General features: G+C 43.3%; 4 protein-coding genes and 1 long non-coding RNA gene across 7 annotated transcripts; 1 reads left to right on the forward strand and 4 right to left on the reverse strand.

Moving 5' to 3' along the window:
- Nucleotides 1-427: 427 nt before the first annotated feature.
- Nucleotides 428-14,189, reverse strand: LOC123376545 (cytochrome P450 2J2-like). Its single transcript, XM_045028610.1, has 9 exons — nt 13,980-14,189; nt 12,269-12,431; nt 11,363-11,512; nt 10,485-10,645; nt 8,739-8,915; nt 8,043-8,178; nt 6,827-7,014; nt 4,960-5,098; nt 428-2,323 (listed from the first exon to the last, which is right to left on the reverse strand). The coding sequence occupies exons 1-9, from the start codon at nt 14,187-14,189 to the stop codon at nt 2,148-2,150; spliced, it is 1,500 nt and encodes a 499-aa protein (XP_044884545.1). The 3' UTR covers nt 428-2,147.
- A 6,687-nt stretch (nt 14,190-20,876) lies between these two features.
- On the reverse strand, nt 20,877-34,626 carry LOC123375727 (cytochrome P450 2J4-like). The gene is made up of 9 exons (XM_045026936.1): nt 34,372-34,626; nt 32,562-32,724; nt 31,661-31,810; nt 30,783-30,943; nt 29,037-29,213; nt 28,341-28,476; nt 27,125-27,312; nt 25,257-25,395; nt 20,877-22,615 (listed from the first exon to the last, which is right to left on the reverse strand). Exons 1-9 carry the CDS (start codon nt 34,579-34,581, stop codon nt 22,440-22,442), a joined length of 1,500 nt encoding a protein of 499 aa, XP_044882871.1. The 5' UTR covers nt 34,582-34,626; the 3' UTR covers nt 20,877-22,439.
- An 8,692-nt stretch (nt 34,627-43,318) lies between these two features.
- On the reverse strand, nt 43,319-57,674 carry LOC123375728 (cytochrome P450 2J2-like). Its single transcript, XM_045026937.1, has 9 exons — nt 57,468-57,674; nt 55,715-55,877; nt 52,946-53,086; nt 51,528-51,688; nt 48,648-48,824; nt 47,357-47,498; nt 46,160-46,347; nt 44,499-44,637; nt 43,319-43,610 (listed from the first exon to the last, which is right to left on the reverse strand). Exons 1-9 carry the CDS (start codon nt 57,672-57,674, stop codon nt 43,432-43,434), a joined length of 1,497 nt encoding a protein of 498 aa, XP_044882872.1. The 3' UTR covers nt 43,319-43,431.
- A 5,713-nt stretch (nt 57,675-63,387) lies between these two features.
- Nucleotides 63,388-91,087, forward strand: LOC123375729. The gene is made up of 3 exons (XR_006581572.1): nt 63,388-63,432; nt 89,271-89,329; nt 90,683-91,087. It is a non-coding gene; the product is annotated as an uncharacterized LOC123375729 (long non-coding RNA).
- C8H1orf87 (chromosome 8 C1orf87 homolog) lies at nt 76,144-103,217 on the reverse strand. Of its 3 annotated transcripts, none has more exons than XM_045026935.1 (12): nt 103,081-103,217; nt 101,460-101,617; nt 98,987-99,206; nt 96,249-96,377; nt 95,378-95,638; nt 93,744-93,865; nt 91,671-91,809; nt 89,887-89,984; nt 88,177-88,247; nt 81,948-81,991; nt 79,271-79,469; nt 76,144-77,806 (listed from the first exon to the last, which is right to left on the reverse strand). In XM_045026935.1, the coding sequence occupies exons 2-12, from the start codon at nt 101,573-101,575 to the stop codon at nt 77,646-77,648; spliced, it is 1,560 nt and encodes a 519-aa protein (XP_044882870.1). In that variant the 5' UTR covers nt 101,576-101,617; nt 103,081-103,217; the 3' UTR covers nt 76,144-77,645. The 3 variants fall into 3 exon arrangements, with proteins under 3 accessions (XP_044882870.1, XP_044882868.1, XP_044882869.1); XM_045026933.1 differs by having other exon boundaries at nt 95,378-95,641; XM_045026934.1 differs by lacking the exon at nt 103,081-103,217 and adding an exon at nt 102,664-102,854 and having other exon boundaries at nt 95,378-95,641.
- Between the last annotated feature and the right edge of the window lie 264 nt (nt 103,218-103,481).

Here is a 103,481-nt window from a genome sequence, read left to right on the forward strand (position 1 = left end):
AACTGGTGAAAATGGCTGGCTTCACGAACCCCCATTCACAGAAATCTGACCCTATTTCAGGAAGCCGAGCAACCTTATGAGAGAAAATAGGCACAGGCACATGCAAGCATTCATGCACACAAATGATAGGGAAAAAGAAGAAGGAGCCAAAGGGAAATTGCTTTTCAAATAATGGTGATTATATTTACTTGAACTAAGCATCTACTATTGCAAGTGCAGGATAAATGGTCTTTTCATGTAGGCACAGTAGTGGGAGCCAGGAGATATGGAATCTACAGCTGTATACATAGCTTCTTAGATAGGAGATCTAGAGAAGGGAAAAGTGCTTTTTGTGTTCAGTGGGTGTTGTGTACAGTTACAGCACTCAGCTTTCAGGGTAGCATCCGTATTAGTCTGTATCCGCAAAAAGAACAGGAGTACTTGTGGCACCTTAGAGACTAACAAATTTATTTGAGCATAAGCTTTCATGGGCTAGAGCCCACTTCACTGGATGCATAGAATGGAACATATAAGAAGAGTATATATCGGATGCATAGAATGGAACATATAAGCAATGGGACTCTAGTAGGGGATTTTTCTGGATAGTAGGGTTATACTCATGTTGCTGTTAGCGTAAGGCTTTCAGTGAAACAGGTACAAGGATCTGTTAGGTGTGCATTGCATTTTGTCATTGTGTGCTCAGAACCTGGGCTTGTCATTCTTTTATCTTGTTAGTACAACTTTGAGTAAACAAATTAGCTATATAAATAACAATACAAACAAGTGCTCTTTATTAACTTAAAAATGTCAGTTATTGGAACTTTTTTGCAGAAAGTTATTTTTAAATTTGCAAAAAAATGTAATTAACTCCTTTTACTCTTAGAATTTCTTGAGGAATCACTTTTCAAGAATGATAGGGCCAAAATCCAACATTGCTCAACAAATACTTTTAAACTGCCCTTGAAAATACTATCCACGTTGCAAACTAAGGGATGTAACTGCTCTTTAGCTACACTGAGCCTCAGCCAGCCAACAAAATAGCTGACCCTCTGAAGTATTTCTAAAGCACCTAAACACCATAAAATAAACACCAAAAGTAAAATTAAGAACCACTCTAAATTTGCCTCTGAAACGTCCAGCTCGCCTTCGTTCAACTACATGTGCACTAAACCAACCCCATCAGCAACCCGGACGTTCCAAGTGGAATAGTCTGTATGTTAATACTCTGCCCTAGTTCCCTGCCTGGCCCACCATCTAAAGGCCATGTGGTTTCTCAGCAACTCTCAGGGAAGCAGGTACTATATAACTAGTACTGTTATATAGGTTAGGAATTCAAATCCCAAGGTGGGCAGGTTTTAAAAATGTATTAGTATTAACTTTTTTTAAAGATTCAGGAGTTCTCTCTCACCACAAAAACTTCAGGCAGGAGAGGGGGATTGACTTCTCATCAAAGATCACAGTGGGTGAGAGAACAATGGTGGTTGGCAAGAGTCAGAGGCAGCAGGATGCGTCTAAAACTGGTTGATGTTTTTTCAGTAAAAAAAGTATTTTTGAAAAAAAAAGTCCTGCAGAAATGTGTCAATCTCGGTTGAAACTTTTCTTTTCAAAGAAATTTCATTTTTTAAATTTTGTGTTGGTAGGGAAAATCCCACTTTCTCGCCTGTGTTTTAGTTCTCCCTACCCCTCATCAAAAAGTGAGAGAAAAGTTAGTGTTTTTTTCACACCAGTGAAATTTAAAAAAAAAAGTGCTTTGAAAAGTTTACATTGAAAAACTAAATATTTCATGAAAAACTGCAAATGAAACAAAATGTTCCTTTTGAAAAAATTCATGAAATATCCTTACCTTTTTTCAACCAAATAGATATAGGAGTGAGAATTCTTAGGCCATGCACACAGACTGGTGTGGCAGGGACATCAGGAAGAGCTGCTGTCATGGTAGGATGTATCATCACAGCCCCAGCCCCTTCCAATATCAGGTTCCCAAATCGTCCAATTGCTGATATTGGTCCCCTGTTGGCTTATAAGAATGGAAGCAGGCAGGGAAATTTGGAGACATAGTGAACTGTCGATGCAGCCCTATATGGTAAGGAGGTGAGCCCTATATAGAAGCACAGCAAACCCTAATTATTTTGAGAAATGGGGCAATGACAAAAATGTCCTGGCTTTCCCTACCGAGACAGTGCACAGATCTGGTATGGCTGTGGACCGAGAGTAAGTCCCATTCTGAACTGAAGGCTTAGCTTCACGTCCTTTGGAGCTTGGAATGTGAATTTCTGAAGGAGGGCAGTGAAGAACAGGAACAGCTCTATTCTAGCCAGCGGCTCACCAAGGCAACCACGCTTTCCTGAAAAGAAGACAGTTGTGCACATCAGCCAGCGGATTCTTGTCAGAGCAGTTAGGGTCTCAGGACAAATGGGGCGTTAATTTTCCACAGCAGCAATTTTGGAACAGCGAGGAAGAAGAGATGGATTTGTCATCAGTTTCTCCCTTCTGAGTCACTTTTTTCTGTTTTTAGTACTACATTTTCCTTCACTTATAACTGTGGATGCTAAGGTTTACATTAATAATAACAGTACCACCGTAATTCCTTCTACTAATAGAAACAATCATGTTTGATAGCTCTTGGATGATCAACCACTTCTCTGCAAAGCTATCGAAGGCCTAATCTACACACATTTTTATACCAGCATAACAATGTCTTTATACTAGTGCCTAATCTCAGTATAGCTTATTCCCCTTCCCATAACTGCATCCACATTAGAAAGGCTGTGATGTTGTAACTTATATTGATTAAAAAAGAAAATCACACCCCTAACTGACAGAAATCTAGGAGGCGTGTATACTAATACAGTTAAAGCGCTACAATTTCTGTGTCTAGCTGATGTCTTACTTCCCTAACATTCTCCTGTTTTATTCCTTAATTAAAAAGTTTAAATTAAATAACATAGGTGAGGTGTAATCTTTTCCTGGCCTCGCTTCTCAGTGACATAACACACGGCCTGCTGAACACACGCAGGTCTAGTCAGCATTATTGCTAAAGAAGGGGGCTGTGTGTCCCTGAATCTACACTGGGTGGGTGGGGGGAATTTATCTAAGTTACGCAGTTTCAGCTACGTGAATAATGTAGCTGAAGTCGACGTACTTAGATCTACTCACCGTGGTGTCTTCACTGCGGTGAGTTGACTGCTGCCGCTCCCGTGTTGACTCTGCCTGTGCCTCTCAAGGCGGTAGAGTACAGGAGTCAACGAGAGAGCGCTCGGGGGTCGATTTATCGCCTCTAGACTAGAGGCAATGAATCGAACCCCGCTGGATCGATCGCTGTCCGACGATCCAGTGGGTAGGATAGACATACCCTTAGTTTCTATATAAACCGCTTCAAAAGAAAAAGGTTTACATACTTTCCTTAGCCACACACAGTGAATACTAATATTGCTTGTTCTTTTAATTGGCAAGAAAGCTCCGATAGACCTGTATATAAACAAGGTTTGTGCAAACCTGTCAATCCCCAATTCACATGCATTTTTGTTTCAGGAACTTAATGCTAAAGTTCTTATTGATTTAAATTGTGTGGGACCTGCCCTTAAGTGAGTCCAAGTGATGGAGAATACACCACATTCTATGTGTGGCAAATTGCCGGCACTATTATGATGGGTCTCATGCATTCTCTTCTTTGGGGGGGGGGTTCATGGCACCATTTCTTGCCCCTGAATTGGAATATTAATTGCCCCGCTAGTGTCTTTGAGGAGGGGAGTGGAGAGGGAGGGACCTCGGCCCGCCCTCTACTCCAGGTCCTAGCCCAGGGGCCCTGAGGATAGTAGTGAACCACTTGAACTGGCGGTTCCTTTCCCTGGGCTACTTCCCTCTCCAGCCCTTCAGCTTGTGGGGGGGCTTCCTGCCCTCCCTCTGCACAAGCCAGGTGCCACTTACCTAGGGTCTTGGACTTCTTAGCCCATCACAGCACTCCTCCAAACTTTCCTCTGCTTTCTCTTCAAACTGTTCTCTGCTCCAACTCCTTCAAACTGTTCTCTGCTCCAATGCCAATCCTTTCTGCTCCAACTCCCACACTGCCTGATTGAAGCAGGGGTTTTTATCATGTGACTGACTGCTGGTGCTCTAATTGGCTTCAGGTGCTCTAATTGGCTTCAGGTGCTCTAGTTAATCTATAGGAGACTTTCTTCCCCTTACAGGGAATAAGGCTCCCTTGTAACACTCTCCTGCTGCCTTCTGGCCATGCTGTATCACATATGGAAAAATGTTCTAATTGGTTTTTATGAGGGTGCTTCAGGGATCTCTCCCACTTTTATCATCTTTTCCATGTTTATTCCCCCTGCTGACTCTCCCTACAAGTGAAAAGAAGTGGTAAAAGGTGAAGACAGCTATTCCTTCTGTCCTCACTCCTACATTCCTAACAAGTGAGGCAGGCTACTTTCTCTTTGTGCCTACCTTAGGGTATGTCTACACCGGAGCTGGCGCACTAATACTAGAAGCGTATCCGTGGTGGCATGAGCGGCTAGCCACCCAAGTATATTCTGAGGGTCTCGGAAGGGGGTGTATTTGGGATGGCAAGTCCATCCAGCTGCACGCACCACCATGCCTACACCTCTATTTTTACCGCACTAGAGCACTCTGAGCTAGCATGGGCTTATCCCCCCCACAAAGAAAATACACCTCCAGCTCCAGTGTACACATACCCCTAAGGGTAGGAGAGCTGAGGCCGCTCTTTGCTGTTGTTGTGTCGAGCCTTGTTCTAGGAGAGAGCACTTACTCAAGAATGATGTGCCCTCTACCTATGAAAAAACTGCAAAATCCAGAACCCCATCCCTGGAACACAATCTCTGGCCATGGTTTTCATTTCTGAGCTTTCCATCTTCCATTGTGCCTCTGTCACTAATAAATGCTGTGGGGTTTTTCTAAACTGAAAATGAGAGAGGCCAAGACTTGGTGCGATAGTGCGAATGGACAGAGTCAGACACATCTCACCTGCAGAGAATGGCAGGAAACTTTCTCTTTTCTTGAACTGACCATCCTCCAGGAAGTGCTTAGGATTAAAAGTATGAGGGGTTTCCCACTCATTCTTGTCAAACAGCACTGATGTCAAATTGGGAATCAAAACAGTGCCCTAAAGAAAGAGAAATAAAGGAATTTAAACCTTCCCTGATTCCATTTTTAATTGTGACCCTCAAAGAGGCAAAAAAGAGGGGGTCATGCATTTCATTTTAACCTTTTATGCTGTACAAAGAAGGCACAAAAGGATTTTGTTTTTTTTTTTAAAAGGATAATTTTCCAGCCAGTTCTTTATCTTACATTTATCTAGAATTTCAAATCTGGCTTTCCCTGGTTTTGCGAGTAGTCTCTCTGGAGGTCCCAGAGAGAGAAGAATGGAAGCCATCACAGACTTTAGATGAAGGAGTGGGCTGTTAATCTTTGAAGAACGAGAGCTTTTCTACCAACCGGTTTTTAAGAATTTGAGGTGTTAATATCACAACAGACAAGCAAACCAAAAATGAACACCAGTCTGATTAAAAATCAATTCCCATGTCAATTATACAGGTTAATTTCCTTCACAGGTGTGGTGTTATAGACAACTAGTTCTCCTGCATCTCATAGGAAAAACAGGGTAGGCAAGGTTGAATTTCTAATAGAAAAAACAAGCAGAAAAAATATAAACTCTCAGGCATTCTTTATACAGCATAAGGCATCAAAAGGGAGCACAACCCATCCACCCACCTTTCTTTTTTAAGGGCCAGATTTTCAGAAATGTGGTGGCTGCTGGCCTCGAATGATGTATATGTGTGTAGTATATACCTATAGGCAAATCCAGCAAGTGCTCCTGCAAACTAACACTCGTGTGCGCTAAAGTTCTTTTTTGCACTCCTAATTGCTATCTGCAGATATAATACACTCTCCCCCTGCTCCTGTATAAAAACATTTGCCATAAGTTATATTAATGAAGGGTTACTGTCTGCAGAATGGAAGGTTGCCACAGGCAATGGTCTCCTGCGGCACACTTGCTGTAGAACGGTCCTCTGCCTGGCTGAGCTCCAGAATGAGCTCACTGCCCTTGAGTATGAGTTTGTCCCCATTTCACTGAGGATTAGTCCACACGCTGGAGAAGAAGAATGCGCCCATGTGTTAGGACCTGAGGAGAGCTTCCACTGAACATACTCCGGGAACGCTGGGGTAGGAATTCCAGCCTGCTCCCTTCCATAGGGAGAAATTGCGGCTCAGCAGCATGGCTAGGTGAAGTCAGAAATGCTGCAGCTTGAGATGAAAGCAGTTCAGAATTCTGGAGCGGCTGAAGATGAGATACGCCCCACCCGTAAAAAGAAGCAGCCGCTCCCATCTGTAGACACCAAGGCCCAGACCCTCAAAGGTATTTAGGCACATAACACCCATTGATTTCCAGAAGAGTTAGGTGCCTAAATACCTTTAAGTCTCTGCGTCCAAGTGCCTGGCTGACCTTTCATGAGTCAATAGCCATAGTGGTGAACTTGTGCTGCACTTATTTCTTAGTCCTTTTACTATGGTTTCATGCAATTAAAAATAAATAACGTACATCATGTTTTATGAAGACAGCCTGCAAAAGTCTGACCTAGATTTCAACTTCCTCAAAGCTTGAGAATGTGAGCATCCAAGGCTTTGGTCGAGGAATTTTAGCTCACTATAGAAATAGGGACCACCTGTAAAATGCAGCTCTGGATCTCGGTTTAGTCCCAAAATGGGTTCAGATTCACAACTGGGTCCTCCAGGTTGCGAAGGTATTTCTATATGAGGCTTTGGTTTGGGCTCATCTCTTAATTTCTTAAGCCAAGATAAGAAGTGAAAACTAAATTTCCTTCCAGCTTACTTTTGGCACATAGAATCCGGCCAGTGTTGTGTCACTAGTTGCCATTCTGGGTGCACTTAAAGGCAAGATGTTGCTTATCCTTTGCACTTCATGAATAACTGCATTGGTGTATGGCATGTTGTCTCTGTCGTCCATGGCTGGCTGGCGAGACTGGCCAATCACTGCTTCAATCTCCGCTTGCACCCTCTCTATGAAAAGAGCAGAGTTCACCATTGTTCCAAGAATAATATGTTCTTGGAACAAGCTTAAGTTGTTCAGGGTTTAGACTTCATTGTTTTTAAGGCTACACCTAATAAAGCTCGATTCAGGCATTGAAAACAGCATCAGTGAGCAATGTAGCGATCTGTCAGACAAATACATAAGAAAACTACAGCTGATTAGCCTGAGACAAATGCAATGGTCAGGAGGTGAGAGGAATTTTAAAATGTAATTTAGGCATAATAGGAAGACCTCCTTTAATACATATATGGAAGGCAAGAGGCATTTACTCCACTTCTCAAAATCAAATGTAAAGGCATTATCAATACGTATTTTGTCCCTATTCAAAATAGCAAAGTCAATTACCGGGCTGACCCAAGAGATATTGGAGCATGAAAATATTTATCTGCTGGTTTTCTGTGTCAGGCAAGACTCAATTTTTTGGGGGCACAGAGTTATTCCAGCATCTTGCAAAGAGTCCAAGGAATGCACCTATTTTGCATTAAATGAAGCAGATTATATCTGCCATTATTTTCAACGAAGGTCCCCCTTGGAGCCTCCATGGGTCAAATCTCAAGGCTGAAAAGGACACTGACTGTGTACCACCTTTTAGAAATCCACAAGCTACATTTACAGAATTAAATGATTTTCCCAATGTCTCACAGGAAATCTGAGGCAGAGCCTGGACCAGGACTTGGATATCCTGAGTCCCAGTCCTGTTAATTAGCCACAAGGCCATCTTCCTCTTTAATCAAGGGTATTGCAACTATGGATTGCACTCCTTGCCCTTGCAGTAGTTGGTGGAGGTGTAACTGAGGGCAGAAAAAAGAAACTATTCCAATAAAAGAAAGGGTTTCTGTATGGGGAAAAACGATTATTGTGGGAAGAAAGCAGCTTTGCACAGAGATTTCATAAACCAACATTCTGAGTGCTGTGAAAAGCCCCCGATGTGGCAAGCGTTAAGGGTAGAAATTCAAGAGCTCTTAAGAGATTAGAAATATAAACCGTTACCATTTACCTTGAACATCTGGATATAGGGCCATGTACAGCAGAGCCCAGTAAATGGTTGTAGACGTTGTCTCAGTTCCAGCAGTAAAAAGATCCAGTGTGGAAAATATGAGATTTTCTTCATGGAAACTCGGGTCGGCATCGGCCTTAGAACAAAGATATATGTGGGTGGGACTACAATAATATTTATTAGTATTATACAAAGCCAGGGAAACATCATTCTAGGCTCAATTCTGCAAGGTGCCGGGTGCCCTGAATTTCCATTGCCTTCAGTGAGAGCACCAGGACAGCACCATTAGCGAGAAAGACTGTACTTTTAGCATCATTCTTGAGAGTGAAAAGTTTGAGCTGATTTTAGGTCTGAGCAGAGGTCCTGCTGAAGTGAATGAAAGACTCCCATGAACTTCAACTGACTTTGGGTCTGGCCCCGAAGGCACAGATAATCTTACATTTTAGGGTTCAAATCAGCAAAGTGCACAACCATTCGAGTAGTCCCACTGACTGCTCTCCCTGGCTCAAAGGAAAACATGTGCTTAAAGGCTTTGCTGAATCAGTTCTTTCCTACCTAGGGTTTCTAACTGTTAACTAATGGAGGGTCGGATGCTCAGACAACTCAATTGGTGAGCCCTGTTACTGTCATTCTACTTCTAATTTTTAAAACACAGAAGTGGTTTGTTCCTGTTCACTTTGTTCTTTGCTCTCTTACCTTTGATATTTCCTTCAGATAACAGTCAATGAAGTCTCTGGTTTCAGATGGATTCCAGTCCTCTCTGTGCTTTGCTATTATTTCCCTCACAAAACACTTCAAATTTTCCCAGTTTTTAAAAATGGTGTGATGGCGTCCAGGTATCCACTTCATTATGGTGGGGAAGGAGTTATACAGCTTTTGACATACAAAGAGACCACAATACATTTTAGCCGAGTTTTAAAAACATGCATCTCGCGGTTTAATACACCTACATGCATTCTGCTGAAGACACTGCGTTTATTAAACCACATTGATATATAATTGTATTATGGATGTGCTCAGAGCCCTCAACTGAGATCAGGCCCCCATTATGGTAGGCACTTGACAGATACACAACACTGAGTCCCTGACCGGAGGAGTCTAGAATCTAAAGCGACAGGAGAGACAGAGGGTAAGAGAAAGGAAATATTATCGCCATTTTACAGAGTGAGAACTGAGGCAGAGAGATAGTAAATGACTTGGCCAAGACCGCACAGGCATCTGTTACAGAGCCAGAAAGTGAAGCTAGGGGTCCTGAGTCCCAGTGCAGCGTTTTAACCACAAGCCCGTTTTTTCTTGTTAAGATATGCACTGTCTTCTCTCAGCCCTCTGCTGTGACTGCTGGGCCAGTCACCAGCTACTGCTCCTATTGCTTTGGCGCCCTCTACAGGACAATGTGCTGAATGGCCACCCTGCTAACAATTGGTTGATTTAAAAGCAAGGAAGGATATAAAGGTCACGATGTCAGAATCTGGCCTCACATTCTGACACATGATGTTGATAATATTGATGTTACCACAGTTTTTATCGGAGATTGGACTTTGTTATTGGAGTGTTTGTAAAACACACGGAAGACTGCCTGAGCCCAGCACCGTAAGCAGATAGACGCAGGCACTGTGTTTTGCCTCTCAACATGACCGCTGCTGCAGTAGCAGGATTATGTCTCATCTCAGCCACTATGCTGTGCTGAACCGGGAAGTAACAAGAGGAGAAAGGTCCAACAGGGGTTGGATAACAACGTGTCCCTGGAAACCATGATTGCCCCTGTTTTCAGGGCCAGTGTCAGTGAGCCAGCACCATTATGAAACACAGTAGTTTGTTCCTGCAAATGGGGCCACCTGGAGAAGCTGCCAGCTGGACGAGCCCTTGACCCTGACAGTAGGTTGGCTGTACCTCCGGATGTCATATCCCACCAGGCCTGTTGTGTAATGACACCCTGCCATCCTCACTGCCGCAAGAGTATCCAGCGGATCTATCCCTGCCACACAGGCCCTTGAGCCAACCCTCTCCTGAGCACAGAGTCCAATGCACAGTGTGACAGCAAGGAAGGGAGTTGCTTGGGAGCAGTGAGGATTTGGCACCTTTTCTTCTTCCTCTCTTCTACACTCACCTCCCTGATGCCCACTGAAACAGCCCACTGGGTTGTCAGCCCAGTTAGAGATCATGTTAAGTGCCTGTGGGGTGGCGGCACTGGTATAGAAAATCAGGTTTGAGGATCTTCTAGCACGATACCTTCAGGGGGGCCAGATGAAAGAGACTAGCCAAAGGGGGAACTGAGGTGGAGAGAAATTTGTTGGGGAAAATGAGAGCATGGATGCCGCAATCAGGCTATGGTAGAAGTGAATCTGGGACAACGCTGTCACACTCAGCCCTGCTTCCAGTGAAACTGCTCGGGGTTTTGCCATTGTTTTCATATGTTTAAAGTCAAAATCAAACAAGCTCTACCTGGATCCAAATACTTCCCTGGAGATACACAATCTCATCAATCAACCACAGTAACTTCTGGAAGTGACTATCATGATATTCAAACCGGTCCCCAAAAGTGACGGAACAGATTATGTTGGAAACAGCATTGTTAATTTTAAAGTGAGGGTCAAAAGGTTGCCCTAGAAGAGAAAATGGGAGAAATTGGTGGTGTTCTGGCTTCTTAGAAAAGGGGAAGAAAGTTGTTGACAGACATAAACTATTTGGTGTGTATGAAATCCATGAATAAAACCTGAACATATGCATATATCACACACTCATACATATCCCTTGAGCACCATTTGCTGCATTGTCGCCTATCTGAATATTGAAAAACTGTTAAACACATAGATGCGATGAGCTGCATTTTGATGCATGCAGCATATCAAATCTACCAGTTCAAGTCAGTTTTTGCTATGTATAGAGACATTTATATTTTTTCACACAGGTCTCTGCCTTTGTTATAATGTAGGGAGGTTTTACATATATGTGATTAGGAACCACTTTCTCTCCATGGTCATTAATCTTGGCAATGAACATTTTTGTGGGACTGTTTTGTAAATTTGTGTGGCTACATTGATGCTGACAACTCAGCATTTAGTGCTATTACTGACCGATATAAAAACATGAATCCCAAACACCACCAAACTTTTGGATCCGTATCCAGATCTGGACCATGGCACCAAGGTTCATATATGGCTAATGGTCTAAGCCAAATCCCTCATCTGAACTGAATGTTAGGAAAGATCTGGATTCAAACATCATGTTTCAGGCACATCTCTGTTACTTCACGTTCATTGCCAAAGAAGAGCTACAATTTTTGATAGAATAATTAAAGTGTCATTCTCTCTAGTTCTCACCTTTTTCTTCCTCAATTGCATCTGTAAGGTATCTGCTCTCCTCCTGTATTCGTTCTTCTAAGCTCCTCTTCCCCAGGCCAAAGTTTCTTAGAGTTGATAAAGCAAATCTTCTCTGTTGTTTCCAGCTATGTCCATTAGAGAAAACTAATCCTGGGGTGAAAAATGACACCTGGTATATTGTAATGGTCATTAGAAGACTAGAAAACTTTAACCCTCCTTTCCTTTTTCAAGTTTAAGTGAGGCCCGACTATCTTTCCACAGGATATTTTCTTCTGTTCTGTTAGCCATGCTCATCACTATTATATCAGAGTGCATGGCCTCTAGCAATGGTGGAGTCATGTCCAACATGCAGAAGTTGCACTTTAACAGAAGGTGTATAGAGCTGAGGTTCAAGGAAGTAGGCTGCAATGCCGACCACAAATGAGGTTGGAAGATGCAATTTTGAGGGATTTCAGAAGCCTAAATCCTCCCATTCTGACTCTTGCTGAAGGAAAACTTGCAAGAGACCATCCAGGATGGAAGTCCATTCTACATGCCATCACAGCTACATGGTAGTCATGAGAATCTGCTGCTGCTGTCGCCAGGGATATGGCAGTTGGAATGTGAACATGAGAAGTCAATGAGACATGAGCACATGTGTAAGTTTTTGCAGAACTGAGGAATTCACTAAGGCCCAGATCCTCAAAGGTATTTAGGTGCCTAACTCTCATTGATTTTACTAGAAGTTAGGCACCTAAACACCTTTAAGGATCTGGGCCTAAGTTACTACACCAGAGCACACATCAGTGAGACTGTTCATGTGCATAAGGTGAAGCCCATTTGTAAGTGTTTGCAGGATTGGTGCCTTGATTATTAAAAACGTTACATCTAAAATACTTGAAGAAAAATATAAGAAAAGAAACTCACCAAATGTACCAAAGACTTTGTAGATCTGAGGAATTTGTGGGCGATCAAGAAAGTATTCACCTTGATGGACAAGCACTTCTTTCACCAGCTGGAATCCATTTACAAACACAAATGTCAGGTTACCAAGCTGCAAGCTGAAAATGTTGCCATATTTTCCAACAAGCTGGAAAAATAAAAAGAGCACGTGGTTTAGTTCATATGTAATTTCTTTGATAACCAGAACTAGAGCCCATGTAATGACTACTTAATTAATAATAATAATAACTGTAAAAAAAAGTATTTGTATAACAAGATCACTCAAGGGCTCGGCTGTTCAAGCACTGATGAAAAAGAATGAGCTCACAAGTGGATATAACCGGTGGATGAAGCATGTAAATGGGGAGGAAAATGAGGTAACAATAAAACAAGCATATCTAAGGACAATGAATGCCCTGTGCCTTTCCCTAAGGGATGTCAAAGTAAAACAGACTGTACTGGGTGGTGCAGGCGTCTTGTGTGAGCCAGAAGCACCAGTTCTACTTGTGCCTCTCTCCACTGTGGAATGTCAGAGTTAATTTTTGATTCCCTTAAGTATCTAGATACAGGTTACTGAGCTGAACTCACTGGCACTAGGGCTCCCCTACTATGAGCTGGAATCACTAAGAGCTGAAATCACTGAAGAGCTGGACTTGCTGAGCTGAGAGCACTGAGTACTGTGCTAATGAGTGGGGGAGCCTGAAGCAATACCGTGGAGCAGAGCAGCTCACAAGTAAACTTCCAAACTCCCTTGGGCTTCATAAGTCATTTTCTTACCCTTGTGAGCTCCCACTTAATCACATCCTCCCACCTAGGGCAGGGTGCTTCCAACTCTTGCCCAACTCCCCATAACTTCCGACTCTTGCCCAACTCCCTGCATTCCTTACAAGTTTTTACCAAGCCTCCATTCTTCACAAATCTGTTTAAAAGCCTGTAATTAAATTCCCTCAAGCCCTTTTGAAATGTCACTGAAAATTCCCACACAACCTAGTTCCTTGTGAGGTGTGTGGTGCAACCCCGATGAGCACCAACCTCAAACCCTGCACAGCCCCTTCCAAGTCTCAATCCTTCTATACTTGGTAACTTTTTAGGAGCCTCTTCTTACCTGTAAGTCCTTGTGGGCCTGCTCCTGCACTGCCCAAGCTCCTGCACACATTGCAAGCGCCCTGTGACACTCACAACTCCCCACAAGCGACCTTCAAGCCATGGTACATTGTGCACTGCATCAGACACTGCCATCCACACGTAATCAGGCCTCGATTCACTGATACATCAAATCTAATTTAAACTGTACCCCAGCACAAGGCAGACAAACCTGGAGGACCCTCCCTCCTGAGGATTTCCATGGGGAAAGGAATCCACAGGTGGATCCTAGACACTGGCTGAGGGAAAAGGGGTTTGACCAGGGGTTTCCCGGTGCTCTGGTGATCCCGGGCAGCAGATCCCACTGGGACTGTTAGTAGCTGGTAGAACTCAGAGCAGTCTAGAGATGGCTCTAAGTTATGCCAGAGGCCAGAGCAGCTCCACGACAACCCCAAGGTCCTGGCAGTGCAGAGGTGGTGCCCTCATGAGCTGCGCCAGACATTCTTCAGGCACAGCTGAGGGTCTGACCCAGCATCTCTCTCACCCACCACTCCCTGGTAAAAATAAGCTCTGGCAAACAGAACTCCTACACTTGCTTCCCTTCCCCACTTACCTTCTCTATGGTCCTGTGGGGCTGTTTGAAATCTATATGGAGCACGTGGCCCAGGAAAGGCAGGGGCAAAGGTCCTGGAGGGAAATTCTTTGGCCATCTCCTTTTTGTGTAATCAGCAATCAGCAGAAACAGGCCTAAGAACATGGCCAGTGTCTGAAAGGGCATGTTCTGCCACAGCCACATTAACCCAGGGACAGCCTGCAGTGGCATCTTCCCCAGCCAGGTGCACCCCTGCAGCTGTAAGAGGGAGGAGTGTCTGGAGTAGAGCCCTGCCCATCCACTTGCTGCTGACACTGGCGGAGGACAAAGTTTCCAAGCACAATCAACACACCCTCAAACAGCTACACAAGAGCTTTCTTGTCCTAACCCGGAAACCCTACTAGGACCCCGTCTACTGGTTCCTTCAACTCATCAGCAAAGATTTGTCAGATTTTTCCTCCTGAGTTAACATTTCTCATTTTCTCCTGGTTCTTCTTAAAAAATCAATTACAGATTCCCTCCTCCCGCATCCTCTGTCATGAAAAATATCCAGTAAAACCAGATTTTCTACAAATCTGGTAGTCAGGAATGCAAAAGATCTTTTTACAATAGATGTTAAATGTTTTGAATGCATCATTTTTATTGCAATTAATGTTTTGAGGGCTTACATTCGAGCCTGATGCCGCATTCTCTGAGCAATCAACTTCCATTGTCCTCCATGACAAGATTTTTTTTTCTTTTTTAGCTCCCAGTGGGTGAGAGGGCTAGGCTAGAGGGCAAAACCCTAATGCAACTGAATAGCCTCATGGTCGCTAACAGCCCAGTGTGTGTTGTAAGCAACGTAGAAATCAGGGCTTGGAGTGTCAGCAGTGAGAAAGGGCCCTAACGTCTTAAATGAAGGCTCTGTGGGGTAGATTCTATGTAACCAGTGAGGGCTTGACTGCAGTGGAAACTGACCTCAGCAGAGCTCTGTCCCTCAGGGCATGAAACATCCACCCCCAAGAGACATAGATATGCTGCCCTAACCCCACTGTAGACAGTGCTAGGTCAGTGGAAGAGTTCATTGATTGACCTCACTGCTGCCTCTTGGGGAGGTGGATTAACTGCACTGCTGGCTGAACCCCTCACGTCGACATAGTGAGTGTCTACACTGAAGCGCTGCACCAGTGTTTGAAGTGTAGACAGACCCTAAGGCAATAGCTGCACATCAGGCTAGAGGTGTAAATCCGCCTGGTGGCAGCATAGCCATGCTAGTTCTGCTCATGCAAGTACACTGAAAATAGAGGGTAGCCACATCACAAGGGACTAGCTGCCCAACAGGTGTCTGGCGGGTACATTCCTGAGCCACTAGGACCTTCTGCCGGGAATTCCCAAAGAGATTGTATTAGCCCAAACTCTTTCAAATAAAAAGGCTGTGCTAAGCCTTACGGCATACATTTGGGGGAGGGAGAGGAAGGGGATGTAAGCAGAGGGCATGGAGCAAATGGTAAAAGATGTGAGCGCCACTCAGTGTAATACAGGCCCATAAGCATGGCGCCTCCTTCTGGTACCTTCTGGGAATTAGCTCTCCAGCCGTCAGAGCGCCCTCTGCAGGCCGGTGTCCTGCTTTCACCAGGGCACTTGTGTCCCTCGTGGATCCAGTGCCCCTTGCACTCCAGGGTGCTGCCCCCTGGCAGTACATCCCTCAGTATCTGGGTCTTCCCTCCCTGGGGAACCCCCACTGCCACTCCCTATCCCCACCTCAGTCGTAGGTGTAAGCAGAGTCAGGATGAGCTCTACCCTGACATCTGGTGGTAGATTATGGGGAGTGCGGAAAGAAGTTTCAAGTATTCGCATTAGCATTTCAGTTATTTGCATTGGCACTCCCACCCCACTTAGCATACTGTAAAGCAGCCTGGGATGGTTATTTTCACAGCTATGGGAGCCCCAATTTTGTTGTTATTGGGGCAGGAGCAATAAAATGTTGTCATCCCGATTAAGTAAACGAGGAACTACAAAACTGTCTTATGATAGAGGGTTTCATTGTCAACTAAATAGCACTTGCTAGACAAGGGACATGGGTTCCAAAACCCAGTCAAGAGAGAGAGGCTGGGGACAGATATCTGTACTGGGTGGTGCAGGCTTCTTGTGTGAGCCAGAAGCACCAGTTCTACTTGTGCCTCTCTCCACTGTGGAATGTCAGAGTTAATTTTTGATTCCCTTAAGAATCTAGATACAGGTTACTGAGCTGAACTCACTGGCACTGGGGCTCCCCTACTATGAGCTGGAATCACTAAGAGCTGAAATCACTAAAGAGCTGGACTTGCTGAGCTGAGAGCACTGAGTACTGTGCTAATGAGTGGGGGAGCCTGAAGCAATACCGTGGAGCAGAGCAGCTGGCAGAGCAGAGTGGAGCAGTTTGTGCAGCCACTGGGTGAGTGGAGCCAAGCAGCTCGTGAGGACGGCTGGAGTGGCTCACAGGACAGCTGGTGGACCAGAGCAGCTGGCAGAGCGGAGCAGCCCACAGAGGAAGCGGAGCTGAGCTGTTTGCGGGGACGACTAGTGGAAGCAGAACCCCACGAAGAGGCAGGGCAGTTGGCCCCGAAACCACGTAAGGTGCCCCTTTCTACCCAGGCTGGGGAGGGGAACCTCTGCAGAGAGACTCTTGAACTCTGGGGCTGCACTGACCAAGGACAGAGACTTTTGGATTGTGGGACTTTTGGGACTGTGGGTGATTTGGGGGGTTGCTGGACTCAAGGGCCCCGAGAGAAGGACACGGCCCAATTTGCTGGGGTGGGTCTTTGCTCACGGTTTGACCTATGAACTCTAGCTGAGGTATTTTCCCTATTTAATGCTTGTTGTTTATCATGTATTAAACCTTTTCTGCTACACCAAGACTCTGTGCTTGCGAGAGGGGAAGTATTGCCTCCTCGAGGCGCCCAGGGGTGTGTGTAAGATTTTCCCAGGTCACTGGGTGGGGGCTCGAGCTGGTTTTGCATTATGTTGTGGGGAAGGGACCCCTATGTATTGAACCCGGCCCTTGCTGCTATTGTTTCAGCCCAGCAGAAGGGTTACATAGGCTTCTGCCAGTCACCAACCAGCCCCCGCTCCCTGGGGCAGACTTCAGTATAAGCCACTCACCACAGGCAAGGTTGGGTTTGGACCTGCTGCCTCTATCTATAATGGAGCTGCCCCTCGGCAGCCCTAGTACCTTTGAGTGGGCCCTTCCTTCGGCCCCCAGCCTGGGGCTCTGCTAGGCTGGAGCTCCCCAGCTCCCTGGCCCTTCCCCAACACTGCTCAACCCTTGGTACCTTCCTCAGCTCCCCAGGCGGCCTGGTCCCTCCCTCTCCAAAGGCTAGAGAGAGAGGCTGTCTGCACCTGACCCACTGCCCTCTTATAAAGGCCAGCTGAGCCCTGATTGGGGCATGGCCACACCTGAGGCTACTTCTCCCAATCAGCCTGGGAGCCACTTACTCCAGCAACAGCCCTCTCCTGGGCTGTTTTAAGCCCTCCCAGGCAGGAGCAGGTGATCACACCGCTACAAGGCCTCACTCAGTTGGCCTTGACCAGCAGGACGGATCCATGAGTAGAAGCTTGCTTCACAATATAAAGAAGAGAGTTAATGTATTAGCTCAGACCCTCTGGTGCCATAAAGCAACCTTAGAGCCAGCTAGCTTGACTAGAGAGGGAGTCCTCTGCCTGGAAGAATCCCTGGGCGCTAGAGAGGCAGAAGTTAGTTCTTCATTGTGAACATTCTGGTTTTAGCCAGACACTGAACTTTATTTGAAATTGTTCAGTAGATACTTAGCCACGGCTGCGGTAAGAGTGGAAGAGCAATCTGAACAGGAGCATAAGTGATATGCATGAAAAAAAATCTGAAATGCTAAAAAAGCCATCACAGAACAGCCTTCTATGCAAGATACTAACTATATGTGTGTGGGGAGTCGAGGGGAGGGAAACGCCTTGCTAAGCAATTATCGAATAAGAGCCCCAGAATGGAGGGGTGTTATTACCCCAGACTCTGATCAAGCTAATTGCCAGCATATTGTGCGCATTCAGCCACCATGAATTAATAAAATAGAACACCATCTAGTTGAGGCTTCATATGAAGAAGCAGGACTTCTGGAGGCAAGGTCAAATGCTAGCTGCAGGCTTGCAGTTCCTGCTAATCAGAGTGGGAGGAGGGGAGAAAAGAGTTAACAAATTGAGACTGAAAGAAAATAAGTGGATGGAGACCTTGAGTTTGAGTGTGTTTTATACAGAAGCTTTTTATGACTAAGGCCTGCTCTACACTAGGGGGGCGGTTCGAACTAAGGTACGCAAGTTCAGCTACTCGCTCGAGCTACCTTAGTTCAAAGTACTCACCCATCCAGACGCCGCGGGATCGAAGTCTGCGGCTCCCCCGTCGACTCTGCCACCGCCGTTCGCGGTGGTGGAGTTCCGGAGTCGACAGGAGCGCGTTCAGAGTTCTATATATCGCGTCTAGATTAGACGCGATATATCGAACTCCGAGTAGTCGAACGCTAACCGCCGACCCGGACGGTAAGTATAGACGTACCCTAAGATTGTTAGGAATGGTTTGTGTTATAAGTAGTTTACTGAAGTTAGAAGAGGTGATGACCCAGTAGGGGTCACTATAAGCTGTGTGTTGTATGAAAGGTAGCTATAAAAAGACTAGGTAATAGAGTGTACTTCAAAGCAGTTCTCTGAAGCTATTCTGAGAGAATTTCCTCACATCATACTCCCCGGCGGGGAAGAGACCGGCCATCACAGACATGCTGCTAGTTTCTCAATACAAGCTCAGATTTTAGGTAATTATGCGGGATGTTCTAAACCTATTGCTTATGTGTGAGTGTGCTTACAGCTAATAAATTGTCATTTTAGGTAAGTGAACTCTTACTCATATCAATTTTTCATCAGCCTGAAGTGCTGTGTTCCCACTGATTTATTCCTGACACTGCCTGGAGTGAAACAGTTACATTATCACTTCTTTGGGTTCTGAAGGTCCCGAGTAACACAGGATACGCTCTTTGTGCTCAAGGTGAAATTAAACAAATGCACAGTGAAGTACATCAGCCATACGTGAAAAAAGCATCAGGAGAAAAGGCCTGCAGCCATAGCCAAGACTTGCAAAATAAACTGGAAGAAACCTGCAAATAGACAACCTGCCGGAGATTATTTTGTACATAACCCAACCTCATCACCAATAACACTCTCCTTCTCCCCCACTGCACCAGCAAACATTTGTAACTGTGTGTTTGTTAATCTATGGTGTGGCCCAACTCCGCCCCCCGGGCAAATGTAAGTTAGAGAACATGAAGGTACGAGCAGAACACGTGGTTCTATGACTGGCTCCAGCACATGTTCCCCCGTTATGCTGAGGGGAGGTATAATAGATGAAGCTGCAGTGAGAGCTACCTTGGTGCGTATTCACCGAACTCCAGAGGTTTCAGCTTTCTTAGGGGGGGATGTATGCTGGGACCTGTGTTTGCACCCTCAGGCGGGGTATACATGGGTAGAAATCCTTGGAAAGCCCCCCCTGCTTGGCAAAATGATTACATGGAAAAATGATGTACATTTAATTCCTTCGGAGCCGGGGGTGGGTTCACTTTGAGAAGGGACTCAGAAAAATCTTGTTTTCTAATGTAGGCAGAGTAAATGGATCTTAACTGTAGCCACACCTTTGCTTTTGCTGTTCCACTCTCACCATACGAAAGAAGCAGCAGAGGAAATGTAATAGGAGAATAACCGACAAAGCGTAAAAAGCCCATTTCCCCTCACATACACCTGGTTTCTAGACTCCAGCCTATCGTCTGCTTCGTCCCCAAAGTTGGCAGGGTGCTATGCAATGGCTGCTAACTGGCTGTCACCAGCGCTGGCTGTGCTTCATGGGGGGACTGTGTGTGTAAGTCTCTTTGGGATCCTTGGGGCTGAAAGGTGCTAGATCAGTGTATGGTGGTGGGGTTGTCGTAAACTAGCACTAGGCCCCTCTTTAACCTACTCTTGCCCCCTTAGCGGTCCTTGTGAAGTTGCCAAATGAACTCAGAAATACACACCCTCTATTTGAGTTTGAGACCAAATCCTCCAATGAAAGCAAAAGTCTCTTCTTGTGTCATTAAGGCCATCATTAAGGAGCCCATCCAAATCGCCATCAGCACTACATTGCATCCATCAGAACTGTATTAACTATTTTTCCTCACCAGCCTCCCATCTGGTTCAAGAGTAGGCTGATGAGGTTTTAGAGCAGAATAAATAGGAAAAGAACAATGCAGCTTGAATGGGGAAGAAAAATGTCCTGAACTCTAATGCCATTCCACTGACTCCTCGGGTTTTCAGCAGGTGGTTGGGCAGGGGTTGGGGGGAACTGGTGAAAATGGCTGGCTTCACGAACCCCCATTCACAGAAATCTGACCCTATTTCAGGAAGCCGAGCAACCTTATGAGAGAAAATAGGCACAGGCACATGCAAGCATTCATGCACACAAATGATAGGGAAAAAGAAGAAGGAACCAAAGGGAAATTGCTTTTCAAATAATGGTGATTATATTTACTTGAACTAAGCATCTACTATTGCAAGTGCAGGATAAATGGTCTTTTCATGTAGGTACAGTAGTGGGAACCAGGAGATATGGAATCTACAGCTGTATACATAGCTTCTTAGATAGGAGATCTAGAGAAGGGAAAAGTGCTTTTTGTGTTCAGTGGGTGTTGTGTACAGTTACAGCACTCAGGTTTCAGGGTAGCATCCGTATTAGTCTGTATCCGCAAAAAAGACAGGAGTACTTGTGGCACCTTAGAGACTAACAAATTTATTTGAGCATAAGCTTTCATGGGCTAGAGCCCACTTCACTGGATGCATATAATGGAACATATAAGAAGAGTATATATCGGATGCAAAGAATGGAACATATAAGCAATGGGACTCTAGAGGGGTGTTTTCTGGATGGTAGGGTTATACTCATGTTGCTGTTAGCGTAAGGCTTTCAGTGAAACAGTTACAAGGATCTGTTAGGTGTGCATTGCATTTTGTCATTGTGTGCTCAGAACCTGGGCTTGGCGTTCTTTTATCTTGTTAGTACAACTCTGAGTAAACAAATTAGCTATATAAATAACAATACAAACAAGTGCTCTTTATTAACTTAAAAATGTCAGTTATTGGAACTTTTTTGCAGAAAGTTATTTTTAAATTTGCAAAAAAATGTAATTAACTCCTTTTACTCTTAGAATTTCTTGAGGAATCACTTTTCAAGAATGATAGGGCCAAAATCCAACATTGCTCAACAAATACTTTTAAACTACCCTTGAAAATACTATCCACGTTGCAAACTAAGGGATGTAACTGCTCTTTAGCTACACTGAGCCTCAGCCAGCCAACAAAATAGCTGACCCTCTGAAGTATTTCTAAAGCACCTAAACACCATAGAATAAACACCAAAAGTAAAATTAAGAACCACTCTAAATTTGCCTCTGAAACGTCCAGCTCACCTTCGTTCAACTACATGTGCACTAAACCAACCCCATCAGCAACCCGGCCGTTCCAACTGGAATAGTCTGTATGTTAATACTCTGCCCTAGTTCCCTGCCTGGCCCACCATCTAAAGGCCATGTGGTTTCTCAGCCACTCTCAGGGAAGCAGGTATTATATAACTAGTACTGTTATATAGGTTAGGAATTCAAATCCCAAGGTGGGCAGGTTTTAAAAATGTATTAGTATTAACTTTATTTAAAGATTCAGGAGTTCTCTCTCACCACAAAAACTTCAGGCAGGAGAGGGGGATTGACTTCTCATCAAAGATCACATTGGGGAGAGAACAATGGTGGTTGGCAAGAGTCAGAGGCAGCAGGATGCGTCTAAAACTGGTTGATGTTTTTTCAGTAAAAAAAGTATTTTTGAAAAAAAAAAGTCCTGCAGAAATGTGTCAATCTCGGTTGAAACTTTTCATTTTTCAAAGAAATTTCATTTTTTAAATTTTGTGTTGGTAGGGAAAATCCCACTTTCTCACCTGTCTTTTAGTTCTTCCTACCCCTCATCAAAAAGTGAGAGAAAAGTTAGTGTTTTTTTCACACCAGTGAAATTTAAAAAAAAAAATTGCTTTGAAAAGTTTCCTTTGAAAAACTAAATATTTCATGAAAAACTGCAAATGAAACAAAATGTTCCTTTTGAAAGAATTCATGAAATATCCTTACCTTTTTTCAACCAAATAGATATAGGAGTGAGAATTCTTAGGCCATCCTGAGTGTGCATGCACACAGACTGGTGTGACAGGGACATCAGGAAGAGCTGCTGTCATGGTAGGATGTATCATAACAGCCCCAGCCCCTTCCAATATCAGGTTCCCAAATCGTCCAATTGCTGATATTGGTCCCCTGTTGGGTTATAAGAATGGAAGCAGGCAGGGAAATTTGGAGACATAGTGAACTGCCGATGCAGCCCTGTATAGAAGCACAGCAAACCCTAATTATTTTGAGAAATGGGGCAATGACAAAAATGTCCTGGCTTTCCCTACCGAGACAGTGAACAGATCTGGTATGGCTGTGGACCGAGAGTAAGTCCCATTCTGAACTGAAGGCTTAGCTTCACGTCCTTTGGAGCTTGGAATGTGAATTTCTGAAGGAGGGCAGTGAAGAACAGGAACAGCTCTATTCTAGCCAGCGGCTCACCAAGGCAACCACGCTTTCCTGAAAAGAAGACAGTTGTGCACATCAGCCAGCGGATTCTTGTCAGAGCAGTTTGGGTCTCAGGACAAATGGGGAGTTAATTTTCCACAGCAGCAATTTTGGAACAGCGAGGAAGAAAAGATGGATTTGTCATCAGTTTCTCCCTTCTGAGTCACTTTTTTCTGTTTTTAGTACTACATTTTCCTTCACTTATAACTGTGGATGCTAAGGTTTACATTAATAATAACAGTACCACCGTAATTCCTTCTACTAATAGAAACAATCATGTTTAATAGCTCTTGGATGATCAACCACTTCTCTGCAAAGCTATCGAAGGCCTAATCTACACACATTTTTATACCAGTATAACAATGTTTTTTTACTAGTGCCTAATCTCAGTATAGCTTATTCCCCTTCCCATAACTGCATCCACATTAGAAAGGCTGTGATGTTGTAACTTATATTGATTAAAACAGAAAATCACACCCCTAACTGACAGAAATCTAGGAGGCGTGTATACTAATACAGTTAAAGAGCTACAATTTCTGTGTCTAGCTGATGTCTTACTTCCCTAACATTCTCAGCTACACACAGCTGTATTATTCCTTAATTAAAAAGTTTAAATTAAATAATATAGGCGAGGTGTAATCTTTTCCTGGCCTCGCTTCTCAGTGACATAACACACGGCCTGCTGAACACACGCAGGTCTAGTCAGCATTATTGCTAAAGAAGGGGGCTGTGTGTCCCTGAATCTACACTGGGTGGGTGGGGGGAATTTATCTAAGTTACGCAGTTTCAGCTACATGAATAACGTAGCTGAAGTTGACGTACTTAGATCTACTCACCGTGGTGTCTTCACTGCGGTGAGTCGACTGCTGCCGCTCCCGTGTTGACTCTGCCTGTGCCTCTCAAGGCGGTAGAGTACAGGAGTCAACGAGAGAGCGCTCGGGGGTCGATTTATCGCCTCTAGACTAGAGGCAATGAATCGAACCCCACTGGATCGATCGCTGTCCGCCGATCCAGTGGGTAGTATAGACATACCCTTAGTTTCTATATAAACCGCTTCAAAAGAAAAAGGTTTACATACTTTCCTTAGCCACACACAGTGAATACTAATATTGCTTGTTCTTTTAATTGGCAAGAAAGCACCGATAGACCTGTATATAAACAAGGTTTGTGGAAACCTGTCAATCCCCAAATCACATGCATTTTTGTTTCAGGAACTTAATGCTAAAGCTCTTATTGATTTAAATTGTGTGGGACCTGCCCTTAAGTGAGTCCAAGTGATGGAGAATACACCACATTCTATGTGTGGCAAATTGCCGGCACTATTACGATGGGTCTCGTGCTTTCTCTTCTTTGGGGGGGGGGTTCACGGCACCATTTCTTGCCCCTGAATTGGAATATTAATTGCCCCGCTAGTGTCTTTGAGGAGGGGAGTGGAGAGGGAGGGACCTGGGCCCGCCTTCTACTCCAGGTCCCAGCCCAGTGGCCCTGAGGATAGTAGTGAACCACTTGAACTGGCGGTTCCTTTCCCTGGGCTACTTCCCTCTCCAGCCCTTCAGCTTGTGGGAGGGCTTCCTGCCCTCCCTCTGCACAAGCCAGGTGCCCCTTACCTAGGATCTTGGACTTCTTAGCCCATCGCAGCACTCCTCCAAACTTTCCTCAGCTTTCTCTTCAAACTGTTCTCTGCTCCAACTCCTTCAAACTGTTCTCTGCTCCAATACCAATCCTTTCTGCTCCAACTCCCACACTGCCTCATTGAAGCAGGGTTTTTTTATCATGTGACTGACTGCTGGTGCTCTAATTGGCTTCAGGTGCTCTAATTGGCTTCAGGTGCTCTAGTTAATCTATAGCAGACTTTCTTCCCCTTACAGGGAATAAGGCTCCCTTGTAACACTCTCCTGCTGCCTTCTGGCCATGCTGTATCACATATGGTAAAATGTTCTAATTGTTTTTTATGAGGGTGCTTCAGGGATCTCTCCCACTTTTATCATCTTTACCATGTTTATTCCCCTTGCTGACTCTCCCTACAAGTGAAATAAAGTGGTAAAAGGTGAAGACAGCTATTCCTTCTGTCCTCACTCCTACATTCCTAACAAGTGAGGCAGGCTACTTTCTCTTTGTGCCTACCTTAGGGTATGTCTACACCGGAGCTGGCGCACTAATACTAGAAGCGTATCCGTGGTGGCATGAGCGGCTAGCCACCCAAGTATATTCTGAGGGTCTCAGAAGGGGGTGTATTCGGGATGGCAAGTCCATCCAGCTGCATGCACCACCATGCCTACACCTCTATTTTTACCGCACTAGCTCACTCTGAGCTAGCATGGGCTTATCCCCCCCACAAAGAAATTACACCTCCAGCTCCAGTGTACACATACCCCTAAGGGTAGGAGAGCTGAGGCCGCTCTTTGCTGTTGTTGTGTCGAGCCTTGTTCTAGGAGAGAGCACTTACTCAAGAATGATGTGCCCTCTACCTATGAAAAAACTGCACAACCCAGAACCCCATCCCTGGAACACAATCTCTGGCCATGGTTTTCATTTCTGAGCTTTCCATCTTCCATTGTGCCTCTGTCACTAATAAATGCTGTGGGGTTTTTCTAAACTGAAAATGAGAGAGGCCAAGACTTGGTGCGAATGGACAGAGTCAGACACATCTCACCTGCAGAGAATGGCAGGAAACTTTCTCTTTTCTTGAACTGACCATCCTCCAGGAAATGCTTAGGATTAAAAGTATGAGGGGTTTCCCACTCATTCTTGTCAAACAGCACTGATGTCAAATTGGGAATCAAAACGGTGCCCTAAAGAAAGAGAAATAAAGGAATTTAAACCTTCCCTGATTCCATTTTTAATTGTGACCCTCAAAGAGGCAAAAAAGAGGGGGTCATGCATTTCATCTTAATCTTTTATGATGTACAAAGAAGGCACAAAAGGATTTTGTTTTTTTTAAAAAAAGGATAATTTTCCAGCCAGTTCTTTATCTTACATTTATCTAGAATTTCAAATCTGGCTTTCCCTGGTTTTGCGGGTAGTCTCTCTGGAGGTCCCAGAGAGAGAAGAATGGAAGCCATTACAGACTTTAGATGAAGGAGTGGGCGGTTAATCTTTGAAGAACGAGAGCTTTTCTCCCAACCGGTTTTTAAGAATTTGAGGTGTTAATATCACAACAGACAAGCAAACCAAAAATGAACACCAGTCTGATTAAAAATCAATTCCCATGTCAATTATACAGGTTAATTTCCTTCACAGGTGTGGTGTTATAGACCAACTAGTTCTCCTGCATCTCCTAGGAAAAACAGGGTAGGCAAGGTTGAATTTCTAATAGAAAAAACAAGCAGAAAAAATATAAACTCTCAGGCATTCTTTATACAGCATAAGGCATCAAAAGGGAGCACAACCCATCCACCCACCTTTCTTTTTTAAGGGCCAGATTTTCAGAAATGTGGTGGCTGCTGGCCTCGAATGATGTATATGTGTGTAGTATATACCTATAGACAAATCCAGCAAGTGCTCCTGCAAACTAACACTCGTGTGCGCTAAAGTTCTTTTTTGCACTCCTAATTGCTATCTGCAGATATAATACACTCTCCCCCTGCTCCTGTGTAAAAACATTTGCCATAAGTTATATTAATGAAGGGTTACTGTCTGCAGAATGGAAGGTTGCCACAGGCAATGGTCTCCTGCGGCACACTTGCTGTGGAACGGTCCTCTGCCTGGCTGAGCTCCAGAATGAGCTCACTGCCCTTGAGTATGAGTTTGTCCCCATTTCACTGAGGATCAGTCCACACGCTGGAGAAGAAGAATGCGCCCATGTGTTAGGACCTGAGGAGAGCTTCCACTGAACATACTCCAGGAACGCTGGGGCAGGAATTCCAGCCTGCTCCCTTCCATAGGGAGGAATTGCGGCTCAGCAGCATGGCTAGGTGAAGTCAGAAATGCTGCAGCTTGAGATGAAAGCAGTTCAGAATTCTGGAGCGGCAGAAGATGAGATACGCCCCACCCGTAAAAAGAAGCAGCCGCTCCCATCTGTAGACACCAAGGCCCAGACCCTCAAAGGTATTTAGGCACATAACACCCATTGATTTCCAGAAGAGTTAGGTGCCTAAATACCTTTAAGTCTCTGCGTCCAAGTGCCTGGCTGACCTTTCATGAGTCAATAGCCATAGTGGTGAACTTGTGCTGCACCTATTTCTTAGTCCTTTTACTATGGTTTCATGCAATTAAAAATAAATAACTTACATCATGTTTTATGAAGACAGCCTGCAAAAGTCTGACCTAGATTTCAACTTCCTCAAAGCTTGAGAATGTGAGCATCCAAGGTTTTGGTCAAGGAATTTCAGCTCACTATAGAAATAGGGACCACCTGTAAAATGCAGCTCTGGATCTCGGTTTAGTCCCAAAATGGGTTCAGATTCACAACTGGGTCCTCCAGGTTACGAAGGTGTTTCTATCTGAGACTTTGGTTTGGGCTCATCTCTTAATTTCTTAAACCAAGATAAGAAGTGAAAACTAAATTTCCTTCCAGCTTACTTTTGGCACATAGAATCCGGCCACTGTTGTGTCACTAGTTGCCATTCTGGGCACATTTAAAGGCAAGATGTTGCTTATCCTTTGCACTTCATGAATAACTGCATTGGTGTATGGCATGTTGTCCCTGTCGTCCATGGCTGGCTGGCGAGACTGGCCAATCACTGCGTCAATCTCCGCTTGCACCCTCTCTATGAAAAGAGCAGAGTTCACCATTGTTCCAAGAATAATATGTTCTTGGAACAAGCTTAAGTTGTTCAGGGTTTAGACTTCATTGTTTTTAAGGCTACACCTAATAAAGCTCGATTCAAGCATTGAAAACAGCATCAGTGAGCAATGTAGAGATCTGTCAGACAGATACATAAGAAAACTACAGCTGGTTAGCCTGAGACAAATGCAATGGTCAGGAGGTGAGAGGAATTTTAAAATGTAATTTAGGCATAATAGGAAGACCTCCTTTAATACATATATGGAAGGCAAGAGGCATTTACTCCACTTCTCAAAATCAAATGTAAAGGCATTATCAATACGTATTATGTCCCTATTCAAAATAGCAAAGTCAATTACCGGGCTGACCCAAGAGATATTGGAGCATGAAAATATTTATCTGCTGGTTTTCTGTGTCAGGCAAGACTCAATTTTTTGGGGGCACAGAGTTATTCCAGCATCTTGCAAAGAGTCCAAGGAATGCACCTATTTTGCATTAAATGAAGCAGATTATATCTGCCATTATTTTCAACAAAGGTCCCCCTTGGAGCCTCCATGGGTCAAATCTCAAGGCTGAAAAGGACACTGACTGTGTACCACCTTTTAGAAATCCATAAGCCACATTTACAGAATTAAATGATTTTCCCAATGTCTCACAGGAAATCTGAGGCAGAGCCTGGACCAGGACTTGGATATCCTGAGACCTAGTCCTGTTAATTAGCCACAAGGCCATCTTCCTCTTTAATCAAGGGTATTGCAACTATGGATTGCACTCCTTGCCCTTGCACTATTTGGTGGAGGTGTAACTGAGGACAGAAAAAAGAAACTATTCCAATAAAAGAAAGGGTTTCTGTATGGGGAAAAATGATTATTGTGGGAAGAAAGCAGCTTTGCACAGAGATTTCATAAACCAATATTCTGAGTGCTGTGAAAAGCCCCCAATGTGGCAAGCGTTAAGGGTAGAAATTCAAGAGCTCTTAAGAGATAAGAAATATAAACCGTTACCATTTACCTTGAACATCTGGATATAGGGCCATGTACAGCAGAGCCCAGTAAATGGTTGTAGACGTTGTCTCAGTTCCAGCAGTAAAAAGATCCAGTGTGGAAAATATGAGATTTTCTTCATGGAAACTCGGGTCGGCATCGGCCTTAGAACAAAGATATATGTGGGTGGGACTACAATAATATTTATTAGTATTATACAAAGCCAGGGAAACATCATTCTAGGCTCAATTCTGCAAGGTGCCGGGTGCCCTGAATTTCCATTGCCTTCAGTGAGAGCACCAGGACAGCACCATTAGCGAGAAAGACTGTACTTTTAGCATCATTCTTGAGAGTGAAAAGTTTGAGCTGATTTTAGGTCTGAGCAGAGGTCCTGCTGAAGTGAATGAAAGACTCCCATGCACTTCAACTGACTTTGGGTCTGGCCCCGAAGGCACAGGTAACCTTACATTTTAGGGTTCAAATCAGCAAAGTGCTCAACCATCCGAGTAGTCCCACTGACTGCTCTCCCCGGCTCAAAGGAAAACATGTGCTTAAAGGCTTTGCTGAATCAGTTCTTTCCTACCTAGGGTTTCTAACTGTTAACTAATGGAGAGTCGGATGCTCAGACAACTCAATTGGTGAGCCCTGTTACTGTCATTCTACTTCTAATTTTTAAAACACAGAAGTGGTTTGTTCCTGTTCACTTTGTTCTTTGCTCTCTTACCTTTGCTATTTCCTTCAGATAACAGTCAATGAAGTCTCTGGTTTCAGATGGATTCCAGTCCTCTCTGTGCTTTGCTATTATTTCCCTCACAAAACACTTCAAATTTTCCCAGTTTTTAAAAATGGTGTGATGGCGTCCAGGTATCCACTTCATTATGGTGGGGAAGGAGTTATACAGCTTTTGACATACAAAGAGACCACAATACATTTTAGCCGAGTTTTAAAAACATGCATCTCGCGGTTTAATACACCTACATGCATTCTGCTGAAGACACTGCGTTTATTAAACCACATTGATATATAACTGTATTATGGATGTGCTCAGAGCCCTCAACTGAGATCAGGCCCCCATTATGGTAGGCACTTGACAGATACACAACACTGAGTCCCTGACCGGAAGAGCCTAGAATCTAAAGCGACAGGAGAGACAGAGGGTGAGAGAAAGGAAATATTGTCGCCATTTTACAGAGTGAGAACTGAGGCAGAGAGATAGTAAATGACTTGGCCAAGGCCGCACAGGCATCTGTTACAGAGCCAGAAAGTGAAGCTAGGGGTCCTGAGTCCCAGTGCAGCGTTTTAACCACAAGCCCGTTTTTTCTTGTTAAGATATGCACTGTCTTCTCTCAGCCCTCTGCTGTGACTGCTGGGCCAGTCACCAGCTACTGTGCCTATTGCTTTGGCGCCCTCTACAGGACAATGTGCTGAATGGCCACCCTGCTAATAATTGGTTGATTTAAAAGCGAGTTAGGATATAAAGGTCACGATGTCAGAATCTGGCCTCACGTTCTGACACATGATGTTGATAATATTGATGTTACCACAGTTTTTATCGGAGATTGGACTTTGTTATTGGAGTGTTTGTAAAACACATGGAAGACTGCCTGAGCCCAGCACCGTAAGCAGATAGAAGCAGGCACTGTGTTTTGCCTCTCAACATGACCGCTGCTGCAGTATCAGGATTATGTCTCATCTCAGTCACTATGCTGTGCTGAACCGGGAAGTAACAAGAGGCGAAAGGTCCAACAGGGGTTGGATAACAATGTGTCCCTGGAAACCATGATTGCCCCTGTTTTCAGGGCCAGTGTCAGCGAGCCAGCACCATTATGAAACACAGTAGTTTGTTCCTGCAAATGGGGCCACCTAGAGAAGCTGCCAGCTGGACGAGCCCTTGACCCTGACAGTAGATTGGCTGTGCCTCCGGATGTCACATCCCACCAGGCCTGTTGTGTAATGACACCCTGCCATCCTCACTGCCGCAAGAGTATCCAGCGGATCTATCCCTGCCACACAGGCCCTTGAGCCAACCCTCCCCTGAGCACAGAGTCCAATGCACAGTGTGACAGCAAGGAAGGGTGTTGCTTGGGAGCAGTGAGGATTTGGCACCTTTTCTTCTTCCTCTCTTCTACACACACCTCCCTGATGCCCACTGAAACAGCCCACTGGGTTGTCAGCCCAGTTAGAGATCATGTTAAGTGCCTGTGGGGTGGCGGCACTGGTATAGAAAATCAGGTTTGAGGATCTTCTAGCACGATACCTTCAGGGGGGCCAGATGAAAGAGACTAGCCAAAGGGGGAACTGAGGTGGAGAGAAATTTGTTGGGGAAAATGAGAGCATGGATGCCGCAATCAGGCTATGGTAGAAGTGTATCTGGGACAACGCTGTCACACTCAGCCCTGCTTCCAGTGAAACTGCTCGGGGTTTTGCCATTGTTTTCATATGTTTAAAGTCAAAATCAAACAAGCTCTACCTGGTTCCAAATACTTCCCTGGAGATACACAGTCTCATCAATCAACCGCAGTAACTTCTGGAAGTGACTATCATGATATTCAAACCGGTCCCCAAAAGTGACGGAACAGATTATGTTGGAAACAGCATTGTTAATTTTAAAGTGAGGGTCAAAAGGTTGCCCTAGAAGAGAAAATGGGAGAAATTGGTGGTGTTCTGGCTTCTTAGAAAAGGGGAAGAAAGTTGTTGACAGACATAAACTATTTGGTGTGTATGAAATCCATGAATAAAACCTGAACATATGCATATATCACACACTCATACATATCCCTTGAGCACCATTTGCTGCATTGTCGCCTATCTGAATATTGAAAAACTGTTAAACACATAGATGTGATGAGCTGCATTTTGATGCATGCAGCATATCAAATCTACCAGTTCAAGTCAGTTTTTGCTATGTATAGAGACATTTATATTTTTTCACACAGGTCTCTGCCTTTGTTATAATGTAGGGAGGTTTTACATATATGTGATTAGGAACCACTTTCTCTCCATGGTCATTAATCTTGGCAATGAACATTTTTGTGGGACTGTTTTGTAAATTTGTGTGGCTACATTGATGCTGACAACTCAGCATTTAGTGCTATTACTGACCGATATAAAAACATGAATCCCAAACACCACCAAACTTTTGGATCCGTATCCAGATCTGGACCATGGCACCAAGGTTCATATATGGCTAATGGTCTAAGCCAAATCGCTCATCTGAACTGAGTGTTAGGAAAGATCTGGATTCAAACATCATGTTTCAGGCACATCTCTGTTACTTCACGTTCATTGCCAAAGAAGAGCTACAATTTTTGATAGAATAATTAAAGTGTCATTCTCTCTAGTTCTCACCTTTTTCTTCCTCAATTGCATCTGTAAGGTATCTGCTCTCCTCCTGTATTCGTTCTTCTAAGCTCCTCTTCCCCAGGCCAAAGTTTCTTAGAGTTGATAAAGCAAATCTTCTCTGTTGTTTCCAGCTATGTCCATTAGAGAAAACTAATCCTGGGGTGAAAAATGACACCTGGTATATTGTAATGGTCATTAGAAGACTAGAAAACTTTAACCCTCCTTTCCTTTTTCAAGTTTAAGTGTGGCCTGGCTATCTTTCCACAGGATATTTTCTTCTGTTCTGTTTGCCATGCTCATCACTATTATATCAGAGTGCCTGGCCTCTAGCAATGGTGAAGTCATGTCCAACATGCAGAAGTTACACTTTAACAGAAGGTGTATAGAGCTGAGGTTCAAGGAAGTAGGCCGCAATGCCGACCACAAAAGAGGTTGGAAGATGCAATTTTGAGGGATTTCAGAAGCCTAAATCCTCCCATTCTGACTCTTGCTGAAGGAAAACTTGCAAGACACCATCCAGGATGGAAGTCCTTTCTACATGCCATCACAGCTACATGGTAGTCATGAGAATCTGCTGCTGCTGTCGCCAGGGATATGGCAGTTGTGAACATGAGAAGTCAATGAGACATGAGCACATGTGTAAGTTTTTGCAGAACTGAGGAAGTCACTAAGGCCCAGATCCTCAAAGGTATTTAGGTGCCTAACTCTCATTGATTTTACTAGAAGTTAGGCACCTAAACACCTTTGAGGATCTGGGCCTAAGTTACTACCCCAGAGCACACGTCAGTGAGACTGTTCATGTGCATAAGGTGAAGCCCATTTGTAAGTATTTGCAGGATTGGTGCCTTGATTATTAAAAACGTTACATCTAAAATACCTGAAGAAAAATATAAGAAAAGAAACTCACCAAATGTACCAAAGATTTTGTAGATCTGAGGAATTTGTGGGCGATCAAGAAAGTATTCACCTTGATGGACAAGCACATTTTTCACCAGCTGGAATCCATTTACAAACACAAATGTCAGGTTACCAAGCTGCAAGCTGAAAATGTTGCCATATTTTCCAACAAGCTGGAAAAAAAAATAAAAAGAGCACATGGTTTAGTTCATATTTAATTTCTTTGATAACCAGAACTAGAGCCCATGTAATGACTACTTAATTAATAATAATAATAACAACTGTAAAAAAAAGTATTTGTATAACAAGATCACTCCAGGGCTCGGCTGTTCAAGCACTGATTAAAAAGAATGAGCTCACAAGTGGATATAACAGGTGGATGAAGCATGTAAATGGGGAGGAAAATGAGGTAACGGTAAAACAAGCATATCTAAGGACAATGAATGCCCTGTGCTTTTCCCTAAGGGATGTCAAAGTAAAACAGACCTACTGGTAAACAATAATTACTGAAAATCAGCCCACTCTAAGCTGAGAGGAGCAGACACCTTCCTGGCTGGTAGCAATACTGAGTGTAGATATGTTGCCCTTCAACGATCGTTATAGGAATGATTGTTGAAGGGCAATGTATCTGCAGTCAGTATTGCTACCAGTGAAGAAACCAACATTCTGGTTTAAACAAAACACACTCCAGTGCTGTCAGAAGCACCCCTTCCTTCTGGCCTACACCCACCTCAGGATAAACTCCCTGGGGCACTCAGGAGGTGTGACTGAAAGCTGCAGAGAACAAATTACTGGCTTCCACGGAGGCCTGTGTGAAAGGAACTCATTCTAGTCCTTGCAAAGGGACAGCCCTCACAAGTAACCTTCCAAACTCCCTTGGGCTTCATAAGTCATTTTCTTACCCTTGTGAGCTCCCACTTAATCACATCCTCCCACCTAGGGCAGGGTGCTTCCAACTCTTGCCCAACTCCCCATAACTTCCGACTCTTGCCCAACTCCCTGCATTCCTTACAAGTTTTTACCAAGCCTGCATTCTTCACAAATCTGTTTAAAAGCCTGTAATTAAATTCCCTCAAGCCCTTTTGAAATGTCACTGAAAATTCCCACACAACCTAGTTCCTTGTGAGGTGTGTGGTGCAACCCCGATGAGCACCAACCTCAAACCCTGCACAGCCCCTTCCAAGTCTCAATCCTTCTATACTTGGTAACTTTTTATGAGCCTCTTCTTACCTGTAAGTCCTTGTGGGCCTGCTCCTGCACTGCCCAAGCCCCTGCACACATTGCAAGCCCCCTGTGACACTCACAACTCCCCACAAGCGACCTTCAAGCCATGGTACATTGTGCACTGCATCAGACACTGCCATCCACACGTAATCAGGCCTCGATTCACTGATACATCAAATCTAATTTAAACTGTACCCCAGCACAAGGCAGACAAACCTGGAGGACCCTACCTCCTGAGGATTTCCATGGGGAAAGGAATCCACAGGTGGATCCTAGACACTGGCTGAGGGAAAAGGGGTTTGACCAGGGGTTTCCCGGTGCTCTGGTGATCCCAGGCAGCAGATCCCACTGGGACTGTTCGTAGGTGGTAGAACTCAGAGCAGTCTAGAGATGGCTCTAATTTATGCCAGAGGCCAGAGCAGCTCCAGGACAATCCCAAGGTCCTGGCAGTGCAGAGGTGGTGCCCTCATGAGCTGCGCCAGACATTCTTCAGGCACAGCTGAGGGTCTGACCCAGCATCTCTCTCACCCACCACTCCCTGGTAAAAAAAGCTCTGGCAAACAGAACTCCTACACTTGCTTCCCTTCCCCACTTACCTTCTCTATGGTCCTGTGGGGCTGTTTGAAATCCAAATGGAGCACGTGGCCCAGGAAAGGCAGGGGCAAAGGTCCTGGAGGGAAATTCTTTGGCCGTCTCCTTTTTGTGTAATCAGCAATCAGCAGAAACAGGCCTAAGAACACGGCCAGTGTCTGAAAGGGCATGTTCTGCCACAGCCACATTAACCCAGGGACAGCCTGCAGCGGCATCTTCCCCAGCCAGGTGCACCCCTGCAGCTGTAAGAGGGAGGAGTGACTGGAGTAGAGGGAAACCTGATAGCAGCAGGCACAGCCCTGCCCATCCACTTGCTGCTGACACTGGCGGAGGACAAAGTTTCCAAGCAAAATCAACACACCCTCAAACAGTTACACAAGAGCTTTCTTGTCCTAACCCGGAAACCCTACTAGGGCCCCGTCTACTGGTTCCTTCAGCTCATCAGCAAAGATTTGTCAGATTTTTCCTCCTGAGTTATCATTTCTCATTTTCTGCTGGTTCGTCTTAAAAATCAATTACAGATTCTCTCCTCCCGCATCCTCTGTCATGAAAAATATCCAGTAAAACCAGATTTTCTACAAATCTGGTAGTCAGGAATGCAAAAGATCTTTTTACAATAGGTGTTAAATGTTTTGAATGCATCATTTTTATTGCAATTAATGTTTAGAGGGCTTACATTCGAGCCTGATGCTGCATTCTCTGAGCAATCAACTTCCATTGTCCTCCATGACAAGATTTTTTTTTCTTTTTTAGCTCCCATCATCAAGAGCACTTTGCAATTATACATTTACTGGCCATTTCATTTAAGAATTTAGTCCCCAGGCCTGCAATCAGATCAAACAGGGGGCCACAGAGATTATGTTACATAATTATAATTGAACATACCTATTATAGTAGCACCAAGAGGCCAATCAGATGGGGCCCCGTTGCACTAGCTGCTCTACAGACATGCAGTAAATGACAGTTCCTGCCCCAAAAAGCTTGCAGTAAAAGGCCACAGTTCAGGAAATGAGCCCTCTTCAGAAATGGTCCTTAAGCACGTGCTTAACTTCTGGCATACACAGCAATTTGCTGTTTTTAAACATAAACACGCACACACAGAATCTAAGTTTTTAAATGGTTTCATAAGAATAGTTACATTTTTTAAAAGTGGACACAGGGCCAGATGTGCAAAGTGAGCACAAGCTGGCTTCCATTTGAGTGCAATGCTATGTTGTACATTCACTTTTGGAAAACTAGTACCTGTGTGTGCAATAGAGAGCCTTTACACACACAGGCTGGACAAATGGTTGGGTTTGTGTCAATTGCACCACTTCTGGCCACGCAGCTGTTTCTGTGCGTGCATATACCATCTTTGGAGAAATTTGGCACATGGTGGGTGCCACCGTTAATTAAGAGCCAACCACAGGAGAGTGGATCCTTTGATTTCAAAGGGATTACTCATGTGATTTACTATTCAAAGTCAGGTAAAGGTTTAAAAATCTAATCCTAAATGTTTGGATTTTTTTTTAATGTTTTTTTCCTGTTATCAACAGGTGTTTTTTTTAAAGAAAAAGTTACATCTATTCTTCTGTGCTATGAAATTTAAACTCATATGTTTAAGCCTTTATAGGATCAGACCGTTACATTTCAAAACTTTTTCTTCTTGTAATTGGTTCTCTGTCCCATTTTGCCTATGAGTGATGTCAGGAAGGAAAAGTTATAGTAACGGGCTGGTTCTGTGTTTGAAATAGAAAATGAAACAGACCAGATTTTGCATTGTAAGATACATTGTGCCTCACACAAATTGTGTGCATGTATCTGGTTGCTATCTGGAAGGTTTTTAATCAACCAGGCCGGTAATTGTAGTGCCTTTTTGATAAAAAGATTTAATCTACTGTTTGTGTTTCCATGTCATAGTGCTCTACAATTCACACCCCTGTGGTCTGCGCTGTGGTGCTGTGTTAGGATAAGGTAAGAAAGACACATGATCAAAATAATCAAAAATACACATATATGCGTGTGTGTGTGTGAGTGTGTGTGTGTGTGTGTAAACTGTGTTTCTCTAAAATGTTTTAGTAACAATTAGCCATAGTCAGCACTAGGACCCTTTTTATTGTGGGGAGAAGAGGGAGTTGGCCAGTGACTGGTTTTACCTTGGAGGTGGTAACCCTAATCATAGGTCTCAAATGGAGTCACACGAAATTGAATGTGAACACAAAGAGTATCTCTTAAAACTTCTGGAACATCCAGATCCCTTACGTTTTCTCTTTAGAAAAATTATGAGAGTCTAACCACAAAGCCTTAAGTAAAAATGAACTAGGGTTAAAATGATCGAAGTACAGCTCATTCACAAAATCCCCCTCTGAATAATAGATGCTGTGATGAGATGTGCCGAGGACTCTCCCATGTGGCATAAACGTGAAATTACATAATAATTGCTCAGCAACAACAGCCAGATTATTGTATTCCTTGAGATTTCTATTGCAAGTCAGTGGAAATGTGCTTTATTTACTCTGTTATTTTTCCTATTAATTAGTGGGTGTCTCATATAAAAAGAAAATGCCACTTATGAAATGTAGAAAATCCTCATGAAAAATCTTTGCCGTATCTATATTCTAAACCTATTAGCAAACAAAAGGCAGTCCATTTAGCAACATAAAAAGCTTTTTATTTTTTTAAACTTATCAATATTTTGGCCACATGAATAGGCAAAATCTCTACAAATTGCAATTCCAGATTAAATATGGGTGGGTTTCTAAATAATTAATAGTCTTTAATAATAGGACTAAGAATTGAGAACTCTTAAAGAGATAAACCTATATAGACACATGGCCTTTCACACAAGAGAAATCTTTAAATATGTTACTTATTCACCTCCTTATAAGTTCTTTACAGCAGAGAAAATATCTTCTCTATGGGCCACAATTACTTCTGGCATAAGGAGTCAGTGGAAGGAGGCCAGGGGATCATATGTAGGCACCAGTAAAGGAGACAGTGTGATCTACTGGATAGAGCACTGGACTAGGACTAAGGAAACATGGGTTCTAGTTTTGGCTCTATCACGGGCCTGCTGGATACAAGTCACTGCCCCACTATGTGCCTCAGTTTCCCCACCTTTAAAATGGGGGATAATGACATTAACCTCCTGTGTAAAGGGCTTTGGGATCTACTGATTAAAAAGCCACTCTATAAATGCTTGGTATTATTATTATAAGACTTCTGCACTACTGCTTCAGGCTTATGCAGATGCCTTATGATGATCTTAGGATATTCACAGCAGGTGAGGAGGGCTACTCTACCACTGTTGGGTGAAAACCTTGCTCCTGCAAGATGTGCAGGAAATTAAATGAGTTGAAACAAAGAATTCCCTGTGTGCGCTGCCTTTGCCTGCAGACACCGTCCCCACAGCTCCCATTAGCTGCAAGTCCCGTCCAATGGGAGCTGTGGAGCTTGCGCTCAGGGTGGAGGCAGCGTGCAGAGCTGCCTGGCCACGCCTCCACGTAGGAGCTGAGGTGGGGGGGATGTTGCTGCTTCCAGGGAGGCGTGGAGTCAGGTAGGGAGTCTGCCAGCTCCACCAACTGTCCCCCCTGCACCTCACCGCCTGTCCACCCTCGCAGCACACATGGCACCCTCCCCCAGCATCCGTGGCACCCCCGGGATGTCCGCCCCCAAGATTTAGTTGGGGGTATATAGTACAAGTCATGGACAGGTCATGGGCCGTGAATTTTTGTTTATTGCCTATGAGCTGCCCATGACTTTTACTAAAAATGCCCATGACTAAAACATAGCCTTATAGTGATACAATGACCAATGATGAAGAACTAGAATGCAAAAGAGGAAATTGCACCTGCTTCTGATTTTCTACTGCAAAGTCTGCAGACAGAGCTATGGCTCTCCACTGCTGCTTCCTTCCCCTACAACCATCATTTGCTCTTGATGACAGACACCACATTCTTTTATAGGCTCAGCTACTGAATTCTGATTAGCCCCCTGAGAAGTGTCTTGTCAGCATGATTATATTTGACACCCAAATCTCAAACATACCATATCAATGCCAAGTCACTGATTTCTTGAAGCTGTTATTTTTTCAGTGTGCATTATATTATTTGAATAAACGCTCGCTCGTTAGACAATTGCAGCATTACATTTTTACAACAAAGTTCAATCAGACGGGAAGAGTGCAGCTGTCATATAATCCTCATGACTATGGCCAAAGCATAGTTTATGTGTATACCATACTGCAATTCATATTTATTCTGCGTACAGCAATGAGATAGTAAATGAAATGTTGCATTTCCAGTGTTTAAAGAGGGACAATAACCATCCTTGCTTAGGAATAATCATTAATCAGTACAAAACGCTAATGCAATGTCATGAGGAATTCATATTGTAAGACAATGGTGCCCAATCGTATTACACAGGAGGGCCACATAACCCTAACCACAAACTCGTGTGGCCCAAACAGACTCTACATATTTTAATAAGATTTAAAGTCACCTGTATTAATTTATAATTTGTTCATCTTGTTTCATATGTATTTAGATAGGCTGTTTCTATGTACAGTATTATCTATTTACATACTTGTGTAAACGAAGATGACGTAAACATAATGACAAAACACTAATGAATTGGCCATTAGTATACTGTGTTGAAGCAGGCCGTGAGCCTTCTGAAATGCTCTGGGGCTGTGTATGGCCTGTGGGCCATAAGTTATGCACCCCTGCTGTAAGAAATCCATTACCAATTAGGGCTTCACAGTTGTCACTATGCTGCTTGACAAAGCTAATTCGAACTTCAGGTCAACATAGGTAGTACCCAGAACCTCCTGTTCCAAAACTCAGAGGCCTGGTCTACACTATGCGTTTAAACTGAATTTAGCAGCATTAAACCGAATTAACCCTGCACCCGTTCACACAATGAAGCCCTTTATATTGATAAACCGATTTCTGTACTCCTCCCCGAGGAGGGGAGTAGTGCTGAAATCAGTATTGCCATGTCGGATTAGGGTTAGTGTGGCCGCAATTCGACGGTATTGGCCTCCGGGCGGTATCCCACAGTGCACCATTGTGACCACTCTGGAAAGCAAGCTGAACTCAGATGCACTGGCCAGGTAGACAGGAAAAGCCCCGCAAACTTTTGAATTTCATTTCCTGTTTGCCCAGCGTAGAGCTCTGATCAGCACGGGTGGCCATGCAGTCCCAAATCCAAAAAGAGCTCCAGCATGGACCGAACGGGAGATACTGGATCTGATCTCTGTATGGGGAGACAAATCTGTTTTATCAGAGCTCCATTACAAAAGACGAAATGACAAAGCATTTGAAAAATATCTCCAGGCTATGATAGACAGAGTCCACAGCAGGGACTCAGCACAGTGCTGCGTGACAAGCGTAACGGAAAGCCAAAGAATCAAATGGATGCTCATGGAGGGAGGGAGGGGGTACTGAGGACTCCAGCTATCCCACAGTCCCCGCAGTCTCTGAAAAGCATTTGCATTCTTGGCTGAGCTCCCAGTGCCTGAAGGGTCAAAAACATTTTCCCGGGTGTTTCAGGGTATGTCGTCAATTTATACCCGTCCCCCCACCCCAAAAGAAAAGGGGAAAAAATCGCTTCTCGCCTTTTTTCAATGTCACCCTATGTCTACTGCATGCTGCTGGTAGACGGGGTTCTGCAGTGCTGAACACCAGCATCCCCTTCCCGGTGGCTGATGGTGCAAAATGATTGGTATCCATCATCATCAGCAGCCCGTGAGTGCTCCTGGCTGGCCTCGGTGAGGTTGGCCGGGGGCGCCTGGGTAAAAATAGGAATGACTCCCGGTCCAGATGGTACAGAAGGCTTGGTAACCGTCCTCATCATAGCAGCTGGAGGCTGAGCTCCATCAGCCCCCGCCCTTTCATGTCTAAAGAAAAGATTCTGTACTACCTGGACTATCATAGCAGTGGGAGGCTGTGCTCCTCTCCCCCACCCCACCCTTTAATGTCCTGCTTGGATTATCATAGCAGCTGGAGGCTGCCTCACCCTCATTTTATCTCACTAAAAAGTCAGTGTTTCTTATTCCTGCATTCTTTATTACTTCATCACACAAATGGGGGGCCACTGCCACGGTAGCCCAGGAGGGTTGGGGGAGGAGGGAAGCAACGGGTGGGGTTGTTGCAGGGGCACCCCCTAGAATGGCATGCAGCTCATCATTTCTGCAGGATCTCTGGGGCTCTGACCCGGAGCAGCTGTGCTCTCTGGTTATCTAGTACACTTGCCCATATTCTAGGCAGGACTGACTCTATTTTTAGACAAAACATAAAGAAGGGAATGACCCAGGGAGTCATTCCTATTTTTGTCCATGCGCCCCCGGCTGAGCTCAGCGAGGCCAGCCAGGAGCACCCATGACAGCAGCAGATGGTACAAAAGGATTGATAACCGTCATCGCCAATTTCCAATTGCAAATGGTGCAGAATGACTGATAACCATTATCTCATCGCCAATTTACAATGGCAGACGGTGCAATAGGGATAGTAACCGTCTCTGCTACCTTGCAAAGGCAAATGAATGCTGCCGTGTAGCACTGCAGTACTGCGTCTGTCAGCAGCATCCAGTACACATACGGTGACTGTGACAAAAGGCAAAACGGGCTCCATGGTTGCCATGCTATGGCATCTGCCAGGGCAATCCAGGGAAAAAGGATGTGAAATGATTGTCTGCTGTTGCTTTCACGGAGGAAGGATTGAGTGACAACATTTACCCAGAATCACCCACGACACTGTTTTTGCCCCATCATGCATTGGGATCTCAACCCAGAATTCCAATGGGCGGGGGAGACTGCGGGAACTATGGAAATAGCTACGGGATAGCTACCCACAGTGCAATGCTCCAGAAATCGACGCTAGCCTTGGTACATGTACACACACCGCCGAATTAATGTACTTAGTGTGGCTGCGTGCACTCGACTTTATACAATCTGTTTTAAAAAAACGGTTTCTGTAAAATCGGAATAATCCCGTAGTGTAGACATACCCAGAGGCTCCTCACACTGCCCAAGCTCTAAGAAAATGTGGTGCATGGCCTCTCAGTCCCTATAATTTTCAAATATGTGATCATTTAAATGATCTCAGATGCTATTATAAGTTCCCACACTGAAACAGACACAGTAGGCCAAATTCTGCCCTTGCTTGCAACTGTGCAATCTTGTTATCTTCACGAGTGTGGCTGTGGGTAGAATTTGTCCCATGGTGTGCTTTTATTTCAATGCAGAAGTAATTGGGCATTCAGCTGATGCATTCTGTCCGATAATTGGAAGTTGTTTAGCTAACGTAACAGGAGTTAAATTTATCTAAATGTGTCCTTATCACATATATTGTAAGTATGCTTGTGAGTGCATTTATTTGAATTGCTGCACACTTGGGATATGTAAGCTGATAAGGAAATGCATAATAAGCTATTTTTAGTAAAGATAAACCCTGATTTTACAAGGATTGCGGGGAATATCCAAAACCATTAGAATATCAGGTAGCCAGTCAACTTTTTCTTAACTAAGCATGATTTCCTCATGGAGGAGTAACTTACATGCCAACATTGAACTTAAATGAAGCAGATTTTTGAGCTGGGCTCACAAAAATAATACTTTGAAAAATAATTTAAGTGTAAAACACTCACAACCTTGGATAACTCCAAATGACCAGATATAATTGTATTTAACTTTTTAAGTGGATATAATGGCTTGTGCATCTATGGCCCTCTCAACACACTTTGGAAGCATTTGTTAATTAAGCTTCACAACTGGGTTGATTGAAAATTTTGCACTTAATTTTTTTATGGAAAATTTGGGGGGTTGACTAAGCTGAACTTTTTGCAGAAAGTGTCTGCTTTCCAAACTCCTGAAAACCAAAATATTTAGGGGTGGATATGCTCCTGCAGTGCATTGTGGGAGTTGTAGTTTGGCTGGCTCATGTTTCCATTTTCTTTTATGGGCCAGGCTACATTTCCCATGAGCCACCATGACTAGGGACTCCCATGATGCATCACCTCTTCCTCCAAGAGGGGAAACCATGGTACATCGTAGGAAATGTATTTCAGTCAGGGAGTCCAGCCAAGAAAGGAGAATAGGAGCATGAGGTATGTGAACTACAACTCCCATGAGACACGACAGCAGCATTACCAAATTTTCCAGGAACATTTTGGGGGTTTTGGCCAAAATATTTTGATATTTGACTTTTTGCTAAAAAATATGGAATGTCAACAGGAAAAAAAAAGCCCTACTATCTGACCAGCTTTACTGACATCATCTGTGTGAGTCTAGTAATATAACCATTTCTGAAGGTGATTAACAGAGGCCCAGAGTGGATAAGGCCAAAATGTTCAAACGTGGCCTCTGATTCTGGCCTCAGTTTTTGGGTGTCCATTTTCAGTTACCTTTCTGACTTGCCCTCCATGTCACCCAATGAAGTGCTTTACCAAGACGAGACATGTCAATGCAGGTACACCAAATCAGAGGCTGCTTTTGAAAAATTTGACGTAAGCAACTTACCCAAGGCTACAGTGCGTGTCAGTGGCAGGGTTGGGAATGTAATACAGGAATCCTGACTAGAGTCTGCCAAAGGTTTGACTAGTTCCCTGACCCACCCTGAAATCTAGGAGATTTGGGTTCTAGTGCTACTTGTGAACTTCCATTCACCTCCACAATTGTTTAAAAATCACTGGCAAGTCCAACTGCTGCTTTCATGTCCCAGGCTCCCAACTGTGTCTGAGTGCTTTCACTGCCATAATGGGATCAAGTGGTGGTTCCCACTTTGATACAAGAGGCATCAAGTAAGAGCCATTCCTTGGCAGACCTCAGGGAGAATTAGGCTACTCCCACCAAAGGGCAGTGTATGCTAGGTAACATACCCGTTACTGCTGCCCAGAGCAACCTCAGGGGCACAGATGTACCACAACCCATAATCTGGTTGCTAGGAATCTCCTGGCACAAAATAATTGGGCGAAAAATGAAAGTAGAGAAAGCTAAAGTAATGGGGTGGATGAGGAGGGAGGGGAGCTTTTCTGCATGAAAAGCAGATGTTTAATAAGAAGCAAAACCAACAAAATCTTCCTGATCTTCAGCAGCGAGAAACAGCACAAATCTGGAATGGCTTTGGACAGCGTGTGAGGCTTATTGTGAATTCAAAATTTAACTCCACGTTCTCTGGCGCTCGGAATGTGAATTTCTGAATAAGGGTGGTGAAGAAGAGGAACAGCTCTGTTCTAGCCAGCTGCTCTCCAGGGCATACCCGCTTTCCTGGAAAGGGATGAAAGAGCAGCTGATGAATTACTGCTGCAATTATGTGGTTAAGTGATAGGAAACACAGAGTTCTGTTCCATTAAAAATTCACTCATACAGTACGTTCCCTGAAAAACTTGCCCATTGCCTTAATTTAATCAGTACTATTACCATGGTGTTTGCCATGTTCTTTCTAAGATGAAAAAACACTATGTAAGATTTGGGGGGCAATTATTATTATAAAATGTACCGATAGTCTCACAGGAGCTCTAGACACCTCTAATTATACCCACAATAACACTGTGGGTCTTTGAAACCCTCTAGAGGCTGGACTATGAGTCTGCTACTACCTCTGAGCTAATACTGTACAGACAAATCCCCACTGTGAGACGCTGAATAGGACTTTATGACCATCCTTTGTACTTAGCTAGAATTATGATGGCTCCTAGATATCCTCTTCCCTATATTTCCTCCTCTCATATGTCCATTGAACGTTCTCCTGCATGAGACATCTCTTCGTAGACAGTGGGGAGGGAATGTTCTCCTACAAGATTGTGGGAACTGTCCTCAGAGCTTTACCACTTAATAAAAATGCTGGAGATTGTTCTTAGAGGCAAATTCTGAAAACCAGTTAACAGCCAACTTACACTATTAATGAATATAGTAAAAAAGCCTGCATTGGTGGATGGAGTGAGGAGGGAATTTTCCTTTGTGGTACGGTATTGCCCAGTTATCAGGATTTTAAGTTTTCCTCTGAAGCGTCAGGTAATGGCTAGTGTCAGAGACAGAATGCTGGACAAGATGGACTATTGGTCTGTCCTGGGATGGCACTTCCTATCTTCATCTTTTTTTTAAATATGACATTGGCCTTTTTATGCAAAAACATTCCCTCACACATGGTCTCACCTGCAGAAAAGGGCAGAAAGGCGTCCCGCTTCTTAAACTGGCCATTTTCCAGGAAATGCTCAGGATTAAATGTATCAGGAGTTTCCCACACATTCTTGTCGAACATTATTGATGTCAAACTGGGGATCAAAGTGGTACCCTGCAAAAGGAGAGGAGGAGAATGGGAACTAAAAACAAGTCAGTGAGTGTGCTCAAAGGTTACATATTGAGCCATTTTGTTTTTAAAACTATTTTATTACTTCTCTTAGACCTGATCTACACACACAGAGGAATTGGTTTAATTAAAGGTGTGTTTCTTTAACAATTTAAGGCTTGTCTATACAAGGACATCCAAGAAAATTAATCTGCATTAACTAAAGGTGTGAATTTGAAGTGGACTAGTTAAATTAATTAAACCCCTGAGTGAATGCACTAGTTCAGAATTAAAGTGGATTTAATTCAGTTTAATAACTGTGTCCATACAGGGATTTAGTGCTGTTTAACTAATCCACTTCAAATTCACACATTTAGTTAATGCAGATTAATTTTCCTGTACAGCCTTATATGGACAAGGCCTTCATTAAACCAATGCAACACCCTGCACAGACACTTTTAGTTTGTTTGCAGTCTGGTTTTTATTGGTTTGGCTTGTGTCAGTAAATTACAATTATGTTAGTACAGCTAAACCAATGGAAACCAGTTTAAAACCAATAAAAGCGTGTCCACACACGAGTTTGCATCAGTTTAACTTTTCAAACTGATTTTAGTTAAACTAGTGCAATTTCTGTGTGTTCACAAGGTTTTAAACTAAAACTTGCTTCAGCTATGCTTTTTCTTTCTTTCTTTTTTTCCCAGCTAGCTAAAATTGCTACCATATAACAAGAAACTTCCCACCCTCCACCAGAGAGGGGCAAACACTGCAGTCAAGTTATAGGATCGAGTACAAACATTAAGGAGTCAGCTCTTTCCATGAGGCAACTGATCATGTTACTGGGAGATGTAAGAAATAACAGGCTGTTTGACATTTACTGTTATAAGGAGAGCTTGGTGCTCGTGTGTGTGCTGCTAAAAACTAGCTTTTAATTAGTGCCATTTATTTATCATAGCAGAGTTTCCTAAGACACTTAAGCCTAACATATCAAAACTCTAGGTCCTCTTCCTACTGGCTCCCATGGTCTCCGGGTCTCAGTTTCATATAATTCATGAAATTACCCTATATTGTATTTTTCTTAACACCAAAACTGAAGTCTGTGCAGTGCACAGAAAAATCAAGGAATTAAATGAATATTTTAAATTTTTGTAAAATGAGTACGAAGCCTTTTTTACATAGTTCCTTTCTCCAGAAAATTTACCTTTATAGAGAACTTCTGCAGATCTTAATAGAAAATTATAATTTTTCTGTGGAATTTTAGATCCATCATATATAATGTAATGAAGAATTATATATCCGCTTTAGAATTCTATAGGATGGATTTTAAAAGTCATGAAAATGATACCAATCTCTATTAAATTATTTTACTGTTTAGAGAAATTTCTAAAGTACTCTGTAAAATTGCTATTGGATCCTAATGATTTCACCCGCTTTTAAATTATATGAGATTTTGCCATAAAAGAATTAAAAGTTAGGTCTAACATCAAACCAACAGAAGAGGAAAGGAAGGCTTAGTTTCCTTTCAGGTTACTTTTGGCAAATGGAATCCTGCCAGCGTAGTGTCACTGGTTGCCATTCTGGGCACATTTATAGGTACTACGTTGCCCATCCTTTGTACTTCATTGAGGACTGCGTTGGTATACGGCATATTCTCTTTGTCATCCATCATTGGTTGCCGGGACTGGCCAATTACTGTGTCAATTTCTCTTTGCACTTTCTCTGAAAAGAAGCCAATAGCCATGTTAAGAGTTATGATGAGGAAGAGCAGTTTTCTATTTAGAGAGCCTTCAATTGTTCAGATTTTCAGCTGCATTTTTATTTTTAAAGTGCTTTGAGTGACAGGTGCCTCCTTCCAAATCCTGGCTGTAAATGCTGAGCGTAGTTACAAAAAGGTACAGCATCAGCAATAGCAGTGCAAGGCTCCCTCGCATTGCCTTGCCAAACCAGCCTTGACCAGGCCTGCAAGGAATTAGACCTCAAGTGGTGGAAGGTAAGTCAGGACCTGGCTCAAAGCCCACTGAAGTCAATGGGAGTCTTTCCACTGACTTCAGTGGATTTTGGGTCAGGCCTTCATTTTTCATGACCATCCTGTCATTGGGATGTCTGCGGAGGCTGTGAGAAAAAGTGCCAATTAATAATAAATCACCATACATTTATGGAGCTTTCTGTCTCAAGATTTCAGTATGCCTTTCATTATTAATTAATTAAGCATCGCATTACCTCTGTGAGGTAGCTAAGAATCATTATTCCCATTTTACAGATAGGGAAACTAATGCAGAGAGGTGAAGTGACTTGTCCAAGGTCACACATGAAGTCAATGCAAAGCCAAGAAGAAGTCAGTTCCCAGGACTCCCAGTTCTGTGCATTTACCACTAGACAGTCCCTTCCCTCTCGTAATTGTGGTGGTTGTTCTGCAGAGACCTGTGCACTTGGAACTGCAAAGACACCACTAGCTTGAGGATTTCCAGTGCCGGAACTCAGATCTAGCCAGTACAATAAGCCTCCATTTGTTGTTCTCAGTGCTGTTCCCAGGGAAGTGAGAAAGCCAATCTTTCAGCTACTGGGGCTCACTGAGGAATTTAAGGGCAGAACATAAGGCCTGATTCAAAGCTCATGAAAGTCAGTGGGAAGAATTCCATTGGCTTCAGTGGGCTTTGAATCAGATCTCTAGGGAATAAACTGAAAGGAAGGAAGGACAATTTCAATTTTAAACCATTACAAAATCTACCTTGAATTTTGGGATACACTGCCATGTAGAGCAGAGCCCAGCGTATGGTTGTGGCAGCTGTTTCGGTTCCAGTTAAAAACAGATCCAGTGTGGAACACAGTAGATTTTCTTCATTGAAATAAGCGATGGAATCATCCTTAGACTTTAAAAAAAATGTAAGTGGAAATATATATATATATATTAGTTATATGTGGTAAAAACCCATCTTTAGCACATGGACGGGCAAATTATCCCTCCCAAAAGAAAACCTAAGGCCTCACCAAATTGATGTCATTGTTAAATTAAGAGAAGATGTGTGTCTAAATCTGCTGCACTGCCTCGGAAATCTCTGTCTTGGCTTTTTCATATATCTAGGGTGAGAACTGCACCCCACTGCCAGCCCCTTTACTTTGGGTAAGAAGGTCAAAGCAGGAGGCCCCAAAAGCACTGGTGACACCTGGAGGAGGATCCCCCCAATAGAGGCAATGAGACAGATGGCTGTCAGGATGTCTTCCCAGGACCACTTTCCTAATCCCAGGGCAGGAAATGTGTCAGGAGCATAGCCACAGCATGATGCACTGCAAAGAGTCTGTTCAGCGCTGTGGCCCATAGAGCCACCCAGGAAGGGTTCTGTAACTTAGGCCCCCAGGGCTGTCTAAGTTACTCCGGGGGCCTTTCTGGCACCTAGAGGAGGAGGGTGCAAAGATGACTTAAATGCACCTTTGCACCCCCCACCCACTGCTCATTCCTTCTGCGTTGCAATCTTGTAAATCATAGTCACGTTAGAAAACAATATTCAGTTGAACAGTCCTATTGATGTCTTTGATATTACTCATGTCCATCAGAGTTTCAGGACTGGGCCTCTGATTTACATTAATTAGCTTGTGATACATCCTTAAATCTCCTAGACCATTTTGAAAATCCCATATGCAGTATGGCAGGGCAGTGACTTTTGGCAAATCAAGGACTGCATTTTTTAATGTTAAATTTCATAAAAAAAAATTTACTTGAGAAATCTCATAGACGTTAGATTAGGTGACCTTCCAAGTGCTTTAAAACAGCATGCTGTACATAACCTGAGCTTTCTTTCCATTTTAAGTACTTTTAAATGAAAAATAACTATCCATTCAAACAGCTTCTGTTAGAAAATTTTGCCCTAAAAGTGAGCACAGGGCAATTTAGAATGGCAAAATCTGAATGACATACACAACTCCAGATAGTTTGTCTGAGCAGCTAGTGTCTAAATTCAGAGTGTTGTCTATTGATTTCTTTACGATGCACAGTAAATTGTTTGTCCTCATTGTCCTCTTACCTTTTCTATTTCCTTCAGATAACAGTCAATGAAGTCTCGGGTTTCAGATGAATTCCAGTCCTCCTTGTGCTTTGCAATCACTCCATTCACAAAATATTTAAGTTTCTTCCAATGTTTGAAAATTTTATTATGGGGCCCTGGGACCCACCTCATTAGCCAGGGGAAAGCATTATACAGCTGTTAAGATGTAAGGTGAACCAGACAAATGAATACCTCTTAGATCAAGAAAAAAATCCATTACAGTTTAACACATCTAGTGTTAGCCTGATTCTCCAAACATTTACACCAGTACAAATCAGGAGTTATTCCACTGAAGTCAATGGAGTTACACTGGTGTGAAATTGGTGTGATTCAGGCCCACTATTTTCTGATAATAAAAGTTTATTTTTTTAGAACTCATGCTAGCCAATAAAGTCCCTTAATCTGAAATAAAAGCTTAAAAAAACCAACCAGAGTCTCATGGTGTAGACCCAGAATAATAAATCAATTGACTGTGGAGTTCTACAGATGTAACTGAGATCAGAGTCTGACCCACATTATGCAGAACTGCATAAATCTATTCACAGTTAAACTCCAAAACAGTCAGTATTGGCCTGATCTGGTTATAAATCTGGAAACTCAGGCCAGCCCACTAACAAATAATAATAATTAATATCTAGTTCTTGTATAGTGCTTTTCATCAATAGATCGCAATCACAATCCTAAATGTATTTATCATCACAACACCTCTGTGAGGTAGGTAAGTGCTACGATCATCCCCAGTATGATTCACAAATAAAGCTGGTTAAAAACTGGGGGGGGGAAATCAGCAGAAAATTTTAAGGATAATTTTGTCCATTTTCCATAGAAATTGTAGAAGTTTATGAAATTTCCAAGATACATCTATTGATAAACCTTTTAAATGAACCTGACTTGATACAGGATTTGTATCACGACCACACATTTGTGTTTTCATGTGGCTTGGATGTGAAAAAACATCATACTTGGTGGTTTCTTTCTCTTTCTTTCTAGCACCCACACCATATTATCAAAGTGTGGGATTTTATGTGAAAACTAGAGCTGTGAAGAGATATAAAAATAATCACGATTAATTGCATTGTTAAACAAAATTTATTTAAATATTTTGGATGTTTTCTACATTTTCAAATATATTGACTTAAATTACAACACAAAACACAAAGTGTACAGTGCTCACTTTATATTTATTTTTTATTACAAATATTTGTGCTATAAAAACAAGAAATAGTATTTTTCAATTCACCTCATACAAGTAATGCAATACAATCTCTTTATCATAAAAGTTGAACTTACAAATGTAGAATTATGTAGAAAAAAACCCTGCATTCAAAAATAAAATAGTGTAAAACTTTTGAGCCTAAAAGTCCACTCAGTCCTATTTCTTGCTGTCAGTCATTCAAACAAAAAGTTTGTTTACATTTATGGGAGATACTGCTGCCTGCTTCTTGTTTACAGTGTCACCTGAAAGTGAGAACAGGTATTCACATGGCCCTGTTGTAGCTAGCTTTGCAAGCTATTTACATGCCAAATCCATTAAAGATTCATATGTCCCTTCATGCTTCAACTACCATTCCAGAGGATATGCGTCCATTCTAATGACAGGTTCTGCTCAATAATGATCCAAAGCACTGCAGACCGACACATGATCATTTTCATCATCTGAGTCAGATGCCACCAGCAGAAGGCTGATTTTCTTTTTTGGTGGTTTGGGTTCTGTAGTTTCCACATTGGAGTGTTGCTCTTTTAAGACTACTGCAAGCATGCTCCACACCTCGTTCCTCTCAGATTTTGGAAGGCATTTCAAATTCTTAAATCTTGGGTCAAGTGCTGTAGCTATCTTTAGAAATCTCACATTGGTACCTTCTTTGCGTTTTGTCAAATCTGCAGTGAAGGTATTCTTAAAATGAACAACATGTGCTGGGTCATCATCCAAGACTGATATAATATGAAATATATGGCAGAATGTGGTTAAACAGAGCAGGAGACATATTATTCTCCCCCAAGGAGTTCAGTCACAAATTTAATTAACACATTTTTTTTTAATGAGCGTCATCAGCATGGAAGCATGTCTTCTGGAATGGTGGCCGAAGCATGAAGGGGCATACGAACGTTTAGCATATCTAGCACATAAATACCTTGCAATGCCGGCTACAAAAGTGCCATGTGAACGCCTGTTCTCACTTTCAGTTGACATTGTAAATAAAAAGCTGGCAGCAGTATCTCCCATAAATGTAAACAAACTTGTTTGTCTTAGTGATTGGCTGAACAAGAAGTAGGACTGAGTGGACTTGTAGGCTCTAAAGTTTTACATTGTTTTGTTTTTGAGTGCAGTTATGTAACAAAAAAAAATCTATATTTGTAAGTTACACTTTCACGATTAAGAGATTGCGTTATGGCATTGTATGAGGTGAACTGAAAAATACTATTTCTTTTATCATTTTTGCAGTACAAATATTTGTAATAAAAATAATAACATAAAGTGAGCACTGCACACTTTGTATTTGGTGTTGTAATTGAAATCAATATATTTGAAAATGTAGAAAAACATCCAAAAATATTTAGTAAATTTCAATTGGTATTCCATTAACAGTGCAATTAAAACTGTGATTAATCACGATTAATTTTATTAATCACGATTAATTTTTCGGAGTTAATCATGTGAGTTAACTGTGATTAATCGACAGCCCTAATAAAAACCAGAATTACGGAAGCGATACTCACGTGAAGGAATACATGGTCATTTCCCATATATCATTATACTTTTTTACATAGGAAAAGTCAGATTCGCCTCTCTTGATTCTGTTCTCACTCTAACGACTTTACTTTTCAGGTGTCTGAAGTCAAAAAACAAACCAGCTTTACCTGGCCCCAAAAATTTCCTATGAGGAGTAATGTCTCAGCCAGCATATGCAGTAATTCTTGGAATTGACTGTCATGGTATTCAAAGCGCTCCCCAAAAGTGATGGAACAAATAATATTTGAAACAGCACTATTAATTTTATAATGAGGGTCAAATGGTTGCCCTGGAGGAGAAAATATAGGGATAGTGTCGGTTTAAAAACATTCCAGACTAGTGTAATAATACCACTGTAGATTCTTAAAACTGAAATATTATTTTAAATCCAATGTACTTTTCACCACTTATACTGTTTTGGTTTTGTGCTACATTCAGTGTGACAAATGAATAGGGACTCCCAGACTATTAGTCAGGAGACCTGGGTCCTATTTCTAGCTCTACACTGGCTTGTTAGCACCTGGGACAATCCACTGAACCTCTGTGGACTTCAGATTCCCATCTGTTAAATGGGGTTAATATTTGCTTACTCATCCACTTAAAGCATATTAACATCTACATATGGAAAAGCTCTACATAAGGTCTAAGCATTCTTATTTTCTAACAGTTCTATAGTCAGTTTCTAGTCATTTTCACTTTCAACTTTTGTGCGCTAGCACAAAGCTAACATGTTTGGGGTTTAAATATTGCATGGGAAACCCAACTAAAATACCCAGGAAAACATTTATATTAATATAATATTAACCAGACTGCATCCCTTTAAAGATTAGCTCTCCTCTACACATTGCATACTAACTGTATTCCACAAACACCATGGCAATGGATTTCTTGGCATGCCTATATGATTATAAAAGACAAATAGAAAGTTATGAGAGGATAACAAGTCTGGATGGCTGCTTAAAAATCCAGTATTTGATAAAATAATACATATAAATAATGTGCTTTTTTAAAAATAAGGATTACATCATGCATTGCATGCGCCATTCTGTTATTTATCCAAATGCTATTGAAATCTCTTGTTTAGTTTCCCAATACATATAAAACATATTCTCTAGCACAAAGAAGCCTTGATTCTTGACTGGGGCTCCTAGGCCCTATCATAATAAAAATAATAAAAAGAAAATAATAGATAAACCTCTTGTATGGGCAGATTATTGCATAATTGTCCATTATGGACCTCTTTGCACTTCCTTCTGAAGCATCTTGTGCTGGCCGCTTTTAGAGATGAGCTATCAGAGTAGATGGAGCCCTGATCTTGATCTCATATGGCAATTTCTATTTTCCTATGTTTATTCCTTTCACTGATACCATCATGGTGCATATATTTACGAGTCACAATCACTCCAGTTGTTTCTGGCCTACCCTCACCAAAGACCATGGGTAGGGTTGGCGCTGATCAAGGGGGCTGATCAAGATGTCTGTGTGATTGTCCTGAGAAAAGCATAGCTAAAATCTTAGGACAAAATGATGTAAGTTCATTTCTTACCTTTCTCTTCCTCTATTGCTTCAGTAAGATATCTGCTCTCTTCCTGTATTCGTTCTTCAAAGCTTACGCCAATGCTTTTCAGGGCTGATAAAACAAATTTTCTTTGTTGCCTCCAGATATGTCCATTTGATGATATCAGCCCTGCAGTGATATATTTTGCCGTATGCAGGAAACAGTTTAAAAATGCTCATTAGAGTATTTAAAAAAATACCCTTATTTTTAAATTACATTTTTGCATGGGAATTAAACCCAAAAGCAGTCGGCTTATACTCAGGAGCTAGCTTTATAGATTTGCTTTAATCTGCCTTTTCCCCCTTTTCTCTTGTGCTTTGTGTGAATAAAAGGGGTAAGCACAAGTAGTTTACTGTTAGTACTATTACAGTGTTGGGACTGGGAGACCCGCATGTGGGATGTGATTTTCTTTGTAAGCTTCAGCTGTGGTGCTGTGTGCAGCTGGAGGAAAGAAAAGTAAGGGGGGAATTTAAAAAAAAGTCACAGAGGCTGGTCTACGCAGAAAACTTACGTCAGTGGAGCTACATCTCTCCGGGATGTGAAAAATCCACGCTCCTAAGAGATAACCTCTAGATCATCTAGCCTGACCTCCTGTATATCACAGTCCATCAAGACCACCCAACAACTGAAAGAGACTAAAGTATTGCAGTCCATAGGAGACTAGACTGTTCTGTGCTATCGGAGGGACAGAGGGGGACCAGTGCCAAGGTCCTTGCAATGGCGGGGAAATGATTCAGTGAGATATACCCACAAAACCCTGGCAAGTGACCTACACCCACATGCTGCAGGAGAAGGCAAAAAAAAAAAAGAAAGAAAGAAAAAACCCATGGTGACGCCAATCTGACCTGGGGGGAAATTATTTCCCGACCCCACCCCACATAGGCAATCAGTTAGATTCTGAGCATGTGAGCAAGAACCAGCCAGCCAAGCATATGAGAGAAAGAATGCTCAGTGCCGCCTCAGAGTTCTGGCCACCCCTCCCAATGTCCCATCTCCTGTGAAGCTCTTTCAGTGTGTCTGGCCCCTTGCATTCATTTAGCTCCTTTCATCGAAATAGATCCCCAGGTATAAACAGATTCTAGGATATCTGGGCCAAATGCTGAGGTGATTACTAAGGGCCTGATTGCACCAGCCTCACTCACACTGAGTCGTAGCTGTTTGGGTGAGCAGTCCCACTGAGCTCAGTGAACTCCTCCTGTAAGTACTACTCAGCCTGAGTATAGGCGGCAGAATCAGACACTCCGTTTTTACTGACAGACTTCCATTATCTTCAGTGGCAGCTGCCTGTGTGCCTCTTGCAGGATGATCAAGAGCATTAACATGACAATGCTGTTTATTATTGAGCATTGAAAGAGAGAAAGACACCGATGGGAGAGCTTAAGGACAGCTGCACTCAGAAGTGCTCAAAATGTAACCACCATCTCTGTTTACTCCACATATTTTACTCTTCTTTTCTTCTCTTATTCTATTTTTTCCTTCTATTTCTTCCCAGCAGTAGGCAGCCCCAAGTAGAAGACAAACTTTCCCATGTCAGAGGGAGTTTCTCTCAGTCAGGACTAAGTTTGATTTTGGCCCTATGTAGACAGGGTCACTTTGCCAAACACTGAAGTACACCCATGTGAAATACAAGAGAGGTTTTGCAATTCACATCAACCCAACAGAATGATTTGCAGAATGGGAGTGTTAGCTAGATAATTGTACCCACCTGAAATTACATGGGGGAAATAAGTAGGCATTTAAGTGTACAGTTTCTGAGCCTTTATAGTTAGCAGGGAGTTTTCATAGTGCAGCAACAGGCACAGGCTTTAGTGATTGTACAGTATCCTTCTCCTACATGACTGTTACTATTATTGATAGGACAATAGACTACGGATCTAACTCTTTTCACTGTGCTCATTGCTGAGGTATCGGTGTCTGACAGATTTTAAGGTCGACTGGGTAGATGAGATAATATCTATTAGTGGAGCAACTTGTGTTGGTGAGAGAGAAACGCTTACACAGAGCTCTCCTTCAGGGAGCTTGTCTTCTACAGAGCTCTATGTGGCTTGAAAGCTTGTCTCGCTCAGCAGCAGAAGTTGCTCCAGTAACAGATATTACCTCACCCTTCTTGTCTCTCTAATATCATGGGATCAACAGGGCTACAACAACATTGCAAACAATGGTTTTTAAGGTCAACATTTTCCAACCTCGTTGCCTGAGGTTAGGGTCCCAAAGCTATGTAGGCACCTCAACCGAAGTGGCCAAAGGTCCAAAGTATTGGCAGCTGCAAGTGGTGCAGCACCTTTGGAAATCAGACCACTTCTGCTGAGGTGCCTACGTGGATTTAGGACCCTCGCCTCAGGCAGCCAAGGTTTGAAAATTTGGGCCTAAAAGATAGCTCTGTCTCTTCCTCATTGCTAGGTCACGTTTTCCAGGTCATTCAGATTTAGGGAATTGACTGAGGTTCAGAAATACCAAACCTGCAGTAAATATGTAGTTAGCCTACGGCCAGATGTTTAAAGGTATTTCAACACCTTAAAAAAATCTCGGCCCTATTCTGCAAAAGTGCTTTATATGTTATGGTGTCCAGCTGACCCAAGTAGGAAGGGGCTGTTTACACTCCATATTATCTCTCATGTTAAATTCAGTGAAACCAGTCAGAATGATCCCATCTCCCAATCTTTCAGAGAGAGAGAGAGAGTAAAATAATATTTCCCCATTGAGATTTAGAAATCAGGCAAAGTAGCAAACAATGACAACCACATCACGGGAACTCACCTAGGCCTTTAAAAATTTCACGGAGAAGTGGTATATGTGGTCGATCTGCAAATACTTCAGCTTGATGGACAAGAGCTTCCTTCACTAGTTGGTATCCGTTGACCACCACAAATGTCAGATTTCCAAACTGCACACTGAAAATGTTGCCATGCCGGCCAATAAGCTGAAAGACACATTCCTCTGATTTAGTTACCTTCTGTGTCAAACTAACCACTGGAAGGATGGAGATGGTACAAAAATACTGGCAAGCTGTACTATAGGAGAGATGTCTTCTTAGCAAGCTGACCATAGGCATCACCTAAAACACTGTTCTGTGTAATTTTGACATGACTCTTACACACTGGAACACTAATGCTAGAGGATGATCCAGATGATCCTCCTAGAATGTTAGGTAACATATGGGACCAATGTTGGGCCAAAATTGACATCAAAAAAAGATTAACTCCATAATGGTTCCTCATCAGCTCCATTGCCGCCCCCCCCCCCCCCACTCTTTTACACACGTAGAACTAATCCTAAGCAGTTAGAACTCAAACTTTGCATATTGGCTTATGCAGCATCTGCCAAGGCCTGGATTCTCCATGGCACATTCCCTTACCAATGTGTGCATATAGTGTCTGTATGGACAGGGTTTAAGACACCTGCCACTGCCAATCAGAGTCAGACTGTGCTTAATGTTTAGGCCAGCCCTTATCTTCCTCAGCAGGTTAATACCTCCCTCACTGAACATTAGCTTTTGGTCCCACATGTTCTCTTTTTCCAGGAGTGGAAGATACCATTGCCATTTAGGATGAGGAATGTTTTCTCCATCAGATTATAACAGTGCTGAGTGGGAAGAAGAGGACAAATCAGTGGCCTAAAAGCATTGATAATGCCCTTAGCACTCTGCCCAAAAAGGATGTCTTTGTTATTTGTAGGATCCTTCTTCAGCCCAGCAAAATGAGTACAAGGAATTATAAAGGGCCCTTGTATTACAAGTGTAATTGTTATGTTGATGACTAAAAGCTACCAGGCATGTAGCACTCCCGATAAGTGTTTCTCAAGTTCCCCCGGGCTTCACTCAAGAGGAATGGGAGCCTGTGAGAACAGCACCCAGGCCTAGGCTGGATGCAACACAAGAGAAGGCGCATTTTAAAGTAATAGCAAAAGAAAACAAGCCAGACCCCAGAGGGATGTTACTTTGCCCAGCCAGTTATAATGGAGGGTAAGCCCCCTCCTCCACTTTTTCAGGGGAAGCCCCTCAGCTGGTGTCAATTGTCATAGCACCACTGACCTTGCCAGCAGTTAGGACTCTTGGATGCTATTCCTGGCTCTGCCACTGCTTCTCTGTGTGACCCTGAGCAAGTCACCTGGGCACTTAACTTCTTTGTGCCTTAGTTTTTCCATCTGTAAAACAGATGGAATGGGACAAATCCTGGACACCAGAACAAAGGCAAAGTAAATGGACAAAGGCTCTTCATAAGTCTGCATAGCTGTGGATCCACCAATCACCTATCATCCCTTCCCCAATCTGTCTCAGCCCTTCCGTGATACCACAGAGTAGAGGTGGGATGGAGTCAGCCTGTACACACCCTCTCTGCTGGAGTTCTGTTGCATTTAGGTCCCTTCTTCACCCATGGAGATCCAGTAACAGTTACCTACATCACAGACTGTTGTAAGGCTTACTGTCTGTACAGCATTTCCAAGGGTCTGCTACAGAACACGCTCCGTACGTGCAAAGCATTAATACGACAAATCTCAGTCAGGCTCTTACCTTCTGCAGAGCGAGGTGGATGGGCTGCTTAAAGTCCACCACAGTGCCAACGAAAGGAAAAAGTAGTGGCCCAGGAGGAAAATTCTTGGGACGTCTCTTTTTCACATGATCAGCAATCAGAAGAAGCACAACCAGAATGACGAAGAGAGTCTGAGGAGTCATCTTTTCCCAAAGGGAAGTTAAAATGCACCACAAGCGCAGCTGCATCTTGACTGTCAAAGGACAGATATTTTAATCCCCAAAGGGACCTGGGCTCTGACCCTTGTCTAGTCTTGCTGCAATGGGAGGTAGAGATGAGTAAAGTAAACTGGCTAAGATGCCAATAGTGGCCTGGTTGGCAGGACTTGCTGCTTTCTCACGAACCTCCGTTGTCAGAATGCTCACAAAATAAGCAGGCAGGGCCAGCTCCAGACACCAGCGGATAAAGCACATGCCTGGGGTGGCACATGCTTTTTTTTTTTTTTTTTTTTGCTTGGGGGCTGCAAAAAAAGGCTCTGTCACAGCAAATAAAATCTTGATTATTCAGCTAAACAGAAGCAGTCCTGCAAGCTTATTTGCAGCTTTACCCTTCTGCCAGGTCCCTCAGGTTTTTTTGCTGGAAAACCATTCCCCCCTCTCTGCCTTTAATTAACAGTGAGCTCCTTTATACAGATACCTAATTGGGATTATAAGCATTACAAGCATTTTAGGTTACAATGAAAGCAGCTTACTTCACTAATTACATATGTAGGGAGTTATATAATTTAAAAACTTGTAAGGCACCTGAGGTGATGGGCACCAAACAAATGCCCAAGGGGCTGATCCTCTTAAGTGCTGATCACCATTGATGAGGTGCTGTGCAACCTCAACTCCCACTGCAGCCTGGGAAGCTCACTGAAGTCAAAAGAAGTTTAGTCTGAGGAAGGCTGGCACAAGCAGGCCCTCAGAGCCCAATCCTGTAAGGTGCTGAGCACCCTAAACACCCACTGACTTCAGTTGAAGTTGAGGTGGCTGAACACCTCACATGATTGGGGTTTGTGCACCTAAATCTCCTAGGCCCTTTGTGAAGCTATCCCCTAAATAAATGCCCACACTCTCCAGGGTGAGTAGCAGGATGGAGCAGCAGTGAATTAGCTCATCGCTTACTGGCTACATTTTAACCACCATTTATATGGAAATTCTTTTAAAAAAATTTTCATTTACCAAAACTCAATTTGCAGTCAAGTAAAAATGTCAGTTATGATTTTTAAAATCATTTTGGTAAAAATTTCAGGAGCAAATATAATGCAAAATTTCATGGAAAATGTTGATAATATTGTGTGAGTTTTAATTTATGAAAAATGGTCTAGGAAAAACCTTTTGTGCAAAGTCTTTTCCAGATCTAATTTCTGCTGGGCTGCTATTCATTGCTGTAGCTGGAGGACTGTATACATTAGTGGCTCTGTTAGAAGTATATGTAGTCTATGTGCTAAGCTACAGTAGTAAGTGTAATGAACAGTAATGCTTTTTTTGAGCTACAGCCTGATCGGAACCCAATTCTGCCCCATCCCCTGTGAGCCATTGTAGGATTGCCAACCAGTTTTTGAATCCTACAGTGAGGAGCAATGTTGCAAGCGGCATACTACATCACAAGCTGCAGGTTAGCGTCAATGTAAATGCCATCCGTCAGCCTGACAGAGCCATGAAAACAAACTAACCCAGGCAACAAGCTAGCTATTAACTTTGCCAACAGGTCAGCTCTTTTGCTTGGACAGACACTTGCACAGCTGAATTTGCGACCAGTGCAGAGACATCAGCATGCAGCAAATGCATTTTTGCTTATGGGCCAGTTTTTCAAACATGGGCCACTGGGTTTATACTCAAGGGGACACTACAAAAGCCCACAGTTGCACGCCTTGCTACTGCATTCCACAGTTTGTCCTCTCAGATGGAGGCTTAGATGGGTACAATGGGCCCCCCCCCATGCAGTTTTCTGTGACATTCTGGTTTTACAGTTTGTACCTAAGTATCTACTAGCACTATCCCATGCTGTGAGTTCATAGAATATCGGGGTTGGAAGGGACCTCAGGAGGTTCTCTGGTCCAACCCTCTGCTCAAAGCAGGACCAATCCCCAACTAAATCATCCCAGCCAGGGCTTTGTCAAGCATGACCTTCAAAACCTCTAGGGAAGGAGATTCCACCACCTCCCTAGGTAACCCATTCCAGTGCTTCAACACCCTCCTCATTAGTTTTTCCTAATATCCAACCTAAACCTCACCCACTGCAATTTGAGACCATTACTCCTTGTTCTGTCATCTGCTACCATGGAGAACAGTCTAGATCCATCCTCTTTGGAACCCCCTTTCAGGTAGCTGAAAGCAGCCATCAAATCCCCCCTCATTCTTCTCTTCTGCAGACTAAATAATCCCAGTTCCCTCAGCATCTCCTCATAAGTCATGTGCTCCAGCCCCCTAATCATTTTTGTTGCCCTCCACTGGACTCTTCCCAATTTTTCCACATCCTTCTTGTAGTATGGGGCCCAAAACTGGACAGTTCTCCAGATGAGGCCTCACCAATGTCGAATAGAGGGGAATGATCACATCCCTCGATCTGCTGGCAATGCTCCTACTTATAGAGTCCAAAATGCCGTTAGCCTTCTTGGCAACAAGGGCACACTTGTTGGTCCAGTCCTTCCTCCATCTGAGTAAGGAGTATAGAATGGAGTCCTTAATCCTGACATCATGGATATGACTCTGTTGGTGTAGGTGCCTGCCTACCATGCTACATTGTCTTGAAAGAGAATGGGATAATAAGTCACCAACTTCCATCATTATGCTGGAAGCCCAGTTTCGCTCCTCTGTTGTTGGATAGATGAGATGATTTATCAGCATGGAACAGAGTACCAAGCGAATGGGGATATGTGTGAAGCTCAGTTGCGAAACATGTTCTGTAGTATGGGTGCTGAATCGTGGCTGGGGAAGGTGTCACATGAGGAATGTTATTTTCTGCATCATGAGTACATTTGTACAAGTACAAAGTGTATGAGTACATACCCTTACCTGTGCCCTGTCAGTCAGAAATGTCACATCTCCGGTTTTGCTTGTCCAAATGTGTCTCTCCCCATGGGGCTTAATTAGCCTGCTGCAAATTTTGAGGGAGTGTTACCATTTCACCATAGTGATCCCATTCTCATAAACCAGCACATTAGAGTGTTGCATTGTGATAACAGTATTTCTGGCACCAACACAATACATGGTAGAGCGAAGGCTTCCATTATAACACATTTTTCCTGCACAGCAATTTGTACAATAGCTACTCACCTTAGATACTTAAATAGTCCCCATTACCATAGTGTCTGAGCACCTCACATGCTTTAATCCTCACAACACCTCCTGTGAGGGAGGGAAATATTATTATCCCCATTTTACAGATGTGGAACTGATGTGCAGAGGGATTAAGTGATTTGCCAAAGGTCATACAGGACATCTGTGACAGAGCAGGGAATTGAACCCAGGTCTCTTACCAGCACCCTAAACTCTGGGTCATCCTTCCTCTACGTGATGATCCATTGTCTGCGACTTTTTGACCATGCTGTCTGAGCTTGCAGATATGAGTGTAGAGGGCCCACAAAGAATAAGGGTATTGAATGGACAAACACAGCTGCTTATACACCAAAGCATCTTGAACAGCCAAGAGACAGCAATTGGCCCATATGCTTTCTACCTTCTTCCCTGGCTAGATGTCTAACTGTTTGCAGAAGGTTTTGAAACATTCTGTTGAAAATGTAATTGCCATTTGTTTTTTGAGATCTAGTATCCCGATATCTTTTCCGGGGAATGAAATTCAATAAGGTAATAACAGAATGTAGTTCAACTGTTACCGTATTTTAAGAACATTATTTAAGTGACAGAATTGCTTAATGATTAGAAACATATGTAGGGAAATAACTTGATATTGAAAATAAGTGGATACAATTTTTGTTCCAAACCATTTTTATTGACTCAAATAGCAACATATTAACCATTGCAATTCACCTTTCAAGCCTTTGCAAATCAGTGACGTGACATACAATATGAGTCAGATTTCCACAAATCTGTAGGGCCAGATCCTTAGCAGATGTAAACAGGGCCGGTGCAAGGATGTTTCGTGCCTTAGGCGAAACCTCCACCTTGCGCCCTCCCCCGTCCCCGAGCCCCCACCCTGAGGTGCCCCCCCTGCAGCAGCTCCCCACCCTCTGCCCTGAGGCACCCCCTCCCGCCCCAGCTCACTCCTGCTCCGCCTCCATCCCGAGCTGGGCATCAGGTGCAGGGAGAAAATAAGGGTGAGATGCTCAACAGCTGTAAATCAGTGTGTAGTTCTGTTAAGTTCACTGGAACTATGAATATTTACATCCAGGGCCGGTGCAACCATTTAGGCGACCTAGGCGGTCGCCCAGGGCGCTAAGATTTGGGGAGAGGCATTTTCTTCGGCAGCAACAGCGGCGCCCGGATCTTCGGCCGCCCCGGTCGCCGCCGGCATTTAGGCGGAGGGAGCTGGGGCAGGGGAGCGCGGGGAGGGCCGCCTGCAGCAAGTAAGGGGGGGGCGGCACGCAGGGGAACTCCCCGCCCCAGCTCACCCCTGTCCCTCCTCCTCCCCGAGCACGCCGTGGCTGCTTCACTTCTCCCGCCTCTCCCTAAATCTTGATGAGGCTCGTGGTGAGCTTTGCCTCCCTGAGCAAGCTGAAGCAAGATACATTTTAATCCTTACATTGGGTAAAACTTTCAGAAGCATCTAAGTGACATAGGAAGTTCCTAACTCACTTAGGTGATTTTGGAAATTTTAGCGCTTGTGCCTTGGTGGATGATACTTTAACACCTCCTGGTTTGTGTCTTCTTTCTCTCTCCAATCTAATAGTCCCTATGAAATTAATCTTTCTGGGCGTCTAGAGTTCGGCCAATATTAGCTAACCCTGTGAGGAAGGTAAATGCTGTTACAGATGGGTAAACTGAGGCACTCTGAGTTCAAGTCAGGTGTTTTGCCTGGACTCACACAGGTAGCCCATGTCAGAGCCCAGCGTAGACTCCAGCAGGTCTGACTCTGGTGCCCTGCTCTATTAGAGTACAGTCTCTCCCTACAGAAACAGCTGATGTTGAGGAAGTGATTTTTTGTATGCATTTATAAGCCGGATAACTAATGCTAGATAGAAAAAAAAAAGAATTGGGCTAAATACCATTGTTTGCAAAATTATAAGGCTTGATTCAAGGCTGGGCACGCAGGGGCTGCAAATGGCAGCTTAGACTTTGGCCCTCTGAAGTCAATTTGGCTTTGGTTTGGGCCCCGTAGCTCTCCTTGACACAAGCTCCTTGGGCAAGACATTGAATCGGAATATGGCCTGGGGCCATTCCCGCTTTCCTCCCGAAGTGACCATGGTCACTTCATCGTCTGCCCCAGACCGTTATGGCCCACGCTTGTGCCAATCCAACCCTTCTTCACATAGATATTCTGCTGCCTTATGCCACAGCCTCACTTCCACTGGAAGGTAACTGTGTGTTGACATGGCAATCATTGTACCTAAAATCTCTTATTGTTACTCATATTGTCCATTGTGAATATGCACCTTCTCAGTATTCACAGAGAAGAGTACAGTCACACATTTCTTTCAATGCCACAAGGACTTAACTGGAGATAAAATGTCATTTATGTACATATCACAAGCGGGTTTTTTTAGGCACAGATGTCTTTCTGGTGCCAATATGCTGTTTATGTACTTATCTGTCACAAGCACATGTCTATGTACATATGCCCTGCTGGCACAGGCATAGTGCATTTCGAAACTCTTATTAGACTGCTAATAAATAATATGCATACAAAGGAAAAAACAGAAGGTGGAATCTATCAGTAACAGCATCTTTCTTAACTACCTTTTAATTATAGGAGAGGAAGAAAAAGATGAGTTGCTATGCAGGCATCTGTGCAGGCCTGGATGGAAGTGTCAAATGCAATCATTTTACAACTGGATTTTCACAGGTTTGAGGGTGTTTGGGGTTTTTTGTTTTTTTAATGGCACAGATTATTACAAATCCTGGTGCTGATGATGTACGGGAGTGTGATTGTCACCAAGGAATTTTGAAAAGCCAGAGCAGATGTTTGGCATATTTTCAGCATGAATTCTGAATATTCAAAATGCAAATTAGAATATTAAATGGATCGATGTGGAGTAGGCTTACCTTTTCCTCGGCTATACTCAAAAACAGTCAGTCTGAAAATCCATTCATAATAGGAATATTATTCCCTTTCCAGGCAATTGTCTCCCTTTCTACCCAGAGGTCAAAATGATGCCCCTTTAGACAGAGCTACTCGAGAATGGAAATGGAGTTACACTGCCCTGGGCACTGGAGGAGGCATGGTTAGCACCAAATCCATTGGGTCCTGAGCACTGGTCAATTTTCGCTACTCTTTCCTATCCCCTTCTATTTCCTGCCCAATCATTTCCTAAACTTGGCTGGCATTCAGATTACTCATCTCCATTATTCCCTTGCTGTTATGAGCACAGCAGGCTGAAATCAGGATGAACAACCATGTCCTGGTAGAAGTAAGAACCAGTGGGAGGAGAGTAGATCCTATCAGCCAGATGCAATACTAGACCAGGAAGCAAGCTGGGATTCATCAGCTAAAGCAACCTGTGGAAGGCTCAGGTGCCTTGCACCAGGTTTCATCTTACATGTTCCTAGAATGAAGCAAGCATCTGGCAGACATTTTTCTATTTCTTCTCTTTCTCTTCCTGCGTGTTATGACTAAGTGAATTACTAAGCCAAAATTCAAATTTGACCAACTCCTTCTGCCAAAAAAGATGTTTATGATGAAAAGAGTAACTGAAAATCCTAAGCAAGAGGCTTTATGCAACTGCCAAAAGAAAGAAGGGGGGAACCTTTCCAAAATGATTGAAAATGCCACCCAAGATTTTTCAAAATGACTCATGATTGTGGGTGTCCCAATTGCTGGGGCCCAACTTGAGATCCCTTAAAGTGGCTTGATTCTCAGAGAGTTACCCTCTGTAAATCAGAACCACCCCATAAGGGGTCTCAAGATAGGCACTAAAAATTAAGACATCCACAATCCCTTGTCACCTATGAAAATCTTGGCCGTAATTTATAATTTCCAGGGCCAAGACTTTAAAAACATCCGTATCAAGGCACCCAAAAATGTGGTCTGACTTTCAAAAGTGATGCAAACCCAAGAGTTCTTACTGCAGTCAATGCATGCAGTTGGGGGCATGGCGCTTTTGAGGGTGAGGCCATTTATTGAGGTGGCACTGACTATAGTTAGATGTAGGAGCCCACTGTTAGGAATTCAAATTTAAAAATCTTGTTCTAAGTATTTTCAATCTTCCTTGTTTTGTTTCTTTCCTTTGTGAAAATTAATGGTAAATTCTCAGAATGGAGAGGGGTAACTAGTGGTGTTCCCCAAGGGTCAGTCCTAGGACCAATCCTATTCAATTTATTCATAAATGATCTGGAGAAAGGGGTAAACAGTGAGGTGGCAAAGTTTGCAGATGATACTAAACTACTCAAGATAGTTAAGACCAAAGCAGATTGTGAAGAACTTCAAAAAGATCTCACAAAACTAAGTGATTGGGCAACAAAATGGCAAATGAAATTTAATGTGGATAAATGTAAAGTAATGCACATTGGAAAAAATAACCCCAACTATACATACAACATGATGGGGGCTAATTTAGCTACAACGAGTCAGGAAAAAGATCTTGGAGTTATCGTGGATAGTTCTCTGAAGATGTCCACGCAGTGTGCAGAGGCGGTCAAAAAAGCAAACAGGATGTTAGGAATCATTAAAAAGGGGATAGAGAATAAGACTGAGAATATATTATTGCCCTTATATAAATCCATGGTACGCCCACATCTCGAATACTGTGTACAGATGTGGTCTCCTCACCTCAAAAAAGATATTCTAGCACTAGAAAAGGTTCAGAAAAGAGCAACTAAAATGATTAGGGGTTTAGAGAGGGTCCCATATGAGGAAAGATTAAAGAGGCTAGGACTCTTCAGTTTGGAAAAGAGAAGACTAAGGGGGACATGATAGAGGTATATAAAATCATGAGTGATGTTGAGAAAGTGGATAAGGAAAAGTTATTTACTTATTCCCATAATACAAGAACTAGGGGTCACCAAATGAAATTAATAGGCAACAGGTTTAAAAGAAATAAAAGGAAGTTCTTCTTCACGCAGCGCACAGTCAACTTGTGGAACTCCTTACCTGAGGAGGTTGTGAAGGCTAGGACTATAACAATGTTTAAAAGGGGACTGGATAAATTCATGGTGGCTAAGTCCATAAATGGCTATTAGCCAGGATGGGTAAGAATGGTGTCCCTAGCCTCTGTTCGTCAGAGGATGGAGATGGATGGCAGGAGAGAGATCACTTGATCATTGCCTGTTAGGTTCACTCCCTCAGGGGCACCTGGCATTGGCCACTGTCGGTAGACAGATACTGGGCTAGATGGACCTTTGGTCTGACCCGGTACGGCCTTTCTTATGTTCTTATGTTATGTTGTGTGTTTCATAAACACTGAAAAGGATTTTTAGATCAGGATATTTGTTAAAAAAACCACAAGGGCTTTGGGAGCCTTCACAAAAACCCATAAACCATAGATTGTAAAATTCTAGATCAGGCTAGTGATACACATCTGAGAGAGAACCTGCTGGTTATCTTTGGTTAATGGGGTTAACCCTAGACTTACATAAATGTAACCAAGATCAGAACCTGGCTTTACTATGTTATTGAAACATCAGAATGGCTTCAGAACACTCAGTCACTGCCTAGCATGCCAACAACCGATATTGTCTAATTGTTCCTTCATCTGTCTGTCTCCAACTCATCTTATACTTAAATTGTAGGCTCTTTGGGGCAGAGACCATCTTTTTGGTCTCTGCTTGTATATTGGCTAGAACAATGGGGTCCTGGGGCACCCGAGTGGGGTTTCTAGGGCTACCACAATACAAATAATAGTGTCACAGAGCCTAACTGGCAAACAGTGTTATCTGGATGCCCTCTTTAGGGCGTGTATTTTACACTCATATCAGTTCTTTGGCACATAAAGTTGGGTTTTTATCCAACAACTTGCTCATTAACCTGAAATGTCCAAATGTGGCTCGTGGAATTAGCAGTGGGATGAGATGCCGTTTAACTCTAGCTCACTGGGCCAAACCTAAGGCAGGCTGGTGGCGATCGAAACTCATTACCAAAGTATGCAATGATCTAATTTAAGGCCCTAATTCTGCAATCAGATCCACATGGGCAGAACCTTGTGCCAGAACCCAGTGATCCAGCTGCAGGAGTTCGTGGTTAAACATGTGGTTTGTTTGAGTCCAGTTGCCAATGGGCAGGTAGTCACATTAAAAAACCCAATAGCACTGGCCACAATTGACATCTTTCCTGTAGATTACAGAGAAGTCGCCCAGTGATTCAGTCCAAGTAGACTTATCACAGAAATGCAAGGAGTTGCTTCCATTGACACCAATTTGGAATTTGACTCTAAAACCTTTTCACCACCAGGTCACAGCAGATGCACGTTGGCAGCACAGTATGGAAAAATGTGCCATGGGACAGCTGCTGTTTCTGTGCATAGTCTTTGGATAAATAAAATGCCATCAACCTTCATACATTTGCTTTCATAAATAAACTGTGCATTAAAAAACAAATTTGACTGCAGCAAGATTAACTATAGTAAGACCTGCAGGTGACCTCTTGGGCTCATTGAATTCAATGGGAGTTTGGCCATTGACTTCAATGAGGCTAGAATTTCCCTTTGTATGGGTTATTAAATGCACTGCAGAATTTTTGACTACTGAATCTCAGCCAATAAATTCAAATGACACTGTTTATTTTACAAAAAAATAGGGTAATATAGCAGCAAATACCCTATCAGTCTGTAACAACATATATAGACACTTGCTCTTATATATGCTAAGACACAGGAGCTCAGTAACCCCAGTGTCCTGCTGAATTTCACTTAAAAACAATAGTTCAAAGAATGATTTCTTGATCCTGCAGCTTCTTATGTCTTAAAGGATTCCACTGCAGGATCAAGGGCTTAGAAACAGCTTTGTAAAAAAAAAAAAAAAGAGAGGGGAGGGGTATCAGGGGGTAGCCGTGTTAGTCTGTAGCCTCAAAAACAACAAGGAGTCCGGTGGCACCTTAAAGACTAACAGATTTAGTTGGGCATAAGCTTTCATGGGTAAAAAAACCTCACTGCATCTAAAGAAATGGGTTTTTTACCCACGAAAGCTTATGCCCAAATAAATCTGTTAGTCTTTAAGGTGCCACCGGACTCCTTGTTGTTTTTTTTTGAGAGAGGGTAAAGATCAAGAAATATCTCTATGTGTATTTTCTAATTTGGTCTGGCAAACTATCTTACTACTTATCTGATCTATCATTTTTCTGAGGTTTTGTCTACACTGGCAAGTTTCTATGCAGTAAAGCTGCTTTTTGTGCTCAAACTGCAGCCGTGTACACACTGCCAAGCCATTTTGTGCACAGAAACTCCTCAGTTGCAGCACTGCAAAAAACCCACTTCGACGGGAGTCGTAAGGCTATTTGTGCAGAGGCACCAGCGCTCTACTGCCAGTGTAGACACTTGATTGCTTTCTGGGCTGTAATTGGCCTCCGAAGCTGTCCCATAATGCCTCAAGTGACCGTTCTGCTCATTGTTTTGAACTCGGCTGCCCTGGAGATATGTGCCCCTCCCTTTTCAAAGCACCGTGTCTGACAGTCCTTGTGAGCTGTGCTGATCTGCTCTGGGGTACAAAGCAAACCATTAACGTGGAATGCTCCTGCTGTTGAACAAAGAGGCAGGTGTGTGTGTGTGTGTGTGTGAGAGAGAGAGATTGCTGTGCAGAGAGCCCAGGGAGGGAGGGAGGGGCTGATGTTGGGGTTTCCCCCTCCCCCCTGCCCAGGGGCGGCTCTAGGCATTTTGCCGCCCCAAGCACGGCAGGCAGGCTGCATTCGGTGGCTTTCCTGAGGAGGGTCTGCTGGTCCTGCAGCTTCGGCGGACCTCCCGCAGGCGTGCCTGTGGGAGGTCCACCAGAAGCCGCAGGACCAGCGGACCCTCCGCAGGCAAGCTGCCAAAGGCAACCTGCCTGCCGCCCTTGCGGCGACCGGCAGAGCGCCCCCCGCGGCTTGCCGCCCCCGGCACGCGCTTGGCGTGCTGGGGCCTGGAGCCGCCCCTGCCCCTGCCCCTGCCTCAGGACTGGTTGCTTCCTGCCGCTGTCTGCACTTACAAGACAGCATGTTGACAGTGTTCCCCAAAATACACTCTCCCCCCCATACACACACACACACACTTCCTGTCACACACTCCCCACCCCACCCACACACTTCAGTTGAAAAGCCGCTGGCAGTGTAGCAGGATGCCCATGCAACAATGGCATTGGGAATCCTGCATCGTGTGACGCTGTCCTACCCCATGAGGCATTGCAAACCCTTCCGAAAGCACCCTGCGGCCAGTTGCACAGTGGGATAGCTACCACAATGCACTGGTGTCTTTGCTGTTGCAAGAGCTGCTAATATGGATGCACTCCAGCATCACAAGGAGCACAGTGTGGACACGCAGCAGCGGTTTAATTCCAGCAGTTTAATAAAAGGGGTATAACACACGTTCAGAAACTTGCCAGTGTTGACATATCCTAAGACACTGTGGTATATAATCACCTTAAGGTAGCACTGACTACACACTATAGGAAATGTTCCCACAGTCTCTCTTATTCCTGGCATGCACATTTAGCCGCCAGTCCTGCAAAGGCATCCACATAATTGGATGCTCACATCTGTGCAGAGCCCCTCTGAAGTCAATGCCCACCTACCTCCCTTTGCAGGATCAGAGCTTCAGGGGGGTTGCTTTTTCTTTTCTCACCTTTTCTTCTTCCCTATTTCCTAGTACTTCTAATCTCTCCAATTGTGGACTGGCCCTGGCAAGGTGCTTTTATGGGGAGAAGGTCTCGTTAGAGAGACGGATCTTGCTTTTATACATACAGGGTTGAGCTTGGTCTGCTCTCATCTGGGAAAGTAGCCATGAGCTGTGGTCTTGCAACTGAAAATGCTTCTCTCCTGGCACCACAGAGACTTAGCCTGGGCCATTCTAGCTGAAAAGTGGAGCACAGCTGCCTTGGCAGGTCATGAATGGATGTTTTTAACCTTGTGCTGAATAACAAAAAACGTTTTCTGCGAATAGCTGTTTCTCTAGTTACATCTGGAAAAACAGACACTTGACAGCCTAAAAATAAAACCTCTTTCCTCTCCTTAGCTAAATGAAGCATCCAATCACAATCCAAAGAAAAGGAAAGGATAACAATAAAAGTGCATTTAGAATTCCTGAGACTATCGCAACAATAGAATCAAAACCTGCCCCTGCTGGCAATCTTTAGAAGGCAATGATTGAAGGCAATCACATATAGGAATATATATATAAAAAAAAAGTCATGTGGCTAGGTGGCAGACTTTCCCAACGCATTTTTAAATATCTCTTAAGGACATGATTTGCAAGCTTTTCTTCGATCTCCTTGTTACATAAAAAGGGAATTTTAAAAATAGATTAATGCAGTTTTTAGATATTTTCCAAACTCTCAATTCTTCTATGGAAAGAAGTATTTCCACAAATCGAAGAGCCATTTGGGCTTGGAGAGATGCAAAGTGACTCACTGCTTTGTTCTCGTCTTGTAGTAAAAATGATATAGTCCTTAGAAGAGCTCTTACCTGTGTCTGTAGGCCAATTATAGAGGGATGACTCAAATCCAACTTCTGATCTATCTGTAATACGTGAGTATTTCCCAGTTGATTACATATGAGCTGGGGATTGCTCGAAGCACCTTAATCATTAGCTTAAAAGTGCATGGAGGCTATGCTTTCCTCAGTAGCTGAAGGAGTTAAATCCTGAAAGGTGGCTCAGTGCAGATTTCTGCAGAGAAGGGGTCATCGCCTCGATGGTAATTTATTTTTAATTTTAAAATGATCCATTCCTGCTTGCCTTGCACTACTCGAATCTCTGAATGGACTGGCAGGGTCACTGTGTAACTACATCGAAGCAATTAAAAACCCACTGGGTTTTTATGCTGAGGTCACATCATTGGCACAAAATTGCTCTGGAACTGGCCACGAGGGGTTACCCTGGTGTAGAGAGAACCTATGTTGGCATAACATTGTTGTAGCCGGGAGGAGAAGGAACATGGCTAACATGCACCTACATCCTGCTGATTCCCAACTGCTCTGTTGGGCACTTAGTGCCTGGCGTATCAGCAGTACAAGAACAACCTCCAGACTGCTGATGTGGGCAAGGGAACTAGCTCATTGCTCTGCTGGCTCAGAAGTGGTGGAATTGTGACACACCATCTGACAGTACTATGCATGCTTCTCAGTCCTAGCCAGGAGGTGGCCAGACCCACTGTCCTTGGATAAATCGTTGGTTAGCTTGTCTAATCTTCATGTTTTCTTATGGTCTGTGTAACAAAGGGTGTTGAAAGAGGCTCTTTTCAATTAAGCTAGCTGAGTTGAGATACGGTAACACGTCTGAAACCTCAGACCACCCTCACCACAGGAGCACGCATGTGAACACACCTTAACACCGAGCTAGAGGTACGTTAGCTGGGCGTGTTGTAGCCAAGGCTCCCAGCATTTGCCCAGCCATGCAGGGAGGACACCTTGTGGTGTCCTGTCCTGTGCTCCTTCTACGGAGGCAGAACATCAATGGTGGCCCTCAAGGGCCCCATCCAGCATTGCCCCTTACTACAAGCTGTGGCCAGATGTCACAGCCCGGTGGGAAGAATTGTTTAACTGAGACAGAAGACATGAGAGGAAGGAGAAAATTAAACCAGCATTCTAGGCCCAGCTCTGCATTCCTTGCCTACACAAAACTCCCATTCACTTCAATGAATCAGGCTCAAGATGTGCATTTAAGGGGTAGATAAAAACCCTTGGTCAGAACAGAAACAAAACCATTTCACAAAGGGATTTTTTTGAAAAACGAACTGCCTTGTTACATACAATAATCCTGGGAGGGGGGAAATATTCCTTTTCAGTCGCCCCTTATAAACAACCTGAACAAGACCCTGAGACGTCAGGAACAGATGGGAAAATGGGACAAACAGATGGAAAAACTGTTTCTGGGGGGAATGAAAAGAAAAAAAGGTCTATATGTCAACTGGAGCTGCTTTGAATGTCAGTTTCAAAATCAGGGAGCTGAGGCATCATACAGTTCATAAGAGGGTCATAAGTTCATGCATCTTAGATGGATATAATGGCAATTCTTTTAGGCAGGTTAATAATGTGTGTTTTTCAAACAGCCTATTTGCATTATTTATGCATATTTACGCATTTATTCACATGGCTCCTTTGCAGTGCTTGTGGTTCCATTTCTTATTCACTTCCTGGAGAAATAGCTTTCAGCCTTTTTATATCTTCATTATATAAAAACAAGAAGAAAAAATGAACCTCAAAAAACTTCAAAATAGGGCCTGATTCTGCTGCCACGCAAGTCAATATTGACTTCCTACTGACAAAATGTGGGTCATCAGCAGGTTTCAGACCCTCAGCTCCACAACACAGACCTCTACTACTTGATCTAGTCAGGTAGTAGCAGTAGTAGACTGTTATCCTCTAACAGTCTACTACCTGGGGGGCAAGGGGAGATGAGACACAATTTTGTCAGTGGGTTTCACAGCTATTTGCTGACAGCAGACGAATGTAGAGGCTGAGGGCTCCTTAATTTCATTCCAGGTTCTACAAGGGCATGTCCTTCTGTGGTTATAGGTGCTCCTACCCCTGTAACCCCAGCCTGTCTCTGTCTGCCTCTGTTATCATCCACCCCACATCCACACTGCTTTTTGCCTCCCCCCCCCTCCTGACCCCCACTCCTATCCACCCCCTTCCCTGGCTCCTGATCCTCTCAAGCCTCCTACACTGCCCTGCTCCTGGGTGAGTTTCCACAGGGACATCCAGGGCAATCCCTCTGCTGCATTTCATATCTCTGCTCTAAATTAAGCAGGCACTAAAGCTTCTCAACAAAACAGTTGTAAGAATAATTTTAACATGGGCAAGTAATATATTTCTCCAAATCTCATTCTTAGAAATGGCTGACACATGGTTAAAGTTACAAGCAATTGAAAACAGGGTCTTCTAATGGGAAGTGTTGGGCAGCTTTATATATATAGGTGATGCTACCAATTCCACCTATACTAGGTGATACATTGATTCTTCCATTAACTCAGATCTGCCATTCTACGTATGTCTTTCTTTTCTTGAAAAATATCAAAACTAGGTAAGGTTGTCGGACGAGCTAGTGTTACCTTCTGTTACTAAGAGGAATGGGGCAGATGAAATAGTTTTAACTTCTGGCGATATAATTCTGCTAATCAGGATTAAGGCCCAGTCATAATCTGACCTGGAGAGATATAAAGCCAAATTGTGCTCTTGGTTACCCCCAGTGTAATTCCATTAACTTCAGTGTAATTACTCCAGAGTTATACTGGGGTAACTGACAGCCCATACTGAGCCTCTGAAGGTCCAGATCATCTGGTCATAGCCTACAGATCCCCCCGCTCTTGGGTGGATAATGAAAGCAATGAGTTGACATGGGGGCATATGAGTTAAGTATTCAAAAGCTAGTTAGGTGTTGTGTGGATTTACGAGTGTCTGAGCAGTGATTTAAAAACAGTTAAATGTGCTGGATCCAACTGAAAGAGTTACCAGTGTTAAAAGGTGAAGCCCATATAATGGTCAAGCTTCCCCCCCCCCCCAACAAAACATTTTTTGTGTTGTTGTTTGGTGTGTCACTTATTTTGGGTCACTTCTTTACTGGCAACCCAGGGCTTTTAAGGACTGTGTCCCATATCCGGGTCTTAGCAGATTGGCCTGCATCTTTAGCACATATGTTCCACATCAAAGGGGAGGGATGCCAAAGACTCATCTGCTAATGACAGAGAAAGAGAAAGAATTTGCTTTAGAGCCACATTTTTACACTTGGGCATCTATACTTCAGCTGCAGAGGTCAGGGCCAGACCTGGCGCTGACTGCCTCAATAGTGCAAGATTTTTAGAGCAGAGGTTTTTGTTCAAACCCCCAAATTAGGCTCGTAAATGAAAAAACTGAAACCTCCCCTTATGCACCCACATTTGAAATATGGGCTCAGACTGCCAGTGAAATCTTGCCATCACTTTCCGAATAGTCCTGTGCAACATGCAGATTTCTGCCCATTGAACTTCCCCCTGCAGTTTCAACTGGATACGGGATTCCTCATTCCCCATATAGAAAAAAGAAATTTCCAGAATGAATCAGACCAGCGGTCCATCTCCTGTCTCTGACAGTGGCCAAGACCAGCTGCTTCAGAAGAAGGCACAAAAAATTGGAGAAGGAAGTGATGGAATGACCTGCCCACAAGGGAAGTCTCGTCCTAACTCTCAACGCTTGGCTTATGTCCTGAACCACAGGAGTATATGCTTATAAGATGTTCTGATGGGCTGCTAATCAGCTACTATCTTTCACCCCAGCAATGGCTGCATTGCAGTGGTGGCTTAAAGTAACTCGTGTGAAGTGCTTTGGAGGGTAAGGACTGCCCTAAAAATACTGGAGATGGCAGGGAAAGAGAGTGTGCAGCAAAATGAAAGGAAAAGAAAATATTAAAAAGGCCATTTGGTCTGTCAAGATGTTTGTGGTGTCTTGCAGTCAAATCCTTCCTGAATAATGTCTGTGATTCTAATTTGTAAACCCAATTTAAAAACATTTATTTCCTAAAATGTGATCTAAATACCATCTATGGAGCAAGACACCAGTGTAAAGAGAGACCTCGTGCAAAGTTACATGTGCTGCAGCTGATGACTTCAATGGGAGCTGGATCGGGTTCAGTGATGATGGGTGAAAAGGAGAGAAATTTAGCAAAGAAATTCTTGTTTTCATGGCCACACGATTCACACAAAAGTCAAGCGTCGTGAGGCCAAATGCCTGTGCAACTCTTCAAGGAACAGGGGTAAATGTGCAAACTGAAGCAGGAACTGGCTGCATGCAGCGGGGATCATATACTTTAACAGGGCCTGATCTGCACACCAGGTAGGGAGGAAGAAGGGGAAATGGGGGAAAGGAAGTGCACCTGGGAAAAGGAATGAGGACAAGTGAGGAGGAGGCACTGCTGGAGCCAGGAGGTGAAGAGATGAACAGGGCCACCCAGAGGATTCAGGAGGCCTGGGGTCTTTGGCGGCAGAGGGGCCACTGCCACCAAACTGCTGCCGAAGACCCGGCACTTCGACACTTCCCAGAGCGGAAGGACCCCCCGCAACCGAATTACCGCCTAAGACCTGGAGTGGAAGACGCTCTGGGGGCCTGGGCCCCGGAAGAGTTTTCTGGGCCCCCCGGAGCAAGTGAAGGATCCCGCTCCAGGGGCCCTGAAAAACTCTCGTGGGGGCCCCTGTGGGGCCCGGGGCCTGGGGCAAATTGCCCCTCTTGCCCCCCCCGGGCGGCCCTGCCTTTCCCCCCGACTTGGAGAGGCCCGGCTTGGGCTCTGACACCCTCCCACCCCAGGGGTCATGTAGTAACTTTATTGTCAGAAGGGGGGTCGCAGAGCAATGAAGTTTGAGAGCCCCTGAGCCAGAGCAATAATTTCCCAGCACTTGAGACCCATCATCTGACCCATTTAAAACAAAACGGAGACAAAAAATAGAGAACAAGGTGTATGGGACAAATGAGGCTGACATGACAATGGACTTTACAGGGTGGGTCCAATCTCACATCTGGCTTACACAGTGTAATTTTGTTACCTTCTGTGGAGCTACTCCTGCTTTACACCAGTGTAATAAAGACCAGAATTAGGCTCTGGGGCCCAGATTTGTAAAGGTATTTGGGCTTTGCTCCACTCAGCATTACAAGGCCCAGGTAACTCAAATGGCTACGTGCCTAAGTCACTTCTGAAAATGGGAATCTGCCATTTAAGTCACATAGACCTTGCAACACAGAGCAGAACAATGCCTAAATGCCTTTAAAAGAATCTGGACCTAGGTCTCTTCCACCTCTAATTTTGAACCCCTTCCTTACAGGAGAGCAGTATCCACGAGTCATCGCAGAGGCTAAGACTGAGCAACAGGTTCACAGACTAGCCTGATTCCAAGCTTTTCCAAGGCTACACTGAGTATCTAGCACCTAGACCTCTCCTGGATTGGCACTCTATAAAGCAAAACTACGAACCCTGTTTTTCAAAGGACACAGCACAGAAACACAGATAGACAATTGCTCAAGCATAAGGTTTAAAAAAAATGATTTCTTAGATAAGAACATCACATGGCTGCACAACAGAACATGCACGTTTTCATACAAACTCCCTGTGGGTCAAGAACATGTGCATTTTAAAAGAAAAGCAGCAGGGAGGGTATAGTTACAATTGTAAATTCAGGGTTTAACATGGCTTTAAAACACTGGATCTCAGAATCTACAATACATTGTGCATCCCAAGTAAGTTCAATATTAGTAACTTCATTTTGTTCAGTTCTATCACACAAGCTTTTAGACTTAGGGCTAGTCTACACTTACCTGCCGGGTCGACGCGGTGAGTTCGACTTCTCGGAGTTCGAACTATCGCGTCTGATCTAGACGCGATAGTTCGAACTCCGGAAGCGCCGCGGTCGACTCCGGTACTCCACCACTGCAAAAGGCGGTGGCGGAGTCGACCTTGGAGCCGCGGACTTCGATCCCGCGGCGTCTGGACGGGTAAGTAGTTCGAACTAGGGTACTTCGAGTTCAGCTACGCTATTCACGTAGCTGAACTTGCGTATCCTAGTTCGACCCCCGCCCTTAGTGTAGACCTGCCCTAAGATGTTCAAAATCCTACTGGAATTGAATGAGAGTTGGGCACCTAACTCCCCTAAATGTTTTTTAAAATCCCACCCTTTAATCTTAAATGTAAATCTCACACCCTACTAATGACACACATTAAACTTTATGCAGATAAAGAATGTTACTGTTAGGTCCTGCCCTAGGAAACTTTACACACTTCACCACCATGTTATGAATTAAGCAGAACAGCAGCTATGCAACGTATTATCATTACTATCTATATAACACCATAGATGTGTAAAATGCTCTGCAGATTCCCCACCCCAAAGAGTTTACAGTCTATGGACATGATGCTGCAGACGCTCACTACCAAGAATGATGCATACTCCCAAAAGTACAGTATCCCACTCACTTCACTGACTACTCGTGGAAGATGCGCTGACCTGACTCTGTAAAACATCCCTCTTTGGGATGGGCACTTAAGCACACGCTTAACTTTCAGCATGTGTGTAAGTCCCATTGAAGTGAATGGGACTTGAGCATGGGCTTAAAGTTTACACCATGTACTTAAAGGTTTTCCTGAACTGAGGCCCATGCTAAGTAAAGGTTTCAGAATTGTTCCTAGAGTAAAGACAAGAACAAGAACAGGAGACATCATTAGGGAGAGGGGTTGGGATTGCAGAAAAGGAAGCTAAGGAAAATTAAATCATGAAGGCACTTGGGTGAGTCTTCAGGGTTACAGTTTTGGGCTATTTTCTGCAATGTTATTATATGAAGACTATCGTTTATAGCCCTGCTTGAATGACCTACAGTGGATGTGCTTAAAAAGTCTCAATGGTTTGAAAGAGTCTACCGGTTCTAGAGAACAGCCCTGTTATTAAGATGGGGAATTCCTTTAGAATCAGTAGAATCTTTCAAACAGGTGGATGTTCTTAAGAGTGACCACTTTCCCATTTTCTTGATTTAAAATCTCACTTAAATCATCTATCAATTTTATCATCATAATCAACAGAGGTGGGGCCCAAATCTGAACAGCCACTGAACACCTGGAAAGTGTTCAAAATTCAGATGTAGCCCTTCATCCAAATATTGCCATCTTTACAATGAGTGCAGCCAGAATTCCAATCCAGATATTCTCAGGCGTTGGGTTTAGAAATCCAGAACTTCATCAGTCTCTGAATTCTGAAGCTTGAGCTCATCTCTAAGTATCAGAGCCAAAGCCCTGACTCTACTTGGCTATTTAGCTTTATTAACATTTCACTCAGGTATAAGATGCAGCTGTTTCTGTTTTTGCTTCCTCTTTTTTAGAGTATGGAGAGTTATTAACATGCTGTAGTAATTAGGACATCACCAAAATTCAGTCTGTGAGAAATTTGACATTGGGTGAAAAACGGAACTCGTGAGAATGGTATAGTAAGTATTTGTTACAACTCTTTTAAATACTGCAGCACCGGCTGCAATGGCATGTTTTCTCCAGAACGGAAGTTTCGGAAAGCTTGATCAATTTTCAGAGGACTCAGGGATAGATCATAGATGAGGTTGTAGTTGTGAATTAGACGCTTTGCTTTTTCCTTTTCCAGCATGCCTACATTTAAAAAAAAAGACAAAAAAAAAACCTGGTTCATTTTTCTACAGATTATCAACTCATTTCCTTTGGCAAAATCAAACCCTTTGATGACTCTTGTTCCTTATTAGAATGTGGTTCCCAAATACCATAAAGGTTATATATTCCCCATTTATAAGAGGGTCAAAGAGGCATGAAAGAAGCCATCATAGTACATTGTTACTTAGCATGTTCTCAAAGCATGTACCTCATTTTGCCAAAAAGGCAAAGTCCAGCAAACCAAAGAGGACTTTGGTGATGGGAGCCAGGTGAGTATCCTGTACAGGGAAGGAGCCTAAAGGATAGCAAATTTGATACAAGCTCATCTTTGAGCACTGTGGAGTGTGATTCATATGAAGGGTGGAAAGTTACAGAAAGATCTCGTAGCAGACCAAGATTATATGTTTAGCCAAAGACTAGGTGAAACAGAGAGATCTATGACGAGTCACAATACACTCCTTGGATAGGAAATTATTTAACATTCAGAGCCAGGGAATAACCAACAAACCAACCACTGCAGACTGGTCACCAAAAGGGAACAGTTGAGTCCTCTCCTTTCCCTGCCCTGCCTAACTGTGCCAGTGAAATTCTTTCTTGGCTGGGTGTGTGTTTGTGTGACCAAAGGCGAAAGAGAGGTATGTTGTTTTGTACAGTCTCTATTACGGTACAGTCGTTGCCTGGCAAATATCTGTGCGTTAATCCTGAGGACCCTGGCTAAGCATCAGGTATTTACCAGCTTGGAGACTGGCCAGTCCTTAAACATTAAGGCTCAGCCAGGAGCAGAGGTTGTGTGAGGAGGAGGCAGGCCATTTGGGCGCTAGGCAGTGTGGATGGGATGGGATCTTTTAGTTGTGCAAAACCCCTCTTGTCTGCTGGCAACAAACCTTGTCCTCGGCCTGCCCAATTCATCCTGTTAGTTCTTCAGCCCTCCCTCAGGCTGGGAATGAGCCAAGGAGCTCAGGGGGTCTATCAGGACGTCTGGCTGGTGCCAGGAAGGAACCACAATGGCGATGACAGCAGGTAGCTTGTAAAGCCAAAGGAGCCACATATGTGCACCCAAGAGCAGAATATGACCCACCCGACTTTCAGACCCTTCCTTCTGGCTTCAATAGTAATTAATATTTTTTCTTTTGAGATGTATTTCTTCACAGGCATTCCTATGGCACCCCTTGGCAGAATATTCAAGAGCACCCCACACCCCTCTGACATTGGGCAGTATTATTAGCTCTATTGTACATATAAGGAAAATAAGTCACAGAGATTTTAAGTGACTTGTCCAGTGTCATGCAAGTAGTTCATAGTGGAGCTGGGATTAGAACTCAAACTGACATCCATCTGATCTCGAGTGTTTTACAAAGCAAATTACTTTCAAATAATAGCTCTGATCCCTTACTCGGGTGGGTGGTCCATTGAGTAAAGCCTACAGGCTGTCTTTTAAAACATTACCTGTGTTTTTTATATCGCACAAATAAAGAGCTTTCTCTAGTTTTCTGAACCGGTCTATCCAGGCCTCCTGCTCTTCAGAGTCACTGGAGTCAGTTGGACTGAAGAAAGACTGGATCACTGGTCTTTCTTTTCCTTCAGTGGTGGGATAGTTTCGAACCCAAGTCTTGGAAGCAAGAATTTCATGTTCTTTGGTGTTTTCCTGCAAAGGGAAGGACTGAACGGTGTGAATCAAAAACTAACCACTAATAGTTTTCTACAGAGGGAAGATAGAGTTGATCCTAGGCGAATGGAGGTACAATAAATCTCCCTAGGCTGGTGTGATTCCACCACAAGGCATTGCCCAGCACAGCACACCCATCCTTCTCAGTCTGACCATCCTTACTTGGAAGGAAAAACGTAACAAGGCCAAGCGTTGCCCAGAACTCACTAAATGGGTTTTTTGATAACCAGCTTCCTCACTTCACTGGGACAGTTGGCAGGCTAGGTTTACAGTGCATTGCATTTCAGTGACTGGCTAAAGCGCAAAGTTGGCACAACAGGTTATTTTCAGGCCTACTCACCATAGTTTAGAGCTGTGATCTGAAGACAGCCAGCATACATTTGCTAACTCTGATCCCTTCCCTCATTTCCTGCCTCTTCCCTGGCTACTGAACAAATTAGTCACATGCAGTTGTTTTCTTTGACCACACCCTCTCCATTTTAACAGTTCATAAAATGGCTATTTTAAAAGTTATCTGTGAAGTTCCTCTCTTTTCCTTCAGCAAGTATTCCTCTGAATGGCGGAGTCTCATGATGAAGGGCTAATTAGCATCCTGTTTCCACTAGGGGTGCCATAAAAGCAATTTGTTATGCCAGGGAGGTCTCCACTCACAATAATCTATGGTGTGGCGTCAAGCGAAAGAATGAGGCCTATTGAGAAACTGGTAGCACTGTATGGGGTCTAAAGCGGTGGTTTTCTCCACATGACAATTCTTTTCAGTCAATGGTGAGTGCAAAGAAAATTCAGTCCCTGCTGTTCAATCACAAGTTGCTACCAAGAAATGTAAATGGAAATGTAAGATTAAAACTATTAGCCACAGTGTAATGCTGGATAAATGGCAACAACAGAATATTTTTGTGTTTAAGGCAGCTATGAACACCACAGTCGTGGGCTTGGTCTAGAGTGTTGTCTACTTCCGGAAATAGCCCAAACTCAGCCATTGCTGAAGCTGCACTTGTGCTGATCCCCACATGTAGACTAGGGCAAGCTTTGGATTCACTAACTGAGGTCGATTTCTGCCCAGTCAGTACCCACTGTCTATGCTTCCAGGGTATGCACTGGTGCACTGAACTGACTACTGACCACCAAAGGCCAAGTCAGGGCCATTTCCAAGTCTGGATAGCCTTAAGACACCCTCGCCAGCTGGTGGAGGCTTCAGCAGAAACACAGCCCAGCAAGTGTTTACCCTCAAGGAATAATGGGCCAAAACTTTCAAACCTGGGAGTGTAAAGTTAGGCTCCTAAATCCACAGTGAATTTCTTAAATATGGATTATGGAGCCCAGATCCTTAAAGTTATTTAGGTGCCTAAATCCCATTGAAATCACATTGATGACCAAATATTAAATCACAAGAAAATTAAAAGCAAATCAACAAAAAAATCCCCCAGCCTGGGATGAAACCCAGTGATCCTGGAGCTCTTCCTTCCCACAGGCATTCTCCTTTCGGTCAATTGATAGTCACGATGGGATGGGTTGAGGAAGCTGAGCTGCAGTTACCCCATTGCTTACCGAGGAGCAGGTATTTTTTCATAGATTAATCAATTCCAAGGCCAGCAGGGACCATTGTGATAATCTAGTCTGACCTGCTGTATAACACAGGCCAGGGAACTTCCCCAAAATAATTCCTAGAGCAGATCTTTTAGTAAAACATCCAATCTTGATTTAACAATTGTCAGTGATGGAGAATCCACCATGACCTATGGTAAGTTGTTCCAATGGTTAACTACCCGCACTGTTAACAACGTATGCTTTCTTTCCACTCTGAATTTATCTAGTTTTGGCTACCAGCCGTTATACCATGTAGCGTCACTGCACTTTTCCACAACCTCATTTGCAATAGTAGTCAGAAGACAGCTCTCAAGCCAAGACTGAGGGGATTTTGTCATTATTTCCTTTCACATGGGCTGCCAATATTGATAGTATTTCCTGAAGTGTTTTACAGCAGGAAGCAAGTGTAGCGAGAGGCTGGGTCACTTTTAATAATAATAATAAATACAGACACTCCCCGACTTATACAAGCATTCCAAACACAAAGGAAAGACTAGGCCCCAGTTCACTATTCACAGCTCGTTAAGTCATAGGGCCCCAGTTCACTAACTTGTGCAACTTTAAGCATGAAGGTCATTCCACTGAAACCAATGGGAGTACTCATATGCTAAAGTTACACATGCACTTTAGTGCTTTGCTGGGCTGAGTTTTGGGGCACTGAGGCCAGGAAAAACCACTAGTGACTTCAGTAGGCACAGGGTCTGGCCCATGCTGTTGACTGGATATTAATATTTGGTTTATTAATTGAGAAAAAACAAGTTACAGACTTGCCTTCTCCATTGTAGAGACGGTTATATAAAAGATCATCTGTAACATACCAACCAAAGATACTTATCAGCTATTTGTCTATATCCATTCTACTGAGCATACCAGATGGGCAGCCACATCATCGCTGATTTCCTCTTTGAATTCCCCTAAAATGGAAACATTCATAAGAATTTCTTGCATCTAGGTGCTCCATAAAAATAATCGCAACAATGGGTTTTGGAAACAATGAGCCCGATGCAATGCTCATTGAAGCCAATGGAAATAACTTCACTCGAGCACTGGATCGGGCCCTGAACAAACATGAAGGACTATGTCGCCAATGCTTAGTGCAACACACATTTTCAAGTACATTTTTAAAATATGAGCAAGTGCTTGGGTTCAAATGCCCAACTGGCCTGGCTGTTATTGATGATCTCGATTCTCAATTTGCCCACCACTGCGCAGGGAACGAAGGTGCTACTTTTAGTTTTTCAATCACTCTAGTAAAGTTTAACTTCTCTCATAGGCAAAAGCTGCCCCCACCATTGAGAACCAGTGCTTTTCTGCTGTGCAAGTGAGGTGGTTGTGTACCACCTTCGTAAATTCAATGAGTATCTCTGGAGGGGATCCCTGTGTGGGCAAGGACTTTGAAGGATTCTCCAGCAATGGGGATGGAGCAGTCTCCACAGAGCAGCTCTGCTACTGCTCTGCGCCCTCAGTGTATGGTGAGAAATCCCTCCTTCTATTCAAATGGGTCACACAGGAATCCAGCCCAGCTGCAGTCAATCACAGCAGAAATGCAACTTGTCAATTGTATGATATCTTTCATGCAAAGCAACCACAAAATGCTTTGCAGGCAGTTACATTCCAATCGATGGGATGTAGGTAGGTTACAGCTCAAGCTGAGTGAATTTCAGCAAGGAAAGAGTCAGAATTGTGTTGATGTTTTGGAATAAGTGCAGCTGGTCAAAATTTTTCACGCAAAAATATTCCTATCTGGAAACCTGGCTTCATCAACATTTTGGGTGAGAACACAGCAATGTGGACAACATTTTTTGCAATTTTCCAATCATGAGAATTAAAACAAAATATGTTGCTATGTTTAAAGGCCCACAAGTTTTCATTTCGAGATTTCTGATATGGAATATTTTGCCACATTTCACCTAGTGAAGTTTTCCAATATTTCCACTTTCTGGGCCGATTCAGAATGGAACCTAACTTTGGAATGTCAACGTTTCCTGTTGGAGAAACATTCCATTTCTTAGCCAGCCCTAACAGAATGATGGCTGGCAGATCCATTTGAAGGAAATTATGACAGAACTAGGAGTTTATGCAAGGTTGCTCTGGGCAGAAATGGAGAGGAGAGCACAAAGATATGGGCCAAAACAGATCTGGGTTGCCTGGATTCTGTAGAAACAGTGTGTTAATAAAGCACCCACAGAAGTTGCCATTAATGAAATAGCAGCATTTGCCAAAAATTATTACCCAGTGATATCTAAGAGATGGCCATCATTTCCTGTTCTAAATACAGGGAATTAACTGAGGCATGTCAGTTACCATTTTGTCATCGCTGTTGGCTAAAAATGACCTTTTAATGGAAACACCTGTACATAATTTTCTACAGTTCTGCATCTGTTTCCATGGAAATTGAACCAGGCACAGCAGCTGAGTCTGAAGATTTTGATTATGCAGATTTCAGCTGTGGCTACCAGCTGGGCTCTGTGAGTACCATTTTCCAAACAGCACCTGCCACACTTTAGGGTCCCATATGCTCCTAAAGTCTCCAGAGCCAGATTCTGCTACCAGTTACACATATATAAATCCATACTGACTCAACCTAACACCATGGAATCACTCTGGATTTACACTGGTGTAACTGAGTGCTGGATCAGGTGTTTAGGTGTTGGGGGGAGTGTGTGGAGAAGGATAGAATTTTAATGTTAATTTAAAAAAAAATCATAATCATAAAAAAATCTTTCCCCTACTTTTAGCAAATATGTGCCCTTCTCTGTGGGTTGAACTGGCTCAAATCTTCATCTTGTTACACGGTTTTCCCAGGTGCACTGCATACAAGGGCAGTCGACTGTCTCATAACCCTCATCTATCTCAGTACTTTGCATTGGTGAATTCTGTGCCTCGATTCATTGCCTTTGCTATAGTTTTATGGGAACTTTTTTAAAATTCAAGATTTTAGACAGACAAATCTATGCAGCCAAGAGTGGTGTTAAAACTCCTCTTTCTCCCCCTCTCTTTAAGGGAAAATCTGGCCTTTGTAGGTATCCTTTCCACTCCCACTGGGTCAAATTCTGTGATGACCCCATGCAATTTCAGAGATAGACACACACCTCAGGGCAGAATTTGACTCAGCTTCTCGAATCCCGCTCATTACCATGGCATCTGGGTACCTACCACTAGATTGTTACCAGTGGTGTTTATTCCCAGTTTCTAATCTCTGTTACTATCTTTTATTTTACTGCTGTATGTGTCCTATCTAGGGTGACCAGATGTCCCGATTTTATAGGGACAGTCCTGATATTTGAGGCTTTTTCTTATATAGAAGCCTATTACTCCCCACCCCCGTCTCGATTTTTTGCACTTGCTGTCTGGTCACCCTAGTCCTATCCAGCATGTGTAAAATGTGCAAGGTTTTGAGAGGCCATTTTTCCCCCCAGTTTTAGTTCACGTGTGTTCACTTTCCAGAACTGGCCAGCTACAAAGGATGACACATACTGCACCCCATCAAGGGGTTATGTGGCAGGCATGGTCTCTCCTCTCTGTCCCCCACACCTACGCACTCCAGGAGGCTTTCCTCTATGCAAGGGGAACAATGCCTAGCTGGCCCAACCCGTCCCTGTGTTTTCACAGTTACTCTGTTGCAGCTTAAAATTCAAGCCCTTGTACATGATTCTCTGGCTAAGTACTGTAAATCAATTCTCTTCCAATACCTGCTTAATATCCATCTATTTGGAGATTACACTGATTTATGCACAGCAAGATGGATTGCAGTATAAAATTTCAATGGTAGGAAAGATGAATTATCACCAAGAATGAAGGGTGTTTATAGTTCAACAGACAGCTGGTTTGTCTCCAACCAGATGGTTATAGGTTCATGTCCAAACTTAGAATCCTGAATATGCTCCTATGCTATGATTATGATTGGCTGAACACAGGGTTTGGCCATTATGTGAATATTAAAAACCCCATAACACTTTCTAAGGATTATTAGATTAGTGTAGTGTCCCTGTCAATAGCTCACAATCCAGCCTTCATTTCAGCTTTGAAAAACCAGAAGCAGGAAGAAGTAGCCCTCAAAACCCAGCTGCCTCTATATAAGCAAACACATTGACTATTAAAGCTGGGCCTGAATCCAAATGATGGATCCTACCTCACACATCAGGGTCCTTGAGGACATTCAAAATGTGGAGCTGGATCCAAATTTTGCAAATAGTCATTAGCTGAACCAAACCCTTCCTTACAAACACCCCAGACATTTTGGGGTTTTAAAATCTGAATTGGGATATAAAGTTTTGTGGTTTGAGAGATTCTTCACTAATTATTCAACTAGACTTTATATTATCTGTTTATATTATATTATTAATAATTATAATTATATATTATTCAAGTCTTTTAAAATGAATAATTTTTGTTTCACACTACAGTTTGGAAAAAGCTTTTCCAAACAGGACAAACTATAAAGAGGTATTAACATATCCTGGAAAATTTTGAAAACTAGGCATTCCACCTTTTTTTCTTTTTCTTTTCTTTTTTTTTAAATTTCTGTCTTCATCCCTGTTTTTCTCTTTGAAAGAATCTGAAATTTCAAAGCAAAACTTACCTGAAACAATCACGTTTTTCACACAAAACCATTGTCCTGAAATATAGCTCAGGTTCACCTGATATATTGGTTCTTCAAAAAGATTTGTGACTACAGCCAGTCAAAAATTCAGTAGAACCAAAAGAAATCAATGAGTTTGAAGAAAATCTACCTATTTTTTTTTTGTTTTGGTTTGGTTTTTTTTCCAATCAAGTTAGACAGGGAAGTAGGAGACCATATTAGGACAAATGAAAGAGAAAAAGCAAACTAGAGTAATTACCAGGGCCAAGTGAATTTTTATAAACTATTGTGATTATCTATGCACATAAATGCTCTGGTGATTATCTGTGTGCATAAAACATGTGCCTCTCAGGAATGCACAGTCCAGCCACTGACAGCCAAGAATGTGCTAATTAACTGTCTGAAATAAGCTCTGGACAGGAAGATCAAAATTCAGAAGTGAGTCAGTGCGCGTAGAAGAATCTAAAGGAGTTTAAGCTGCTGTGATTTACAGTTGCTTCTAGCCCCCTCAGTGTGCAAGTTACTCTGACTTGCACTCGCAGATTCCCTCTGAATGCAGGCCATTACCCAGGTGTAACTTACACCTATTTACACAACTCCTTAGAATTTGTCCCTGGAATCTTAGCGAGTCTAAACTAGTTTGACTCACCTACCAAGAGCCTAGAAGGGAGGATTGGTAGGAGCAAAAGCAACTAACAGGAAAGTGTAAGTAGCTACAAATGGAAAAGGTTGGGCTATTGTAATTTATGCCATTTGCACTGCTCTCTGCTATCTCTTAGCGTGTAAATTATGCCTAATTAGACTCCCATGTACTCATCTCCTAGTCTGGCTCACTTAAGCCAAATTCTGGATTTACATGCCTGAGAGTCACTACTATGAATTTCAATGAGAGCCCTATCAATGCATCCAAGTCTAGAATTTGGCCTATAGCAGGGGTAGGCAACCTATGGCACGCGTGCGGCACACGAGCTGATTTTCAGTGGCACTCACCCTGCCCGGGTCCTCGCCATCAGTCCGGGGGGGTCTGCATTTTAATTTAATTTTAAATGAAGCTTCTTAAACATTTTAAAAACCTTATTTGCTTTACAATAGTTTAGTTATATATTATGGACTTATAGAAGAGACCTTCTAAAAACATTAAAATGTATGACTGGCACGCGAAACCTTAAATGAGAGTGAATAAATGAAGACTCGGCACAGCACTTCTGAAAGGTTGCCGACCCCTGGCCTATAGCATATAGGTGGAGCTTGGAAGGGAAATCTGCAATATGGCTCCGTTTTGCTAGCATTTTGTAGGCTATTAAATGAGCAACAGACACAGGCAGAATACACATGTTCTGAGTGAGGCTGATTACACTGTGGGATCAAGGAGAGTGTTAAAAAAGTACCACTCATCAGTAAACACAGGAAAAGATTATTGAAAATGAATCCCTGACGGTACCCAGACAGTGTAGGTAACTGGAACAAGAGAAACACGTTGAAGATTTCCAAACATGGGCTAGAATATACGGTCAGCAGACTCCCTGTACAGATGCGCCAGCCAAATGGAATCTACATGACCAACAGATCCTTAATTAGTGGCTAGATTGTCCCTGAAACACTGCATTTATTTTGCTGTTGTAAATATGGGTCTTGTTTTCAGAGGGGCCAAGCACCAAAAGCTCCCAGTGATGTTGATGTGCTTGCTCACCACTTCTGCATGGAAAGGGCCTGATTCTGCATTGACCTGCACCATGTGTTCTTGTTTGCACCAATGCAAAGAGAATGTAAAATATTCTCATGATTTGGTAGCAGGGGACACCCGCTTGGCACTGGTGTAAATGCCTACATAAGGAGTCAGGCAGTGGAGCAACGGGCCCAATGTCTTCTTTGAAGCCAGGATAATTACTTTCTGAGCATAATGGAGCCAAATCCTCAGCTGGTTTAAATTAGGAAAGCTCCCTTACGGATACTCGAGTGACATCGATTTATCCCAGCTTCAGATCTGGCCTATACGCTGCACTATTTCTTCATTTTCTCTAAGTTGAAAATTCTGCAACAGCAACTGGACAACCTGCAAAAAAGAGAGGTTACATGCAACCAAACAGGTGCATGCTACCTGCTAGAGAGAGAGAGAGGAATAGCTTTTGAATATCAAACTAGTGAAATTCCTGTTCTGACAGCATGGATCCAGGAGTGCACAATTATTATGCACAGTTTTCCATTGGAGAATATACACTGTACTGCTCTTTAAAGTGAAGAGAAACATTTACTGAATTAGCTTTGGTGGTGGTGGGTTGTGGGATTTTTGTTGTTGTTCCAGACTTGTGAGACCTTTTCATTTCTTAAAAACAAGGCCAATGCTCAGCATGGCACTTTGACAGGGTGGCATTATCAACAGCAGGGCACTTGTTGGAAAAAAGCTCACTATGTAGGATGAAGATATTTCAGGGATCTTTGGTTTTGGAAAAGGTAGTGTTTTCAGGGTGCTTGTTATATCTCCTGGGTGTGATTTAAAGTGACAGCCACTTCACTTACCCACAGGAACAGGCAAATTAGGAATCGCATCAGAATGAGCTTTCTTGAGCAATTCCACAAACTTCTTCCACCTGCGTGCGCAAACATTTTAAAATGAAATATAATATTTGAAAACAAACCCCAAACAGTCTGACTTCCGAGCGCTAGGTAATGGAGGTCAGAGACATCATTAAAAATAAACAATACATTTACAAAAAGGTTTTTTGAACTAAAGAAAGAAATGACATTATAAATATGCAGCAGCGCATACCACAATCACCAGCACGAAGCTTAGATTGTGCACATAAATGCAATACATCACATAATGCACTGTCTATACATTCAGGACAACATTTTCCAAAGGGCAGACTCTCTATTTGCCAGTGCACTTTGCAGCTCTGGGATTTTTTAAAATACTATCTATCTACAACTGAAGCAAAGGATGGACACAAACTTGGCTTTATGGGCCACATCCTTAGTGCAGAGAGTTGAAGTCAACAGAGCTATGCCAATTTCCACCAGTTGAGTTAATCTGTGGTGGTTTTTTGGTGGTGCTACAAAAGCTTTATCTCCCCAATCCTGTAACTTCCAGAAACTGAACTGATCCCCTCACTTCTCCAGGAAATATAAATTAAAGAAGAGAGGTGGAAAAATCTGCATAGAAATATCAGGCATTCCTCCTCCTAGCCCCCATTTTTCTTGTTGACAAGTTACAGAGAGGACATAACTTGTTCCGCTTTGTTTGACAAGGCTAATCTCACGTGACTGTAATCACTCATCGTGATTTATTGATTTTAAGCACATTTAATCAGAAAGTGGCTTAGAGCTAGATTCCTGCTAATTACTTGAGAAACAGCCTCCCGAATGGCTTCACAATTGGACGGCAGATTAGAATGGACAGTATATACTAAAACAATGATTCATGCATTCAGCTTCCTAGATTTATTTTGTTTATATTGGATTTTTTAATCTCTAAAGGGACGTAATTCAGTCTACGGGCAAGTGGCCTTTAAAGCCCTTAACAAAATGGCTTTAATTTAACAAGCAAGGCCTTAGCCAAAGATGGTATGTGTGTGGAAGAGTTTATCCTTTACAAATGTAATTCCTCACTGCAGGTCATAGGAGCGAAGGTGCCCTTCATCACACCGTGCTGTGACATGTACAGCATTGGAAGGTGAGCCTTGAGAAGTCTGTGGTTTGCTGAGAGCCAAGAGAGTCCTGTTAAATCAAGACATGAGAATCCACACGAAGACTCCTCTACAGTTAGGTTAAGGTCTTTGTTGCAGGCTAAGGGCAAATTAGCCTCGTATGGGCTAAGGTACTTTGATTTCGTTGTAAGGTTCTCCTAAGTTCTGCTTATGTGAAAAGGGCTTTGGGTTGGTTTCTTCCTTCCAGTCATGCTATGAAGAACTCTACCCTGTATCTGTGACCAAAGTCAGCCCGATTTTGATCTTATAACTGGCAGGGTCCCAACTAAGAGTGGGATCTCAAGCTCCCAGGAAGGGGATATGGAAAACCAGTGAGTGATCTCCCATTTCAGTGTCGCTGGCAGAGCGAAGATTGGGCCAGCCTGTGAATTGAAAGTCTCCATGACACACCTAAAAACAGGGGGATGGGAGAGGCCCATGCATAGAGCAACTGGCTTTGTCGCTTGTGCGTGAGGCTGACCCTGTACAATCAAATGTCTATTTTAGAAGGAATTATCAAGTCTGGATGGTATTAAAAACTTACTGTATTTTGCCTTGTTTGCACAAATCATGGTTGTTGAGCAAAGCTTCCAGCAATAAAGGAGTTAGAGTTAGTCTACGCTTCTGGCAAATGGTCTCAATCTGCAAACAAGATAAGATTTCCCACTGAAATTTGGGGTATCATTATCTACGGCAAAGCAACTGCGAGGAGAAGATTTTATTATAAATCCAATGCACATCACAGCCATCAGCTGCAATATAAAAGATACATGGCAAAGTGTTTGCAAACAGTCTAGTAAAACAGCATATGCACATATGCAGTTGTGACCAGGACTGAGCCATTTCTTCTTGTGAGCCTGATTCTGCAGTCGTTTAACATGCTAAACTCCATGTGCAAATTCTGCAAACAGAATCAAGTGTCTGTGCAGAAAAATTACCAGCAGATCTTATTAAGAATAAGGTCTGGCTGAAAAATTTCCTTCAAAACCATTTCTTGGATGGAAAATGGGTTTTCAACTAAATGAAAGTTTTCACAGAAAGCATCCAATTTCCTTGAACATTTTTGTTTTGTCATTGGAAAGCTGAAAACCCCAAAGTTTGGGCAGCTCTGGCAGTTTTCTGCCATACATGTTCAGTTTTTTTTGTTTTTTGACAAAAGATGAAATTTTCTACAGAAATTTTTTTCCCATTTTCCAACCAGCTCTACAATAATTCTTAAACATAACTCATAAATCTTTAAAAAAAAACAATAGATGAGCTCAGAATTCTGTGCTGAATACCCCCAAACTGAACAACATTCAACACAGTTCATCTAATTCGTCCCTTCCTCCTTTTTTCAGACCTGTGACACCATGGCCCTCTGGTTGTTACTGCCTCCTGAATGGTATGAAGCCTCAAGCATTCACTCTGCTTAGAAACTCATCTCAGATTCACCACTGAATTTCCAAGGAGCCAACCTGTAGGCAGGCATGAGGCACGTCATTTATCACTGAAGATGATGTACTGTTTTCTAAAGCCTTTCTATTATTTTAAATCCCGTGGGAGTCATATAGGAATGCTCTAAACTTGACCAAAACCACAAAGTATAACAAATCCAGGATTTAGCTTTTAGCCTCATCACCCATCCCTCTCTTCAGCTCTTCCCACTCCACAGACTTTCAATTTTTTTACTTTAACAAAGACATGGGATCACTGCTGTTGGGATACTGCAGAGCAGTAACCAAAAGCAATATAAGCCCAGCAAATTCTGCGAAGTATCAAGTGTTCTCAACTCCCATTGACTTCAGTGGTTTTTGAGGGTCTCCCCACTTCTTAAAGTCTGTGTCTCTAGATATGTCTGCATTGCACTAAGAGATCTGGGGCTGGCCCAGGTCAGCTGAGCCAAGTTTGTGGGGCTTTGGCTGTGGGGCTATAAAACTTCAGTGCAGACATTCAGGCTTGGGCTGTAGCCTGGGCTCTGAGATCCCACAAGGGGAGAGGGTCCCAGAGCCTGGGATCCAGACCAAGCCTGGATGTCTACACTGCTATTTTATAGCCCTCCAGCCCATGCCCTGTGACACATGTCAGCTGACATGGGCCAGCCACCAGTGTTTAATTGCAGTGTAGACATGTCTTTTTAGACCAGTTCTGCAGGATTCACATTCTTTTCTTATTTTTAAGCATAAAAATATAGCTTTGAAATGCATTCTGCAATAGTAACAGGATCTATGCGTATAACTGACACAAATGGTCCATCTGTGGCTGCAAGTGTGTTACACTGCTATTAAATGAGAGTGGTCTGCCTGTGATTACATGACTAGACCGAACCCTGTGCTGGGGCCTATTTACCTCATTTAGAGAGAGAAGGCCGGAGAAAGACTTATCTTCTTTTTGAAAACTCAGGCTCAGTTTCTCCATGTCTAGTTCCCCCTTATATTCCTTCAATATTTGCTTCAAGATCTGGAATGGGTCTTCGGGAGCCAGTGAGCTGGAGGATCAAAATATACAGATTACCATAAAAATAATACATAATACTTTCCAGTTCACCTTGCCCCACAGGGGATCCCAAAGTGTTCTACGTGTATACTGCCCTCCCAAGCCATAGAGAACCCCTGAGGTGTTCTGGGGCAGCTGTTTAACGGATCACAGCAACACAACAAAACAGGGTTGGGTAGGAAGCAAAGAAAAACAGCAAATCCAGCTAAAATGCCATGGTAAGGAAAACATAATTACCTTTTGGCTAGATTATCAGGCTTAACACTGTGATTCATGTGAAAAATGCCTTAAGTTTTTTTAATGGTATACGCACCTCGGATTTTTGGTTTCACCTAAAAGATGGTACTTCTAAATGCCTCCTATCTCCATGCTGGGGCCTGGTTCAATACTGACTCAGAAGGAAGGAGACCCATCTACTGAATCACCACTAATGCTTCCTGGGGTTTCCTTGGAAGTTTCCCCATTCAGTAATCAACTGGTCCCGCTGTTTTTAGGATCTGATCTAAGCATAGGTGAGCTGATGTGGCTGCTGGCTGAATATCATAAATACCTGCCTGATCTTCGCCTCAGGCTTTTTCTGGTAGAGCATAGCTCAATACATGTGTAAATAAAACGACATACTTGTGTATGGCTCCTAACTTTGTTACATTGTTGGTACTGCGTAATGCTGCTGTGCCACACAGTGACTGGAATGTACAGTACAAGGGGTGGCTCCGCGGACTGATAATAGAGCAAAAGATAATCAATAACTGAGTTTTTTGATTGTCTGTCAGTTGCAACAAAAAAAAAGGTAAAAAAAAAATTATTTCAGGTCCACCCACAATGAAAAGTTTCTGAAAGTTTCAGCAAAGTGAAAAGTAAAAAAAAAAAAAATTGGGGGTTGAATGAAACATTTTGTTTGCCCCAAAAGGTAATGTTTTGTTTTGATTTTGAGCTTTTTAAAAACATTTAAAAAAATTAAATAAAATTGAAAGAAATTCAAACCAAAAAGTCATTTTGAATAAAAAATCAAAACAACTCATTAAAAATGAACAATCAAGTCCTTTCAATTTTTTCATAATTTTTGTTTATTCGATTAAAATAAATTGGTGAGTTTGACACAAATTCACAAAAGGTTTTGATCAATCTGTATCTGCATTTTTTGCTGAAAAAGAGTTTTGGTAAAAACTTCTCCCAGCTCTACAAAAGATTTCACCACTAGACCTCAGGTTCTAAAATCCAGCCTTGGCTAGCGGTGACAGAAGTCTGTTGCCTGCTCAGTGGACTATAAGAAATGAGATGGTGGTTTCAAATCCAATTTCTAGTGTGCTGATATTCACATCACATAAGGTCACAGTCACTGTCAACACCCTTGTTGTCATTTTCAGTAGTGTGATCGTTTGCTCTGACAGTGGGAGCCTTTCTCATCCAGATGAGTTACGTTGATGGGGGAGTATGTACTGTACTTATTCTGTACATAGAATACTTCAGTCTCCAGTGATTTCAAACCAGCATTTCTCATATATATATATATATATATATATGTATACACACACACACACAATTACACACACAAGGATAAAAAGGTAATTATTAAGATTGTCTCTAATTGAAACTGTTTCCCTTGCCAAGGTTAAGTAAAGGGGAGTCTGCATAATCTCAAATGATGCTTCTAGCAGTATGTAGTGTAGGTGATCAGTGACCCGAAACACATAGTGGTTTGAATGGATGCTAGAAAAAATCTGTGCTCTTCTACGCTACGTAAAATGCTTTTTAATTTCATCATTGAAGAACCAGTTTTGCTTTCAGAATCCTCAGTGAAAAGAGCAGGCTTGAAAACGTTCTGAAAACACAACACCTAAATGAAAACCAGGAAAAGGAGGATTTCTCAGACACTTTTCTCATTTGTTTAGAGTAATAAATATATTTTAAAAACAGAACTAGAACCTTTTGCTTTGATCCTTTAAAGTTACATTCTTCACTTGAAGACCCAGATCACGTGTCTTGATATTCTGCATTTCAACTGCTGCAGCTAGTCTTAGAAACTGAATCAGCTCTTCAGAATTTACCTTAAAAAACAGATAGGTACAAACACAAGCAAAGGGCATAGGAAAATGTCAGTCTGTTATAACCTCTCCCGTAAATTGCATCTTCCTGAGAAAATTAAAGTGAAAGTAAAGTGCTTTAGGGGAGAAAATCACATTTAATTTTACTTACAAAGTTAAAAGGTGTCTCACACATGAAAAATATTGGATTTGCACCTTTTTATGTTTGTACATGATGTACAATGAATCCCCTGAAATGAACAGTTAAGCCCACTGAAGTCCATTGAAATCAATGGGAGTCTTTTCTCTGACTTCACTGGACTTTGCACCAGGCTCTGATAGGCCAGTGGAGGGCAAGAGGAGAAGAGGGAGACAGGTCCCTCGGATTAGTGGAGTAGCAGCAGAACGTTTAGGGGGATAAGAAAGAGTAGGGCAGCAGGAGGTCTTGTGTGTGTATGGGGAGATCTGGCAGGAAGAGCTGGGTGAGGGTGTGCGTCGGAGGACTGATTTATAGGGCTACGTCAGTATTACAGAAATGACTCCATGAGACAAGGGCTCCCCTGTGCCTCGTTCCGCATACCCCTAACAAGACGCAATAACCACTGCACTGCTAAGCTGACCGAGCCCTCACACCACACAGCCTGCCTTCCTAGTAATTGTTATTTAGAAAGAGCTAATGTTAAAACTGAGGAGCAAATCCTACCCCTGCGTCCCCTGCACAAGAGAAGGCATCATTCGGGGGGACCATGAAAGGGGTGCAAAGTAGGTCATAAATGTAACTGTAAATGTACTGGTATGAGAGAGAGTGGAATATGCTGACAGTGGCCATAGGTGCTGGAACGAGGAGTGCTGGGGGTGCTGCCACCCCCTGGCTTGAAGTACTAGTAACAACCCAAATACATGGTTTCCACCTTCAGCAGACCACTAAAAAAATTGGTCCAGCACCACTGAACGTAGTAGCCTGATACTTAGCACATAAGGCACAAGACGGTGGAACATCAGGACCATTCCCTAAAATAATACACATCTCTACTACCTGAGCTGAAGAAGAATCTCCATTAGCGGTTGTGTTGGAGCCAATGGGTGGGATTTGCAAAAAATCAATATTGGACTAACTCAATTCCCTTTCAAGTCAAGGGCAAAACTTCCAGAATTAGGATGACGCTGAATGATTCTGAAAATCCCATCTGATGACATCTGTAGTTCAATCACTATGGGCAGTGATACATAAGCAAAATTGCCAGTATATTGCAACTTCCCTTCTGCTGTCAGTTACTGTAATCAATTACAGTAGCAACACTGGAGGCATGTTAGAAGACAGAAAATGTCTAAAACACAGAGGTCGTTTTGGCCACATTTGCCGATTAATCCCCAAATAGCAAATAAAGCCTAACATACCAGCATGTCTAAGCTAAGGAAGTTACTGCTTATTAAGCGCTCTCTTCTATTTACTTGACTTGCATGGATAAATTAAAAAAAAAATTGAAAAAGGTTAATTGATTTTTTTCCCCAGTTAAGACATTCAGATGAACATACCAATTCAGAGTCATTTGCCTCAGAAAACCTCTCAAAGAGGAGCTTGACAGTTGGCAATTGTAGAGGGACTTCATGCTTCAGAAGGAGGGAGCTCAACTGGGACTGAGGAAGAAATCCGGAGATGGGATGCAGAGTCTTAAGCTCTCTCTGCAGCTTTTCTAACCCGGCTAACCTAACTGGACCCAGCCTGAGTTCATTTCTGACGAGAGCCAGGAGAGAATCCTCTTCCTCGGGTGACTCTGTTGGCCCTGGGCATATGATCTGCTGGAAATCATTTAGAAAAGAAACATCTGGTTATATAATATACGGTAACTCGAATGAAGAATGGTAAAGCAGATGGTTGAATGGCGATTGCTTTACAACATCATTACAATGGCTGTGCTGAGCAAAACAGCAGTTCACTCAGCCCCTTGGCTGCATGCTAAAGCTGAGCAACAGAAGAAAAGCTGCCCCTACATGGACAGCTGAGGATTCCATTTGCCACAGAGGAATCCTGGGGTTGCACAAAGCTGGCAAAGCTGCAGTCCCCCTCTTTGGTATAGGGGACATGCTAGGGTCAAACGTTGGAGGATGGGAGCTTGTGGTGGTTTCCAGATTCTCAGCTGCTGGTGATGTAATTTAGAGCAGCCCTGCAGCTGCTCTCAGTTACACCAAAGGCTGTTTTGTCTGGCTCAGGATCAGAGAGATAAAAAGGTGGCTTAGAGTCCCCCTCCCCTGGCTCCTTTCCCCGCTCTTTCCCCTCACGTGTTCAGATTGTAAACTTGGTCTAGCTGAGGACTGAGCCCATCATTAGCAGCCCAACACTTGAACCAAATTGTCATTGAAAATATTAAATAGATGACCAGTTCTGGCAATATTTCACAACATTTACCTGGTGATGTCCTACATGTTGTCTTAAAGACCAAGCTCTAAGGGATGGCTTTTGGAGGGCATGAATGTAGGACAAAGACTGATCTCCTGATGGGACAGACACACAATGAATATTTGGTGGTTTCAAAACCTTGAAGAACAAACGTGGAATTAGACATAAGGCAATCAAAGAAAAAGAAATAGTTGTGTTCTAACCAAAATATACTCTGAGTACAAATATTGACATACACAAATATTTCGTCATACAAAATATATGCTGGTGATTCCTTTTTAGAAAGCAAACATGTTTAAACTCCAACAATAATACATCCTGAAGACATACTTAACTGGAACAGCTATTTAATTAATTCTCATTTTATTAGTATAATTAGTTCCTCCAGCTCTGAAAACATTCCCCTACCACTTAAGATGAAGGAAACTTTCCATCAGCTGCTGGCATTATAGTGGCTATGACTCATAGATGTGCCATTCTAATTCCACCTAGTAGAAGGCAGTGGTGCTCCCAAACACTAGCCATTTTGTTACAATTATGGAATGCATCCAACTTTCCAGTAGCAGAGGTAGAAAGGCTCATTGTTTAGTGTTTCATACTGAGCATTAGAAATGCTCTCCTGCATTAGAGATTAGGGTTAACAGTCCACATTATTTTCAGCAAGAGATTAATTAAAGCCCAACATTTCTAAAAGCAACCTGGCATAAATGAATCAGTTTATTGCACAAATATCTGAACTGGTAACGTCTTTCCTTTATTCCTCTGCTGAAGTCTAAACCTGCCCTGATGTGGAAAGAAACGAATGCCAGGAGCTGCCTTTTGCAATAGGTTTAAAACATAAACAAATGATTAGCTACTTTCAGCTCTGATAGTCCCCAGATAGTACCCTTTCTTATAACTACTGCACATACGACCATCCTCCCCACGCACTGCATTCCTAATCTCCTACCACCTGAAATGGTTTGCTTTGCATTAAAAATACAGTAGGTCCCAAATACGGAAACGATGACCCATATATCAGCCTTTCAAAACAAGGGCTGAAGTGGTTTATTTCAGAAATTCCTAGGGATGGAGGGGAAGCTGCACAAAGACCGCAGAGTTGGGCATGGAACAATGTAGAGCATTGTTAGGTATTTAGCAAAGGACACGGCAAACCAAAGGAGAGAGGAAGAGAAGGAAGAAATACGTTTCCTGACTGGGAAGTTATTGAACATACTGAAGAGGAAACAGATACGTTCTCTCCCTGGGGCGGGGAGAAATCTCTGTAGCTTCTCCTGTGGAAATTTGTCTCTGGTCTTAAAACCAAAGGGCAGGACTGTGACCCTGTGCAGTGGAATAAAGGCAAATAAGATCCCTTCCACGCCTATATGGCCACATGAGCGCTCCCTTCATTTTTGCTCTTGGCGCAGGGGATCGAATATGGGGGATAGAACACAGACTGTGAGTCTGGTACTTCTCCAAGCAGGGGGCAGAGAGAGGGTCAAAGGGCCAGGGAGTAGGCAGAGTTAACATGCTGAGCTGGCACAAACGGGGAAGTCAGCTGTACCTAGTAAAGGGCTCCAGTGAGTTAATTCCCCCAAGCAAGGGAGCAGCACTCAAAAAGGCACAATTCCCCCCACTCCCCCAGGACAATGCTGTTATGCACTGTCCCATGTGTGAGGCAGAGTCTAAATTTTTAAAGCCATACCCCCCCTAAGCACAACCTCTAGGACTCACTCAGTTTGACTCAGGGGTGTACAGCACCTCTCAAAGTCAGGTCGGGCATTCCAAGCTGTGCACCCACAAAGGGAGGTACCCCAAACATTTCTAAAAATCTAGGGTCCAGGTATAGCTGGGCAAATAATGGATTTTTTTGGTTCGCTAGCTATTCTGAAGAAAGAAAGAAAAAATAAATATTTCTTTTGACCCAAAACAAAATGTTCCATTTCAATTTCAAGCATTTTTAATGTTTCTGAATTTTTTAAAAAATAAAATGGAAGAAAATTTCAAAAAGAAAAGAAAAATAATTTAGAACTGACACTTTCCTGATGTTCCACCACCTTGTGCCTTATGTGCTTTCACAATAAAGAGATTACACTACAATATTTGTATGAGGTGAATTGAAAAATACCAATTCTTTTGTTTATCATTTTTACAGTGCAAATATTTGTAATAAAATAATATAAAATGAGCACTGTGCACTTTGTAGTCTGTGCTGTAATTGAAATCAATATATTTGAAAATGTAGAAAAACATCCAAAATATTTAATAAATTTCAATTGATACTCTATTGTTTAACATTGTGATTAAAACAGAAATTAATCAAGATTAATTTTTAATCGTGATTAATTTTTTGAGTCAATCGCGTGAGTTAACCACAATTAATCGACAGACCTTCCAGAAAATTATGCCTAGCTCTTGATCAAACTTTTGTGAGCCAGTTTATCCATCTGTGAGATGGGTATAATCCTGCTTATTTATCTCATGAGACACAGTGCAGATGAATTAACATCAGTAATGCCTTTTGAGATCCTCAAGGTACTAAGGACCTGAGGGCAAAATTCTTATTCAACTTGACTTCAGCAGGACTATTTGCATGAGTAAGTGCTCACAAACATAAGGATTGCGTTACTAGGTTCCTAGTGCACATAATATTCATATTGCTGCAAAGAGACCTGGTTATTTCAACATTAAGTATTATCCATGGATCTTCCCTGTAAATGATTGTGCAATTCAAAATGTTGCAGCTACAGTTTATAGCAACTCACTTTGCCATCCAGAAATCTGCTGTTGCTTGTTTGCAGTTGTTTAGACTCGTGTTCTTCCTGTTTCTCTCTGCTTCGTCTTTCATAATCTAGGTCATAACTGATTTGTTGACAAAGAGGGTTATTGAGACCGGGAGGATTTCCATGTGTCTGTCTTGCATTACAAGCGGGCAATTTCCGGAGTGCAGGCTGAGTTTCCACTTTCATGCCTTCCTTTGCCTTGCTGCGAAAAACAGGAGCAGAGACATAGCCTTATGCAAATATATATTCCATATGCATTTGGATTAGACAGTAACGTACAAAATTCTGTTCTTAGAAAGTTAGTTGTTTGGATTGAAGCCCTCAGATATTATCAGTGGAATCTAGATTCATATCTTTTAAAGCCAGACAAGACCATTAGATCATCTAGTCTGACCTCCTGTGTAACAGGCTAGAGAATTTCATCCAGTTACTCCTGTACTGAGTCCCGTTACTTGTAGACAGGGGTGAAAGTAACTTAAAGGACTTACCGGTACGCATGGCGGCCGGAGTCCTGGGCAAGGTGGTGCTGGGGGGAGGAGGGGACAGCTCTGGGCCCCTGGAAGGAGCGGGGCCTTGGGTAGAAGGGGCAGGGCTGAGGCCAGACTTTCCCAGCCAGCCCTTCAGCGCTTCCTGGCCCACGCTGCCCAGGGCTCCAGCAGCAATTTAAAGGGCCTGGGACTCCAGCGATTGCCGCGGTAGTGGCTGGAAGCCCAGGCCCTTTTAAATCGCCGGGCCCCAGCAGCTTCCCCTTTTGCCCCACCCCCACCCCAAATGAACATTTACTGCACCATGGGACAAGTTCACCTCTGCTGTCAACTTGGCTCAGGTCTAGTGAACGTCACTGAACCACTGACCTAACTGGAGTGGTATTATCCTGTCGCAGGAATGATTTCGATCTCACACAGATGGCACACAGAGATTAGCCAAATACACTTGTCTATGGATGTTCTAGAATGTAAAATGGATCTTTGCTTAAAGGTTCCATTGGGTTTATACTCAGTTTCCCTCACTCTTTCACTGATGTTAGATTGGACTTTCAACAACTGGACTCATATTCTGTTAGTAATCATCAAGTTGGGTTTCCTGTGTAAGGCAGGTCATTTCTTATACCCCACTGTAATGTCCTAGAAGAAGGGACTATTCTTCCCTGCTGACTGGGTGGAGATCATCAAATGTATTTTAATTAAGACCACATGTTACACTGAATTGGAAGACCACTCAAATTCTTCAGAATTTTCTTTTTGATGACCGGCCCTTATGGCAAAAGGAAGAAAGGCAACGCCCATGGAAAATTCTTATAGTTGATAATTTATGATTAATACCCTTCTTTCTTATGCACAATAAACAAGTTAACTAAACACCACCAACAAATTACTACATGTGATATGTTATCTACTAGATTAGAAGAACCAGTGGTAAATCATAAATTTTTATAAGTCATGGTGTCCAAATTTTCCAGTCCAGTTCACGAAGAGAAATATAGGATTGGGTTTTTAAAAGAGAGTCGGTGGAGGTTTTTTTGAAAGCACAACTGCAAGAAAACTATCTCATTTCCTGTGAGTGCTGCTATTTTGCCTATAATGCTACCTAACTAATGGTTGATTTATTTAGTTTTACTTGCACGTACAATAAAATGTTTTCTATTGCTAGATTTAGAAGTTAGATATTAACATCTCTCTTTTCATTTTCTTTTTAAGTAGCCAATTCCTATTTGTCATCCAGCTATCTCTTTTTCAGGCCAAGGTTTTCAAAATGAGGGCCTAAAGTTAGAAGTGGGATCTTCAAAATCACTAAGGGATTCAGATACCTAATTCCCATTAGAAATAAATGGGGGTTACAATTTTCAAAAGTGCTTAACGCCTATGGACTTTTAATGGAAGGTAGGCTCCTAAATCACTTAGATGCTTTTGAAAATGTTGCCCTGGGTTTCCACAGCTCCTGGGCAGCTTTGCAAACCCAACTCCTAAAGGCCAGATTTTCAGAGCAGATTACATCCCATTTAGGTCACTAAATTGAGTGGCCAGCTCCTTAAGCATCCTCAGCTTTTGGCAGCTCCCAGTGGTCTCAGTGGAAGCTGGTGGGTGCTGAATACTTTTGAAAACCTCATTTTTTGCTGAGCTCTTTTGATAACCTGGACCATATTTTGGCATGTGAGGCGCCTGATTTTCAAAAGTGCTGCATACCCAGGAGCTCCACTGGAATTTAATAACATCTGCACAATCTGAAAATCAGGCTGCATAATTAGGTGCTTACATATAGATTTATGAGCCTAACATCAAGCACCCACTTTAAAAAAAAATCTTGTCCCTAAGTACTTATAGGCTACAATTTGCGGTCTTGTTTTTATTTTTATTGTCATCTTAAACCTATCCAGCATTTCAAATTCCTTCAGTGATGCTTCCTGAAACAAACAATGACATTCATATGCTATAGAGTTCTTCAGCATCATACTTACATTTTTGGTTTTTCCACAATGCACCGGACATACTTGCTCCCAATGATTTTTACAATAGTCTCAGTATGTGCATCAGCCCCATAGGGAACATTCCTGACTGAAGACATGATTGGCATCAAGTACAACTAGCCGTCTATATATTGTCCATTCCCACTCTCCTGTAACATTAAACAAGATGTCATCACCAACTGTATTTGACTGGTAAGAGGGCAGTGGGATAGAGAAAGTTGCCTCTCTCCATTTATGAACGGAACTGCATATGGGGTGGGGACAGAGCCTCGGCTGGTGTATATCGGTGTAGCTGCATTGACTTAGATGGATCTATGTGGATTTACCCCAACTGCCCAAACTCACTCCTTCCTGGACTGCAGATTCAAATCCAAAATTTCTTGGTAGGAAAAAAAAATAAAACCCAGGTTCTGATAAACAATCAAGTTGGCAGCATTGGAAGGAATCAGCTGAGCAAAGATCGTGTCAGGATGTTTCATGGGCTAGGAGGAGGAAGGAATGGTTTTCCCTCTGAAGAAAACTACAGGGCATAAAGGCAGCTGGGATACAGATAAGGCTCAGCTTCGCAGGGGACACTGACATGGCTCTTCCTGATGCCCCTCTCCCACAGGCGGCGAGTTATATGGGCCCGTGGGCCCCGTGCTCCACCAATATTTAGGAACTTGGGCCGGCTCCGCCAATGTCTAGTGCTTTGGGGGGCCCTGTGCTTCAGGGGGACTCGGGGTGCAGGGCGGCCTGGGGGCTTAGCGGGGGGCCTGATGCCGGCAGCGGCTAGCGACCAGGCCCCAGCCTGTCCCGCTGTGCCCGCTCCCAGCATCGCTTGGGGCAGGGAAGCCAGAAAGAGGCGGGGCCGGCGTTTGGGGGAAGGGGAGGAACGGGGGACAGGGAGGGGTGGGCTGGGGCTGGGTCATTCGCTGACCCCCCAGGCCGCCCTGGACCCCGCATTCCGCTGAAGCGCCCTGGCCCGTCCTATGGATGGGATGGCTCTGCTTGGACCTGTTCTGGGCCCCACCAAAAATGACACAAACCTGGGGCCCCTGCTCCCTCCCTCCCACCAGCTGCTCATCTCCCCAAAGCGGAGAGGAAAGCACAGCCCCCCCCCCCCCGGCAGAGCACAGCCAGCGCAGGGGCAGGGAGGAGCCAAGCAGAGCCAGGTGCATCCGCCCCAGGGAGACGCCTCCGTCCCCCCGCTCACCTCTTCTGCAGCCCCTGCCTGGGCGCGTGCGTCCGGCCGCGGGAGAGCCCGGGGGAGCCCCGCTGCAGCGGGCGCAGGCGGGCCGGGAGGGAGCGGCTGTTGCTAGGGACGCGGCGCGCTGTTGCGGGGCCGGGCCGAGGCTGCGGCTCCGCCGGGAGGCAGCGGGGAGATGAGCCGAGCCGGGGCTCGCTCCATTGCAGGCGCCCCGGGCCCGTGCAGGGCTCGCGCCGCCCGGCCAGCTGAGCGGTGCCGCTGCCGCCCGCCCGGTGCACCAGCCACCCCCGGTTTGTGCATGTGCCCAGGAGGGACGTACACAGAAGCGAAGCAAAAACACACGCTTACCCCCCCCCCCCCCCAGGCACATACCTGTTCATATAGATCTGACCCAGAGCCCAGTGAAATTAAAGGGAGACTTACGTTGGCTGAATCGGGGCTTCAGGTCGCTAGTGGCACTAAATTCAAATGGGAATTGGGGGGTACACAAGACTACAGGATCGGGCCCAGGGATAGACCCGCATCCTTGTCACGGAATCCCTGACCTGGAGCAGCATCACTATAAGTCACCAGGAGACAGCGTTGACTGAGCACACGCAATGTAGCACGTGATGTGAAAAGGAAAAGCGGTAACAAGTGAATTAAAAATTAGCTCGTTTTAAACCTCCCCTTTCGTGTTGAGATGGACTAGGTATAAAAAGAAATCCAACTCCTCTGGAGCGGTTCAAAAGTCAAAATACAAAACATTTCTTTACCGGCAGTTATGAAAACTGTTCTGCCAGAAAGTTTAATTACAGATCTATTTCAAAGGGTGGATATTTTAC

This window comes from Mauremys mutica, chromosome 8, assembly GCF_020497125.1.
Source record: "Mauremys mutica isolate MM-2020 ecotype Southern chromosome 8, ASM2049712v1, whole genome shotgun sequence".
NCBI classification, from domain to species: domain Eukaryota; kingdom Metazoa; phylum Chordata; order Testudines; family Geoemydidae; genus Mauremys; species Mauremys mutica.

Bases quoted from the DNA above. Each gene is read 5' to 3' on its own strand.
- LOC123376545 (XM_045028610.1), bottom strand. From the start codon at position 14,189: ATGCCACTGCAGGCTGTCCCTGGGTTAATGTGGCTGTGGCAGAACATG. The intron at 12,432-13,979 runs GTAAGTGGGGAA...TTATTTTTCCAG, and splicing joins CCCACAGGACCATAGAGAAG to CTTGTTGGAAAATATGGCAA. The intron at 7,015-8,042 runs GTAAATGGTAAC...CTCTTTTCATAG, and splicing joins CCTATATCCAGATGTTCAAG to AGAGGGTGCAAGCGGAGATT.
- LOC123375727 (XM_045026936.1), bottom strand. From the start codon at position 34,581: ATGCCGCTGCAGGCTGTCCCTGGGTTAATGTGGCTGTGGCAGAACATG. The intron at 32,725-34,371 runs GTAAGTGGGGAA...TTTTTTTTCCAG, and splicing joins CCCACAGGACCATAGAGAAG to CTTGTTGGAAAATATGGCAA. The intron at 30,944-31,660 runs GTGAGAACTAGA...TTTCTCTTCTAG, and splicing joins TGCAATTGAGGAAGAAAAAG to GGCAACCTTTTGACCCTCAC.
- LOC123375728 (XM_045026937.1), bottom strand. From the start codon at position 57,674: ATGCAGCTGCGCTTGTGGTGCATTTTAACTTCCCTTTGGGAAAAGATG. The intron at 48,825-51,527 runs GTAAAGCTGGTT...ACATCTTAACAG, and splicing joins TAGGAAATTTTTGGGGCCAG to CTGTATAATGCTTTCCCCTG. The intron at 43,611-44,498 runs GTGAGACCATGT...ATCCCTTTCCAG, and splicing joins CTTTCTGCCCTTTTCTGCAG to GAAAGCGGGTATGCCCTGGA.
- C8H1orf87 (XM_045026933.1), bottom strand. From the start codon at position 101,575: ATGCCAATCATGTCTTCAGTCAGGAATGTTCCCTATGGGGCTGATGCA. The intron at 88,248-89,886 runs GTAAGTTTTTAA...TTGCGCACGCAG, and splicing joins TGCAAACAAGGCAAAATACA to GTGGAAGAAGTTTGTGGAAT. The intron at 79,470-81,947 runs GTATGCTCAGTA...TTCCCTTTGCAG, and splicing joins ATGATGTGGCTGCCCATCTG to GAAAACACCAAAGAACATGA.